Source organism: Elephas maximus, chromosome 11 (genome assembly GCF_024166365.1).
Source record: "Elephas maximus indicus isolate mEleMax1 chromosome 11, mEleMax1 primary haplotype, whole genome shotgun sequence".
In the NCBI taxonomy this organism is placed as follows: Eukaryota; Metazoa; Chordata; class Mammalia; order Proboscidea; family Elephantidae; genus Elephas; species Elephas maximus.
Genome location: NC_064829.1, coordinates 116,254,466 through 116,391,126, shown reverse-complemented (window position 1 = coordinate 116,391,126; position 136,661 = coordinate 116,254,466). Strand labels below are relative to the sequence as shown.

General features: G+C 40.8%; 2 protein-coding genes and 1 long non-coding RNA gene across 14 annotated transcripts; 1 reads left to right on the top strand and 2 right to left on the bottom strand.

The window, feature by feature from the left end:
* Positions 1-21,793: 21,793 nt before the first annotated feature.
* LOC126086331 (uncharacterized) lies at positions 21,794-69,252 on the bottom strand. Its single transcript, XM_049902485.1, has 6 exons — positions 67,731-69,252; positions 47,315-47,987; positions 38,404-38,549; positions 36,953-37,079; positions 32,954-33,052; positions 21,794-25,862 (listed from the first exon to the last, which is right to left on the bottom strand). The coding sequence occupies exons 1-6, from the start codon at positions 69,237-69,239 to the stop codon at positions 24,496-24,498; spliced, it is 3,921 nt and encodes a 1,306-aa protein (XP_049758442.1). The 5' UTR covers positions 69,240-69,252; the 3' UTR covers positions 21,794-24,495.
* Positions 69,253-69,363: 111 nt separating this feature from the next.
* On the bottom strand, positions 69,364-78,494 carry LOC126086110 (uncharacterized). The gene is made up of 3 exons (XR_007519414.1): positions 78,344-78,494; positions 77,441-77,514; positions 69,364-69,451 (listed from the first exon to the last, which is right to left on the bottom strand). It is a non-coding gene; the product is annotated as an uncharacterized LOC126086110 (long non-coding RNA).
* Positions 78,495-78,640: 146 nt separating this feature from the next.
* Positions 78,641-125,619, top strand: LOC126086095 (zinc finger protein 790-like). Of its 12 annotated transcripts, none has more exons than XM_049902197.1 (5): positions 78,641-78,646; positions 103,379-103,463; positions 107,033-107,159; positions 107,472-107,567; positions 119,317-125,616. In XM_049902197.1, the coding sequence occupies exons 2-5, from the start codon at positions 103,455-103,457 to the stop codon at positions 120,993-120,995; spliced, it is 1,911 nt and encodes a 636-aa protein (XP_049758154.1). In that variant the 5' UTR covers positions 78,641-78,646; positions 103,379-103,454; the 3' UTR covers positions 120,996-125,616. The 12 variants fall into 12 exon arrangements, with proteins under 12 accessions (XP_049758154.1, XP_049758152.1, XP_049758164.1 ...); XM_049902195.1 differs by lacking the exon at positions 78,641-78,646 and adding an exon at positions 89,488-89,732 and having other exon boundaries at positions 119,317-125,617; XM_049902193.1 differs by lacking the exon at positions 78,641-78,646 and adding an exon at positions 89,766-89,988.
* Positions 125,620-136,661: the final 11,042 nt, after the last annotated feature.

Sequence of the window (136,661 nt, the reverse complement as noted above, 5' to 3'; positions counted from 1 at the left end):
TGTTGAGAATCTAGCCCCGAACTATTTCGGTGCAGCTTTTGTGGAGATTAACCGAAGTCATTTCTCTGCTCCCGGTTTTTCTCTTTCTCCTTCGCGGTGGAATCAGCCTGTGAGCTTGTTGGAACTTCGCGTTCCACCTTTACTGTCCTCGGAAGCCTGTTACAACGTTGGGTTTCCAATTGCGTTCCCAGAGTGCCATCTAGTGGCTTCATCTTGTGAAGGGTGCTCCCGCTCATCTTTCTTTCTTTTCTCTTGGCTAATTTTTTTTTTTAATTATACTTTGAACAGCGGTTTGCTGTGGCGTTTTGGGGTCTTGGATCTGGAAGAGCGCAGGGCAAAGCCCCTGACAGGTTTTCGCCAAACCCTGAAAGGGTTACATTTTCAGTGTGTCCTTTGAACTTTCTGTCTTTTCTTTCCGGATTCCAGTCACAGTTTGAACATTTTGGAGCGTGACGAGTCTGCCATCTACTGGACGAAAATTATCATTTTTCGCAGGAACCTTTTTTCTTTTGTTTTTCTAAGGCTCCATTTTGTCTTAGGTCACCTGGTTGCTACTTGGTAGTGCTTCCTAAGATAGGGAACAGCGCTTCTAAGGACCATAAGGCATTCCCTTCTGGGACTCCTGCTTGATATATGGTCCGTAATTATGGCGCCAATTCAGTTCAGTACCCTCAAAGACGGCCTGCACTTATCAAGGAAAATAGTACTGATCAATGTCTATGTTATGGCAGTTCTGAACTCACTAAGTTAACTTTTCTGTGCAGCAAATTAAAGAATAAAGGCTCCCAGATTAATCAGATCTAACGGGAGGCCTATTTTAATTTTTTTTTTTTTTTGGAAGCTTCCAAATGGCAAAATGACAGCAAATTTCCTTCAATATGAAATGTTGTATCTAGACAAGCAGAACTGATCAAGGAATCGCAAAATCACAGTGTTGTGTCTCTTCCTTTGTCAGTTGAAACTCCTCCTCCTACTAGCCCTATGCATCCAACCCTCTGGCAGCTACTCCTACAGACCCTTCTCTGCCTCCCCCCTCTGATACTGCCTCAGCAGAACTTCCTTATCATGGAAAAGAGGAAGGGGTTCAAGAGGAAAGGACCAAACCTCCAGGTGAAACTAGCCCCATAGCTGAGATGCCTTTTAAGGTGAAATACCCCAAAACTGGAGGTGGACAGCCTGAGGTTACTGTTGCCCCCTGGTCTAAGGCCAAACTTCACACAATTGGTAGAGTTCCCCAGCCTGTGTGAAGATCCTCAGAAATTTAAGGAAGAATTTTAAATTCTGGCAGAAACTTACGAGTCTGGTCCAGGTGATCCATATAACTTGTTACACATGTTGCTAGGACCTGGGGGTGCTCAAAGGTGGTAGGAAGAAGCTAACTGGAAAGAACCTGAGAAATCATTGTCCATCCAACCAAATGTCTCAAGTACAGATTTGGTAACTCAGACTAAATCTATTCTAACAAATTTAACTGAATGTTTTACAAAGATTTTTTCCCAGAAGATTGAGCTAGTGCTCAAGCTTGCAAGCAAGAACAGGGTGAGAATGTTTATCACCACAGCATTGCTTGACTAGACTTTTTATGGAGAAATCAGGGTTGAACCTAGAAGAAGAGGAAACCAGGGTAGCTTTTAACACCATTTTTGTAGGAGAACTACAGCTAACTTAAGGTGTAGTCCTTTACAAAAAAGGGTTTAGTTAGCTGACTTAGTTAAATGACATCAGTTAAACTGAGAGAATGCGAAAACTTCCCAGTTAACTACCTTAGCCTATATCCAAACCTTAGAACAGAAACTGAGCTGAAAACAAAGACTCGACAAAATAAATGTATGTCTTTTCAGTTACAATCTCCTGGATGCCATCAGAGATCTAAACCTCAATTTAGGAACAGGTCCGGGGTTCCTGGGTCTGGTGTTCCTGGGGTCTGCTATTTTTGTAAGAAACCTGGACGTTTTAATAAGAACTGTCTTAAAAGTAAGTCTGCTGGTATAGGATAGATATAAAGACCAGCGGAATAGAGTTGGGAGTTCAGAAGTAAACCCATACATCTGTAGCCAGCTGATTTCTGACAAGGGTGCTAAGTCCATCCAAAGGGGAATGAATAGCCTCTTCAATAAATGGTGCTGGGACAACTGGATCCCATATGCCAAAGAATGAAGCTGGACCCATACCACACACCATATATGAAAATTAACTCAAAATGGATAAAGAATTTAAATAGACATTTCTCCCAAAAGAAATAAAACTATTAGAAAAAATAGGGTTAAAACTTCAAAACTTTGTTTTTGACAACGAGTTTTTAGATATGAAACCAAAATCATCAATAACAACCAAAAATGGACTGGACTTCATCAAGTGAAATTTTTTATGTTTTTTTGTACATCAAAGGATTTTCAAGAAAGTGAAAATAAACCTACAGAATGGAAGAAAAAAAAGGGAACCCTTATATCTGATATGGATTTCATATCCAAAATATAAAGAACTCCTACAAATCACAAAAAAAAAAAAAAAGAGCAACCTGTTATGGATTCAATTGTGTTCCCCCAAAATGTGTGTCAACTTGGCTAGGCCGTGGTTCCCAGTATTGTGTGATTATCCACCATTTTGTCATCTGTGTGATCTTCATATGTGTTGTAAATCCGACCTCTACGATGTTAATTGCAAACCCTGGTGGCATAATTGCTTAAGAGCTACGGCTGCTAATCAAAAGGTCAGCAGTTCTAATGTCCTAGTTGCTCCTTGGAAACCATATGGGGCAGTTCTACTCTGTCCTATAGGGTTGCTATGAGTTGAAATCTACTCAATGGCAATGTTTTTTTGTTTTTAAATGATGTTAATGTGGCAGGATTAGGGGCAGTTATGTTAATGAGGTAGGACTCAACCTACAAGATAAGATTGTATTTTGAGTGAATCTGTTTTGATATATAACAGGGAGAAGTGAGCAGAGAGACTGGAGGACTTCATTACCACCAAGCAGAAGAGCCAGGAGCATTTGCTTTGAACCTGGAGCCCCTGCACTGAGAAGCTGCTAGATCTGGGGAAGACTGATGACAAGGACCTTCTTCCAGAGCCAACAGAGAGAGAAAGAATTTCCTAGGAGCTGATGCCCTGAATTCAGACTTCTAGCCTCCCAGACTGTAAGATGATAAATTACTTTTGGTAAAACCCATCCACGTGTGGTATTCCCATTTTAGCAACACTAGATAACTAAGACGTGACTCAAATAAAACATGGGTAAAGGACTTGAATAGGCATTTCTCCCAAGAAAGATACACAAATGTTCAATAACCACATGAAAAGATGCTCACTATCCTTAGTCGTTGTTGTTGTTGTTAGGTGCACTCGAGTCATTTCCAACTCATAGCGACCCTGTGTACAACAGAATGACACACTGCCCTGTCCTGCACCATCCTCACAATCATTGTTATGCTTGAGCCCATTGTTGCAGCCACAGTATCAATCCATTTCATTGAGGGTCTTCTTTTTTTTTTTTTTTTTGCTAATCCTCTACTTTATGAAGCATGATATCCTTTTCCAGGGACTGATCGCTCCTGATAACATGTCCAAAGTAAGTGAGATGTCTTCTCCCCATCTTAGCTTCCAAGGAATATTCTGGTTGTACTTCTTCCAAGACAGATTTGCTCTTTCTTTTGGCAGTCCATGGTATAATCAATATTCTTTGCTAAAATAATAATTAAAAAGTATCAATTCTTCTATGGTTGTCCTTATTCATTGTCCGTCCAACTTTCACATGCATATGACGTGGTTGAAAACACCATGGCTTGGGTCAGGCACACCATAGTCTTCAAGGTGACATCTTTGCTTTTCAACACTTTAAAGACGTCTTTTGCATCAGATTTGCCCAGTGCAATGTGTTTTTTGATTTCTTGACTGCTGCTTCCATGGGTGTTGGTTGTAGATCCAAGTAAAATGAAATTCTTCACAATTCAATCTTTTCTCCGTTTATCATGATGTTGGTTATTGGTGCAGTAGTGAGAATTTTTGTTTTATTTATGTTGAGGTGTAGCCTATACTGAAAGCTGTGGTCTTTGATCTTCATCAGTAAGTGCTTCAAGTTCCCTTCGCTTTCAGCAAGCAAGGTTGTGTCATCTGCATAAAGTAGGTTGTTAATGAGTCTTCCTCTAATCCTGATGCCACGTTCCTCTTTATATAGTCCAGCTTCTTGGATTATTTGCTCAGCATACGGATTGAATAGGTATGGTGAAATGATACAACCGTAATACATACCTTTCCTGACTTAAAACCACACATTATCCCCTTGTTCTGTTCGAATGACTGCCTATTGATCTGTGCACAGGTTCTTCATGGGAACAATTAAGTGTTCTGGAATTTCCATTCCTCTCAATGTTATCCATAATTTGTTATGGCCCACACAGTCGAATGCCTTTGCATAGCCAATAACACACAGGTAAACATCTCTGTTTTCAGCCAGTATCCATATGACATCAGCAATGATAACTCTGGTTCCATGTCCTCTTCTGAGTCTAGCTTGAATTTCTGGTAGTTCTCTCTCCATATATTGCTTCAGCTGCTTTTGAATGATCTTCAGGAAAATTTTACTTGTGTGTGATATTCATGATATTGTTTGATAATTTCTGCATTTTGTTGGATCACCTTCCTTGGGAATAGGCATAAATCTGGAACTCTTCCAGTCAGTTGACCAAATATCTGTCTTCCAAGATTCTTGGCATAGATGAGTGAGCACTTCCAGCACTGCATCCATTTGTTGAAACACCTCAATTGATATCCCATCAATTGCTGGAGCCTTGTTTTTTGCCAATGCCTTCAGTACAGCTTGGACTTCTTCATTTAGTACCATCGGTTCCTGATCTTATGCCACCTCTTGAAATAGTTGAAAGTTGACCAATTCTTTTTTTTTTTTTTTATAGCAAATGGTTTTATTTTAAAGCAAAGATAATGCATCATCCCTGTCTGTTGGAGAAACTCAACATCATCACCCAGTTAGGATGTATCCAACCTCCAGGCCTTTTCCCCTCAGCAGAGACATCAGCCATTAGGGAGCCTTCAGCGAGCACAGGGATATTTCATTGTACAGGGCATTTGTCCCAAGACTCTGGTGATGTCCTGAATGGAGAGTCCCAGCCACTGCAGGCTAGGAGCAGGGAGTCCTGGCTGGGCCGTAGGATAGCATTCACTGCCTGAACAAGTGCCTTAATCCCAGGCACTGCTGCTCTCTCCACCAAAACAGTGGCTTTCTCCCCCAGGAAATGAAGCGATGGTGTCCAGGTTCTAGATTTCCAGGGGACCTGCTGGATTTCATTTAGTCGAGTTGGTCAGCACCAAGTCCAAGTGCACTAGGATAGGAGGGAGCCCTATGTTCTGGGAGACTTCAACAAAGGGAAGGGCAAGATTTCTCAGCAGAACAGTCTAGTAGGTCATCACCTCTAGGGGAAGGCTTTCTGTCTCTGTCGACCCTGGAGGAAGGTCCTTCTGATCAATCTTCCCCTGGACTAGGAGCTTCTTAGCACAGGAACCTGGGATCCGAAGGACATGCTCTGCTCCCGGTGCTTCTTTCTTTGTGGTATGAGGTCCCCACTCTCTGCTGGCTTCCCTTTCTTTTTATCTTTCAAGAGATAAAAAGTAATTCAGGCCACACTTCAGGGAAACTCCCTTTATACTGGATCAGGGATATGACCTTAGTAAGGGTGTTACAATCCCGCCCTAATCCTCCTTAATATAAAATTACAATCACAAAATGGAGGACAACCACACAATACTGGGAATCAGGACCTAACCAACTTGACACATATTTTGGGGGGACACATTTCAATCCATGGCATTCCACCTTTGGCCCCCCAAAATTCATGTCCTTGCTATATGTAAGACACATTCACCCCATCATATCATAGCAAAAGTCTTAAATCAACTCCAAGTCCAAAATCCAAAAATTCCTCTTCATCTGTGAAATCTAGAATACAAGTTATCTGCTTCCAAAGTACAATGGCAAAACAGGCACAAGATATATATTTCCATTACAAATGGGAGAAATTGCATGGAAAGTAGTGATAACAACAGGCATCAAGGAAGTCAGCAGAACACATTACGTTAGTGCTTAAGGCTTGAAAATAATCCTCTGTTCTCTGAGACCATTCACACAATGGCCCTGCCCTCTAGACTCTAGGTATTGGCCATGCTCTCTGGATTCTGAGTGGAGGCCTCTCAGCCCTGGGCTTCAGCACCACCTTCCAGGCCCCCTCCCCCCGGGGTCGGCAACTCTGCTCCCTCTGCTTTAGGAGCACCATTCTCCTAGTCCATCTGAGTGGCGACTCCACACTTAGAAACACCAGAGGCCATATCTTCACCCACTGAAACCCCCAGAGTTCGAGGCCATACCTTTTGAGACTGAAGCAGCTCAGCTTCTTGTGTTCCTTGTCTCTTCAGCTCCTGCTTCCTGGTTTCTTGGCCTCTCAACTCCTCCAGCCTCATGCCAGCATCTGCCTTGCTGGGGCAAGTATTCTAAAGTTCAGCAGCTACACTGATAAGTGCCTGGAGGCACCCCACTCCTGTTACCAAATTCTGTCATGGTCATCTAGTGCTGCTATAAGAGAAATACCTCAAATGGATGGCTTTAACAAAGAGAAATTTATTTTCTCACAGTTTAGTAGGCTAAAGGGCCAAATTCAGGACATCAGCTCCAGGGGAAGGTTTTCTCTCTTTCCCTCTCGGATCTAAAGGAATCTCCTTCTTGTTAATCTTCCCCTGGATTAGGAGCTTCTCCGCACAGGAACCCCAGATACACAGGACATGCCCTGCTCTTGGTGTTATGAGGTCCCCTGACCAATTCTTTTTGGTGTAGTGACTCTATCTATTCCTTCCATCTTCTTTGGATTCTTCCTGTGTCCTTTAATACTTTCCCAATAGAATCTTTCAATATTGCAACTCAAGTCTTGAATTTTTTCATGTTATTTCAGCTGGAGAACTGCCAAGTATGTTCTTGCCCTTTGGTTTTCTATCTCCAGGTCTTTGCACATGTCTTTATAACACTTTGTCTTCTTGAGCTGTCCTTTGAAATCTCTTCACCTCTTTTACTTCATCATTTCTTCCTTTTGCTTTTACTGCTCAATGTTCAAGAGCAAGTTTCAGAGTGTCTTCTGACATCCATTTTGGTTTTTCCTCTTTCCTGTCTTTTTAATGACGTCTTGCTTTCTTCATGTATGATGCCCTTGTTGTCATTCCACAACACTTCTAGCCTTTGGTCATTAGTGTTCCATGTGTCAAATCTATTCTTGAGATGGTCTCTACATTCAGGTGGGGTATACTCAAGGTCGTACTTTCGCTCTCGCGGACTTGTTCTATTTTTCTTCAACTTCGGCTTGAACCGTCGGCCACTAGCCTTACTCTAACTGATGATATTGAGCTTTTCCATTGTCTCTTTCCACAGGTGTCGTCAATTTGATTCCTGCATATTACATCTGGTGAGGTCCACGTGTATAGTCGTCATTTATGTTGTTGAAAAAATGTATTTGCAATGAAGAAGTCATTGGCCTTTCAAAATTCTATCATGAGATCTTCCTCATTGTTTCTGTCACCAAGGCCATATTTTCCAACTACTGAACCTTCTTCTTTGTTTCTAACGTTCGCATTCCAATCACCAGCAGTTATCAATACATCCTGGTTGAATGTTCGATCAATTTAAGACTGCAGAACCCACTGCCACTGCCATTGAGTCAATTCCGACTCATGGTGACCCTAAAGATGTAGGAGAACTGCCCCATAGGGGTTCCAAGGAGCACCTGGTTGATCTGAACTGCCGGCCTTTTGGTTAGCAGCCGTAACACTTAACCACTGCACCACCAGGGTTTCCCAGACTGCAGAGGCTGGAAAAAACTTCAATTGTTCATCTTCGGCCTTAATGGTTGGTGCCTAAATTTGAGTAATAGTCGTATTAACTGATCTTCCTTGTAGGCAAGTGAATATTATCATATTATTGACAGCGTTGTACCTCAGGATGGATCTTAAAATGTTCTTTTTGACAGTGAATGCAGCACCACTCTGAGGACATGCCTGTCAGTTTGTCGTACTGTGGGGGCTTACGTGTTGCTGTGATGCTGGAAGCTATGCCACCGGTATTCAGATACCAGCAGGGTCACGCATGGAGGACAGGTTTCAGCTGAGCTTCCAGGCTAAGACAGACTAGGAGGAAGGACCCAGCAGTCTACTTCTGAAAAGCATTAGCCAGTGAAAACCTTATGAATAGCAGCGGAATATTGTCCAACATAGTGCTGGAAGATGAGCCCCTCAGGTTGGAAGGCACTCAAAAGATGACTGGGGAAGAGCTGCCTCCTCAAAGTAGAGTCGACCTTAATGACGTGGATGGAGTCAAGCTTTCAGGACCTTCATTTGCTGATGTGGCACGACTCAAAATGAGAAGAAACAGCTGCAAACATCCATTAATAATTGGAACATGCGTGTACGAAGTATGAATCTAGGAAAATTGGAAATCGTCAAAAATGAAATGGAACTCATAAACATTGATATCCTAGGCATTACTGAGCTGAAATGGACTGGTATTGGCCATTTTGAATTGGACAATCATATAGTCTACTATGCTGGGAATGACAACTTGAAGAGGAAAGGTGTTGCATTCATCGTCAAAAAGAACATTTCAAAATCTATTCTGAAGTACAACGCTGTCAGTGATAAGATAATATTCATATGCCTACAAGGAAGACCAAATTTATGCACCAACCACTAAGGCCAAAGATGAAGAAATAGAAAATTTTCCTGAAGATCATTCAAAAACAGCTGCAGCAGTATATCAACAGGGAACTGCCAGAAATTCAGGCCGGTTTCAGAAGAGGACTTGGAACCAGGGATGTAATTGCTGATGTCAGATGCATCCTGGCTGAAAGCAGAGACTACCAGAAGGATGTTTACCTGTGTTTTATTGACTATGCGAAGGCATTCGACTGTGTGGATCATAACAAACTATGGATAACATTGCAAAGAATGGGAATTCCAGAGCACTTAATTGTGCTCATGAGGAACCTTTACATAGATCAAGAGGCAGTTGTTCGGGCAGAACAAGGGGATACTGATTGTTTTAAAGTCAGGAAAGGTGTGCATCAGGGTTGTATTCTTTCACCATACCTAATAATCTGGATGCTGAATAAATAATCCGAGAAGCTGGACTATATGAAGAAGAGCAGGGCATCAGGATTGGAGAAAGACTCATTCACAACCTGCATTATGCAGATGACACAACCTTGCTTGCTGAAAGTGAAGAGGACTTGAAGCACTTACTAATGAAGATCAAAGACCACAGCCTTCAGTATGGATTACACCTCGACATAAAGAAAACAAAAATCCTCACAACTGGACCAATGAGCAACATCATGGTAAATGGAGAAAAGATTGAAGTTGTCAAGGATTTCATTTGACTTGCTTCCACAATCAACAGCCATGGAAGCAGCAGTCAAGAAATCAAAAGACGCATTGCATCGGGCAAATCTGGTGCAAAAGACGTCTTCAAAGTGGTGAAGAGCAAAGATGTCACCTTGAAGACTAAGGTGCGCCTGACCCAAGCCAAGGTATTTTCAATCGCACCGTATGCATGTGAAAGCTGGACAATGAATAAGGAAGACCGAAGAAAAATTGACGCCTTTGAATTGTGGTGTTGGCAAAGAATATTGAAAATACCATGGACTGCCAAAAGAATGAACAAATCTGTCTTGGAAGAAGTGCGGCCAGAATGCTCCTTAGAAGCAAGGATGGCGAGACTGCATCTTATATACTTTGGACATGTTGTCACGAACGATCAGTCCCTGGAGAAGGACATCAAGCTTGGCAGAGTACAGGGTCAGTGGAAAAGAGGAAGACCCTCAACAAGGTGGATTGACACCGTGGCTGCAACAATGAGCTCAAGCATAACAACGATCGTAAGGATGGCTCAGAACAGGGCAGCGTTTTGTTCTGTTGTGCATGAGTCGGAACCGACTGGATGGCACCTAACAACAACTACAAGGAGAAATGAATTTCCAATACATGATACAACACGAATGAATCTTTTCTCCCACAGTTTATTCATTCATTTATTTATTTAATTGTGCTTTAAGTGAAAGTTTACAAATCAAGTCAGTCTCTCATACAAAAATTTATATACACCTTGCTATATACTCCTAATTGCTCTCCCCCTAATGACACAGCACACTCCTTCTCTCCACTCTCTATTTTCATGTCCATTCGGCTAGCTTCTGACCCCCTCCATTCTCTCATCTCCCTTCCAGACAGGAGATGCCAACATAGTCTCATGTGTCTACTTGATCCTAGAAGCTCACTCCTCACCAGTATCATTTTCTATCCCACAGCCCAGTCCAATCCCTGTCTGAAGAGTTGGCTTTGGGAATGGTCCCAGTCTTGGGCTAACAGAAGGTCTGGGGACCATGGCCCCCAGGGTCCTTCTAGTCTCAGTCAGGCCATTAAGTCTGGTCTTTTTATGGGAATTTGGGGTCTGCATCCCACTGCTGTGCTGCTCCCTCAGGAGTTTTCTGTTGTGTTCCCTGTCAGGCAGTCATCAGTTGTAGCCAGGCAGCGTCTAGTTCTTCTGGTCTTAGGCTGATGTAGTCTCTGATTTATGTGGCTCTTTCTGTCTCTTGGGCTCATAATTACCTTGTGTCTTTGGTGTTCTTCATTCTTCTTTGCTCCAGGTGGTTTGAGACCCATTGATGCTTCTTAGATGGCTGTTTCCTAGCGCTTAAGACCCCAGAAACCACTCTCCAAAGTGGGATGCAGAAGGTTTTCTTAATAGATTATATTATGCCAATTGACTTAGATGTCCCCTGAAACCATGGTTCCCAACCCCAGCCCCTGCTACCCAGGCCTTCGAGGCATTCAGTTTATTCAGGAAACTTCTTCGTTTTTTGGTTTAGTCCAGTTGTGCTGACTTCTCCTGTATTGTGTGTTGTCTTATCCTTCACCTAAAATAATTCTTATCCACTATTAATTTAGTGAAAAACCCCTTTCCTCCATCCCTCCCTCCCTCCCTCCCCTCTCTTATAACCATCAAAAACTATGTTCATCTCTGTTTAAACTATAATAGTTAAAACAGTTCTTATAATAGTGGTCTTATACAATATTTGTCCTTCTGCAACTGACAAATTTCACTCAGCATAATGCCTTCTAGATTCCTCCATATTATGAAATGTTTCACAGATTCCTCACTGTTCTTTATCGATGCATAGTGTTCCACTGTGGGAATATACCAGAACATATTTATCCGTTCATCCGTTGATAGGCATCTAGGTTGCTTCCATCTTTTTGCTATTGTAAACAGTGCTGCAGTGAACATGGGTGTGCATATATCTGTTTGTGTAAAGGCTCTTATTTCTCTAGGATATATTCCAAGGAGTGAGATTGCTGGATCGTACGGTAGTTCTATTTCTACCTTTTTAGGAAAGCAACAAATCGTTTTCCAAAGTGGTTGTACCATTTGACATTCCCACCAGCAGTGTAGAAGTGTTCCAGTCTCTCCACAACCTCTCCAGCGTTTATTCGTTTATGTTTTTTGGATTAATGCAAGCCTTGTTGGAGTTTTTTTTTTTTTCCCTCTGGGTTTTTGTCGGAGTGAAATGGAATCTCACTGTAGTTTTGATTTGCATTTCTCTAATGACTAATGATAGTGAGCATTTCCTCACCTATCTATTAGCTGCCTGAATGTCTTCTTCAGTGAAGTGTCTGTTCATATCCTTTGCCCATTTTTTAATTGGGTTATTTGTCTTTTTGTAGTTGAGTTTTTGCAGTATCATGTAGATTTTAGAGATCAGGCGCCAATCGGATATGTCATAGCTAAGAATTTTTTCCCAGTCTGTAGGTAACCTTTTACTCTTTTGCTGAAGTCTTTGGATGAGCATAGGTGTTTAAGTTTTAGGAGCTCCCAGTTATCTGGTTTCTCTTCTGCATTGTTAGTAATGTTTTGCATACTGTTTATGCCATGTATTAGGGCTCCTAGCGTTGTCCCTATTTTTTCTTCCATGATCTTTATTGTTTCAGATTTTATGTGTAGGTCTTTGATCCATTTTGAGTTAGTTTTTGTGTGTGCTGTGAGGTATGAGTCGTTTCATTTTTTTGCAGATGGATATCCAGTTATGCCAGCACCATTTGTTAAAAAGACTGTCTTTTCCCCATTTAACTCACTTTGGGCCTTCGTCAAGTATCAGGTGCTCATATGTGGATGGAGTTATGTCTGGATTCTTAATTCTGTTCCATTGGTCTATGTATCTGTTGTTGTACCAGTACCAGGCTGTTTTGACTACTGTGGTGGTCTAATAGGTTCTAAAATCAGGTGGTGTGAGGCCTCCCACTTTGTTCTTCTTTTTTAGTAATGTTTCACTTATCCAGGGGCCTCTTTCCCTTCCATATGAAGTTGGTGATTTGTTTCTCCATCTCATTAAAAAATGTCTTTGGAATTTGGACTGGAGTTGCAATGTGTCTATAGATCGTTTCTGGTAGAATAGGCATTTTTAGAATGTTAAGTCTTCGTATCCATGAGCAAGGTATGTTTTTCCACTTATGTAGGTCTCTTTTGGTTTCTTGCGGTAGTATCTTGTAGTTTTCTTTGTAAAGGTCTTTTACATCTCTGGTAAGATTTATTCCTAAGTATTTTATCTTCTTGGGCGCTACTGTAAATGGTATTGACTTGGTAATTTCCTTCTCCATGTTCTTTTTGTCAGTGTAGAGGAATCCAACTGATTTTTGCATGTTTATCTTGTATCCTGATACTCTGCTGAACTCTTCTATTAGTTTCAGTAGTTTTCTTGTGGATTCTTTAGCGTTTTCTGTGTATAAGATCATGTCGTCTGCAAATAGAGATACTTTTACTTTTTCCTCACCAATCTGGATGCCCTTTATTTCTTCGTCTAGCCTAAGTGCTCTGGCTAGGCCCTCCAGCACAATTTTGAATAAGCGGTGATTAAACGGCATCCTTGTCTAGCTCCTGTTCTCAAGGGGAATGTTTTCAGACTCTCTTCATTTAGAATGATGTTGGCTGTTGGCTTTGTATAAATGCCGTTTATTACGTTGAGGAATTTCCTTTCTATTCCTATTTTGCTGAGAGTTTTTATCATGAATGCATGTGGAACTTTGTCAGATGTCTTTCTGCATCAATTGATAAGATCATGTGATTGTCGTCTTTTGTTTTATTTATGTGATGGATTACACTAATTGTTTTGCTAATGTTGAACCATCCCTGCATAGCTGGTATGAATCCCACTTGGTCATGGTGAATTATCTTTTTGGTACGTTTTTTAATTCTATTGGCCAGAATTTTGTTGAGGATTTTTGCGTCCAAGTTCATGAGAATATAGCTCTGTAATTTTCTTTTTTTGTAGTGTCTTTACCTGGTTTTGGTATCAGGGATATGCTGGCTTCATAGAATGAGTTTGGGAGTATTCCATCCTTTTGTATGCTCTGAATAACTTTAGTAGTAGTGGTGTTAAGTCTTCTCTGAAAGTTTTGTAGAATTCTACAGTGAAGCCGTCAGGGCCAGGGCTTTTTTTGTTGTTGTTGTTGGGGGTTTTAAAATTACCTTTTCAATTGTTGTTACAGAATTATTTACTTGTTCTATGTCTGTTTTTGTTAATTTAGGTAGGTAGTGTGTTTCTAGAAATTTGTGCATTTTCTCTAGGTTTTCAAATTTGTTACAGCACAATTTTTTATAGTATTCTGTTATGATTCTTTTAATTTCAGTTGTGTTTGTTGTGATATCGCCCATCACATTTCTTATTTGGGTTATTTGTTTCCTATTTTTCTTTTGTCAGGTGGATTTGCAAAGTGATAGATCATGGAAGCTCTTTGTTTCTATTTTCCGCTGGAGATCTAACCTTGTGAGCAAGGTAATTCTTAACAAATCATTCCGGGAATATCCCTGAAATCACTGCTTTGTAACTAACATGAAACCCAGTCAACCCCATGTTTTTCAGTTATGTCTTGTAGCCAATCTATGTACTCACGTAACCAATAATGTTAAAGATTGTGCTTTACTTGTCGCGCCTTTGATTGACCTTCATTACTGTGAACCAGTGAGAAAAACTGTAATTTTATTCTCCCCCTTCAGCACTATAATTACTCCTGATTTGCCTTCTTCCCGAGATTCCGGAACCTCAGCCTGAGACTTGCGATCTCCCACTGCCACGTCTCCGCTTCAATAAATCCCTTTCGATTTTACCTTAAGGGAGCTGGAAAGTCTTTTCTCTCCAACATTTTGGCGTAGTTAATCGGCAGGGTTTTTGGAGTTACCCTTCCCCCGGAGACCCGAAGACCTGAAACACCGGACTCTGGCACCAAGGGCCCCTTTGTGTGCCCCTCCCTGCAGCTTTTTCGGACCATTCTGGCTGTCTGGGGGTAAGTGCTCCCGAAAAGCAAACTGCATTTCCCCGCGGCTCTGTTGAGAATCTAGCCCCGAACTATTTCGGTGCAGCTTTTGCAGAGATTAACCGAAGTCATTTCTCTGCTCTCGCTTTTTTTTCTTTTTCTGGTTCGCTGTGGAATCAGCCTGTGAGCTTGTTGGACTTCGCGTTCCACCTTTACTGTCCTCGGAAGCCTGTTGGAACGTTGGGTTTCCAATTGCGTTCCCAGAGTGCCATCTAGTGGCTTCATCTTGTGAAGTGTGGTCCTGATCATCTTTCTTTTCTCTTGGCTAATTATACTTTGAACAGCTGTTTGCTGTGGTGTTCTGGGGTCTTGGATCTGGAAGAGCGCAGGGCAAAGCCCCTGATGGGCTTTTGGTTAACCCTGAAAGTGCTAAATTTTCAGCGTGTCTTTTGAACTTTCTTTCTTTTATTTCCGGATTCCAGTCACAGTTTGAACATTTTGGAGCGTGACGAGTCTGCCATCTAGTGGACGAAAGTTACAATTCCTCGCACAAACCTTTTTTCTTTATGTCTCAGGTTGCGTTAGGAAACCCTGGTGGCATAGTGGTTAAGTGCTAGGGCTGCTAACCAGAGGGTTGTCAGTTCAAATCCCCCAGGCGCTCCTTGGAAACTCTATGGGGCAGCACTACTCTGTTCTATAGGGTCGCTATAAGTCGGAATCGACTCAACGGCACTGGATTTGGTTTGGGATTTTGGTTAAGCGTGCATTTTGGCTTAGCTCACCTTGTCATGTGGTAATGACAACGCCCTTTGTAAGGACCATAAGGGATCCCCTTCTGGGACTCCTCCTTTGTATATATGGTCAGGAATTATGGCAGTAATTCAGTTCAGTACCCTCAAAGGGTAGGACCCTGAGCACACATTTCCTGACTTTAAACCATGCAATATGTCCTTGTTCTGTTCGAATGACTGCCTCTTGTTCCGTGTCCTCATGAGCACAATTAAGTGTTCTGGAATTCTCATTCTCTGCAATGTTATTCATAATTCAAAGACCACAGCCTTCAGTATGGATTACACCTCAACTTAAAGAAAACAAAAATTCTCACAACTGGACCATTAAGCTACATGATGATGAACAGAGAAAAGACTGATGTTGTCAAGGATTTCATTTTACTTCGATTCACAATCAACACTTCTGGAAAGAGCAGTCAAGAAATCAAAAGAAGTATTGCATTTGGCAAATGGGCTGCAAAAGACTTCTTTAAAGTGTGGAAAAGCAAAGATGTCACTTTGAAGACTAAGGTTTTCCCAGGCCTGGTGTTTTCAATTGCCTCATATGCATGTGAAAGGTGGACAATGAATAGGGAAGACTGAAAAAGAATTGATGCCTTTGAATCGTGGTGTTGGCAAAGAGTATTGAATATACCGTGGACTGCTTTTTTTTTTTTTTGCCAAAAGGACGAACAAATCTGTCTTGGAAGAAGTGCAACCAGAATGCTCCTTAGAAGCAAGGACGGCGAGACAATGTCTCACACATTTTGGACATGTTATCAAGAGAGATCAGTCCCTGGAGAAGGACATCATGCTTGGTAAGGTGGAGGGTCGGTGAAAAAGAGGAAGGCCCTCAATGAGAGGGACTGATACAGTGGCTGCAACAGTGGGCTCAAGCATAACAACAGTTGTGAGCATGGCGCAGGACGGGGTAGTGTTTCCTTCTGTTGTGCATAGGGTCACTCTGAGTCAGAATTGATTCTATGGCACCTAACAACAACAACAACATCAAGAACTAATGTTTCAGTTGGTGGGAGGGAGGGTGAAAGGAAGACATAATGCTTAGGGGACACTGAACTTCTGTTAAGGGTGATGGAAAAAATGGGGAACGGTTAATGCTGATGGTTGAGCAACACGACGAATGTGATTAATGTCACTGAACTGCACATATGAAGATTGTTGAAACAGCAAATGTTCTGTTAGCTATGTACTTATCACATTGTAAAGAAAACACACACACACGTACATATATATATGTATATACACACATATACTAGCATTATCTGCCACCGCATGTCTGTCAGTTTGTCGTACTGTGGTGGCTTTCGGATTGTTTTAATACTGGAAGCTTTGCTACCAGTATTTCAAATACCAGCAGGGTCACCTTACTGGACAGTTTTCAGCGAGCTTCCAGATTAAGACAGACTAAGAAGAAGGATCCGACAGTCTAATTCTGAAAAATTAGCCAGTGAAAACCTTAGGAATATCAGCATAACATTGATAAACAGCCGGAAGATGAGCCTTTCAGGTTGGAAGGCACTAAAAATAGCACTGGGGAAGAGTTGCCTCCTCAAAGTAGAGTTGACCTTGATGACATGGATGGAGTCAAGCTTTCAGGATCTTTATTTGCTGATGTGGCATGACTCAAAATGAGAAGAAACAGCTGCAAACATCCGTTAATAATCGGAGCATGGAATGTACAAAGTATGAATTAGGAAAACTGGAAATTGTCGAAAATGAAATGGAACACATAAACATCAATATTCTAGGCATTCGTGAGCTGAAATGGACTGGCATCGGCCATTCTGGATCAATCGTATGGTCTACTATGCCAGGAATGACTACTTGAAGAGGAATAGCGTTGCATTCATCGTCAAAAAGACCATTTCAAGATCTATCCTGAAGTACAACGCTATCATGGATTGAATCGTGTCCTCCCAAAAATATGTGTTAACTTGGTTAGGCCACGTGTGGCCGTCCTCCATTTTGTGATTTTGCTATGTATTATAAATCATACTCTCTGCCTGTGGTTAAAGAGGATTAGGGTGGGATGTAACATCCCTGTTCAGGCCACATTCCTAATCCAATGTAAAAGGATTTTCCCTGGGGTATGGCCTGTACCACCTTTTAAGGAAAGGGAAGCGAGCAGAGAGTTGGGAACCTCCCTCATATCACCAACAAAGCAGCACCAGGAGCAGAGAGCATCCTTTAGACCTGGGGCCCCTGCGTGAAGTAGGTCCTCTTCCGGAGGAACATTGATGAGAAGGCCAACGGAGAGAGAACGCCTTTCCCTGGAGCGCATGCCGGGAATTGGGACTTGTAACCTACTAGACTGTGAGAAAATAAATTTCTCTTTGTTAAAGCCATCCACTTGTGGTATTTCTGTTATGGCACCACTAGATGACTGAGACAAATGCTGTCAGTGATAAGATAATATCTACATGCCTACAAGGAAGACCAGTTAATACAACTATTATTCAAGTTTAGGCACCAACCACTAAGGCCAAAGATAAAGAAATTGAAGATTTTTACCAACTCCTACAGTCTGAAATTGATCACACATGCAATCAGGATGCATTGATAATTACTGATGATTGGAATGTGAAAGTTGGAGACAAAGAAGGATTGGTAGTTGGAAAATATGACCTTGGTGATACAAACGATGCCGGAAATAGCATGACTGAATTTTGCAAAACCAACAACTTCTTCATTGCAAATACCTTTTTTCACCAACATAAATGGTCACTATGCACATGGGCCTCACCAGATGGAATGCACAGGAATCAAATTGACTACATCTGTGGAAAGAAACAATGGAAAAGCTCAATATCATTAGTCAGAACAAGGCCAGGGGCCAAAGGTGGAACAACACATCATCAATTGCTCAAATGCACATTCAAGTTGAAGTTAAAGAAAATTAGAACAAATCCATGAGAGCTGAAGTACAACCTTGAGTACATTCTACCTGAATTTAGAAACTATCTCAAGAATAGATTCAATGCTTTGAACACTGATAACTGAAGACCAAGAGAGATGTGGAATGGCATCGAGGACATCATACATGAAGAAAGGAAGAGGTCATTAAAAAGACAGGAAAAAAAGGAAAGACCTAAATGGATGTCAGAAGACACTCTGAAACTTGCTGTTAAATATAGAGTAGCTAAAATGAATGGAAGAAATAATGAACTGAAAGAGCTGAACAGAAGACTTCAAAGGACAGCTCAAAAAGACAAGGTGAAGTATATAATGAAGTGTGCAAAGACCTTCCTGGTGTTAGAAAACCAAAAGGGAAGAACAAACTAGGCATCTCTCAAGCTGAAAGAACTGAAGAAAAAATTCAAGGCTTGAGTTGCAATATTGAAGGATTCTATGGGGAAAATATTAAATGATGCAGGAAGCATCAAAAGAGTATAGAAGGAATATAGAGTCACTGTACCAAAACAACTGGTTGACGTTCAACCATTTCAGGAGGTAGCACATGACCACGAACTGATGGTATTGAAGGAAGAGGTCCAAGCTGCACTGAAGGCACTGGCGAAAAATTGGCTTAGGAATCGACGGAATACGTATTGAAATGTATCAACAAACAGATGCAGTGCTGGAGGTGCACTCTCACCTATGCCAAGAAATTTGGAAGACAGATACCTGGCCAAATGATTGGAAGATATCCATGTTTGTACCCCTTCCAAAGAAAAGTCATCCAACAGAATGAGGAAATTTTTGAACAATATTCATATCACATGAAGTAAAGTTTTGCTGAGAATCATTCAAAAATGGCTGCAGCATCACATGAGCAAGGAACTGCCAGAAATTCAAGCCAGATTCCGAAGAGGACATGGAATGAGGGATATCATTGCTAATGCCAGATGGATCTTGGCTGAAAGTAGAGAATACCAGAAAGATGTCTGTGTTTTACTGGCTATGCAAAGGCATTTGACTGTGTGGATCATAACAAAATATGGATAACATTGCAAAGAATGGCGATTCCAGAGCACTTAACTGTGCTCATGAGACACCTGTACATAGAACAGCACAAGGGGATGCTGTGCATTTTAAAGTCAAGAAAGGTGTGCATTATGGTTGTTTCCTTTCACCATACCTATTCAATCCGTAGGTGGAGCAAATAATCTGAGAAACTGGATTATATGAAGAACAGGTCATCAGGATTGGAGGAGGACTCATTAACAAACTGCGTTATGCAGATGACACAACCTTGCTTGCTGAAAGTGAAGAGGACCTGAAGCACTTACTGATGAAGATCAAAGGCTACAGCCTTCAGTATGGATTACACCTCAACATAAAGAAAACAAAAATCCTCACAACTGCACCAATAAGCAACATCACAATAAACAGAAAAGAGACTGAAGTCAAAGATTTCATTTTACTTGGGTCCACAATCAACAACCACGGAAGCAGCAGACAAGAAATCAAAGGAGTTATTGTATCGGGCAAATCTGCTGCAAAAGATCTCTTTAAAGTGTTGAAAGGCAAAGATGTCACTTTAAGGACTAATGTATGCCTGACCCAGGCCATGGTGTTTTCAATCACCTCATATCCGTGTGAAAGCTGGAAAATCAATATGGAAGACCAGAGAAGAACTGATGCCTTTGAATTATGGTGTTGGCAAAGAAAAATATACCACGGACTGCCGGAAGAATGAACAAATCTGTCTTGGAAAACCAGCCAGAATGCTTATTAGAAAAGAGAATGGTGAGATTTCATCTCACATACTTTGGGCATGTTATCAGTAGGGACCAGTCCCTAGAAAAGGACATCATGCTGGGTAGAGTGTCAGCAAAAAAGAGGTAGACCCTCAAGAGATGGACTGACCCAGTGCCTGCAACAATGGGCTCCAGCATGACAGAGACTGTGAGGATACTGCAGGACCAGGCAATATTTCATCTGTTGTCATAGAGTTGCTCTGAGTTGGAACTGACTAGACGGCACCTAAAAATAAGTGTTTTCTGGGAAATTGTTTCAAAAACTATCAAGTATTCCTATTACATTTAATGAATGTTTAAGTGTAACATCCAGAAGGTCTCAGTTAGCGTGCAACGATGACACTTGGGAACACAAACACACTTAAATTCAGCATGGTAATGTTTACTTTAAAAAAAAAAATTAGAAGATTATGTAATGATTCAGTCCACTGACTATCAAGGCTTTACCATCACAGCAGAGAAACGCAATTCATAATGGATGACTACAGTGAAATCATTGATGTCTGACTAACAACGGATGCATGTGTTACGAGAATTCTGTCTTTACTATTTTTGAGAAGGTATTAATTCTTTTAAAGTGTTGGATTATACTCTTGCATATATATAATTCATTCCAGTCTTAAAGACATATAAAGTTTAAAAAAAGAAGAACAAGAATCAAAATGTTGTTAAGTGCCATCAAGCCGATTTTGACTCAGCAACCCCATGTAAACACAGTAGAACTACTCCACAGGTTTTCTAGATAGTAACCTTGATGGGATCTGCTCACCAGGTCTTCATCCAGGGGAGGTGCTGGATAGGTTTGAACTGCCAACCTTTCGGTTAGAATCTGAGCGCTTAACTGTTGCGCCACCAGGACTCTTTATCAAGAAGATATTGGGGATTGAATCATGCATCTTGTACTATCATTCTGGTGTCCTGAAGGCATAATACCTAAAATTTCAATGTATAGTTAAACTAAAATGGAGGAGGCCCGGGATACGCCACTTAAATAATGTTGAGAATATTCTATTTTCCCACCACGTGTGTGTCAGTTTCGTACATAGGGTTGCTATGAGTCAGAACCGAGTCCACAGCACCTAACAATTCTATGCCCATTTACATAGACTGCTGGATACAGTTTGCTAGTAGAAATTGCAATTAATAGATTTATCTTCGTAAGTGAAACTTCGAAATTTTATTTCATGGGTTTTCCTCATCTAGATTTTTAAAAAATTTTTATTGTGCTCTAAGTGAGAGTTTACAAATCAAGTCAGTCTCTCACACAAAAACCCATATACACCTTGCTACACACTCCCAATTACTCTCCCCCTAACGAGACAGCCCGCTCCCTCCCTCCACTCTCTCTTTTCGTGTTCATTTCGCCAGCTTCTAACCCCCTCCACCCTCTCATCTCCCCTCCAGGCAGGAGATGCCAACATAGCCTCAAGTGTCCCCCTGATCCAAGAAGCTCACTCCTCACCAGCGTCCCTCTCCAACCCACTGTCCAGTCCAATCCCTGTCTGAAGAGTTGGCTTTGGGAATGGTTCCTGTTCCAGTTTTAGGCTAGTCTTGTAGAATAACACGGCAAGAAAAAAACTAAGAATTATCAATAGTTTTTACTTGCTAAAAGCCAAATTCCAAATGTATTAGTAGGGATATCTTCTAATACTCTTTTTTTTCCTTTGTTTATTGAACTACTCAGGTTTTCTTCAGTATCTTGAGTCAATTTTAGTAATTTATGCTTTCTAGAATATAACTCACTCTAGATTTTTCAATATATTTTCATACGTGTATAGTGGTCACTGCACGTTGGAATCTACTCAGTAGCAATGGGTTTGAGGTTTTTTGGGGGGGTTATAAATATATAAATTCACAGACATAGACATTTTATACACACGCAGACACACACACACATTCATATGTATATATATATTTGTGTATACACAGTACATATACATTGTAACCTGTAATTTAGAAATTTATAATCTTGTTGCCTTTATCAGTCACATGGCTATATTTGTGTCTTCTTTCTTATTTTCATTCCTTGATAAAAACTGCCAAGGCCTTGACTGTACTGACACCCTTTTAACAGAAAACACCTTTGGCTAAAATTTACTCTTTTATTGTTTATGTAAGTGGTAACAATACAAGTGTGTGAGTCAGAAATGTAATTTAAAAATTTCCAGTAGCCACATTTAAAAAAATGAAATGATTTTAATGTATTTTATTTGAACCAATATATCCCACATATTATTTCAAAATGTACTCAGTATGAAAAATTATTCATATTTCACGTTTTTTTAAACCAAGTCTTCAACATATTTTTGAAGTGCCAACTATGGGACAACCACTTTCATAAATGTGGGGAGAGGGATAAGCCAGACAAAGTCTGAACCCGCAACCTTAATTTCCCAAATGTATGAGGGTGAGTCAAAAAGTATTGCTACTAGGGTTTCAGTTCCTACCTGCACGGGTTTATTCCAAACAAAACATGTATAAACACGTCTCCGTGATCAGTGGATGGCTGCAGACAAGTGCTCTCAGTGATACACTTGTGTTAGTGTCCTTAGAGTGCCCTCAAAATAAAAACGGACACTTCTTGTGCTATGCAAAAAAAAATTATTTTGAGGTCAGTTCTTGCATCAAATTTTTAACAAAACTCAAGTGGACATCTTCCCAAATCATTGAAGCTTTCCAACAGGTTTATGGGAATGCTGCCCCACATAAAACAATCAGTTTTTAGATGGATCAAGCATTTTAAGGAAGGTCGGGAAGACCTCAAAGATACGCCAGGAGAGCTAAGAGGGCTCAGGTTATGGTGACTATTTTTTGGGGTTCCAAATGGGTAATCTTGACAGATTTTCTTGAAGGACACAGGACAATCACAGGGGCTTATTATGAAGAAGTTTTAAGAAAATTAAAAAAGCTGCATTGGTGAGAAAAAGGGCAGGAAAGTTGCACCGAGGAATTTTATTCCACCACGACAATGCAGCTGCTCGTTCTTCGAGGGTAGCAAGGGCTGCCCTACAAGAATTTCCCTGGGAAACCTTACCCCATCCACCCTACAGCCCTGATCTTTCCCCTTGAGACTTCTTTTTGTTCCCAAAATTCAAAAAACATTTAAAAGGAACACAATCTGAGTCCCTTGAGGATGCCAAAACTGCTGTTTGAAGTGGTATAAATCCAAGAGTGCAGAATTCTTCAGGGAAGGGTTAGCGAGATGGAAACACCACCTTCAGAAGTGTACAGACCTAGATGGAGGCTATGTGGGGAAACAATAGCATCACATGTTGATAATTTTGTTTAATAAAGGTTTCTATGACTTTGTAGCAAGACTTTTTGATTTACCCTTGTATTACAGTGTATTTAATTTCCCAATGTGTAGAGCTTTGTCAACAGCCACAACTGTGGGTTATGTAGGCTTTTCTTTTAAATCATTCAGTTCAAACTGGTTTTAATTTAATAGCTGATTTTATCTTTAAAAAACATGGAAAATTTCAAATATGTAAGAGTGGAGAGAAGACCAAAACAAAAATAAACACATCTATGTTCAAGACAGCTTACTATCGTGTTGCCAAACTTATCTATCCTCATTTTTTTTCGCACAATCATTTTAAAGGAAATTCCAGACATGATATCGTCTTATCTGTATAAACTTCATAACTTAACTCTAACCAATTTTTTTCATAACCAAAATGCCATTATCACACCTAACAAAAACATATTTCCTTAATATTATCTAATATTCACATTTTCCCATTGTCTTAAAAATCCTTTTTTACATTTGTTTGTTCAACTCGTAACCTACATAAGGACCGCTCATTCATTGCATTGGATTTGTAGAGCTCTTAAGTCTCTCTAAATCTCTAAGAGTTCCACCAGCCTTTTTTCAATACCAATTATTGGTTGGAGAAACTGGGTCATTTCTCTTGTAGAATTACCCACATTTTAGATTTATTTCTTGTTGTGTCATTTAATTTGTTCTTCTATTCCCTGCATTTTCTCTAAATTCAAGTTAGATATTGAGGCTTGATTAGATTCAGGTTCAGTCTTTTTGGCAAGACGTGCCTCTCTTACCACATTAGGAGGCACATAACGTGTTGATGTCCTGCTTCCAGTGATGTTAAGAATGATCGGTAGGTTAAGGTGTTGTTAGTCTGATCTATTCACCCTAAAGTTCCTGTCAGCCTTTCAGCTAATGGTCTTAACACCCACTGGGAACTGTGTGTAGGTCTATTCTTTCACTAAAAATTACAAAAATGGTCATTTTTTTCTAATTCTATAATTCTTTCTGCCTTCATTAGCTGGAATTCTCTAATAAAGAACTTTGCCTTATCAATTCCCAGCACGAACTGGTGCCCCAGCAACCTCCAGAGATATACTGTACAGATGGAAGAATACAGATGGTATGACTAAAAACTTTTACACATTCAGTTCTTTAATAGAGTTCTTTTTTTTTTTTTTAGAATGAATTTCCCTAAATTTAGCATGGTTTGAGAGGAGACGGAAAGCTTCAACACATCCGTTAACATATTCTTTCCTCTGAATAAAACCTCTTCTGGTGAGTTAGTTAAGCATGAAGCAGAAGGGATTCTTGTGCTCAAAAACGTCTCCTCTAGAATTTCTCATGCTCCTTGACAGAAAATTCACAATGGAAGGCTTTCTTACAATTATTAAATTACATTATGAATTCTCTGATGGTAAGTAAGGTGTGAATGTTGTCTAAATGCCTTCTTACATTCCTTACATTTGTAAGGTTTCTCACCAGAATGAATTCTCTGGTGCTGAATAAGAGATGAGTGAAGTCTAAAGGCCTTTCCACATTCTTTGCAATCGTAGGGTTTCTCACCAGTATGAATACTCTGATGCTGAGTAAGTTGTGAGAGCAGTCTAAAGGTCTTCTCGCATTCTTTACATTTATATGGTTTCTCACCAAAATGAATACTCTGATGTTGAGTAAGCTGTGAGAATAGTCTAAAGGCCTTCCCACATTCCTTACATTCATAGGGTTTCTCTCCAATATGAATACCCTGATGTGAAATAAGTTCTGAATAACGACGAAAGAATTTCTGACATTCCTTACATTCATAAGGTTTTTCACCAGTATGAATTCTCTGATGAAGAGTCAGATGGTAGCCACGACTGAAGGTCTTCCCACATTCCTTACAGTGATAGGGTTTTTCACCAGTATGAATTCTCTGATGAAGAGTAAGCTGTTGACGCACTCTAAAGGCCTTCCCACATTCCTGACATTCATAAGGTTTTTCACCAGTATGAAGTTTGTGATGTAGTCTGAGGCCTGTACTACACAGGAAAGTCTGCCCACATTCCTTACATTCATAGCACTTCTCAGCAATATTGAGTCTTTGATGCCGAGTAAGGTGTGCATATTGTCTAAAGGCCTTCCCACATTCCTTACAATCATAGGGTTTCTCACCAGTATGAATCCTTTGGTGGAGACTGAGTTGTCCTCGCACTCTAAAGGCCTTCCCACATTCTTTACATTCATAGGGCTTCTCACCAATATGAATTCTCTGATGTACTCGAAGGTCTGGGCCACAAGAAAAGATCTTTTCACATTTTTTACATTCATATAGTTTGTCGGAAGTATGAATTCTCTGATGTCGACTAAGGTGTGCACACTGTCTAAAGGTTTTTCCACATTCTTTACATTCATAGGGTTTCTCTCCAGTATGAATTCTCTCATGGAAAGTAAGCTGTTGGCGTACTCTAAAAGCCTTCCCACATTCCTCACATTCATAGGGTTTTTCTCTATTATTACTTCTCTCATATATAGTAGAAGATGTACGTTTTCTGTAAGTGGGCATTTTTTCACAGGTGGCTTTCACTTGGTTGAAATATCCCTCTTGAGGACACTTCTGTCGCTCAAATTTGTTTTTAAATTCACAGTCTTTTCCAACAAAGGAATCTTCAAAGCCATGATTTTTAATTTTTTCCCTTATCTCCCACTGGGATAAATTAATTTCATAAGTGTCGTTTTCTTGAAATAACTTGTTAGCGTCATAGTTGGATTCCAAACCTGAAAGAAACAAGGAGGCAAACACGTCATGGTCTCCTAGTCTGAAAAAGTACACAAACACGTAAATAAAAAGTTTGATAATAGGAAAAAATTAAGAAAAATAAAGCTCAGTTGAACTGAATGAGCTAGAGAACTCTAAAATAGTCCTGTAATTTGAAAAAGTGAAAGGGAATAAAGAAAATGAGAAGAGCTAATGTAAAAAGGCTGGCGATGAGGGAAACAGATTAGAAGAGCATTTCTTAAAGACAGGTGTGGATTAGAATTATCCTGGGGAGCTTATGACACTTTTTTTTTTTTAATAAATATTTATTTTGAACTTTATAAAAAGCAATGCAGCACGCCATAGGCTGGTGTTAAATGTTGTCTAAAGTGCAAAATCCACGTTCTAACGTGTGTGATAGTTGCCAGGAGTATAGCGCTCTTGTTGAACCTGTATTCAGTCAGGTTAAAACAATGGACAATAAAAGAATGGACACATTCAAAAAACAAACAAAATAAACACTGCTTACTACAAGTTAGTTATGGAATCATCATTTACGGTAAAAGTGGGCACGTCCCAAGGCTCAATTTCTTCTTCTTTCACAACACATTTCACTGTTGTTGTTCAGGAACGTAACCTGAACAACCTAAATACCCTGACCACCTAAATAAACATCTACAGAAGTAGGCACCTGGCACCTGTATGCTTAACATTCTCTACCAGATTATTCTGATACAGATATAAGTCTGAGAAACTTAACTGTTTTTAATTGTTTCTCTTTTCAGTCAGAACAAAGTTCAAACACCCTACCATGAATAACATGGCCTCTGCCTGCCTATAAAATATTATCTCAAGCCACTGTCCCCTTTGCTTCCTATGTCTCTATCACACTTGTCTCCTTTAAGTTCTTAGAACATTTCATAATCTTTCCATTTCTTAGTTTTTCACAGGCTGTTAAATTTCCCAGGAATCCTATGACTTGGGTTCTCTGTATGGTTAGGTTCCTTCCTCATCCTTCAGATATCATGTTAAAAATCAGAAAACCTGTTCTTGATTTTACCTAATTTATGTCCATTATTCTCTATCCCAGTAACTTGTTCCTTGCTTCTTAACACTTTTCACAATTTTCTTGTTACACATTCATTAATTTCCCCATTTATAATTCTCTTTGTTTTCTTTCTCTAAACTTCCCCAAGGGCAGAAACAATGTTTCACTCACCACTGAATAACAAACCCATCCAAAAATGGGAAAAAAAAATTGCCATAGATTCTGACTCACAGCAACCCTATAGGATGAGTAGAACTGCCCCATAGTTTCCAAGACTGTATTTTTTATGGGTGCAGATCATCAGATCTTTCTCCCATGGAGTGGCTGGTGGGTTTGAACCACTGACATTTTGGTTAGTGGCCAAGTGCCTTAACCACTGCATTACCAGGGCTCCAACAAACCCATAACACATAGTAAACCAAAAAACCCAAACCCTTTGCCACTGAGTCTATTCTGACTCACAGCAACCCTATAGGACAGAGTAGAACTGCTCCACAGGGTTTCCAAGGAGTGGCTGGTGGATTCAAACTGTCAACTTTTTGGTTAGCAGCTGTTATTAATAATGAAATTCCCACAATTAGTTAACAATTATTGGATATGCTGTCCTGCTTCCAATCGTATAAAACCCAATCGTATACCTTACTAAATTAACTACCCTCTCTTTTAACACTTGCTAGTGCAGTGGTTAAGAGCTATGGCTGCTAACTGAAAGTTGAGCAATTTGAATCCACAAGCCCCTCCTTGGAAACCCTATGGAGCAGTTCTACTCTATCCTAGGGTCACTGTGAGTCAGAATTGACTCGACGACAACGGGTTAATGAGGTTATAGAGATGGGAAAGAAATGCACATCTAAGCTATCTCAGTCAAATATATAAATGAAAAATGATTTGTTTACGCCTAGTTATCCTTCCAACTGCCACTCCCTTTCACTTTCAGATGTTAAAGTGGAGATTGTCTCCACTGTAGATCGTTTCCTACTTTGATAGTCATGAAATTTCTTCCCTTTTCACAAACAAGGTAATAAGAGACCCGTTTACTTATTTCCTTTTGAGTTTATATAACTATACACATCTACGTTACAAACCCTTGACCGTCTTACCCCTTCGTACTCTTCCTCATATCCTCCCTAACAGTTCCCATAGCCAAAGTCATCATCAGCGCTCCTTAGAAAAGAAGTTTAGTGATCGTCGCGCATAACAACATGCCATATTCAAAGGCTTGTAAAATTCTCAGCAGAGATGTGCTTTTTCTCAAATGTGTATCTTCTCAAATTTTATGCAATAAGAATTCAATACTTTAAAAAAAGAAAAAGCTATTTTTCAAAAGCTATAACATAGCAACACTATAACCGGCCCACACTGGAAAGAATACAAATTGTTCATCAACAGAAGAGTGGCAAAGTAAATATGGTATATTGATACAATGCACAGCAATGAAAATGAACAACCTACACCTACATATAATGTGGATCAATTTAAAAAATAAAATCGTGAATAAACAAAGCCAGTCAAAAGAGTATATACCAATTCCAGTTTTATAAAGTTCAAAAAAGGGAGAACTGGTCTATGGTGCCATGGAATGAGTTGTGTCCCCCCAAAATACGTGTCAACTTGACTGGGCCATGATTCTCAGTGGTTTGGCAGTTATGTAATGATATAATTTGGTCGTTATGTAATGACATAATCATCCCCCATGATGTGATCTGATATGATTAGCCAATCAGTTGTAAGGGGATTAGGGTGGGATGTAATACCCTTACTCAAGTCGCAGCCCTGATCCAATGTAAAGAGAGCTTCCCTGGGGTGTGGCCTGTATCACCTTTTATTTTACAGTCAGAGAGAGAGGGACCTACTACCACCAAAAAGAAGAGCCGGGAGTGGAGCACGTCCTTTGGACCTGGGTCCCAGGGCTAAGAACTTCCTAGACCCAGAGGAAGACTGCTGCCAAGACACATGGAGATCTCCAAGGCATGCCGAGCTCACAGATGTTGAAAGGAGACAAGGACCTTCCCCCAGAGCTGGCAAAGAGAGAAATTCTTCCCCTAGAGTTGGCTCCCTGAATTCAGACTTCTAGTCTCCTAAACTGTGAGAGAATAAATTTGTTCGTTAAAGCCACCCATTGTGGTATTTCTGTTATAGCAGCACTAGATAACTAAGACATAAGGTATTAAAAAAATCAGCATAGCAGATAGTAGGAGGAATGGCTGGAAGGGGTCAGTAGGGGACTTCTGGTATATTGATAATGCTGTATTTATGAATCTGTGTGCGTGTTAGGTGGGTGCAGTCACTCTGTGAAAATTCTCTACACACTTATGGTCAGTATATTTTTTATGTATATGTTATACTTCAATATACTAAAAAAAGGATATACTAAAAAGACATAGAAAGGCAACAGTGATTTAAACTGTGAATAAAGTTTAAGCAGAGACATGTAAATAAATGCCATGGGCAATACTGCTGTAAAATCTGTGTGTATTTCTCCATCTGTCTCCACCAAAGGAAGCAAATCAAAACTACAGTAATTTTGTAAGAATTTTGGGGGAGAAGTCAATTTAGGGCCTCAGTAAGACAAAATAAGAAAAGATATAAATAATACATATAAAATGACCAGCAATTCCCTAAATAGTAATAACAGTGGTAAACAAGCAGGCAGTTATAAAAGTCTGACAAACCTTATAAGACATGATGGTTATTTTCAAATTTACTTGCAAATAATTTTACTTGCAAAATAAAAATTAAAATGAGTTATCAAAAATGAAACTCAACCAAAATCGAAACAAAAGGTAAAAATGTAAGAAAAGTGAGAAAGTGTTACTGTTTGACCATATAAAAGCTCTTACACACTGGCATAAGAAACACTGAACAATGAAAAAAGTAATAGAACAAAGGAAGTGAGCAGACAACACATGAAATAAATAGAAGCATAAACAAACGTAGGGCAAAATGTCCACAGCCACCTATAATAAACAAATTAGAACAAGTTATAAAACTTATCCTATAAAATTTGAAGGTCTTCATAAACAAAAAATATTTCCAGTGGGAATATAGTAAAACTGAGATTCTTGTCTATGGCTCCCCACTTAAGTGGTTCAGACCTTGGCATGCTGAACATGGCATGGCATGGGTCAGGGAAAAAGAGGAAGACCGTCAAAGAGATGGATTGACGCAGAGGCCGCAACAGTGGGCTCAGGCGTAACAACAATTGTGAGGATGGTGCAGGACCAGGCAGTGTTTCCTTCTGTTGTACATTGGGTCACTGTGGGTCGGAACCAACTCCATGGCACCTGACAACAACACGCAGAATAGTCTCATCTAGGAGACTGCAGTGTAGACAGCCGAGCTGTACGCTTACCAGAGTCAGCCATGTTTATTCCCAAATGGTTTATGCCAGTTCTTATCCCTGTAAGCAACTAAAAATTATTAATGTTTCATTAAAGACAATCAGTTCTATGAAAACTAAGTTGAATGCTTTGGAAGTACTGGCCATAAATGCATATTACACTGTTGTCAAAGTAGGCACAGGTAAGAAAATAGTAAAAAATTGTTGTAAAACATAAAAAAAAAGGATTCTGTCCTCAGATTGCTTCACAAGTATCTTTAGATTCTTATTCCACTTTAAAGAAACTGAAATTGCAAATAATATCCTATGCATTATATGCGTGATTTAATCAAGAAAGAAGAGGTTGGACCTACACTGAAAGGAAAGGCCTGGCCAAACTTCAGAAGATTGGCCTATGGTTGGATATTTTAAATATGTACGTAAAATATTTTAAATGTTTAAAATTAATAAGCCAAATACTAGTTTGAATTCTATTGGGTCAAGGGGCTTTTTTTTTTTTTTTCTATTAAACACTACTGATGTGAAAAAAAAAAATTAAGCCCATCTTAGATCAATACAAAAGCAAAAATGTGATTTCCCTTTTCAGGGTATCAGCTTTAATTAAAGAAAAAATAAGAAGCAAATCACCTGGTCACAAAATTACTTTGTTTCTTGAGATATCATGTCTTTAATCACCTTTCTTTGCTGACACAGAGGACATAGGATACAGAATATTTATGACCAAGGGAGTTCTGTAACCACAAAACCTGGGTTAGTGTATCAAGATATGAAAAGGTTAAAAGCTTATAATCACAGAACTGCATTTCTGAGAATCAACACTGATCAATTGCTGAACAATCCGTACTAAGTTCCAATGAAATACCAAGTAATCATCATATTTGGCTGAATATTATTTTCTTATTTCACTGAGGAAACAGAAACAATCAAAAGAAAAGTGTTATCCAATCAACCTATTACGTATCCATATTGCATTCATGGTATTCGTGTGCTGGTTTCTGCTCCTTCCTGCTATCTAAGGTCATTGCTTACAACATTAGCCTCTCTCTGCTCTGTCAATTTCACTCTCTTTGAAATCATTCCCTTCAGTCTACAAACATGCTCTAATACCTCACATCTTAAAATACATTCCCTATACCCCACATGGAGCCCTGATGGCACAGTGGTTAAGAGCTTGGCTGCTAATCAAAAGGTCAGTAGTTCTAATCCACCAGTTGCCCCCCTGGAAATGCTATGGGGCAGTTCTACTCTGTCCTACAGGGTTGCATGAATTGGAATGGACTCAATGACAACGAGCTTGGGTAGGGGTATACCCCATGTATCTGCTTTTTTAAGGCAATATTCCTCCAAAGAATTGTACATACCTATTTTCGCCATTAGAGGAGCCCTCGTGATACAGTGGTTAAGCGTTTGGCTGCTAAGGGAAGGTTACGCCACTCCACAGGGGAAAGATGTGGCAGTCTGCTTCCACAAAAATTACAGCCTTGGAAACCCTATGGGGCAGTTCTGCTCTGTCCGATAGGGTCGCTATGAGTTGGAATTGACTCGACAGGAATGGGTTTGGTTTTGGTTTGGATTTTCACCACTGCCTCACCTCCCATTTTGTTACTTCCTAGTAACTTAAAAGTCCATAGAGTGCAGCTGGTTGACACATCTTTAATGTGTCCTTTTAATCTACAGATTCCCCTACTATCTTTTGATTTCCCTTACAGTTAATTTGCTGAAGAAACTGTTTTTGGTCCCTTAGAGTTTTCCATAGTCTGGATTTTGCTAACTACAGCCCCAGGGTGTAGTTAAATATGTTCCTATATTTTCTTCCCACAGATTGGTACTTGGCTCTAGAAGCATGACCAAATTTAGGATGAATTCACGTACTTCATAGACAATATTGTGTTCTTCCATTTAGAGAAATATAATGTGCGATTGTCTCCATTTCTGTGATGCTATCAGCATTGATGTTCAATGTCTAGATCCAAAATTCATTATGGGTTTCAAAATGGTAATATTCTATCATTCCTTCTTCATTTATTTGCTGAAAACTTTTATTAAGAGAAACATCCCCTCATCTACTACCTATCAATACAGTTCTTATAGGACAGGCAGGATATACGCTTCTTTTTCTTTAAGTTTACATTTTCCAAATAAGGTCGTTTGCTCTCATTTTCCTATGGTGAACAATTTATTGTCAGTATCACTAGAAATTCATGGAATTAATCATATTTTACACATTTAAAACACTGCAATTATCATCTGTATTGATGCTCATCTTTGGCCAGTTGGAGACTCTGCAAATCGACTTGTTTTCCCTGATCACCCTATCTAAATTACCACATCCACCCATCGTCGTTCTCCATACTCTTACCCTATTAACTTCTCTTCATAGCACTTAATTACTTTGTAATAGTTAGCAACCCATTAATTTGTTTACTGTATGGCTCCACTACCATGTGGTAAACTCCATGAGAAAAGGGCAGTGAAGAAACAGATGCACAGAAGTTGAAACATAAAATATGAGCTAGAAGGAAATTAGATCCAAAATACAGGGAAAACGTCGTCATTATGGAAGAAAGCTTTCCCCTACTGAATGGGAAGGAAACGATGACATGGTAGTGGGCCTGTGGATGAAATTCTTTTGGTGGCTCAGGCTGAGAAGATCTAAGTTTTCTTTCCAGGTTTCAAGTCACTTCATCACAAGCAACATGTAAAGGATGTGTCTCCTTACTCACCTAGGCTCCATCTTATTTTTGTATCTCTCACAACCATCCAGGGCTCTTTACCTTGCTCCAATAAAGTAACCACATCTGGCTTAGAAATGGAACCTCCTCCTTGAAAGAAAATAAGAGATCATAAAGACAGCATTTATTTGATCAGGCCTTGAAAATAAAGAATGGTGAGGGGATTTAAAAATACTCAGAGTTACTTTGGGTCACAAGGAATAACAACAACAGAGAGGCAGGGTCGTGGTCTTCTTTTGGTCTGAACTCATGCAGGCTCTGTCTCTTGAGAAGAAGTGAGGGCAGAGAGCACTGATTTCAATCCTGCCTCTGTCACCTGAGTCACTAGCACAAGTAATTTAATCTCTGTGTGCCTCAGTTCTCTCAGGTGTAAAAGGAATGATAATAATGCCTACCTCAAGGGACCGTTGGGAGATTTGCAAAGGTGCTCAGCTGAGGGCCAGCAAAACAGTAAGCACTATATATATTTATTAGGTACTCTTTTGTTTTTTGTTTTGTTATTTTGGAAAGTGTGCGTCAGGGTTGTATCCTTTCACCATTCCTATTCAATCTATATGCTGAGCAAATAATCTGAGAAGCTGGACTATATGAAGAAGAACGGGGCATCAGGATTGAAGGAAGACTCATTAACAACCTGCGATATGCAGATGACACAACCTTGCTTGCTGAAAGCAAAGAGGACTTGAGGCACTTACTAATGAAGATCGAAGACCACAGCCTTCGGTATAGATTACACCTCAACATAAAGAAAACAAAAATCCTCACAACTATATCAATAAACAACATCATGATAAATTGAGAAGATATTGAATTTGTCAAGGATTTCATTTTACTGGGACCCACAATCAACACCCATGGAAGTAGCAGTCAAGAAATCAAACAATGTATTGCATTGGGAAAATCTGCTGTAAAAGACCTCTTTAAAGTGTTAAAAAGCAAAGAGGTCACTTTGAGGACTAAGGTGCATCTGACCCAACCCATGGTATTTTCAATCACCTTATATGCACGTGAAAGCTGGACAATGAATGAGGAAAACCAAAGAACATTTGATGCATTTGAATTATGGTGCTGGTGAAGAATATTGAATATACCACGGACTGCTAGAAGAACAAATAAATCTGTCTTGGAAGAAGTAAAGCCAGAATGCTCATTAGAAGAAGGGATGGCAAGACTTTATCTCATGTACTTTGGCCGTGTTATCAGGAGAGACCAAGGCCTGGAGAAAGACATCATGCTTGGTAAAACAGAGGTCCAGCAAAAAAGAGGAAGACTCTCAATGATATGGATTGACATAGTGACTGCAACAATGGGCTCAGACAGAGCAACAATTGTGAAGACGGTGCAAGACTGGGCAGTCTTTCGTTCTGTTGTACGTAGGGTAGCTGTGACTCAGACCTGACTCTGTGGCACCTAACACAGGTATTCTTTTTGCTACTATTTTTATGAGGAAAATATTTAGTTTCTGTGGTGAAATGAATTCCTTTATGTGGCTGGCCTTTTGCCTTAGTTCTTTGGAAAAACAGCTTGAGAGATTTTTTTCCCCTAAGCCCTGAGGAGTTACCTTTGCCCTAGTTTTCTACCCTAGAGGGCTTATTACTTCTGTCCAGGTTGACTGACATTTTCTGGGTAAGCTGTAAACTACTGTATGGTTTGATACTTTTTGTCTGGCCCTGAGCCGCAGCCTGCCCTGTGATTGGCTTATTTTACACACCTTGCAGGGATTGGTCAATATACTATAGACTATGCAAATGAAGTGACCACAGACTCTGCAAATGAAGTGGCTATGGTCCACTAAGGGGATTGGTCAGTTCATGGCCCTGCTGGAAGGGTTATGCCTTCAGTTGACAAGGAATTTGCTTATATATGCAACCAACCTCAGAGGTTTCAGAAATGAGAAAAGGCAAGAAGAGAAAAGAAAGAAGAAGGAAGAAAGAAGCGTAAAGGAGAAAAGGCAAGAGGCAAGAAAAGAGAAAAGTAGGGACAGAAAGGCAGTGAGGAAGCTCTTAAAAGAGCTGTAACACGGGTCAAGGGCTGTAACACTGAAGACAGTGAGAGGCCTGGAAGGGGCCCTGCAGCAGAGCCTGTGGTGACAGGCCCTAAAGGTGTCCTGTGGCAGAGTTGGTGGTCATGGCAGAAACCTGCTGCTAGGAATGCAGGTAAGAGAGCTGAACAAGGCTGCTATGATGGCTGTGAGCTGGGTCAGTTAGCTGTGGAAAGGTCGACGGCAAGGAGCCAAAGGCAGAGAGGTCTGTAAGGCTGAGAGGGGTTGTGCATGGACAAGAGGAGGTCTGCCCTGAGGGGGCTTATAAGAGGCTTGTCCTAAGAGGGCTGAAAGGAGGCCTGCACAGCCAACAGGGAGCATGCAGGGCCAACAGGCCTGTTCTGAGGGTGCCAAGAGGAGGCCTGTCCTGAGGCAGCCAAGAGAGAGGCCTGCCCCGAAGGTGATGAGAGGAGGCCTGTATGCCTGAGAAGGGATGTGCAGGCCCAAAAGGCCTGTTCTGAGGGGGCCAAGAGGAGGCGTGTCCTGATGCAGCCGAGAGAAAGGCCTGTCCTGAAGGTGATGAGAGGAAGCCAGTCTTGAGGGGGCCTGTCCTGAGGGGGCCTAGAGGGGGACTGTTCAGGGGGCTGAGCGGAGGCCTGCACAACTGAGAGGGGCAAGCACAGCAGAGAGAAGAGCTTACTTGCTTGCACGGCTGAGGAGGGCAGAGAGAGCTGTCCTGCACTGAAGACGGGAGGGATGTGTTCTTCACCTCGGGGAGCCTTCTAGGCTTTGCCTGTGTGCTTCCTGATCCTGATCCTGAGTTGTATGTAGCCTTCTGATCCTGATTCCGATCCAGAGCTATACCCTGTTACTTCCTTAATAAACCACTTAACCATAAGTGTGGTCTGTGAGTTCCACGACCATTGCAACCAATTAGTGAACCCAGCAGAGAAGTAGAGCGTGTCATGGGGGTGGACGGCTGGTGTCACAAATGGTAAGGAAGCTATAGAGCAGAGGTATGTCTGACCTGAGTCTCATAGGAATCAGCTTTGTGCTGATGGTGAATCTCTCTCCTCCTCCCGAAGCTAGAGGACTTCAGACACTACTAGAACCTTACAGTTTCTTCCCAGGATGTTCATGCAGGGTTAAATGTAAAGTTCACGGATTTTAAACTTTTAATCACAAAGCACTTAAAAGACAATATGTCTGTTGTCGGAAACTACATGTGTCTACTTGAGTTTTAATAAACTGCTGATTCTACCCAGCATCATATATATCATATAAGCTCTTTTAATAGGTATATAGAACAAGACACCTCTGTCTTGTTATTCTCACTGCAGGTGGGTCAGCAAATAACATAGGCCACCTATATCAGTATGAAACCATATTTCTCTGATCCTGGTTTTGTTGTGCCTGTTGTAGACTGAATTGAGTCCCCCCAAAAGAAATGTGGAAGTCCTAACCTGTGTAGTTGTACATAAGACCCTAAACATGACTTTTGTTATGTTAATGAGGTCATACTGGAATAGGGTGGGTCCTAAACCTAATTACCCAGAAGTGTCTTATAAAAGGAGCAGACACAGACACAGACACAGACACACACACAGGGAAGATAGACACCAAGGAAAACCAAAGAATATCAAGGAGCTCCCCTGGGCTACCAAAAAGGAAGGACCCTCCCCTGGAGCAGATATACTGATTTGGACTTCTAGGCTCCAAACTGTGAGACAGTAAATTCCTGTTCTTTAAAGCCACCCATTTCCGGTATTTTTTGTTACAGCAACAGTAGGTAACTAAGACAGTGTCCGAGAGTTCATATGCAGCTTTCATTAAAGAAAGATAATTGCAGAAAAGCATAGAGGAAGGTGTCAAGATCAATTATGAGGATAGATGCTTAATAGAAGTGCTTATTCCCAAACCACAAAGGAGACATTCCCCTAGTTTCTAGAAAGACAGCCCTCAAATTCGACTCTATGAATTCCTAAATTATTTGAGATAGATAAGCTTACCCAGTGACACCAAGTTGCTGTAGTTCTCTAGTATCACATCTCTGTACAAGCTCCTCTGATACGAATCCAGGCATTCCCACTCTTCCTGAGAAAAGTCTACAGCCACATCTGTGAACACTACCAGATCCTGAAATGACAAACCCACACACTATTTGTAAAATTAAAGAAAATATTTGAAAATAGAAGGATTTCACTGAAGGAAGGAAAAATATGTCAAATGAATATGCTGGGCCTGGAAGCCTGTAATATGTATAAATAAAAAAACAAACCTGTTGTGATCAACTTGATTCTGACTCATAGCGACCGTGTAGGGCAGAGTAGAACCGCCCCATAGGGTTTCCAAGGAGTGGCTGGTGGATTCGAACTGCCGACCTTTTGGTTAGCAGCCAAGCTCTTAACCACTGTGCCACCAGGGCTCCACACTGTGTACAGGCGACAATTAAGAAATGAGTGGGGCTGAAGCACAGCACATACATGTTTCTTAAGGTTACCATTGATAGAGACCAGAGGCTGGCAAGTTTTTCCTGTTAAGGGCCAGGTATTAAATATTTTAGCCTTTGCAAGCCATGTATAGTTTCTGTTGTACATTCTTCTTCTTTTTAATCCTTTAAAAATGTAAAAATCATTCTTAGCTTGCAGGCTGTACAAAAACAGGCCATGAGCCAAATTTGGCTCACAGGCTATAGTTTTCCGACCCCTACCACTGACAAAATTTCCTACATACTGTGGGATACCTAATTTTATTTACTCCCAGATATGTTTACACAATTATCAGAATTTCTCAATTAACTGGCAGAGTGTTCATAAGAACACTGCTTGCAAGAGGCCTGCCTCAAAGTCTCAATACAGGTGATTTTCCCTATCTCCTTTTCCTTTAAGGATTAGAAAAAACAACTGATGGGGTTTTTTTTTCCCCCACAAATGAACTATAAAATCTCTACTTTAAGGAGAGTTTCCAAACATTAAAGAATTTCTTTGAGGCCTAAGTTCATCTTTACATTCTATCACTAGCATTTTTCCTTGTTATAGTAAATCTTTTATTGAGTATTTGTAATTTACTACACAATAGTTTGCTTTATTTTAAGTTCCACAAAAATCTCGAAAAGCGCACCGTCAGACGCGGTAGCTTGTCCACACGAGGCTGTTGGGCACTTAAGTTGTGGCTCATCCAAACTGAGAGGTGCTATTAAGTGTATACACAGCAGATATCAAAATCTTGAGAAAGAGAATGCAAAACACCTCAGTAATGTTTTAAAAACTTAAAAATTATGTATGTGTCCTGCACACGTTTCTGCTGTTTAGATGTGGCTACCAGATGACTGGAAATCACGCACGCAGCTCACGCCGTGTTTCTTTTGGCCAGTGCCTGCTCTAAGACGTCCGAGGCCCTGAGTCTCAGATCGAATAGCTCCCTCTTGGGACCTCATTTCTGCTCCATCTCTGCCCTAGACCAATCGGGCGCGCAGAAGACGCCGAATGATTTGGTCGGTGCACCCAGCCCTGGACATAGACAGGAGGGGCCTGGCTGCTTGGCTTTGTCCCTCGCTGGAACGGAAGAGGCTGGGGAGCAGCTGTGGGATGGAGCTCTGTCTGGGAGCTTCAGAATAACGACTGAGAATGTTCATATCATTTGAAAAATACGATGTAATTTTAAACAAAGAGTAACACCAACTTACATGAGCCATGTTTTTAGAATTGCAAGTACTGGTCAACGTTCCTCAAAGTTCATTTTCTGGAAAAGCAGAGTCCACAGAAGCCAGAGCTGGGGGAAGAATACGAAGCCATGAGAACAGCTGTCTCAGAGCTCCCCAAATGACTTGAAAAGCCTAATCTACTTCTTCATTCCTACACAGACACCCCTCCCCCACAACACACACACACAAATTAGGAGAGGTAAGAGGTAGTTCAGGCATATAGGTCCTCTCCAAAGCCACAGGGACAACAGCTGCACGAGGACACACACAGAGCCGTCTCCCTGCATCAAAGCTCACACTCAGACGCTTGGGCAGGAGGGTTTCAGATCTGGACCTGAGAATGGACTTCCCAGACCTGCTCTGAGCAGGTCTTCCTCCCTCCACGGCTACCTGGCCAGCAGAGAAGTGGCCATGCCATTAAAAGCAGAACTTCCTTCTTGGCTTTAACCTGGCCGGCCTCTCCAAAACAAGATAGAAAATAGCATAGACAAGAATTTCCCAAATTTTGTAATCACCTGGGATCTTTAAAATATACTGATGCCTGGCACCCATCCCCAAACATTCTGATTTAATTTACAATGGAGAGTGACTTGGGAATCAGAATTTTTAAAACTTCCCCAGGTTTTTATAAAACTTTCCCTAGGTGATTATAGGAGTCACTGTGAGATGCAAACGGTTACCACACTTGGCTGCTAACCGAAAGGCTGGTGATGTGAGCCCACCCAGAGGCCCCTGGGAAGAAAGGCCTGGGAATCTATTTCCAAAAAATCAGTCATTGAAAACGCAGTGGAGCACAGTTCTCTGACACACGTGGGGTTGCCATGAGTCAGAATCAACCCTCCACCAACTGGTAGGTATGTAGGTGCTTGTAACAGGCAGCTAAGTCTGGTTCTCAAACCTTCGCATGCATCAGAATCCTTGGGAGGGCTTGTTAGAACAGACTGCGAGGCCTCGCTCCTAGAGTTTGGGATTCAGTAGGTTTGGAGTCGGGCTTGACAACTTGTATTTCTAGTGAGTTCCCAGGTGACGCTGATGTTGCTGGTCCAGGTGCCACGCTTTGAGGACCACTTTCATAGACCACATCCAGCAGCTTTTCTCAGGCAAACTGCACTTGCACACTGGGATCGCTTGCCCTCGGCTGAACTACATTCCAGAATCCTCAGGGCTCAACACTCACTATTTTCCTCATCGGGAACACACATATTGCTGATTTGACTCCATTTACCACCTTGGTACCCAGGCTGAGGAAAAGTGAATTTGTGCAACATAAGCATGGATAATTTTCTAGAAAGTACAGTTAACCCATCAATCCACCAAAAGACATGAAAATCTACTAGTAATTAAGGAAATGCATATTAAAGGAATAAAGAAATACCATTTCACACTGGATTACCAGATTTGAACAACTGATGATACCCCATATTAGTAAGAACCTGGTACCAAACCAATTGCTGTCCAGTTGATTACAACTCCTAGCAACCCTATAGGACAGAGAACTGCCCCACAGGGTTTCCAAGGAGCAGCTGGTGGATTTGAATTGCCAACCTTCTGGTTAGCAGCCGAGCTCTTAACCACTGAGCCACTAGGGCTCCATATTAGTAAGGTTGTGGGGAAATGGCCACTAGTACCAAGATGTAGAAAGAATATAATGGAATGTGGATAGAAATTGTTTAAAATGGAACAATAAAAAAAAAAGCTAGAAAGGACACAAATATCCTTCGACATGGTTAAATAAATGACTGTGCCTTCACACAATAGAAAACTGAACATCCATTAAAAATAAAGACAAAATTCTAATTTGCTGTCATGAAAAGATGGCCACTACATATTGCTGGGGGAGAACACAGGTGAGAAAATAGCATCGTAGTGTGATTGATTTTGGTGGGAAAAATACAGATATGCATCCTTGTATACGTATGTGCATCAAACAGTCTGCAAAAGGACTTGGAGTAACATTTTACTAAGTGTTCTCTGCTTAGTGGTATTCCAGGTTGTGATGGGTAATTTTACATAACATATCAGCTAGACTATGGTGCCCAGTTGTTTGCCCAAACACTAGGCTAGACGTTGCTGTTACGGTGTTTTGTAGATGTGATTAGCATTTACAATCAGTTAATGTTAAGTAAAAGAGATTACCCGCAATAATGTGGGTGGACCTCATCTAATTAGCCGAAGAGCAATAAGAGCAAAAACTGAGGTTTCTCAGAGAAGAAATTCTGCTTCAAGACTGTACCACAGAAATCCTGCCTGAGTTTCCAAACTGCTGGCCTGTCCTACAAATTTTGGACTCAAGACAGCAACATCAGCTCTTTTCTGAGTTTCCAGCCTGCCCTACACATTTTGAACTTGCCAGTCCCCACAGCTGAGTGAGCCAAATCCCAATCATCAATCAATCGATCACTCTCTCTCTCGCCCTCCCTTCCAATCCCGTGTGCATGCATGTGTGTGTGTGTGTGTGTGTCCTATTGGTTCTATTTCTCTGGAGGACCCTGAGTGATATACAGGTGATCTTTATTTTGTTTTTCTCTGGAGTCTCCAAAGGTTTTTAAAATTTAGTTTTTATCGCTTATACCTGGACATAAATTAAAAATAGCTGTGCAAAAGATTATTACAAAAGCCCTTTAAATTTCTATCCCTGTCACCCTGTTCCCATCTTCCAAATCCATAGACAACAACTTTCACCTCTTTTGGCTATCCCTTTTGCTATTTAAACTCCATACATTTAAATAATACGCGAATATTATTTTCAGTTTTAATCATTATCAACTGACTTCCTACTAAGAAAGACACAAATTTTTCTTTTTCTCACCCACTTCCCACCCCAAATGTGCACAGTTGCATTCTCCCCTTCTTTCCAATATGGTTTTATCTCATTTCAGGGTATATGAACATCCAGATATATTTTTAAAATGAATATTCAGTGCATATTATTGTGATCATGTAAACACCATCACCAACTGAACTATTAGTATACTCAACTTCCTTGCACAAGTTATTTTCTTTCCTGAGGTTAAAATAATCTTCCTTTTTGTAAGCTTAGTTTTCTAGGAAATTATCATTGTTTCATTTCCCAAATTCTCTCCCAATTCAAGAATCAGGAGGCTGAGGCTTCTGGCATAAAATAGCAGAGCTATCTATTTCATATTCTAAGAGATCAAAAGCAGTCTTTCAGAGTGTCACCTATACTCCAGCTGGCAAAAGTCAGTGTCACATTCCTGTCTCTGAAATGACAAGACACATCTGCCACATGACCTTGAAGTTAAAAAGTTGGTCAAGTCATAGGAGCCAGAAAGCCTGCTGAAGGAATTGTGTGAGCAGGTTTTAGCATTCCTGCCCAATAACTGATTTCTTAAGTAACTTAGAAAACATCCATAAAATGGATTAGGGTATATAATTAGCTTAATCCAAAGAATTTGGTCTTCGTCCTTGATTCCTGGGGGGTAATCTTTAAACTCCTGAAGTTTCCCCAGTGATTAGAGTTTTCGTTATTCATGGACAGATTCTAGATCACACCTTATAATTTATTAGTGATGTTGGACTGGGGCTAGCCATGCGAGAAAGATCAGCCTGACTCTGGGAAGGGGAGAGGGGCTAGAAGTTGAGTTCAACCAACCACGCGATTCAATCAAGTATGCTTTTGTAATGAAACCCCAATAAAAACTCTGAACACTGAAACTCAGGTGAGCTTCCCGGTTGATTAAAGACATCAATCCGTGGGAGAATACTGCGTTTTGGGGACACAGAAGCTTCGGGTCTGAGACCCTCCCACCCAACTGCGCCCTATGTCTTTGCGCTCATCCTGATTTGTATCAGTTATAATAAAACTGTAATTGTCAGTACAACACTTCCCTGAGCTCTGTGAGTCAGTGCTAGTGAATCATCAAACCTGAGGGGATAGTGGGAACTCTGGAATTTGTAGCCATCAGGTCACAAGTGAGAGTGGCATGAGGACCCCCAAACTTGCGACTGGTGTCTGAAGTCTTGGGCAGACCTGACAGTCTGGAGAACTGTGCCCTTTAAGATCTGACTTAACTCGGGTGTGGGGGGGTTAGGGTCAGAAGAAAAACTGCATTTGCAGCTACTGTCAGAGAAGACATCTAGAGCTGGTGTTGGAAGACACACAGGCACTGAGATGGAATACTACCATTGTCATTAGATGTTAAGAGTTAGAAAACAGGGGAAATGAAAAATATTCAAGATACACTGAAAGAAAAAATCACTTTACAAAACAATAGACAATATGATTAGATTTGTAAAAGCATTAAAGTGAAACAGACAATAGATGGAAAATTTCTTGTTGAAGAGGAAAATTAATAACAGACATCTTACTTTGATATTAAGGGTTTTTTTTTCTATCCATGAAACCAAATATTAACCATAAAAAGCCTGGCCCAAACTGCAAAAGCCTGCCAGAAACTGCTCTACAGCAATGTAAATTTGTCCTTTGCTGCTAGAAAAGTCAACTCAACAGCAACGGGTTTGAGTTTTGGTTTTGGGCTACACAAAGGAGAGTCAGCAAAACCATTACCTCCTGATCCAATGAAAAAGAATCTGGGTCTCCTAAGCAAATCTCAGAAAGTCTCCCGGCTGCAGATGGGTAAAAACCCAATGTTGTCCCGTCCATTCCCGCTCATAGGGACCCCATAGGGTTTCTGAGGCTGTAAATCTCTATGGAACCAGACTGCCACATCTTTCTCCCCTGGAGCGGCTGGTGGTTTCCAACAGTTGACCTTTTGGTTAGCGGTCAATCACTTCAACCACTGCACCACCAGGTCTACCCTTGAATACTGTATCTCATTAACACCTGAGAGCCTTATGTCTACCCTCCTTGCAGATGGGTAGAGGGCCAAATTACTAGCAGCCAAGCCAGAAGTAAGCTGGCCTCGGTAAAGGGAGGAGGGAAGGGTTCACTCAGTCATGCTAAGTTTAGCCAATGGTTGATCTATATTTCTCCCACCTCTTCTCTTTATAAGTTTCCATTGTAACTAGCTAACTTGGAGCCATTTGTTTTCTTTTGGAATCAAAATGATCTCTCTATATGCTCTAGTGGCACGGTAGTTAAGTGTTCAGCTGTTAACCAAATGGTTGGTAGTTCAAATCCACCAGCTGCTCCTTGGAAACCCTATGGGGCAGTTCTACCCTGTCCTATAGGGTCCCTATGAGTCGGAATCAACTCCATGGCAACCGGTGTTTTTTTTTTTTTTATGCATATAGAATAACAACTCAGAATAAACCTTATGCTTCAACTTCTTTGAGATTTGATTATTTTTAACCCTCTTAAAAATCTTAATTCGGAAAGGATGCCTTAATAATTTCCTGTCATGACAATTAAGTTTTAATCAACATCTCTATAATCTCAAGTTGTAACTACTTGGAAGGTCTGTCAAAGCAGAAGGAGATCATTGGGATTTTACCTTTCTCCCATGAAAGCACAGAATTCCTCTTTTAAACTAGTAACTAGGGGTCTTGGTTTGTTTTAAACTTTCAATTAGCATTATTCTTCTATTCTTCAGAAATAAAACCATACACGAAAGCACATATTCTCATAAAAATATCTGGGGGAAAATATACTTAAAAATATTAATAGTGATTATTTCTGCATGTCGGGGCCATGGATAATTTTAACTTTCCTATTTAAAGGTTCATTATACTAAGTACTTCAAAAGCCTGCATCAACTCTATCATCAGAAATATAAGAAAAAGCTATCCCACTAAAAAGAAAACATTTTAATGAGTTGGGAAGATGAAGTACTTTACAGTCATTAAGAAAACTGTGATTAAACAGGCTTGCATACATGGTAACAAGAGGGAAATCAGTGTGGCTAAGAAAACATTTTCTACTCGTTCTTGAATACTGTATCTCATTAACACCTGAGAGCCTTATGTCAAGGGACATAATCCTGGTCCGTGGCATTTCCATGATTAAGAGACAGTATGCACAGCAGACAGAAAAAAAAAAAATGCTTACTTCACAGCAGCTGATCAATAATTTGAGTTTACCCCTCCCCAGGTTCCAACAAATAATGATTAAATAAGTGCAAAGTATCTTATAAATTCCAGGCTTAGTAATCAGGATTCATATGTAGCTTAATTTCTTGAAGATTCTTATTTACAACAAAAAATACTTCTTAATATCACATTATACTATTTTCTTATGACTAACTCTACATAGGCATGATTTTTATTAGCTGTACAACATTTAATCACATGGATGGAGTGTGATTTACTTATCCAACTCCATATTGCTCAATACTAATTTTGTAAAAGATTACTTCAAAAGTCATTCCCAGTTGTTCCTTTTTTATTCTAGACGAGTGAGAATCAATCTTTTTGGGTCTTATACAACTTTCATTGTATCACGAAATGATAGGCTTCCTCCCTTCAAAATCAACCATTTACAAATATATGCAATTCTGTATATAATCTGAAGAGATTTTTTGTTGCCTAAAAGGCCATAAACAGAGTCCAAAGACCTCTCGTTAAGTCAGAGTCCTTGTTCTGGTCCACTGGAGCTTCTGCTTGCGAAGATCCATCGTAATTAACTTCACATTCTTACTGCCCTTGCGGAATAACCAAGAATCATCGTTTAAGCAACAGCCAACCAGGCACTCTTCTAAGAGCTTTACAGATATTAACTCAGTTAATTTTCAAAACAATCCTAAGAGGTAGATACTATTATAATTCTTATTTCAAAACAGTTTCCCCGGTCAGCTCTGATGCATGGCAACCCCACAGGCGTCGGCAGAACTGTGCTCCGTAGGGCTTTCAGTGGCTCTGATAGGCTGGAAGTAATCTTTCTTCCTAGGTGTCTTTGGTTTGAACGACCAAACTTTACTGTTATTAGCTGAGCATGTAACCATTTACACCACGGGGGACTCACCTAATTCTTATTTTACAGATAAGAAAACTTTGGCACAAAGAGATTAGCCAAACTCACTCAGTTAGTAAGTGGCAAACAGGATTCAAACCCTCTTAATCTAGGTTCAAACTTTTTAAACACTACACTACATCTCTTTCAACCCATCTAAAGATCAACCCAAAAGACTCATGCTGTCAGACCTCAAACCACATCAGGCTGGTACCAAAAATTTCCACTCATGGATTCTTGGGGGGTGGGGGGGATGGGACCCTTCCCACTTCAAAAGTCATTAAAGATATCTGAACTATGCCACCTGAACTATCCTGTAGCAAATCACAGTAAAAAATAAAGTGTGCACATCTTAAATGCTAGCAAGCAGCCGTCTAAGATGCATCAATTGGTCTCAACCCATCTGTGGCAAAGGAAGATGAGGAACACCAAAGACACAAGGTAATTATGAGTCCAAGAGACAGAAAGGGCCACATAAATCAGAGACTATATCAGCCTGAGACCAGAAGAACTAGATGGTGCCCGGCTACAATCGATGGCTGCCCTGATAGGGAACACAACTGAGAACCCCTGAGGGAGCAAGAGAGCAGTGGGATGCAGACCTCAAATTCTCGTAAAAAGACCAGACTTAATGGTCTGACTAAGACTAGAAGGACCCCAGTGGTCATGGTCCCCAGACCTTCTGTTAGCCCAAAACAGGAACCATTCCCAAAGCCAACTCCTCAGACAGGGATTGGACTGGACTATAAGACAGAAAATGATACTGGTGAGGAGTGACCTTCTTGGCTCAAGTGGACACATGAGACTATGTGGGCAGCTTCTGTCTGAAGGGGAGATGAGAAGGCAAAGGCGGACAGGAGCTGGCCGAATGGACACGGGAATACAGGGTGGAGAGAAGGAGTGTGCTGTCTCATTAGGGGCAGAGCAACTAGGAGTACATAGCAAGGTGTATACAAATTTTTATATGAGAGACTGACCTGACTTGTAAACAGTCACTCAAAGTACAATAAAAAAAATTAAAAAATAAAATAAAATGTGCACATTAACCTCCAGCAGTGGTTCCAAATCATCAGAATCCTCAGAAAAACAGTACTCACAGAGGAATTGAACATCTAGCACATGGTTAACTAACTGTAGAAGAGTATGAAGTGGGCACTACAAAAGAGAGAAATTAATTAGGTCCCCTATCATTAAATGGAAAAGGACATCAGGCTTGGTAAAATAGAGGGTCGGTGAAAAAGAGGAAGACCCTCAACGAGATGGATTGACACAGTGGCTGCAACAAAGCACAAGCAAAGCAACGATTGTTAGGATGGCACAGGACTGGGCAGTGTTTCCTTCTGTTGCGCATAGGGTCGCTGAGTCGGAATGGACCCAATGGGATCTAACATAATTAAATGGATCCCTGGTGGCGCAGTGGTTAAGAGCTCGGCTGTTAACCAAAAGTTTGGCAGTTCGAATCCACCAGCTCCTTGGAAACCCTATGGGGGCAGTTCTACTCTGTCCTATAGGGTTGCTGGGAGTCGGAATCAGTTATCATTAAACAGGTAGGTAAATCCTAAGGCCCAAATCGATGAACAGGTCAGTCTTAAGCAGGGCATTTCAAGAGAAGGAAATCAACTGGTACCGTGTCCTGAAAATCTAATGCATTTCATGAAAACAAAGCAGCAAACTCACGTGGAACCTGGCTTTTACAGGCGCGGCAGCTATCCCTTCCCTCCTCTGGATGCTGGCACGGCTGGAGGAGCAGACAAGGTGCATGACAGCCCAGGCCTTTCTAGCTCGGTCAGCACCCAGCACCCCGTCCCCACGCGCCCCCGGCCCCGGCCCCGCCACCTGCACGCACAACGGAGACGAGAGGCAGTGGAGAAGGCCCGCGGTCCCCCAGGTCGCGCTTCCAGCTGTGCGCGACCCGGCTGACACGGCACCGCCCGGTCCCCGGCGTCTCCCCGCGTCCGTCTGCGGGTCTTGCCAGCCCCGGAAGCCCGGCCCGACCCAGGTCCCGGAGTCCCGCGGGGGCCTGCACTCCGGTCTCCACCTCCGCCGTTCCTCTCCCTCTGTACGGGCCCAGGAAGCTGAGCGGACCACGGTCCCGGGCCCCGCGGTCTCCCGCTTCGCGACAGGCCGTGCCCGCTGGCCCGGCCGCGCACCCAGTGACCGCCTCACGGCTCAGCCGCGCTCCGGCCTCAGGACCGCGGGCCGCACCCGGGAAAGTGCCCGGCCGCGGCCCAGACCCCCTCCCCGGTCCGCTCGGCACATCCAACGCACCCCGCGCCGGGCCAGGCTCACCGCGCCCGCCTCGCCCGCCGCGCCCGCCTCGGAGAACGCGGGACCCAGGGCTGCGGTGCCGGGGATCCGAGAGCCGCCCCGGCCCGAGTGCGCAGGCGCGCGGGGGACAGGGCAAGGCCCGCGCCCGCTGCTCAGCGGCCGGGGGATGGGGTCCGGCGCAGCAGGCCGGGCCCGGGGGTCGCTGCTGGAGGGTAATAGGCCGCTAGAGCCGGGTGACGAGCCCTGGTGGCGCAGCGGTCGAGCGCTCGGCTACTAAGGCGGTTCCAACGCACCAGCCGTTATGCCGGAGAAAGACGTGGCAGTCTGCTTCCAAACAGGTTACACCGTTGGAAACCCTTTGGGGGCAGTTCTACTCTGTCTTATAGGGAGGGTCACCAGGAGCCGGAGTGGAAACCCTGGTGGTGTAGTGATTAAGTGGTACGGCTGCTAACCAAAAGGTCGGCAGTTCGAATCCACCAGGCGCTCCCTGGGAACTCCATGGGGCAGCTCTACTCTGGTCCTATAGGGTCGCTATGAGTCGGAATCGACGGGAAGGCAATAGGTTATGAGTCGGAGTGGGCTGCATTGCAGTGGGTTTTGGGTTTGGTTTTTAGTGCCCTGTGGGAAATGTAGTCCAAAGTTGGTAAAGCCCTAGACTCTGGCTTTTTTTTTCCGGCTGGTTCTGGGCGCAGCCGGAGGCTGCTGGGAATTGCTGTTTCTGTCTGGAGTGCGCAGGCGCTTTCGGGGACCCGGCCGTCCCGTCGGCTCCTTCTGCGAGCGCTGGACACTCCGGGGTCCTCACGCGCCCGTGTGGGAGTCGTGGTTGTTCTTGTTACGGAGTAAACGACAGCAACAACAAAAACCCAAACCCACTGCCGTCGAGTTGGTTCCGACTCATAGGGACTCTATAGGACAGAGTATACCTGCCCCATAGAGCTTCTCGTGAGCTGCTGGTGAAGTGGAACTGCCGACCTTTTGGTTAGCCTGTTGCTCTTAACCACTGCGCCACCAGGGTTTGTATTATTTCCGGAATGGTTTTAATAGGCCTTTTTTTCCACGGGGAATGTCCTTGGAGGTCACGTTGTTACATATTGTCAAAGAGAAAAATTAACGGTCATTTTACTTTGATTTTAAGGTTTCCTTACCCACGAAGCCAAATATTTACTGCATTAAAAATAGTCAAAACTCAAGGAAATTTGAACATAAGAGTTATTCTGACAACTATTCTATGTGCAGGGAGACCATTTTGATTCCCGAAAAAGCAAATGGCTTGAAGATAATAGGTACAATGAGGCTTATAAAGTGAAGAGGAGGGAGAAATATAGATCAGTCATTGGCTAATCTTAGCCTGACTTATTGAACCCTGCTCCCACCCCTTTTACTGAGATCAGTGGATATCAGTCCACAAGATGGTCTCTGCCCCTTCTATATCCTTTGGAATTCAGTTAGTAAGCCTGGCTCTAACAGAAAAGAAAGAATTTGCATTTTGGAAAGGAAGAAAAGTCACTGGAGGAGTAATTTTGGTCAGGAGTTTCTTTAAAGCGAATATTTGGTTTCTTGAGTAAGAAAACCCCAAAATCAAAGCAAGACAACTGCTATCAATTTCTCCATTTGACATCACCCTCCCTCCCATCATGATTCTGTTAGAATCTTTGACCACTTAGCGTTGGCCTGGCACCAATCTATGTTCTTTAAGTCTCATAGGTACTGCCTTATGGGGTAACTTTTGGTGAAACATACGTTATTCTTGTTGGTCCTTTAGCTTCTTTTCTTCGTTGTAGCTCTAGTTGGAAAGAGACCATTTGCTGTACCTTAGATGGCCGCTGGCAAGCTTTTAAGATCTCAGACGCCAAGAAGCTTAGTAGTTTGATAATAACATAAAAGATCAAAATGAGGAGAATGTATAAGCCAATGCTCCGAAAGCCTCGTCTGGCCGCCAAACCTGAATTCCTTAACCCTGACCATAAGTCACCAGGAGATGCACGGGGAGCGTCTCCAGCCTGCGTGACATCTCCAGTCATGAACGTCTGCTAAGACCATGCCTCAGTAGCCTTCCACTTAGGTGCCATTAATATGTCCACAACAACATTTTTTCAAACCCAAGTACAAACTCCTCCTTGGGAAATAGGTAAATAATGAAGAACTAGTCTCTTTTATACTGTGATTATCTTTATCTGTACTATTTCAAATAAAGAATAGCATTGCCACATTATTAACAGAGCCACCTTGTCTAATCTCATCTGTAACCTTAAATATATATATATGTTTTACATAGTTTAAACCAATTTCGGTAACTCGGGGTATTAAGGCTGTGACAGAACAGCCAATTAATGCTGTCTTCGTCAACGGACCCTGATTTGGTGGCAGTTTAGTCAACTGTTTGATGGCTTTCAGTCTTAGTCGTTCTCATATTTCCCAAATACGAGATAAACAGAGAACAATGTGAACGGGTAACAAGAGCAATTCTAATCTGCAAGTAGAAAACACTCATTAGTTGTCTGTGGTTTCTCAAAGATATTGAACAACACCTAGAATTCAATAGCCCATGAGGGCTTGCCATAATTTCCTACCTACTGAAACATAAAATTTCTTTCTACAGTTACCCTCATGTCAGTCAGAAGACAATCTCAAAGTTTTTCTTGATCTAAAAGGTGGCTGTTCATTATTTTTTCACCTAAGTACAGCAAGAATGATAATTTATCATATACTTTTAAACTGCTTTGATGGAAGTTTTCATAGGGAACGTCACATTAAATTTGTAAAAGCCAAATCAAGAGCTTGCTGTCGGAAGCATTTGCTCCAAAAAATCCATCTTGGTTCTCTTACAAGTGTCTGGCCATCCCTGATTCTCTGGGCATCATTCTCAAATATGCTGTCCCAGTCAATGCTTGGTTATATAGCTGAGATTTCCAAACATGTCCTGTTAACAAGGGGAACAGATTCTTACTGAGCTTATGCAAATAACCATGTTGCCATAAAAAAATAGGAACACTCATTAAGGGCTCCCTGGAGGGAGTAGAAAGAGAGAAATGATGTTCATCTTGGTTTGCATAATCTATTAAATTATTATAAGTTATAGATAGTTTATTATTAGAAGTTATAGATAGCATAGCGACGATTGTGAGGATGGCGCAGGACTGGGCAGTGTTTCGTTCTGTTGTACTATAGGGTTGCTATGAGCTGGAACCGACTCAACGGCACCCAATAACAACATAGATAGTTTAGGATAAAAGAGAAAAGGGTTTCTTATACCCAGAAAGGAGCCCTGGTGGTGCAGTAGTTAAGAGCTCATCCGCTAACTAAAAATGTTAGCAGTTCAAATCCACCGGCTGCTCCTTGGAAACCCTGTGGGGCAGCTCTACCCTGTACTACAGAGTTACTGTGAGTCGGGATCAACTTGACGGGTTTGGTTTGTTTTTTTATACCCAGAAAACAGAACATTAAAACATCAAGTAATCCCCCCACATAAAACTCATGATAATCCTTTAGTCCACTGAGTCCTGTAATTAATTTCTGTTCCATTTATCCTGGATTAGCAGCTGTGAACCCATCAACTTCTCCGGAGGAATTCTGGCAATCTGGATTCAGGCCAGTGGTGTAAGCAGTACCACCTAGAAGTCCATGTCCAAATACTGGCATTGTCCTTTTTATGGGTCATTTTTTGGAAAAAACAAAAACAAAAAAACCTTGGTCTATAGTTTATTGCAGGCACCTTCAGGACATCATCGAAGTAAAAACTATCTGCAGATAAGACTTAGAAATAGCCATGGTTAACTTATTACTAATAATAAATTCAAACCTGTGAAAGAGCCAATGGAAATTTGTTAACAAGTAATGCAAAGCAAAATAAAAGTCAACCTAAAATAAAACTTTAGACAAGATATCTCTAAATACGTGATTAACCTTGTTTCCTAATTTTTTTAAATGGATGACCACTATCCTTAGTGAGAAAAATGTAGATGTAACATATAATAATGCTGAGATATAACATAATATGAATAAAGCATATACTTAGGATACACCAAAAATATACCAGGATTATCAAGTTTCTAAACATCTGAATATCAGTAAAACTCTTAGAAGTAAGCAGAGTAACCCCAAGTTGAAACCCACTGACATTGAGGCAGCTACATTTAAATTAAAAAACAAAGTTGTAACCAAGTTAACAATAAAAAATAATGAAAATTTTGACTGATTATATTATACTCTTGTTGTCCAATATTAGGGAAAATATAAGCAGAGGTGTTGACACAAATTTTTAACTCAAAGAAAATTAGACACTTCTCCCTATTTGACCATACATTTTGGGCAACTCATAACACATTAAATAAGCCTCTTTTTTTTTCCTAGCACCTTTCTCCTTACAAAGTGGGAACAAACCTGTGGCTTTCCATAAAGTTTAAAAATTGTCAGGATTTATCATAGATCACCAAGATGGATACAGGCATACCTCACTTTATTGCACTTTGCTTTATTGAGCTTCACAGATAATGTGTTTTTTCAAATTGAAGGCTGTGGCAACCCTGCGGTAAGCAAGTCTATCAGCGCCATTTTTCCAACAACGCGTGCTCACTTTGTGTCTCTGTGTCACATTTTGGTAATTCTTGTAATGTTTCAAATTTTTCATTATTATGATATCTGTTATGGTGATCAGTGATCTTTGATGTTACTACTATAATTGTTTTGGGGCACCACAAACCGTGCCCATATAAGATGATGAACTTAAAAGCTGTGTGTGTTCCGACTGCTTCACCAACCAGCTGTACCCCCGTCTCTCTCCTTCTCCTCTGGCCTCCCTATTTCCTGAAACATGACAATATTGAAATTAGGCCAATTAATAACCCTACAATAGCCGCTAAGTGTTCAAGTGGAAGGAAGGGTTGCACGTCTCTCACTTAAAATCAAAAGCTAGAAATGATTACGCTTAGTGACGAACGCATGTCGAAAGCCAAGATAGGCCAAAAGCTAGCCCTCTTGCCCCAAACAGTTAGCTAAGTTTTGAATACAAAGGAAAAGTTCTTGAAGGAAATTAAAAGTGCTACTCCAGTTTTTTACTCCAGTGAACACACGAATGATAAGAAAGCAAGACAGCCTTATTGCTGATATGGAGAAAGTTTTAGTAGTCTGAATAGAAGATCAAACCAGCCACAACATTCCGTTAAGCCAAAGCCGAATCCAGAACAGGGTCCTAACTCTCCTCAATTCTGTGAAGGCTGAGAAAGGTGAGGAAGCTGCAGAAGAAAAGTTTGAAGTTAGCAGAGGTTGGTTCATGAGGTTTAAGGAATGAAGCCGTCTCCATAACATACAAGTGCAAGGCGAAGCAGCAAATGCTGATGTAGGAGCTGCAATCAGTTATGCGGAAGACCTCGCTAAGATAATTGATGAGGGTGGCTACACAAAACAAGAGATTTTCAATGTAGACAAAACAACCTTCTATCGGAAGATGATGCCCTCTCGGACTTTCACAGTTAGAGAGGAGAAGTCAATGCCTGGCTTCAAAGCTTCAAAGGACAGGCTGACTCTCTTGTTAGGGGCTAATGCAGCTGGTGACTTTAAGTTGAAGCCAATGCTCATTTATCATTCTGAAAATCCTAGGGCCCTTAAGAATTATGCTAAATCCACTCTGCCTGTGCTCTGTAAATGGAACAACAAAGCCTGGATGACAGCACATCTGTTTACAACATGGTTTACTGACTATTTTAAGCCCACTGTTGAGACCTACTGCTCAGAAAAAAGATTCAAAATATTACTGCTTATTGACAAGGCACCTGGTAACCCAAGAGCTCTGATGGAGATATGTAAGGAGATTAATGATGTTTTCATGCTTGCTAACATAATATCTGGAGCACTGGTGGCACAGTGGTTAAGAGCTACAGCTGCTAACCAAAAAGTCAGCAGTTTGAATCCCCTCCTTGAAAACCCTAGAGGCAGTTCTACTCTGCCTATTGGGTCATTATGAGTCAGAAACAACTCCATGGCAGCAGGTCACACAACATCCATTCTGCAGGCCATGGATCAAGGAGTAATTCGGACTTCCAAGTCTTATTATTTAAGAAATACGTTCCATAAGGCTATATAGCTGCCGTAGGTAGTGATTCCTCTGATGGATCTGGGCAAAGTAAATTGAAAACCTCCTGGAAAGGATTCACCATTCTAGATACCATTAGGAACATGCATGATTCATGGGAGGAGGTCAAAATACTAACATTAGCAGGAGTTTGGAAGAAGCTGATTCCAACCTTCATGTATGACCTTGAGAGGTTCAAGACTACAGTAGAGGAAGTATCTGCACATGTGGTAGACATAGCAAGAGAACTAGAATTAGAACCTGAGCCCAAAGATGTGACTGAATTGCTGCAATCTCATGATGAAACTTTAACGGATGAGGAGTTGCTTCTTATGGATGAACAAAGAAAGTGGTTTCTTGAGATGGAATCTACTCCTGGTGAAGATGGTGTGAACATTGTTGAAATGACAATGAAGGATTTAGAATATTACATAAGCTTAGTTGATATGGAAACCCTGGTGGCTTAGTGGTTAAGTGCTACGGCTGCTAACCAAGAGATCGGCAGTTCAAATCTACCAGGCGCTCCTTGGAAGCTCTATGGGGCAGTTCTACCCTGTCCTAAAGGGTCACTATGAGTCGGAATTGACTCGACGGCAGTGGGTTTTTTGGTTTGGTTTTAGTTGCTATAGCAGTGGCAGGGTTTGCGAGGATTCACTCCAATTTTGAAAGAAGTTCTACTGTGGGTAAAATGCTATCAATCAGCATTGTATGCTACAGAGAAATCTTTCATGAAAAGAAGAGTCAATCCATGCAGCAAACTTCATTGTTGTCTTATTTTAAGAAATTACCACAGCCGCCCCAACCTTTAGCAACAACCACCCTGATCAGTGAGCAACCATTAACATTGAGGCAAGCCCCTTCACCAGCAAGATTACAACTTGCTGAAGTTCCAGATGATAGTTAGCATTTTTTAGCAATAAAGTATTTTTTAATTTAGGTATGTACATTGCCTTTTTTTTTTTTTTTTACACATGATGTTATTGCATACTTAATAGACTACAGTATAGTGTAAACATAACTTTTACATGCCCTGGGAAACCAAAAAATTCATGTCTGGAACTGAACCCACAATATCTCCAAGGTATGCCTAGTTGTCAAGGTATATCTAGTTGTCAAGGATTTCGTTTTAGTTGAATACAAAATCAACACCAACGGAAGAAAAGTCAAGAAATCAAATGGTGTGTTGCATCGGGTAAGTCTGCTGCAAAAGACCTCTGTAAAGTGTTAAAAAGGAAAGATGTCACCTTGAGGACTAAGGTGCAATTGACCTAAGCCATGACTTTCTCAATTGCCTCATATGCATCCGAAGGCTGAGCAATGGATAAGGAAGACCAAAGAACTGACACCTTTGAATGATGGTGTTGGTGAATAATATTGAATACACCGTTGTCACGGGTTGAATTGTGTACCCCCGAAATATCTGTCACCTTGGCTAGGTCACGATTCCCTTGTGTGATTATATGATTGTCTACCATTTTGTCATCTGATGTGATTTCCCTGTGTGCTGTAAATCCTATCGCCTATCACCATGATGTAAAAAGATGGACTATTGACAGTTATACTGATGAGATATACGAGAGTAGATACTGTCTTAAGCCAGTCTCTTTTGAGATATAAAAAAAGAGAGGTGAGCAGAGAGACCTAGGAACCTCATACCACCAAGAAAGCAGTGCCAGGAGCAGAACACGTCCTTTGGACCTGAGGTTCCTATGCTGAGATGTTCCCAGTCCAAGGGAAGATTGATGACAATGACTTTCCTCCGGAGCTGACAGAGAGAAAGCCTTCCCCTAGAGCCGACATCCTGAATTTGGACTTGTGCAGTACTAGACAGTGAGAGAATACATTTCTCTTTGCTAAAGCCATCCACTTGTGGCAATTCTGCTACAGCAGCACTAGATGACTAAGACAACACTGGACTGTCAAAAGGATGAACATATCTGTCTTGGAAGAAGTACAGCCAGAATGCTGCTTAGAAGCAAGGATGGCGAGACCTCATCTCACATACTTTGGACAAGTCCAAGCATAATGTTCTTCTCCAGGGACTGGTCCCCCCTGATAAATTGTCCAGGGGGGACCAGTCCCTGGAGAAGAACATTAGCTTGGTAGAGTAGAAAGTCAGGGCAAAAGAGGAAGACCCTCAACAAGATGGATTGACACAGTGGATGCAACAACGGGCTCAAGCATAACAATTGTGAGGATGGCACAGGACCAGGAGTGTTTTGTTCTGTTGTACACAGAGTTGCTATGAGTCAGAATCAACTTGATGGCACCAGCAACAACAACGCCTGTATCTGTTTAACCAAAGTGACAATAAAGGATTTTAAAGGTAAGCACCTTAGCTTTTTCAAAGTCATGTGGTTTGGTATTCATTGTGAACTCAGGAACTTATTCTGAGACGCTGAACCCTTGCCTCCTAGTCAGACTACACAGAAGAATAACTTTTCATGTTATAGGGGAAAGCAATACAGAGCAAATCAAGGAAACAAGACTGTATGCAGACCTAAAACCAGGGTACTTGACATGACTAGGATAGGCTGACCCAGATCTAAATTAAACTCCATTTTGAATCAATCTACAGCTTGGTCTAAAAGCCTCTGCTCCTGCTATTCTGAAAGGACGATACAGCTTCTTGCAAGAGTTTAACTGCTTATAGCACAGAATGAGCAAGGGTCAAGACTAGCTTGTGCAAGGAATTGTTAAAAGATGTTTGTCAAGAATGTTTACACAACTTGGTCCAAGAAGAATGCCTTTGTCGATGTGTTCCCAGGAGGTTAGGGAATTGAACTGATAATGTTAAGAAAGTTGGTAAATTAGCTGCCTCCTTATAACTTTTTGCCACGTATCCCCTCCGTGCCAATAAGCACATAGCCCTTCTTTTGCTCGCCCTGATAAAAACATCACTGTCCTCCTGCACTTTGGAATTCTATTGTACCCTGCCTGGGTGCACTGGGGTGTCCTGGTTCGTAAATCTATCTCACAGTAAAACTTTTTCTTTCACACCTGACAGTGTAAGGCTGGTGCTTCGCTATGACGAGACCATCAAAACTGAGCAACTTTGCAAAGATTTTAACATATTTCATAGCTTTTTAGACTTAGGTATTATAAACCAAGGCAAATAAATTCAAGGTTTTTTTCCTTTAGTATGCTCTTTGTATTCTGGAACAAACTGACGCTTTAGGTCTGTTCTCAGAGGGTCTGTAAGGTCAGAACTAATTACAGAATATAATTACGCTATTATTGTTGCTATTTCTAAATGATTTAATAAATAAGCATTTTAATGATACATTCCTCAATTTTAATTTCTGATATGGTTAATGTGGGTAGTTACCCCTCCTACTAATGTACTCGTAAACTCTTTTATGTCCCCAAAGTTTGAAGAGTACAAAGGCATTAGGAGACAAAAAATGAACAAATAAAATAGTTAGCAGCTGAGTGTGTTAACTATTTACACTACCAAGGGACAAAAAATATATTATTAGATATATGATTTGCTAATATTTTTTTCCATGCTATGGATTGTCTTTTTAGTTTCTTGATGGTGTCCTTTGAAGCCCAAAAGTTTTTAATTTTGATGAATTCTAAATTATCTTTTGTTTTCCATGCTTTTGGTGTCATATATAAGAATCCTTTGCCAAATCTGAAATTGTGAAGATTTACCCATTTCTTTCCAAGAGTTTTATAGTTTTTGCTCTTACATTTATGTCTTCGATTCATTTTGAATTGATTTTTGTATATAGTGTGAGGTAAGGGTTCAATTTCATTTTTGCATGTGGCTATCCATGTCCAAGCACCACTTGTTGAAAATGCTATTCTTTCTTTGAATGGTCTTGGTACCTTTGTCCACAATCAGTTGACCATAGACACTTGGTTTTATTTTTCTGCTCTCAGTTGTATTCCATCAATCTATACATCTAAACTTGTGCCAGAACCACACTGTCTTGATTGCCACTGTTTTGTAGTAAGTTTCAAAATCATAAGTGTAAATCCTCCTAGTTTGCACTTGTTTTGAGATTGTTTTCTCTATTCTGGGTTCCATGCATTTCCATATGAATTTTACAATCAGACTGTCAATTTTCTCAAAGAGGAGAAAAGCCCTCTGACTAAGGATTGGGGAGAGCAAGCTTCGTGTTCCTGGCTGCAGCAGTGTAGTGTGGAGTTTCCAATTCTCTGAGCTGGGCAAGAGGAAAGAAGGAGCTGTGCTGGTTGAAAGTGGAATAAAATATCATTTTCTTATAGGTTTTTATATAGATTTTTTTGAATAGATATTTCTTCATTTGCTGTATGTTCTTAGGACTATTTCAAGAAACTTTAATTAAAAAAATATGATTGTCACCATTGTCACTGGAAAGTGGGTTCATGGAGCTTCTCATGCTGTCATGATGGAAGTTGATCTTCTTTTCCTTTTACTATAAATGTGTGTATTCATAAAAATACACTAAATTGCCTTTCACATTTCTGAAATTTATATAAATGGTGTTATTCTGTATGTGTCCTTTCGCAACTATTTTACTCAACGTTGTATTTTTGAGATCTAACCATGATATACATAAAGTTCTCTATCACTTGTCTGTTAGTTTCTCACACTGTGGTGGCTTATGTGTTGTTGTGATGCTGGAAACTGTGCCACTTGTCTTTCAAATACCAGCAGGGTCACCCATGGGGGACAGGTTTAAGTAGAGCTCCCAGACTAAAACAGAGTAGGAAGAAAGGCTTGGTGATTTACTTCCGAAATGAAACCTTATGGATCACACCAGAATATTACCTGATACAGTGCTGTATGACCAGCTCTCTATGTTGGGCAATAGCCACAACAATGGAACCACACCAGTGATCATGAAGATGGTGCAGGACCAGGCAACATTTTTGTTCTGTTATACATAAGGTCACTATGAGTAGAAGCTGACAACTGCAGCTAAGAACAACAACAAACATAAAGTTCTAGTTCATTAATTTCAATGCTGCATAATGGTTTCCTTTACAAATATACCAGAAATATCACACCCCAAAAAAGAGAATATACCAGAATTGGTCTATCCATTCTCTTGCTGATGAGAATTAAATTGTCTCGTTTCCTGCCATTAAAATGTGCTGAAGTTACATTCTTCTACTGTTGCCTCTTTGACCAAGATTTTGATAGGTTAACTCTCCTGATATATAGGACTTTCTTTTAATTTTCACATACCTATGATAGTATTTGGTAACTTCATTCATTCATCAGTTTTTCCTGAGTGCCTACTATGTGCTTGGTTCTGTGGTTACAGGAGTAGTTAAAAGATACAACTCTTGCTCTCCAGAAGTTTACATGGGAAATGGGGAGACAAAGAATCGGCTATTATCAGATGTGATATAAATTCACATTAGGGCTTTGAATAGAGGAAACCAGAAGCAGGAAGAGATTCCTTGTAGGAAGCAGAAATGCTGGACTGTAGAGAGAGTGAACACCCTACCCTGGGCATGGTACCCCAACTTCTTGCAATTTCAGGACCTCCTCTATTGTGTACGTGCATGAAAGACAAAGTCACAGTGACACGTTACAATCCCCTTTTCTCAACCATATTGTCTTTTTCACACATAAACAGTGATGTGTGAATCAATTGGTTAATACTTGAAAAAATCTGACTCTGGGAAATCCACACATATTCAAATTTTTGGATCTATGTTTTTAAACTTGGGTCTCCAGAGCGCTGAATTAATAGCATCCTCACTTTGCCTTTGATTTGGCCTCTATATCTGGAATCATTGTAGTGATAGGACATGGCTCATATGCATAATACACGTACTGTCAGCACTATGACAGGCTACATTTACCTCTTATTCGATCCAACAAAACCCGCGTAAGGTTGGAACTACTTTTATATTCACATTTAATTTTAATTTTTATTGTGCTTTAAGTGAAAGTTTACAAATCAAGTCAGTCTCTCACACAAAAACTTATAAACACCTTGCTACATACTCCCAATTACTCTCTCCCTAATAGGCCCCTCCTTCCCTCCACTCTCTTTTCGTGTTCATTTCGCCAGCTTCTAACCCCCTCCACCCTCTCATCTCCCATCCAGGCAGGAGATGCCACCATAGTCTCAAGTGTCCACCTGATCCAAGAAGCTCACTCCTCACCAGCATCCCTCTCCATCCCACTGTCCAGTCCAAGCCCTGTCTGAAGGGTTGGCTTTGGGAATGGTTCCTGTCCTGGGCCAACAGAAAGTCTGGGGGTCATGACCACTGGGGTCCCTCTAGTCTCAGTCAGACCATTAAGTCTGGTCTTTTTATGAGAATTTGGGGTCTGCATCCCACTGCTCTCCTGCTCCCTCAGGGGCTCTCTGTTGTGTTCCCTGTCACGGCAGTCATCGGTTGTAGCCAGGCACCACCTAGTTCTTCTGGTCTCAGGCTGATGTAGTTTGTCTCTTGGGCTTGTAATTGCCTTGTGTCCTTGGTGTTCTTCATTCTCCTTTGATCCAGGTGGGTTGAGACCAATTGATGTATCTTAGATGGTTGATGCTGGGTTCTTCACCATATAGTCCAGCTTCTCAGATTATTTGCTCAGCATACAGATTGAATAAGTGTGGTGAAAGGATACAACCCTGACACACACCTTTCCTGACTTCAAACCATGCAGTACCCCTTGTTCTGTTCGAACACTGCCTCTTGGTCTATGTACAAGTTCCTCATGAGCACAATTAAGTGTTCTGGAATTCCCATTCTTTGCAAAGTTATCCCGTAATTTGTTATGATCCACAGAGTCAAACGACTTTGCATAATCAATAAAACACAGGTAAACATCACTGTGGTATTCTCTGCTTTCAGCCAGGATCCATCTGACACCATCAGTGATATCCTTCATTTCACATACTCTTCTGAATCTGGCTTGAGCTTCTGGTAGTTCTCTGTCAATGTACTGCTGTGATCGTTTTTCTGTTTTTAAATAATTTTTATTGTGCTTTAAGTGAAAGTTTACAAATCAAGTCAGTCTCTCACACAAAAACTTATATATACCTTGCTACATACTCCCAATTACTCTCCCCCTAATGAGACAGCCCGCTCCCTCCCTCTACTCTCTCTTTTCGTGTCCATTTCGCCAGCTTCTAATCCCCTCTACCCTCTCATCTCCCCTCCAGACAGGTGATGCCTACATAGTCTTAAGTGCCCACCTGATCCAAGAAGCTCACTCCTCACCAGCATCCCTGTCTGAAGAGTTGGCTTTGGGAATGGTTCCTGTCCTGGGCCAAAAGAAGGTCTGCGGGCCATGACCACTGGGGCCCTTCCAGTCTCAGTCAGACCATTAAGTCTGGTCTTATGAGAATTCGGGGTCTGCATCCCATTGCTCTCCTGCTCCCTCAGGGGTTCTCTGCTGTGTTCCCTGTCAGGGCAGTCATTGGTTGTAGCCGGGCACCGTCTAGTTCTTCTGGTAGTCTCCAGTTCATGTTGCCCTTTTTGTCTCTTGGGCTCGTAATCACCTTGTGTCCTTGCTGTTCTTCATTCTCCTTTGATCCAGGTGGGTTCAGACCAATTGATACATTTTAGATGGCTGCTTGCTAGCATTTAAGACCCCAGACGCCACTCTTCAAAGTGGGATGCAGAATGTTTTGTTAATAGATTTTATTATGCCAATTGACTTAGATGTCCCCTGAAACCATGGTCCCCAGATCCCTGTCCCTGCTACACTGGCCTTCGAAGCATTCAGTTTATTCAGGAAACTTCCTTGCTTTTGGTTTAGTCCAATTGTGCTGACCTCCCCTGTATTGTGTGCTGTCTTTCCCTTCACCTAAAGTAGTTCTTATCTACTATCTAATTAGTGAATGCCCCTTTCCCACCCTCCCTCCCTCCCCCTCTCGTAACCACAATATAATGTTTTCTTCTCAGTTTAAACTATTTCTCAAATTCTTATAATAGTGGTCTTATACAATATTTGTCCTTTTGCAACTGACTAATTTCACTCAGCATAATACCTTCCAGGTTCCTCCATGTTATGAAATGTTTCACAGATTCCTCACTGTTCTTTATTGATGTGTAGTATTCCATTGTGTGGATATACCATAATTTATTTATCCATTCGTCTGTTGACAGGCACCTTGGTTGCTTCCATGTTTTTGCTATTGTAAACAGTGCTGCAATAATGTGATCATTTTTTAATTATCTTCAGCAAAATTTTACTTGTGTGTGATATTAATTATATTATTTTGTAATTTCTGCATTCTTTTGGGTCACTTTTCTTTGGAATGGGCACAAATATGGATCTTTTCCACTCAGTTGACCAGGAAGCTGACTTCCAAATTTCTTGACATAGCCAAGTGAGCACCTCCAGCACTGCATCTGTTCGTTGAAACATCTCAGTTGGTATTCTATCAATTCCTGGAACCTTGTTTTTTGCCATTCTCTTCAGTGTAGGTTGGACTTCTTCCTTCAGTACAATTGCTTCTTGATCATACGCTACCTCCTAAGATGGTTGAACCTCAGCCAATGCTTTTTGGTACAGTGACTCTGTGTATTCTTTCCATCTTCTTTTGATGCTTCCTGCATTGTTCAACATTTTCCCTGTAGAATTCTTCAATATTGCAACTCAAGGCTTGATTTTTTTCTTCAATTCTTTCAGCTTCAGAAATGCTGAGTGTGTTTTTCCCTTTTGGTTTTCTAACTCCAGGTCTTTGCACATGTTATTATAACACTTTACTTTGTCTTATTGAACTTTTTGAGATCTTCTGTTCAGCTCTTTTATTTCATTATAAGCGTGACATTCAGGGTAAAAAATACATTTGTATGAGATCGCCAAGGGAGTAAGTATAAAAAGAAAAGAAAGGAGATCCAAAGATGGAGTCTTAAAAATCTTCTATGTTTAAAGGGAGATGAATAGAAACCATTGGAGTTGTCATGGATTGGATTATGTCCCCCCAAAAATGTGTGTATCAACTTGGTTAAGCCATGATTCCCAGTATTGTGTGGTTGTCCTTCACTTTGTGATTGTAATTTTATGTTAAGAGGATTAGGGTGGGATTGTAACACCACCCTCACTCAGGTCACCTCCTTGATCCAAGGTAAAGGGAGTTTCCCTGGGGTGGCCTGCACCACCTTTTATCTTTCAAGAGATAAAAGGAAAGAGAAGCAAGCAGAGAATTGGGGACCTCATACTACCAAGAAAGCAGCACCAGGAGCAGAGCATGTCCTTTGGACATGGTGTCCCTGTGCCTGAGAAGCTCCTCAACCAGGGGAAGATAGAGGACAAAGACCTTCCTCCAGAGCCGACAGAGAGAGAAAGCCTTCCCCTGGAGCCAAAGCCCTGAATTTGGACTTGTAACCTACTAGACTGTGAGAAAATTAATTTCTCTTTGTTAAAGCCACCCAGTTGTGGTATTTCTGTTAAAGTGGTACTAGATGACCAAGACAGGAGTGTTCACGTAGGAAAGAGTTGCAACAGTGTTTGGGAAATTTAGTTATCTTTTCACGCTTTGCAACACAGAAAGGCATTTAGATGACTTCGTGGAGTATTAATCACATATAAAAACCAAAGCCATTGTCATCGAGTCAATTCTGACTCATAGCAACCCTGCAACAAAAACAAAAACAAATCTGCTGTCTAGTCGATTCTGATTCATAGAGACTCTGTAGGATAGAGTAGAACTGCCCCACAGGGTTTCCAAGGAGCACCTGGTAGATTCAAACTGCTGACCTTCTGGTTAGCAGCCGTAGTGCTTAACCACTATGCCACCAGGGTTTCCAGCAACCCTATAGGAGAGAGTAAAACTGCCCCAGAGAGTTTCCAAGGAGCAGCTGGTCTGGTAGATTTGAACTGCTGACCTTTTTGTTAGTAGCTGAGCTCTTAACCACTGTACCACCAGGGCTCCATTAACCACATATAGCACATATAAAAACAAAAAGAATAAAAACAAATATTTTTGTTTTCAAAAAATGTGTATGTGTTTGTGTGAAGAATAGAGATTGTCAGATTGGATTAAAAAAAAAAAAACAACTATATGCTCTTTACAAGAATACACCTAGAAGAAGCTAATATGAGTTTGCTGCACAGGTCAAAGTGGAATTTTCAATATTAATATCAGGAAAAGTGAAATTCAATATCATTATGCATAATAAAAACTATGAATGATAAATTAAATTTATGCAGTAAAAAATAAGCCATCTAGCAGCTCCATGGGAGAAAAGATCTGGGCATCTGCTTCCATAAAGATTATAGCCTATGAACCCTATGGGGCAGTTCTATTCTGTCATATAGGGTTGCTATGAGTCAGAATCAACTTAAGAGCACACAACCACCACATAAACCAGCATAAAAAGTAAAAACTCCTATATTAATAAGAGATGCTGAAGAAAATACACTTTGGTATTTTATGCACATTTTTCAGAATAAAAAAATCAAATAAACAAAATCACCAGAAAACCCCAGAGACTATTTAAATAATGGAGTCAACAAGCTTATTATACTACAATAGAATTTTCTATATTACAGAGAATATACATCATTTTACATCTAATGGTTATAAAACACAAAACCTAACTTGTAACTGGCCATAAAGAATATATTAAACTTTTAACTCTTTAATGAAGCTTCTATAGGTCACATACATTGTAATTCCACGTTAAATAGTATTTTGGGAAAAGTTTTTAAAAATTTAGCAAAACACCGTCTTAGGCAACTAACGAATACAAAACCAAGTTACATTAAAATGAGAATTATCCAGAAGTTAAAAAAAAAAAAAACATCAGGTACAGATAAGGCAATATTCAGAGGAAATTTTGTAGCCTTAAACGATTTCAATTTAAAAGAGGTTAAGTCCATTGACCAAGTATTTGTATTCCGTCCAAAGAAAATAGACATAATACGTCAAAAATATAAGAAAACTAATAATGAAATGAATTTGTGAACTAGAAAAGAGAAAAAAAAAGCTGAACTTATAAAGAAAATCAAGTGCAGGTATTTTGAAACAATAATTAAAATGAATGTGTCTCCTTTAAATCAATTTAGAGGAATAAAATGGTTTAAAAATCAACAAAATTATGAGTAGAGATATAGAGATTAAACATGGAAAGCCAATTCCATGCTATCCTATAGCTATAATATGCAAATCTAAAGAAAAGAATGATTTTTTAGAAACATAAAAAGTACTGTATTTCAATTCTAAAATAAATACTTCTTTTTCCACATTTCGATAACTCTGGAAATGCCATTCAATTTATAATCAATTATGTATTACAGATTTACACAAAGGACTTTTAATTTTTAGTATATAAAAAATGGTACATCTTACAGTATGTGCCATCTTAGATACAATGAAATAAGGTGCTTTAGCCTGTTTTTAATCACCCCAATCACATGGTCTTTTTTTTTTTTTTTTTAACTTAGATAATACCCAACGCTCTTAAATAATAAATTAGTGCTGGTTGTTTTAATCTTTTGTCCCTGTTTCCTATGAAAAATGTGATTGTAAGTCAGAATATTCTCCCTCAAGGGATCTAACTGTGGTTACGGGGCAGAACAGCGGCTGGTTATAACTTCGGGTAGTGGAATTTTTTCCCCAGCCGTTCTGCATATAGGCATTATTGCTTTATATTCCTTATGTACTTTATATTCCTTATTTCTATGGTTCTGTGTCAGTTCTGGTGATTTATACCCCCTTTTTCTAAAATAAGGAGCCTTGGAAGCACAGTGGTTAAAGTGCTCAGCTACTAACCGAAAGGTCAGTGATTGAAACCCACCAGCCTCTCCGTGGGAGAAAGATGTGGCAATCTGCTTTGGTAAAGATTTACAGTCTTGGAAACGTTATGGGGCAGTCCTGCTCTATCCTATAGGATCGCTGTGAGTCAGAATCAACTTGAGAGCAGTGGGTTTTCCAAAATGTTCATTTTAATTTTCAAATTAATTATTAAAAAGTTATATGCAATAGTAATATATATTCTGTAAAATCTCTAAACCTAATGGGCCTTTTCTCATTTGTAACGTTCATCATTTCTTTTGTTCCTTTACCAGAATTGCCATACTAATTTTTTGTTTTCTTTAAAAAGCAGGTTTTGATTATTAAATTAGGTTATTTTTTCCATTTTTCTACTTAAATAATTTTTCCTTTATTTTTTACCTTTCATTATTCTTGGGGTTTTTGTTATTTCTTTTTTAACTTCTTGGGTTATATGCTTAGTTTCTCTGTTCATAATCTGATAGTCTAACATATAAATGAATTTAAAGCTATAAATTTTCTTGTGCAGATGTGTCAGACCCTCACAGGTTTTGCTATGTAGTGTACTCACTGATATCTATTTAAAAAGAAATTATATTTTATTTTTAACCAAAAAATTATGTAGTGGGGTACTAAACTAGTATTCAGATTTTCTTGGAGAGGCTTTTTTTCTATTCTGGTATAAATTTTATGATGCAGCATTTGCCTTCTCACACTTTACAGTATCATCTTTTTTCTTTAGGGTGAATTATTCCTTGTTCGGTAAGGAACGAATGTGGATCATACTTTCCTATATTCATTTACATTAATGTCTTTATCCATTATGATGTCTTTGATGTTGAGTAAGATGTGGATCGTGGTTAAAAGTCTTTCCATAAACAATAAGAATAAAGACTGAGAAGATGATAGTAATGATGATGGCTTATATTTACCAAGCATTTACTATGTGATAGGCACAATTATAGAATTCAACAAGCCCCAAGTAGTTACTCTAATTATGTCCACTTTACCATACTTACATTATGAAGATATAGAAGTATAAAAGTCATAAAAAATTATTATGGATTTCCACAGTTACTTACATATGCATATTCAAGGATCTGGAAGGATAGTAAGTTGGTTAACATTGGGGAAGGAACTGAGGTGGGGGATGATGTCATACGGGGTGCAACTGTACCGAATGTATAAACTTTCTCAAGCAGAAGATAATCACACATTATCTCTAAAAGGAACAGTAAATAAATAATGCAAACACAAATTCAAAAGGGGCCATCAAGGTAACTGTTTATAATGGCAAAAATTTCAAAACTTAACAAAATAAGGGTTTGATAGAGACAGGTGAACATCATAAAGAAAATAAAATAGTAACAATATATTTAACAAAGAATATTTAAGGCTTATCATAGTATAACATAATCACATTTTCTTTAAAACAACAACAGATACAGCCTTAATAAGTTTGCTCTAAAAGTTTGACAATAATTATCTATGATTGGTAAGATTACAGACAACTATTTTTTTTTTGTTATTGTTCTCTGCATCTTCATGGGAGAAAATTGTTTTTCAAAAAGGAACGTATGAAAGGAAAATAATAACAAAATCTTCCAAAACAAAAGGTATAGATCTATCAGACCTTAAAAAAGGAACAATAGCTTAAATAGGATAAGACAGAGATACAAACACTGACAAAGGGATTTAAAAGGCAAAGACTGATCTAATATTCAAGTTTATATAAATAAAAATATAACATCATCAAACAGACAGTAAAAAACAATACAAAAAAAGGTTATTGAATAAATGGTGTTAGGAGATCATCTGGGGAAGGGAAAAAAGGTAAATTTAGACCTCCAATAAATAACTCAAAAAAATTTTGAGATGGATTAGCATAATGCACAAGAATTTAAGAAGATTAAAAAAATAACAAAAGGAGCGGTTAACTGCCAAATAATTTTTTCAATGTTTAAAATAAAGGTAAAATATAGTAATTTTTTTTCAGTTTTTCTATTCACAGGTGTCAATTTTCTGAAGTTAATGAAGAAAAAAATGTAGATAAAGGTCTTCAGATATTATTCAGTCTGAGTAGGTTGTTTTTTTCCTGCATGAATTCTCTGAGGCTGACTGAGCTGTGAATCTTAAGTGAAGACTCTGTTCTTTAATAACATTTGTAGTGTTCAAAGTGCTCCGTTAACCATGTAATTACAACTCATAGATTGTCCAGCTCACAGAGCTCACCGAAATGACTTTTCGTATGTTGCCTAAAATCTGAACTCCTTCCAAAACGTTTACCACATTCCTTACATTCATAGGGTTTCTCACCTGTATGAATCCTCTGATGTTGAGTAAGATTTGAGCCATTACTAAAAGCCTTCCCACATTCCTTACATTTGTAGGGTTTCTCACCAGTGTGTATTCTCTGGTGCCGATTAAGTGCTGAGCCACTACTAAAAGACTTTCCACATTCCTTACACTCATAGGGTTTTTCACCAGTATGAATTATCTGGTGTTGAATAAGTTTTGAGCCACTACCAAATGCCTTCCCACATTCCTTACATTCATAAGGTTTCTCACCAGTATGAATTCTCTGGTGTTGAGTAAGGTCTGAGCCACTGCTAAAAGCCTTCCTACATTCTTTACATTCATAAGGTTTCTCACCAGTGTGCATTCTCTGATGCTGAATAAGTTTTGAACCACTTCTAAAGGCTTTCTCACATTCTTTACACTCGTAGGGTTTCTCTCCAGTGTGAATTCTCTGATGTTGGCTGAGGTCTGAGCCGCTATTAAACGCCTTCCCACATTCCTTACATACATACGGTTTCTCACCAGTGTGAATTCTTTGATGTCGAGTAAGAGCTGATCCAAAACTAAAGGCCTTTCTACATTCATTACATACATATGGTTTCTCACCAGTATGAATTCTCTGATGCCGAGTAAGGGCTGAGCCACTGCTAAAGGTCATTCCACATACTTTACATTCATAGGGTTTCTCACCAGTATGAATCCTCTGGTGTTGAGTAAGGTTAGAACCACTGCCAAAGGATTTCCCACAATCCTTACATTCATAAGGTTTCTCACCTGTGTGAATTCTCTGATGCCGAGTAAGGGCTGATTCAAAACTAAAGGACTTCCCACACTCCTTACACTCATAAGGCTTTTCCCCACTGTGAATTATCTGATGTCGAATAAGGCCTGATCCAAAACTAAAGGCTTTCCCACATTCCTTACATTCATAGGGTTTCTCACCAGTATGGATTCTCTGATGATGAGTAAGGTTTGAGCCACTACCAAAGGCCTTCCCGCATTCCTTACATTCATAAGGTTTCTCACCAGTATGAATTCTCTGATGGTAAGCAAGGTTTGCACCACTACCAAAGGTCTTGCCACATTCTTTACACTCATATGGTTTTTCACCAGTATGAATTCGCTGATGTCGAATAAGGACAGATACAAAATTAAAATCCTTCCCACATTCTTTACATTCGAGGGGTTTCTCATCAGTATGAATTCTTTGATGCTGAGTAAGGTAAAAGTCCCTACCAAGGGCATTCTCATATTCCTTGCATTCATAGAATTTCTTGCCAATATGAATTCTCTGATGTGCAGGGAGTTGAAAGTCATTTATAAGGGATTTCTCACATTTCTTACATTCACAGGATTGCTCTTCGCTTGTAAATTTTTGATGTACAATTAAAGATGGATCATGACTGAAACTGGGCATGTCTTCAGGAGTAAATACCATTTGACTGAAATGTCCTTCCTGAGATCCCTGTTTTCTCACAAACTGGCTTTTACATTCCCAATCATCTCTGAAACTTGAACACTCAATGTTTTGCTTTGTAAGTCTTTCCATTATCTCCCATTGGGATGATCCTATTCCATAAATCTCCTTTTTCAGAAATAATTTCTTGGCCACACACCTTGATTCACAGTCTGAAAGAAAATATAAAAGCAAACATTCACTTTTTCTGTGTTCTGGGAAAAATGAAACTTTTATATTAGATATGGAAGACAACTGAAATTAATTTCATAAAAAGTGAATGGTTTATACAGTCCTCAAATATGATTGAGCAATCTGAGAAATGGGCTAGGAAAGTAAAGACTGAGAAGAAGTCACACTGGAAGGTGAAGGAGGTGTTTAGGAAAATGGATTAAGTCAATTGTTCCTAAATAGTGGTTTAGATAAAAATTCCCTGCAGAAACAGTTGGGTGTGGTTTGAGTGACTGAGCTACTCTGAAGTTTAATTTGGAAATATTTACTGAAGTTCAAAATAGGTATAGTGTATTTTCCTGTAATTTCAAATTTAGTGCATACCTTAGAGGAGGCTTGTACATAGATGTTCATTGAAACACATTGTTTGCACCAGTTATAACTACACCAATCTAAATGTTTCAAAACAGGAAAGTGATTAAACATACCAAGTATTACAAAATAGGGCCTTATATGAAACAATTAAAATGAGGCTGTTGTTGTTATTGTTAGGTACCATCAAGTCAGTGACCCTGTGTACAACAGAAAGAAACACTGCCCAGTCCTGCACCATCCTCATGATGGTTGTTATGCCTGAGCTCATTGTTGCAACTGCTGTGCCAATCCATCTCATTTACGGTCTTCCTCTTTTTCAATGACCCTCTACTCTACCAAGCATGGTGTCCTTCTCCAAGGACTGGTCCCTCCTGATAACTTGTCCCAAGTTTGTGATATGAAGTCTTGCCATCCTTACTTCCAAGGAGCACTCTGGCTGTACCTCTTCCAAGGCAGATTTGCTTGTTCTTCTGGCAATCCCTGGTATATTCCATATTCTTTGCCAAAAATAATTCAAATGCATCAAGTCTTCTTCAATCTTCCTTACTCGCTGTCCATCTTTCACACGCATATGAGGTGACTGAAAACATCATGGCTTGGGTCAGGAGCATCTTAGTTCTTAAAGTGACATTTTTGCTTTTTAAAATGAGGTAGTCCCACAATTATGTGGAAAATTGTTCACACTAAAAAAGGAATTTTCAAAATAGTAACAACAACCAACATTTAGTGACCATTTACTACATGTTTCTTCTTGCTCTGAGGGTAGTGGTTTAGTGGTAGAATTCTCTCCTTCCACATGGGAAGCCCAGGTTGTATTCCTAGACAATGTACCTGAGACACAGCCACCATCCACCTGTCAGTGGAGACTTTCATGTTGCTATGATGGTGACCAGGTTTCAGTGGAGCTTCCAGATTAAGACAGACTAGGAAGAAAGGTCTGGAGATCCACTTCTGAAAATCAACCAGTGAAAACCCTATGGATCACAACAGTCTGATCTGTAGCCAATCATGGGGATCGCACAGGACCAGGCAGTATTTTATTCCATTGTGTATGGGGTCACTGTGAAGCAGGGGTCATCTAAACTGCAGCTAACGACAACAGCAGCAAGGTCCTGTTCTAAACCAACTCAATCCTCAGATACACCCTGTCATGCAGTTACTTTCATTTTCCACACTTTGTAATAGGTACATATGATCCTCTTATATAGAGATATTTTTAAGTGACAAACATATCATGTATACCTTCACATTTGTATGCACTTAAATGCATAGACTAAAAGTAAGAAGGATGAATAATTAACTGATCACAATGACTATGTTAGGGTAGACACCTGGGATTGGGGGCTGTGGTCACATGAAACTCGTGCCCCTCTATAACACAGACATAATTTTTACAAGGAAAATATATTTATTAATTACTTAAGCAATTAAAATTTAATTAAGTAAAGAAAATACTAGACAAGTAATTGGACTAAGGAGATGCTCATTGTTTATAATGGCAGTAATTTGTAAGCAAACCACGTTAACGTGTTGGTGAAGAATACTGAATATACCATGGACTGCCAAAGGAACGAACGAGTCGGTCTTGGAAGAAGTACAGCCAGAATGCTACTTAGAAACAAGGATGGCAAGATTTTGTCTCAAGTACTTTGGACATGTTATCAGAAGGGACCAGTTCCTGGAGAAGCACATCATGCTTGTAAAGCAGAGGGTCAGTGAAAAAGGAAGATCCTTGACGAGACGGATTGACACAATGGCTGTAACGATGGGCTCAAGCATCACAAGGATCGTGAAGACAGTGCAGGACCAGGTAGTGTTTTGTTGTGTAGTACCTAGGGTCAATGTGAGTCGGAACTGGCTTGACGGCACCTAACAACAACAACATTATGAGGTCATTATAAATCACGGTAAAGTAAATGTGTAAAGACATGGACGGTTGTTCATAATGTATTTTGGCATGATAAAGCAGGTTATATAGGTCAGGGGCCATAGCATGAACACAATAAAAAAAAATCTAGGTATCGCGCCAGCAATTTGATAGCAGTTATCTCTGATAGGATTACAGATGCCTTCTGTGTTTTTCTCTGTGCTGCCCTGTATTTCCTAAATTTGTTGTAATAAGGAATTCTTTTTGTAAAGAAAGGAAAAAGGAATAAAGCTATCTTTATGAAAGAAATGACATGTCCAATCAGATATTCAAAGACTTTAAAAACAAAAAATAATCTAAACATGGTACAAGTAGAAGCACAGACACAGATCAAAGAATAGAAAGAAATACAAATATGTAATTACAATATGTGTGTGTGTCTCCTGACACCAACTTTAAATGGCTTCCCTGACACCAACTGCAAATGAGTTCCTTTGATCTTAACTACCCAGGAAACTCTGGTGGCATAGTGGTTAAGCGCTACAGCTGCTAACCAAAAGGTCGGCAGTTTGAATCCACGAGCTGCTCCTTGGAAACTCTATGGGTCAGTTCTACTCTGTCCTATAGGGCCGCTATGAGTCAGAATCGACTCGATGGCAATGGGTTTTTTCTTTTTTTTTTTTCACCAAGAGTTAGGTCAGACCTCACAGATTAAAGAGGACAGGACTCCAGAATGTCAGATCTGCCCAAGACTTGAACACTAGCCATAAGCTTGAGGATCTCCAAGACACATGCACCTGGACCAACTGGCTACAAATTTGGGGGCTCCCACTACTCCCTGAGGACACCAGCCACAAGTTCAGGGGTCCCCAGGACACCTGTACTTCTGACTAACTGGCTACAAATTAGGAAGTTCCCACTACCTTCTCAGGTTCAATAATTCACTAGAATGACTCATGGAACTCAGGCAAGTGCTATACTTATGATTACAGTTTTATTACAAAAGATACAAATCCAAACCAGCATAAAGAAGAGATGCATATCCTGATTTTGAAACATACTACAAAGCTACAGTAATTAAGACAGCCTGGCACTGATATAATAATAGAAATACAGACTAATGGAATAGACTTGAAAGTCTAGAAATAAATCCATGTATCTATGGTCAACTGATTTTCGACAAAGGTGCTAAGTTCATTCAATGGGGAATGAAAGAGTCTCTTCAATAAATGGTGCTGGAGAAACTGAATTTCCACATGCAGAAGAATGAATTAGGATCCAGGCCTCACACCATACACAAAAACCAATTCAACATGGATCACAAACCTAAATGTGAAAAGTAAAACTATAAAATTCATAGAAGAAAATGTAGGGGCAAGGATGTGGGACCTAATGATTAATGATAAATTATCAGATATAGTAACAAAAGCTCAAGCAGCAAGAGACAAAATAGATAGATGAGCTCTTATAAAAATAAAATAATTTTATACATCAAAGGATTTTATCAACAAAGTGAAAAGATAACCTATAGATAGGTAGACAATTTTTGGGAACCATGTATCAGATAAGGCCTGATATCCAAAAAAATATATAAAACTTCTACCACTTAACAACAAATAGACAAACAACTCAAATCAAAACCACAATGAGATGACACCTCACCCTCATTAGAATGGCAATGATAAAAAAAAAAAAAAAACCACACACACACAGAAAATTGAAATCAACAAGTATTGGCAAGGACATGGAAAAAAATGGAACCCTTATCCATTGCCCGTGGGAATCTAAAACGGCATAATCATTGTGGAAACCAGTTGGAGGATCCTCAAAAAGTTGAACATAGAATTACCATATGGCCTAGCAATCCCAATCCTCAGTATATACTCAGAAGTAAAGGTAGGAACACAGAGGCCTGTACACCAATATTCACTGCAGCCATTTCACAACAGCCAAAATGTGGAAACAACCCAAATATCCATCAACAGATGACCAGATAAACAAAAGGTGGTATACACATACACTGGAATATCATGTAGCCGTAAAGAGAAATACAGTTCTAATGCATTATACATGAATTGACCTTGAAAACATTATGCTGAGTGAAATAAGTGAGTCACAAAAGGACAAATACTATGTGATCTCACATGAAATAATCACATACATAGAAATCAAAGATTATTAATGGTTACAAAGAGTAGGTGGGAGGGGGAAGAAGTTTTTGTTTGTGGGGCACTGCGTTTATGTCAATGGTGGTGGGGTAATTTGGAAAGGGATAGCGATATGGTGGCACAACATGAAAAATGTAATTAATGTCACTGAATTGTAAATGTGAAAGTTGTGCTGGTGAATGTTCTGAGGTGTGCATTTCACACAATAAACAAAGAGAAGAGACACAGGGAGGGGTCTGAGAGGATCCGCAACATGGAACTTTCATGTACCAAAGAACATGTTACCCTCCTGTGTATCAATGACTGTCACCAACCAGGAAGTTCACCTGAGCTTCGGTGTACAGAATTTTTATCAGGGTTTCATTACCCGATTGAGTCATTGCCCAGATGGTGGAACTCAATCTTCAGCCACCTCCTCCCTGGAGCTGAAGCTGATATCAAGTGGTGGGTCTTCCTGGCATGGCCAACCCCCACCTGAGAGTCACTTCGTTAGCAAAAACTCTCAAGTGTGGTCTGGAGCCCTCATGAACAACCAAGACCCTTCAATCACTAGAGAAATCCCAAGGGTTTTAGAGGCTACTTCCCAGGAACCGGGGACAAAGGTCATATTCTTTGGGAAAAGTAATTCTTCACCTCACAATAATGCCAAATGAGCAGTGCAAAGTAATGAAAAAGGAAATAAATTATTGAATAAATTATATTGGAATAAAATTGGATAAATGGAAAAATGGAATTTAGAACTCCAATTCACAGCAAAATAAATTTAAAACAGATTGAAAAGTTACGTATGTAAGAGAATTGAAAGACATAATCCTGGCTCTCAAGGATTTACAATGCAGGTAGGAAGTAAAAGTTGTGTATGAGATCCCTTTGGGGGCCACCAGGAGGCCTTCAGTTATGTGCTTCATACAGTAGTTGGTACAAAGGTCGCCGGAATGGGGAGTGAAGCATGAAGGGAGGTACCATTTACTGAACACCTGATGTACCAAGTGTTCTACACATGCCATCTTATCTCTCATTCACAGGTTAAAAAGCTCACAGGTACTATAGCTAATATTAGATCGGAAGTCACATTTTTCTGATACCAGAGCCGATGATAATAGATGGGAAAGATGTGGAGGCAGAAACTACCTGGAAAGCATAGAGGGGTGTGGGGAGGGATGGTTAAAACCTAACAAGGGAGAACAGAAAAAGATAACTCATACAAAACAGACTTAAGTAGGCCAGAATTTTATTCAGATAAGAAAAATATTAGACAATTTAAGTATCTCCATATGGATTATATGATTACCTTTTTCCTAGAATCATGTATAACAGACAAAAAAAAAATACAAGCAAGACCTAAATGAACTGAAAAAAATAAATTGAAAATTCATGTATGAGAAGAGTCTCCAAATTACTACCCGTGTAATTATACATACAATGCAATTCAGTCCAAATCCCAAAAAGATGTTTTGGTGGAATCCAGTTAATTCAAAAGTGTATATGGAAATGCAAGGAGCCCTGGTGGCACAGTGGTTAAAGTGCTCAGCTGTGTACCAAAAGGTCAGCAGTTCAAACCCACCAAACGGCTCTGCAGGAGAAAGATGTGGCAGTCTGCTTCTGTAAAGATTTATAGCCTTGGAAACCCTACAGGGCGGTTCTATTCTGTCCTATAGGGTCGCTATGAGTCGGAATCAACTTGACGACAGTGGTTTTGCTCTATGTGGAAATGCAAACGAGCACAAACAGCCCAACTATTATAAAGTTACGCTGAATACGACAGTACGGTGCTCACTGCTGCAAAGAAGGACAAAGAGACCAATGCAACAGAATATAGGGTCCAGAAAAAGACACAGTCACTGGATTTTTAACTAAAATGGTACTGAAAATCAGTGGAAAGAAAAGAAGAACTTTTTAACACATGATCCTGGGGCAACTGGATATCAACCTGGGGAAAAACATGAAATTGGATTCCAGGTAGTTTAAAAATGTAAATGTTAAACCCAAAAACTATAACGCTCTTAGAAGAAAACCTTCATTACCTCAAAACCAAAAAACCAAACCCAGTGCTGTCGAGTCGATTCCAACTCATATCGACCCTATAGGACAGGGTAGAACTGCCCCATAGAGTTTCCAAGGAGTGCCTGGAGGATTCAAACTGCCGACCCTATGGTTAGCAGCTGTAGCACTTAACCACTATGCCACCAGGGTTTCCCTCATTACCTCAAGATAGCAGAAAATATCTTAAAAAAGTACTAACCACAAAAAAAAAGATTTTGTGACAGTGAAATCCAGAACTTCTGTTCATAAACAGACAACCTAAAGAGTGAAAAACAATGCCATAGCAGAAGAAAATATTTATCACATGTACACAAAGGATGAATATGTACATTTCAATAAAAAGGTACATATATAATATTTTAAGGTCTGCATGGATGTGGAGCAAAAGGAACCTTCATAAACTACTGGTACCATTAAAAACTTACATAGTTTGGCATCATCTAGAAAAATTGAAGACGTATAAACCCTATACATCAGCAATTTAATTGTTGGTGTTTAAAGAAGTAAATGTGGACCAGAATATCTGCGTGAGACGTTTACACACACATTGCTTATACTAGTCAAAAATTCGAAGTAAAATGCCCAACAAGAGCAGAATGGATGAACTGTAGTATGTTCATATATATATTAATAAAAAAATCTGAACTGTGTTACACAAAATATGAGTGAAGCTCACAAACATGTCTTATGAAAAACAACACAAAAGACTGATTTGAGTCACGCAAACATAGAAAACAGACAAAAACTAAACGTATAGAGTTTTGTCATTCACACACAGGTAGTAAAGCTCTACCAAAGGGCAAAGGTGACCCACAGTGGTCATCATCAGAGCAGCACAGCTGTTTGTGATTGTGGAGAGGTACGTTAGGGCTTCTTTGGTGAGGGCTGTATCTATTTCTTGACCTGGGTACCCCTTACAAGGATCTCTATAATTACTTGTTAAACTGCCCAATGGCTATTTTGTGCCATTTCTGTATCTAATTTGAAAGAAAAAAAAATAGGCATTTAAATAAATAATATACATCTATAAAAATGTTTACAAATATTAAATTATGTGGGAAAATACTTAAGTATAATTTTAACCGAACAAGTAAGATATAATAAAATAAATGTAAATAAGTGTACGAAAGGTGAAGAATCCAATTTTTAAGACCATATTTCATATATGCACATAAAACATACTGGGAGGAAAATATTAAAGTTAGCATTAGCTTTAACTGGGGATTTGAATTTTCTTCATTGGGTGTTTCTCTACTTTTGAAATATTTTAAAATAACCACATTTTATTTTTTATAATCAGAAACACTATTTTTTAAAAAGCTTAGCATAAATAAAAAATTAAACTAGTTGACAAGTCAGTAAGTGAAAACCAGGTGGGCGGGGCGGGGTGCTCTTCGGAGCCATTGCATTTTCTCAAAGGGCAAAGAAATTCCAGGGATCAGGTGATCTGTTGGGCAGAATTTTCAAGAGAAGGAAAGTAAGCCATGTTCTGACAAAGCAGAAAGGATTTCCGGAAAACAAGGGGAACGCCAAGCTACCTGGCAGGTGCCTTGTGCATGTTCAACAGCCGTTCTTCTCTCCTTTTGGATGTCTCCATCCAGGCAGGGCAGAGCTGGGGAAGGAGAAAGGAGTCAGAAAGCACCAGGCTCTTCTGGGAGCCCCGAGCGACTGTTTCAGAGTGGGATCTAGTCCCTACCGCCCACTCCCGGCAGGGGGAGGGGAGAGATGCCTGGATTCATCTCAGGAGGTCAGGGTCACTGCAGCTGTGGGCAGAATCTGTCTCGGGGCTCACAGAGATCCCCTGGGATCTGAGCTGGAGACACAAAGGCACAGAGGTCCCACTCCCACAGAGGTTATAGGAACACATACCCAGTGCCATCGAGTCGAGTCTGACTCATAGCGACCTTATAGAACAGAGTAGAACTGCCCCATAGAGTTTCCAAGGAGCGCCTGGCGGATTTGAACTGCCAACACTTTGGTTAGCAGACGTAGCACTTAACCACTATGCCACCAGGGTTTCCACAGGAACACACAGTCACACAAATTCACTCACACCACGGGGACACAGTCACAGGCACTCCACACGCCCACTCTCAGTGTCACACCCCATGGGGACACAGTCACAAAACAAACTCATGCGGAGCCTACATCCACAATATCACAAACGCACACACCACGGGGACACAGTGACCACCACAGTCAAGGCACGCACACCCGTAAACGCAGCCCCCCACCGGGTCACACACTCACACCACAATCACAACAGCAAAGTCAAGGTCCTCCCACTTCGCGATCGTGGCTCCGCGCGCTGTCACACAGACACGCCCACCACGGACTCAGTCACAACACACGCAGTCTCACAGTCTCCCTTTCTCAGCCCTCCCCGACACATCCGGCCGTTTTCAGGGGTTCCCCACACGGCCCTAACGCCGGGGCCTCACCTCTGTCTCTTCCCGTCCGCTCCGCTCAGGTCCAAACAGGCCGCGCCCCTCTCCCACAAGGCTCGCCGAACAAGAGCAGGAGATCGCACCCACGCCTCAGGTATGAGCGAGTTCCGGCGGGGGCAAAGGTGGGCCTAGAGGCCTCTGGGAAATGTAGTCCAGAAAGCGACAGGCTCTAAAAACTACGGTCCCGTTAACACTGAGTCCCAGCAGCGCGGAGGGCGTTCCAGGGTAAAACGACTTCCGGCGCTGGCGCGCCGCCTCCTGGGAAATGTAGTCCAGTGACGGGCCGGGCCGAAAACGGTGAGTTGTGCGCTTTGGCTGTTGAGGCCGGGCGGGTAGCGGTAACCAGGCCTACCTACGCCTCGGAGGCTGCTCGGGATTCAGCTGTAACCTAGGAGCTCCCAGAAGTTTAGACGTAGGCGGTCATGGAGCGTGGCGGGGAGCCAGAAGAGGGAACCCAAAAGTGGGACCTGGGCGTCTGAGATCAAACTAGGCTGGAGAGTTTAAAGGGGAGGTATCCGCGAACTGGACAAAGGAGGATCCGAGTGTGTGGGAGGTGTGTGAGACCGTAATGAGACTGCGTGTGTGACTGGTTTTGGGGAGTAGATGAGTGAACGAGAAACTGCGTGCGGGTAAGAATGACATGTGTGAGAGAGGTGGGGGTCAAGATTGTGTGTGTCTTTGAAGGTGGAGGGCCATATTCTCGGTATATGTGGTAGGGGTAATTGTGTGTGTGTGTGGTAGGGGAAAATTGCGTGTGAATATGTGTATATGTGTGGTCACTGTATGGGCGACTGAGATTGTGACTGTGGGGAAAACTGATGACTCTGAGCCTCATTTCCTTATTAAATGGTGGTAATAAGGGTATGTCTTCCTGCAGCATCAATTTTAAAGGGAAATACTGTGATGGATCACTTTTATGTGGCCTTTCTAGCCATAGTCTTGTAACTCCTACCAAAAGATTGGGTGGGACTATGCAAATAAGGTGCTTGTGGTCCACCATGGAGATTGGACAGCTTGGTAATAATACAAATAAAGTGCAAGCACCCTTGTGGAGTGTTGGGACCATGCAAATAAGGTATATGGGACCCTAGTGAGGGGATTGACCTTAAAATGAGCCATCTTAGAGGTGGAAAGGGGGGACCTCACTACCACCAAGAAGAGACAAGAGTGAGGCATGTCCTTTGGACCTGGGGTCTCTGCACTGAGAACCTCCTAGACCCAGGAGACAGATCTGTAACATTGGAGATGGCACTAGGTGGCGAGAAGAGAAACAGCAGTAGAAGAACCAGAAGACCAGTGCAACATGGCACAGTGGGCTTCCTGGCCCATGGAGCAAGGTGGTTACAGTGGGTGTGCCCACCCATGGAGCGAGAGCGGAGCACCTTTTATATCCTGATTCATTCCTGATCATGAATTGTAACTGGGTACTTCCCTAATAAACCCCAGAATCGTAAATATTGTTTGTGAATTCTGTATGGCCATTGCAACAAATTATCGAACCCAGCAGAGTTGTAGAGAGTGCCATGGGAGGGACAGCTGATGTAGGAATTGGTAAGAAGGTTGGAGAGAGGAGGCGTGTCTGACCTCTGCTTCACAGGAATCAGCCTTGGTCTGTTGATGTTGGTGATGACTCTCTCTCCTTCCCCTGGTGAAGTTAGACAAGGAGGTCCGATGCCCACACCACACCATTTTTACAGGAAAAAAAGCTATGTAATTGATATAATAAATAATTTAAAGCATTTTTTTTCTTGTTCTATAAACAGACGTTTATTTTGGAATAGTACATAAAATCAGTAAGATGTTTTAAATGGGATATTTTGGTTGGGGGGTGCCTCCAGGAGCCTCCCTCCAGACATCTGTTCTTTGGGAGACATTGGTGGGGCTAACATTTAGAGATGTGATTGTTGAATTCAACCAGGAACTCTGGCTACAATTAGAAGATGTTCAGAGTAAACCCTTCAGGAATGCGATTCAGGAGAATAGACCAACACAGCACATTGGAGAATAAGGATCAGTGCTCAGGTATGGACAGATTCTCCATATAATTCAGTTTTTGAAAGTAAGGTGCTGTCATCAATTTCTGAAATACTTGGAACCTTCAGATGGCATAATAGGTTCAGTTTTGAGATACATATTTCAAATAGTCTCAGGCCCTTTGCTACATGATTGTTTCATGTTTGGCCTTTAAGGTGAAACATTATTTGCTTTCTTTTTTATGTGATAACTTTCTTGTGCATTGGTAGAATCTGTGCCTTCCTTATTTTTCAGAAGCCCTAAAAGGCCCAGGCTCAGTCTGAGTTTTGGGATAATGCTTGAATTTTAATTCAAGTCTTGCATCATTTTCCCACAAATAGGCTATATCACATTACCAAACTGGATAAAATCCTGAAGTTGAAACAAGAAGAGATGCTGTGTGGTGGTGTGTAGAAGCCATATAAAGGAGATTCTATCCAAGTGAGTGAGAACCAGGCAGATACGGTGTCGCATTCATTGTCAAAAAGAACGCTTCAAGATTAATCCTGAAGTACAATGCTGTCAGTAATAGAATAATATCTATACACCTACAAGGAAGACCAGTTAATACGACTGTTATTCAAATTTATGCATCAACCACTAAGGCCAAAGATGAGGAAATTAAAGATATTTACCAACATCTGCAACATCTGAAATTGATCAAACATGCAATCAAGATGCATTGATAATTGGTGATTGGAATGAGAAAGTTTCAAACAAAGAAGGATTGATAAATTGGAAAATACAGTCTTATGACAGAAATGACACTGGAGATTACATGATAGAATTTTGCAAAACCAATGACTTCTTCATTGCAAATACCTTTTTTCAACAACATAAATGGCGACTATACCCATGAACCTCACCAGATGGAATTCACAGGAATCAAATCAACTACATCTGTGGAAAGAAATCAGAACAAACCCAGGGGCTGACAGTGGAACAGACCATCAATTGCTCATATGCTCATATTCAAGTTGAAGTTGAAGAAAATTAGAGTAAATCTGTGAGAGCCAATGTACAACCTTGAGTATATCCCACCTGAATTTAGAGACTCTCGAGAATAGATTTGATGCATTGAACACTAATAACTGAAGACCAGATGAGTTGTGGAATGACATGAAGTATATTATACATGAAGAAAGCAAAAGGTCTTTAAAAAGGCAGGAAAGGAAGAAAAGACCAAAATGGATGTCAGAAGAGATTTGAAATTTGCTCTTGAACATCGAGTAGCTGAAGCAAAAGGAAGAAATGATGAAGTAGAAGAACTGAACAGAAGATTTCAAAGGGCGGTTTGAGAAGACAATTATAATGAAATGTGCAAAGAGCTGGAGACAGAAAACCAAAAGGGAAGAACACTGTCAGCATTTCTTAAGCTGAAAGAACTGAAGAAAAAAATTCAAGCCTCGCGTTGCAATATTGAAGGATTCTACAGAGAAAATATTAAACAACACATGAATCATCAAAAGAAGATGGAAGGAATACACAGAGTCACCGTTCCAGAAAGATTTGGTTGATGTTGAAACATATCAGGAGGTAGCATATGATCAAGAACTGATGGTACTGAAGGAGAAAGTCCAAGCTGCATCGAAGGCATTGGCGAAAAACAAGACTCCAGGAATTGATGGAATACCAATTGAGACGTTTTAACCAACTTATGCAGTGTTAGAGGTGCTCACTAGTACATTTTCCAAAGAAAGGTGATCCAACAGAATGTGGAAATTATCAAACAATATCATTAATATCACACACAAGTAAAATTTTGCTGAAGATCATTCAAAAGCGGTCGCAGGAGTACATCAATAAGGAACTGCCAGAACTTCAAGTGGGATTCAGAAGAGGATGTGGAATAACAGATATCATTGCTGATGTCAGATGGATCCTGGCTGAAAGCAGAGAATACCAGAAGGATGTTTACCTATGTTTTATTGACTATGCAAAGGCATTCGACTGTGTGGATCATAACAAACTATGGATAACATTGTGGAGAATTGGAATCCCAGAACACTTAATTGTCTCATTAGGAACCTGTACATAGACCAAGAGGCAGTTGTTCAGATAGCACAAGGGGATACTGCAGGGTTTACAGTCCAGAAAGGTGCGTGTCAGGGTTGTATCTTTTCACCAGACTTATTCAATTTGTATACTTAGCAAATAATCTGAGAAGCTGGACTATATGAAGAAGAACACAGCATCAGTTTTGGAGGAAGACTTATTTACAGCCTGAGATATGCAGATGACACAACCTTGCTTGCTGAAAGTTAAGAGAACTTGAAGCACTTACTGATGAAGATCAAAGACCACAGCCTTCAGTGTGGGTTACACCTCAGCGTAAAGAAAACAAAAATCCCCACAACTGGCCCAGTGAGCAACATCATGATAAACGGAGAAAAGACTGAAGTTGTTGAGGATTTCATTTCACTTGAATCCATAGTCAATATCCATGGAAGCAGCAGTCAAGACATCAAATGACACATTGCATTGAGCAAATCTGCTGCAGAAGACCTCTTTAAGATGTTAAAAAGCAGAGATATCACTTTAAGGACTAAGGTGTGGCTGATCCAAGCCATGGTATTTTCAACTGCCTCATATGCATGTGAATGCTGGATGATGAATAAGGAAGAGAGAAGAAGAATTGATGTCTTCAAATTATGGTGTTGGTGAAGAATTGGACTGCCAGAGGAAGGCACAAATCTGTCTTGGAAGAAGTACAGCCAGTATGCTTGTTACCGCAATTTTGCAAGTTAGAGCTGTCTGCCACAAATAGCCAATTCTTGAGACGGGTGAGGTGGGTAAAAAAAAAAGAGGTGGGTAGCAAGAGGTTTATTAGACATACCGGTATATGGAGACAGAGGGGAATGATCTCCTCCTAAATTCATCTGTCTCAACAGACTACCGATCAGCTCGGGTTTTTAAAGGAAAAGGGGCCATAAGTTTTAGGGACTTGTGGAATCTGCACTCTTTCTTCTGTCTGGTTTCGGTGGTCGTATCTCAAACGTGTTGATCTTTTCCTGCCATTATCCCATCAGCTCAGGGGGTAGCTGGTGCCATCCTTCATCTTATTGGACAAGCTTAGATCAGTATCACTTGTTTTCCACAGTCTTAGAGGAAACATTGGTTAACACTTAACAATTTGGGGAGCTAACATCAGGATCTTACTTGGAGGCAGGGATGGGCTAAGAGAGGGAAAGGAGAGAAAGAAGAAAGAAGAAGGAAAAGAAATTGGTTTAGGTACTGTTCAAGATATGGCTGAGCAGCCTGTTTCATGCTCATTGGAAGCAAGAATTACTAGGTTTCACCTCACATACTTTGGACATGTTATCAGGAGGGACAAATCCCTTGAGAAGGACATCATTCTTGATAAAGTAGAGGGTCAGTGAATAAAAAGAAGACCCTCATCAAGATGTATTGACACAGTGGCTGCAACAATGGGCTCAAGCATAGCAATGATTGTGAGGATGGTGTAGGACCGGGCAGTGTTTCGTTTTGTTGTACGTATGGTTGCTATGAGTCAGAACCAACTGGACGGCACCCAAAGCAACAACAAAGTTGGATGTTTTTAATCTGCTAATTTGTTATACATTCTTTAAAAACCTTTCAGTGGTTACCCTAGCTATTACAATATTCTTCCTTGATTTAATCTAAGAGAATTGATTACTTTTGCCATTTACTCTTAGAATGTTTTAACTCCATTTACCCTTATCCTCATTTTGCTTTATTGTTGTCATATATTTAAATTCTACATACATTTCAAACCCTAGAGGATATAATTATTTTGTACTGCTAATATTCATTTATATTTATTCATGTATTTACTCTTACTATTGTTTTTCCTTCCCTCCTGAATTTCTTTTTGTTTCCTCTGGGACCCTTTTCTTCTGAAGAACTATGTTCAAGTTTTTTTTTTTTTTTTTTTAGTGCGGTTTTGCTGGCAATGGACTCTTGTAGTTTGTGTGAAATGTCTTTTTTTAAATTTTTTGCCTGTCCCTTTTGAAAATTATTGCTGACTATAGAATGTTAGGTTTATATTCTTCTCTGAGTATCATGAAATTCTTGAATCTGGTTGATGTCTTTAATTAAGTTTGAGGAATTATCTGCTGTTTTCTCTTCAAATATGGCTTCTGCCCCCCATGCTTTCTCTCCTTTTTTCTTGGTTCTCCAATTATACATACATTAGACTTTTCTACTATATCCCATGAGTGTTTTATTCTCTTTTCTGTAATATCTATCTCTTTTTCCTTCAATTTGTATGTTTTCCATTGGTTCTTCTTCCAATTCAGTGATCCTTTGTTTTGTTGTATCTTTTCTACCTTTAAACCCATTAAGTCCTTAATGCCAGTTATATAGATTTTTAGTTATATAGAATTTTCATTTGATTCTGTTTTACAGATTCCAGTTATTTGTTGTAATTCTCCATCTTTTTATTTTTTAAAGTTGTCTACTTATCAATAAGCCCTGCTAGCATAGTGATTAAGTGTTTGGCTGCTAACTGAAAGGTTGGCAGTTTGAACCCACCAGCCATTCTGTGGAAGATGTGGCAGTCAGCTTCCATAAAGATTTATGGCCCTGGAAAACCTATGGGACATTTCTACCCATCCTACATGGTCGCTAAGAGTTGAAACCTACTCGATGGCAGTGGGTTTAGTGTTTTGGGTGTCTACTTATCAGTACAACTTTGATCTGGTTCTATTGTTTGTTTTTTTCCTTGGTTTTCTGTCATATGATCATGCCTGTTGGTATGCTTAATAATTTTTTGTCAAATCACGGACATTGAGTATAAAAAATAGTAGAGGCTGCAGATATCTCCCTCTACAGAGGATTTATCTTTTCCTCTCCTGGGCAAATAGAGCAGGGGTTGATCACCTTAATTCAGTCAGTGACTAAGTAGAGACAAGTCTTCATTACAGTTTTAGTGAGGGTCTTTCTGCCTCTGGTTTTCTTCTGCTCCTAGGGCATAGCCCTTCAGGATTTCAATATGAAAATTTGGTGTATACACCAGAACCCATCCCCCTGTCAGGGTCTGAATTCAAATCTTTGTCTCCTTAGCCCAGGAAGATTGCCAAACTCTGCACTGCTTTTTGGAAGATTTTTGCTTAAGCCTCTTAGCATCCTGGCCTGCTCAGTTTCAGAAATGGGCAAATGTGTGGAAAAGAAAACTGAGCATATTTCAGGGTCAGGTCTCTGTCCCTCATTTCTCACAAGGATCTTGGCCCATCAAATCTCCAATTTTGTCTTTTCAGGCCCACAATACCACCTAAAGTCCCAACAATGTGGGTTCTTATCCTTTTGTCTTTTGCCAGGAATTGGCAAATAACCCCCCAAAAAAGATGACTGCATAAAGTCTGACCAAATCCAGTGCTGTTGAGTTGATTCACACTCATAGAACCCTGTAGGACAGAGCAGAACTGCCTCATAGGGTTTTCAAGGCTGTAACTCTTTACAGAAGCAGAATGCCACATCTTTCTCCTGTGGAGCAGCTGGGGGTTTGAACCACTGACCTTTCAGTTAGCAGCTGAACACTTTAACCACTACACTACCAGGGCTCCCTGTAATGTCTGTAGGTCATCCAATCTAGAGACTTGACCATGCTAGTCCTGGTTGTTTTAAAAGCTTTCCTATGCCTTTCTGCATGACAAAAAAAGTCATAACCAAAGTCAAAATGGTTTTACTTATTTTTTTAATCTGGCTCTTCCAGTCCTCTTCAGGAATGTTGATTCACTGCAGGCTACTCGATCATACCCTTAGTTACCTAGTGCTGCTGTAACACAAATACAAGTGGGTGAGTTTAAAGAACAAATTTATTTCCTCACAGTTCTGGAGGCTAAATGTTCAAATCAGGGTGTTAGCGTTGTCAATTCCTTCCTCCTTAGTGAAGAAAACCAGTTGCCATCCACTGGACTCCAACAAATGGTGACCCCATGTGTGTCAGAGTAAAACTGTGCTCCGTAGGGTTTTCAATGGCTGATTTCTTGGAAGAAGGTCATCAGGCCTTTCTTCAGAGGTGCCTCCAGGTGGACTCGAACCTCCAACCTTTTCTTTAGCAGATGAACATGTTTGTACCACCCAGGGACTCCATTCCTTGGTTTGTAGATGATTCTCACATGGTGTCTGTTTTCCCATATGTGTGTCTTTCTGTCTATTCTGGTCTTTTTATAACTCACAAGTGATTAGGTTTAGCATTCACCCAACACTGGTATGACCTCGATTGATTGGTTACATTACATGAGATTGCACTATGGATCGTGATTACATTATATTAAATGTGATTACATTAGATTACATTATAGAAGATAATCTACTCTACTCAAGGCCAACTGATTCAAATGTATGTACCAGAGCCTATGAGACATCAGTGGATCAGTGGTAGAATTCTCACCTTCCATGTGGGGGACCCAGGTTTGATTCCTGGCTAATGTACCTCATGCACAGCCACCACCCATCTGTCTGGTGGTTTGCATGTTGCTATGATGCTGAACAGGTTTTGACTGTATTATTGACTTTATTTTGTTAGGAGTCAAGCTGAGCATCTTTTTAAATGCTTAAAAATTATTATTTCTATGAATTTATTTATTTTGCCTGTTTTGCTATTAAAATTTTCTAAGTTCTACAAATCTTAAATTGTCATTTTTCATTGATATGTGTGAGCTCTTTATAGGTGAGAAAAATCAGTGCTTTACCTCATATGTTCATCTGCCTTACAAATTTTTTTTTTCTGGTGTCCATCTTTTTATATCTGTTCAAGTCCTTTGCTCATTTTTTTAATTGGGGTTTTCTTATTGTTGAGTTTTGAAAGTTCTCTATATATTCTGGGTACAAGTTCTTTTTCTGATATACAATTTGCCAATATTTTCTCCCATTGTGTCCCTTGTCTTTTACCAGTATTCATGAACAGCATAAGTTTTAATTTTTATGAAGCCCAATATACCAATTTATTCCATTATGGATCATGTTTTTGGTCTCATGTCTCAGAACACTTTGTCTAAACACAGGTTATGAATATTTTCTCCTATATTTTTTTCAAGAAATTTTATAGTTCTATGTTTTACATTCAGATCTATGATCCACTTTGAGTTAGTTTTTACGTAAATTGTGAGGCTTAGACTGAGGTCCTTTTTTGGACATGGATGACCAATTACTCCAATGTCATTTGTTAAAAATATTATCCTTTCTTCATTGAATTGCTTTTGCACCTCCGTCAAAAATCAGATGGCTACATTTGTGGGGTCTATTTCTGGACTCTTCATTCTGTTCCATTAATCTGTCTATCCCTTTACCAACAGCACACTGTTTTAATTACTTAGGGTTTCTCAATCTAGGCACTATTTTGATACTTTAGGCTGGATAATTCTTTGTCATGGAGGGCTCTTCTGTGCAATGTCAGTCTGTTGTGACAACCAAAAAGTTTCCAGACATTGTCAAATGTCCTCTCAGGGAGAAAGTAACTCCTGGTGGAGAACCACAGCCTTAGGTCCTTTTAACATATTAGTCATACCAAAACCAAACCAAACCCATTGCTGTCGAGTCGATTCCGACTCATAGTGACCGTATAGGACAGAGTAGAACTGCCCTGTAGGGTTTCCAAGGACGGCCTGGTGGATTTGAACTTACAACCTTTTGGTCAGCAGCTGTAGCTCTTAACCACTACGCCACCAGGGTGTCCACTGTGCCACCAGGGTTTCCATATTAATCATAGGTATTTTAAATTCCCTGTTCATATATGCTGAGTCCAACTCTTAACACTACTCTGTGTCTTGGAACTATCTTGATTTTATTTTTGGCATTTTCATGCCTCATATTTTTTGTTGAAAGACACACATCTTGTTTAAGACAATAGTGTGCAAAAAAAAAAAAAAGAATTAACATAGCAGAGTTTCCCGTGAACTTCCCTGGTTGACGACATTTCACGTGTTGAAATAACTTGTTGCTGGGGGAATTCAGCTTGTCCTGTGTGAATCTACTGGGAGAGGATCCTTACAAATTTGGGCCTGTTTCTCCCCCCAACACCCTTTCTCCCATGTGCCTTTTACTTTTGCTTTGTATCCTTTCAGGAGCCTTGGTGGTGCAGTGGTTAAAGCAATCCACCGCTAACCAGGCCCATGGTTCAAACCACCAGCGGCTCTGCTGGAGAAAGATGTGGTAGTCTGCTTCTGTAGAGATTTACAATCTTGCAAATCCTATGGGGTCACTATGAGTTGGAATTTGTGAGTTTGGTTTGGTTTTTTCTATCCCTTCTCTGTAATAAATCATAGTCTTCAATATGACTATATGGTGAATTCTGTGAGTCCTCCCAGCGAATTGTTGAACCTGGGGGGTGGGGACTTGGGGACCCCCAACGCAGTAGTAACTGAGGTTAGTAATTTTTATGTCTGGATAGGCACACCTTTTCTGCAAGGCTTTTAATATAGGTGTTTGAGTTAATCCAGTGAGAAGTTTAACAAATAAGCAAGAAACAGACTATTCATAGAATTAGATTGCATTCACGTAATTTAAAAAAAGTAGGTAACAGATGACAAGCCAAGATATTATTGTTCTAAAGGTCAGGATGGTGCGCATTTCCTCTTGCACATACTATTTCTTCACTGTGTGGAGTTACACTGAACTTATACATTTTAAGCACTTCAGGTACTTTCCATTTCACAGTAAAAATTTTCCAGAAAAAACCTTTTAAAAGATTACCTGATGATTTGAAAATACTGGGAAAAAAATTACTCCTCTGTGAGAAAGTTTAGATATAAATCAATGATGAACAAATAGAAAAGGAAACAAAATTTTAAAAAGCTGGCAATTAACTGCAACAACAACAAAAAATGGTCTGGGCATGAATAACACTTACAAGGTAACACTAATGTAAACATGAATACTGGGAAGATGAGAATAGAGAATACAGTAGTATTTCTATTTGCGGATGTGAGGGACACTGCACCCAGCTTCGATGAGGAGTTCCAGTGGCTTCCTACTCAGGGGACCCCCCTGGGGCCGGGCACCTAGGTTCGCCCCTCGGACCCTCCTTCGCTTCATCCTTCTCCAGGATGTAGTTCGTGGTGTAAACGGTAAGGCCTTGTGGGCTCTAGGCACCACCTTAAGGATAAGCCTTTCAGCCTCACCACAACTGCCAGAAATCCCTATGGGAAGCTCCCGCTGAAGAGAATGAAACCTACAGGCTGAAGAACTCATACGGCTTTCAGGTCTCCAGACTACGTTTCCCAGAGGCCGTCACGCCCAAGGCTACTTGCAGCCTAAAGCCTGTGAGGGCTTGTTGTCCAAGCTCACCGAGGCGCGCCGGGCCACAGAGGCGGTGCAGCGCGGAGGCCTCCGCAGAGGCTGGCCTACTGAACACAGCTTGGGGCTCCTTGAAATCCCAGCAACGGAGGTGAGAGCCGTGTGGGGGGTGGTCTTTGCCGGGGACCGGGACGGGGCCAAGGCCGAGCCTGTAACTGGCTGCTCGGGCTCGGGACTACACTTCCCAGAGTCCACCGCGCCCGGGCAGGGTTCTCTCCTTACACCAGCCCTCGGCGCGGTCGGCGGGAGCGCGTGCGGTTTCCGCCAACGCTGTGCGTTCTGAGAGCGCGGCGTCCTCAGGGTAGGGCCAGTGCTTCATGGGCCCCGGAAGCCCAACGACCGTGGAGGTGAGGGAGATGCGGGCAGGCTTCGTCGGAGTCGGGGCTTGGTCCGCAAGAACGGGGCTGGGAGGGAGGGAGGGAGAGAGGGAGGGTGTGTGTGTGTGTTGGGAAAGGGTTAGGGAGGGTGTGTGTGTGTGTGTCGGGGAAAGGTTAGGTGATCCTGACGGCGTGTGTGCGTGCGTGCGTGCGTGCGTGCGTGTGTGTGTGTCGGGGAAGGGTTCGGTGATCCTGACGGCGTGTGTGCGTGCGTGCGTGTGTGTGTGTGTCTCGGGGAAGGGTTCGGTGATCCTGACGGCGTGTGTGCGTGCGTGCGTGTGTGTGTGTGTGTGTCTCGGGGAAGGGTTAGGTGATCCTGACGGCGTTTGTGCGTGCGTGCGTGTGTGTGTGTGTGTGTGTCGGGGAAGGGTTAGGTGATCCTGACGGCGTATGTGTGTGTGTGTGTGTGTGTGTGTGTGTCAGGGAAGGGTTAGGTGATCTTGATAGCATCCGTAGATACGTGTGTGAGATTAAGACAGGAGCTGTGTGTGTGTACGTTTGTCTGCAAGCGATCGCAAAGGGAGCTCTTCGTGACTGTAAGAGGCATTTTAAGTGTGACTGTGTGTGTCTGACCAAAAGGTGGGCGGTTCGGAACCACGAGCGGCTCTGCGGGAGAAAGATGTGGCAGTCAGCTTCCGTAGAGATTTACAGCCTTAGAAACCCTGTGGGGTCGCTGTGAGTCGGAGTCGACTCTTGGCAGTGAGTTTTGGGTTGGTGTATGTATGAAGGCGCTCTGGTGACAGCAGTGGTTGAAGTGCTTGGCTGCTAACTGAAGGGTTTACGATTTGAACCCACAGCTGCTTTCGGGGGAGAAAGATGGGGCAGGTATCTTTTGTAAAAAATTACAACCTTGAAAACGCTTTGGCGCAGTTCTACTCTGTACTATAGGGTCTCTATGAGTCGGAATAGACTCCATGGCAACGGTTAGGTTTGGTTTGTCTTTGTATGTGGGAGTCCCTGGGAGGCGCAAACGGTTATGAAAACGTTGGCGATTTTAGTTCACCCAGAGGCTCCTCAGAGGAAAGGCCTTGTCATCCACTTTTAAAAGATGTGCGGTTGAAAACCCTGTGGAGCACAGTTTTACTCTGACACACAGGGAGGTCACCATGACCGGTAACAGACTGACAGCAACTGGTTTGGTTTTGTTTTTGTTGGTGGTGTAACATGACTGTGACTATATCATTATGTGTATGACCATTTGTGTAAATGTGGTGGTAGCAGCAGCTGCAAGGCCAGAGACAAAGAATTTAACATTGTGTTTAGCAACAGTCGTAGTCATACATAAATATGTGGAAAACAGTTTCTCTGGTGGACTGGTAGCTGGATTGGAGTGGGTGTAACATAGAATGAGGGCAGAGGAATCGGAGGCAGTGCAGACAACGTATTTTAGGAGTTTCTCTGTAAATGAGCAGAGAAATGGACCGGCAGCTGGTGAGGGGAAAATTAACCTATCAGTGTCCTGGCAGGATTGAACCATGCGAGGGGGGAAAGTCCAGGCAAGGGTCAGTAAGCAAGGTTCATCTGCTTGGGTGTACTGAAATTGCAGAATAAATGAAGTATAGTAGCATTTCCGTGAGCCATGAGCTCAGGATTTCAGAAAACAAGGGGAAATGACCTGTGTTTGGTAGATGTCAGCAACAGTAAGGGTTGGTGAGTTACATAATCTGATGGCATGAAATTGAAAACTAGGGTTTCAACGGGTATGAGAGGGAGGGAGAAAGATCTGAGAGCAATAAAGAACAACAGGAAGACACCTGCCCCCTACCTCCAAACCCAGTGGTATAAAGCTGTGGTAGAAAAAAAAGTCACGTGAGGAGAGCCAAGTTCCTGTTAGACCAGAAGGTGAAGGATTGTTCGGGAATTGGCTGAAGAAGAGAAGAGGATTTTGTTGTTCATGAATATACATTCCAGAGGGTGTACTGGAAAGTTTCAAGAGTTTGGGGAAGGATGCGAAAAGGGAACAGATGGGAAAGAAGTACATGTGGGGAGTACAGGAGTACAGTGTCTGAAATGAGGGGCGACTAGGGAGTCTGGGGCTTCTCATGATAGACATAAACATAGATGTAGGGTGTATTGACATTTATTCTGGTTAGATTCAAGACAGTGTTGGTGTCATGAGAGAGATTTCTGAGTATCCCTCAGAAGGGAGGCTGAGGATAGAAGCCTTAGGGGTGGTTGTGGTAGGCAGAATAATGGTCCCCCCCCAAATATTCCTATGTTCTATTCCCAGAACCTGTGAATATGTTACTGTACATGGCAGAAGGAACTTTGGAGATGTAAGTTAAGGACCTTGACATGGGCAGATTTCCTAGGTTATCCAGCTGGGCCCAGTCTAATCACATGGGTACTTAAAATTGGTGAACCTTCTGGCCTGAGATTGGATTCAGAGGGAGATGTGACCATACAAGAAGGGGCAGAGAGATGTAACATTACTGGCTTTAAAGATGGAAGACTGAGGTCATGAGCCAAGGAATATGGGTGGCCTGTAGAAGCTGGAAAAGGAGGGAAACTGATTCTCGCCTAGAGCCTTCAGAAAGGAACACAGCCCTGCCGGCATCTTGATTTCAGCTCAGTGAGACCCATATTGGACTTCTAACCTACAGAACTGTAAGATAACAAATTTGTTTGTTTTAAGCCACAAAGCTCGTAGTAATTTGTTACAGCAACATTAAAAAACTAATACAGTGGTGTAGTGTCTTCGCCTCAGTGCTGGGGTGACGTCTTGATCTCTGTGGCATGAGGGAAGCTCAGCCTCAATCCCTGTTGATGGAGTTGAGGACTTCAGGTAAATAAAGAACATAGTGATATTGTGGAAGACTTGGGAGAGGCATGATCTTCTCAATTGTGTAATTTCCAGTTTCGCTGTATTGTGCTATTTTGAAACTTCGAAATGTAATGCATTTTTCTTGGTGATCTAGTATAGGTCAGTCTATGGTTGTTTTCTACTTGATTTGTCTTGGATTAAGAGAGGTGTACATCATCTCTAACTCCTGCTTTATGAAAGTTACTGCTGTTTGTTGCTGTATAAATATGAAAACAAAACCAAACCTGTTGCTGCCAAGTCGACTCTGACCTATAGCAACCCCGTAGGACAGAGTAGAATTGCCCCCAGAATTTCCAAGGCTGTAATCTTTACAGGAGTAGACTGCCACATGTTTCTCTTGTGGAGCCGCTAGTGGATTCGAACTGCCGACCTTTTGGTTAGCAGGCAAGTGCTTAACCACTGTACCACCAGGGCTCCTTTGCATAGATACTACTAACTGTTATATGTTTATTGTTAGTATTTTAATATGCTAAAGATTACGGCTGCTGCTTTTTTTGTTTTTTGCATTTGCCTTCTACAAAATTTGCCATAATTTGTGAGATAAAGTTTTTATTGACATTTATCATATATGCAGACAGTTGTGTACGTGATAATACAATCAAAACTGTAGAGCTGAAGTGAATTACCACGAAGGGAACCCTCATGTAGTATACACCCAGACCAAGAACTAAAACGTTACCTGCATCCCAGAAGTCCCATTTGTGCTCCTGTCTGGTCAGTAGCTCCCCAGAAGTAACCACCACATACCAGTTTGGTCTGTTTCTGAACTTTATATAAGTGGACTCATATAGTAAGTACCCTTTTGTGTTGGCCTCTTTTGTACAACATTATGAGATCCATCCATATTACTACTGTGTATAGAAATAGTTCATTTGTTCTCACTACTGAATAGTATTGTGGGGTATGAGTTATACCAACTGAATTCTTCATTCTACTCTTGATGGGCATCTGTATTGTTTCCAGCTTTGTGTTCTCTTAAATAATGATGTAACAAATATTCTTGCATCTGTCATTTTATGTTCATTAATATGCATTTCTGTTGGGTATATTTCTAGGAGAAAAATGCTCGGTCATAGGATTAAGCAGATACTCTGTTTTCCAAAATGGGTGGTACTCTCATCAACAGTTTATGCAAGTTTCAGTTGCTCCACTTTCCTTTAACACTTGGTATTGTCGTCACACTTTAAAATTTTGGTGAATGTGCGTTGCATTGTGGTTTCCTGACTAATGAAGTTGAGTACCTTTGTTTTAATGTCTCTTGGCCATTTGGATATCTTCCTGTAGAAAATGCCTATTAAGCTCAGTTTTTTCAGGGTTTGCCTGTCTTTTAATTATTTATTTGTAGTTTTCTGTATATTCTAGATGTGACTCCTTTGTTGGCTCTGTGTCTTGCTCATATCATCTCCTAGTCCGTGGCTTGCGTTTTCACTCACTGTAATGAATAGAAATTGCTTTTTAAAATGTAGTCCAATTTATATATATTTTTTCCTTTTATGGTTTGTACTCTTTGTATTCTGTTTAAGAAATCTTTGCCTAGCCCAAAGGCATAAAGATATTCTGTGTTCTAGATTCATTACATGTCACGTTTACATCTACATAAGGTCAGGATTCATTTTCCTGATTGCAGTGCAGTGGGTTTCTTTTATATATAGCCTTTCTGACCTTGGGTTTATTTGTCTGGCAAGGATGATTGGCTAGGCCAATTGGCTAGTCGATTACTACGCAAATAGGGTACATAAAACCACCCATTAGGATTAAGCGACCTTGTGGGGATTAGTTGGTTTGAGGCCCAGTTGGGAGGGCCATGCCTTGAAATTAATAAGGAGCTTGCTTATAAGCAGCTAACCTGACAAAGGTTTTCTTTTTCTTTTTTTTTAAGAGAGACAGGGAGAGAGGGAAGGAAACCTCCTAAAAGGGCTGTAATACAAGTCAAGACCTGTAGTGCTGAGATAGTGCTAGATGGCGGCAGCTGTACCGGTGGTGGCGGCAGTAAAACTGCTGGACCGGTAGACAGCTGCGGCGGGGCTTGTAGGCCCACAGAGATATAGGGAGAGAAAGAGAGAGTGAGGCAGTGTGAGAGAACTGAGTTCCTTGGGGCAGGAGGCTTGCTGACAGAGCAGGGTGCCTCTGGGCACTTGTTGGTAGAGCCAAAAGAGCTATGACATTTGCCCCGTGGCACAGCAGAAGCAGAACTCTTGGAAGCTGTGCAGGCCCCCAGCAGCCTGGCTGGCACCCAAAGGCAGACAGCCACGCACAGCCAAGAGAAGGGCCTACTAGCACGACAGAGAAGAGCTGAGAGAGGTGTTTTGGTGGAAAACTGCCCTGATTGACGAGCTGTATCCTGTCTCCTGAGTTGTATCTTCCAAATTGATCCCAATCCCGCGTTGTAGTTTGTTACTAACAAACCACTTAACTCTAAGTACAGTTGTGGGTTCTGCGAGACGTTGCAGTGAATTACCAAGCCCAACAGGGGAAGGAAGAGTGCTGAGGGGAGGGGAGGGAAGAGTGCTGAGGGGAGGGGAGGGAAGAGTGCTGAGGGGAGGGGAGGGAAGAGTGCTGAGGGGAGGGGAGGGAAGAGTGCTGAGGGGAGGGGAGGGAAGAGTGCTGAGGGGAGGGGAGGGAAGAGTGCTGAGGGGAGGGGAGGTGGTTGGTGTTAGAGATGATGGAATGGTACAGCAGCATGTAGAAGCTGGTCTTTAACCTCTGCCTCATAGGAACCAGCTTTGTGCTGATTCTTATTAAAGAAATTACTTGTTCACCAATGTAGACATCCAGTTGACCTAGCACCACTTGTTGAAAAGACCATCCTTTTGCCACTGTCATCTTTGTCATAAATCAAGTGCCCTTCTATGCACGGGTATATTTCTGGATTTTTTATTCTTTCCCCCTTGGTCTATTAGACTATCCTTGCAACTATTCCATATTCTTTTGTTGAGACGAGGGTTCATTTTCTTCATTTTGCATATTTATACTTTCTAATTTTTCTACAAAGAGCCCTGGTCATGCAGTGGTTAAGTGTATGGCTGCTAACAGGAAGGTCTGAGGTCCAAACCCACCGGCTACTACACAGGAGAAAGATCTGGCAGTCTGCTTCTGTAAAGATTACAGTCTTGGAAACCCTATGGGGCACTTCTACTCTGTTCTATAGGATCACCATGAGTCGAAATTGACTCGACAGCACACCACAAAAACAACAACGATTTTTCTACAACGAATGTATTTCTCATGTAATGAAGAAGTCCTCTTTCAAAACTGTACTGTCCAACTTACTTTTTTTTGCATGTATTTAAATTTTAGCTTCTGAATAAAAATATACAGTAAAATTGAATTTTTGGTGGGCAATTATGACTTTCTTTTTCTTAATTTTTACTGCGCTTTAAGTGAAGCACAGTAAAAATTAAGAAAAAGAAAGTCATAAAAAAATTTTTTTTAGTGAAAGTTTACAAATCAAGTCAGTCTCTCATACAGAAATTTATATGCACCTTATTATATACTCCTAGTTGTTCTCCCCCTAATGAGACAGCACACTGCTTCTCTCTACCCTGTACTTCTGTGTTCTTTCAGCCAGCTTCTGTCCCCCTTTGCCTTCTCATCTCCCCTCCAGACAGGAGCTTCCCACACAGTCTCATGTGTCTACTTGAGCCAAGAAGCTCACTCCTCACCAGTATCATTTTCTATCCTATAGTCCAGTCCAATCCCTGTCTGAAGAGTTGGCTTTGGGAATGGTTCCTGTCTTGGGCTAACAGAAGGCCTGGGGACTAGGACCTCTGGGGTCCTTCTAGTCTAAGTCTGGTCTTTTTACGAGAATTTGAGGTCTGCATCCCACTGCTCTCTTGCTCCCTGAGGGGTTCTCTGTTGTGTTCCCTGTCAGGGCAGTCATCGATTGTAGCCAGGCACCGTCTAGTTCTTCTGGTCTCAGGCTGACGTAGTCTCTGATTTATGTGGCCCTTTCTGTCTTTTGGGCTCATAATTACCTTGTGTCTTTGATGTTCTTCATTTTCCTTTGCTCCAGGTGGGTTGAGACCGATTGATACATCTTAGATGGCCACTTGCTAGTGTTTAAGACCCCAGACACCGCTCTCTAAAGTGGGACGCAGAATGTTTTCTTAATAGATTTTATTATGCCAATTGACTTAGATGTCCCCTGAAACCATGGTCCCCAAACCCCCGCCCCCGCTATGCTGGCCTTCGAATCATTTGGTTTACTCAGGAAACTTCTTTGCTTTTGGTTTAGTCCAGTTGTGCTAACCTCTCCCGTATTGTGTGTCATCTTTCCCTTCACCTAAAATAGTTCTTTTGTAGAATCTAAATAGTGAATACTCCTATCCCTTCCTCCCTATCCCTTCCTCCCTCCTCACTCTGTTTAAACTATTTCTTGAGTTCTTATAATAGTGGTCTCATATAATATTTGTCCTTTTGCAACTAACTAATTTCGCTCAGCATAATGCCTTCCAGATTCCTCCATGTTATGAAATGTTTCACGGATTCCTCACTGTTCTTTATCGATGCGTAGTATTCCATTGTGTGAATATATCATAATTTATTTATCCATTCATCAGTTGATGGGCACCTTGGTTGCTTCCATGTTTTTGCTATTGTAAACAGTGCTGCAGTAAACATGGGTGTGCATATATCTGTTCGTGTGAAGGCTCTTATTTCTCTAGGATATATTTCAAGGAGTGGGATTGCTGGATTGTATGGTAGTTCTATTTCTAGTTTTTTAAGGAAGCGCCAAATCGATTTCCAAAGTTTGGAATTGTCGCTTCCTTAAAAAGCTAGTTATATGACTTTTAACATAGGTACTGTTGTTGCTAGGTGCCGTGGGGTCAGTTCTGACTCATAGCGACCCTGCGCACAACGGAACGAAACACTGCCCAGTATACATGTAGATTCCTGTAACGACAACGATGATCAGGATACAGAACAGCTCCTTCACTCCAAATACTACCTCATTTCATTCCTTTGGCATCACACTTTTCCCAACATGTAACCTGTGGCAACTACTGATTTGTACTCCATCACCGTAGTTTTGTTTTTTTGAGAATGTCATAAAAATAGAATCATTCAGTATGTAACCTTTTTCACTCAGCATAATGCATTTGAAGGAGCCCTGGTGATATGGTGGTAAAAGCTCTCCTCACTTCCTTCTGAGTCCTCACCAGAATTGTCTTTGATGTTCATAGTTCTACCAATAGTCTCTTCAAGGCAATCTAGGCTTTTACTGTAAGGCACTTTAAAATCCATCCAGCTTCTACCCATAAGTCAATTCCAAAACTGCTTGCACATTGTAGGTATCTGTTAGAGCAGCACCCCACTCTCCTGGTACCAAATTCTGTCTTAGTTATCTAGTGCTGCTATGTCAGAAATACCACAAGTCGATGGCTTTAACGAAGAGAAATGTATTCTCTTACAGTTTAGGAGGCTAGAAGTCCGAATTTAGGGCACTAGCTCCAGGGGAAGGTTTTTTCTCTCTCTGTTGGTTCTGGGGGAAGGTCTTTGTCATCAATCTTCCTCTGGTCTAGGAGCTTCTCAATGCAGGGATCCCAGTTCCAAATGACATGCTCTGCTCCCAGTGCTTCTTTCTTGATAGTATGAGGTCCCACTCTTCTCTGCTCACTTTTCTCATTCATATCTCAAAAGAGATTGACTCAAGATACGACCTAATCCTGTAGATTGAGTCCTACCTCATTAATACAACTGCCTGTAGTACTGCCTTATTAACATCATAGAGGTTAGGATTTACAGCACATAGGATAATTACTTCAGATGGACAGCCACACCATACTGGGAATCATGGCCTAGCCAAATTGTCACATATTTTGGGGGGACACAATACAATCCATAACAGGGTCTTTGCAGCTGTAATCAAGTTAAAACAAAGTCATATTGGATTAGGGTGACTCCTAATCCAATGACTGGTGTCCTTATAAGAAGAGGAAATTTGACCATAGAGACACACAGGGAGAACACCATGTGATGCAGGGGACAGAGATCGGAGTGATACATCTATAAGCCAAGGAATACCAAGGACTGTCAGCAACCACCAGCAAAGGCAAGGAAGGATCTCCCTTCAGAGTCTTCGGAGAGAGCATGGCCCTGCTGTCACCTTGTCATCCTGCCTCCAGAACAGGGAGATAATATACACTGACGCTGTATTAAGCCACCAAGCTTGTGGTACTTTGTTACCGCAACCATAGGAAACTAATACACTCAATACTATTCAGTTGTATGCATGTACCACAGTTTGTTTATCCACTCACCTGTTAAGGTCATTTGGGTAAAAATAAGTTCTTTATTTTTCTAAAACTTACCCAGGAGTAGAATACTTATCCAGGAGTAGAATACTTACCCAGGAGTGAGATTGTTTGGTAACATAGTAGGTATACATTTCACTTTTTAAAAAACTGCCATACTGTTTTCCAAAGTAGCTGTAACATTTTGTATCCTTACTAGCAGGGTGTGCAAATTTCAGTTGCTCCACATCCTCACCAATACATGGTATTATCGGTATTTTTTAGTTTAGCCATCTGTCAGGTGTCTCATGGTATCTCATTATGGTTTTATTTTGCAATTCCCTAATGATTGATACCACCAATTGTCTGTCATTTTGTTAGACTATGGGGGCTTGCATGTTGCTGTGATGCTGGAAGCTATACCACCAGTATTTCAAATACTAGCTGCGTGACCCATGGTGGACAGGTTTCAGGGGAAATTCCAGACTAAGACAGAGTAGGAAGAAGAAACTGGTAGTCCACTTCTGAAAAAATTGGCCAGTGAAAACCTTGTGAATAACTGCAGAACATTGTCTGACATAGTGCCAGAAGATGAGTCCCTCAGATTGGAAGGCATTCAAAATACAACCGGGGAAGTAGAGCTGACCTTAACGACATGGGTGGAGTAAAGCTTTAGGGACCTTCATTTGCTCATATGGCACGACTCAGAATGAGAAGAAACAGGTGCAAACACCCATTAATAACCAGAACATGGAATTTATGAAATAGGAATTTAGAAAAGTTGTCAGAAATGAAATGGAACACATAAACATTGGTATTTTAGGTGTTAGTGAGCTGAAATGGACTGGTATTGGTCATTTTTAATCAGACACTCACATGGTCTACTATGCTGGGAATGACAAACTGAAGAGGAATGGCATCGCATTCATCGTAAGAAAGGACATTTCAAAATCTGTCTTCAGTAATATTCATATGCGTACAAGGAAGACTAGTTAATATGACTATTAATTCAAATCTACACACCAACCACTAATGCAAAACATGAAGAAACTGAAGATTTTTACCACCTTCTGCAGTCTGAAAGTGATCAAACATGTAATCAAGATGCATTGATAATTACTGGTGATTAGAATGCAAAAGTTAGAAACAAAGAAGGATTGGTAGTTGGAAAATATGATACATGTGATGCCAGAGATTGCATGATGGAATTTTGTATGACCAACGACTTATTCATTGTAAATATCTTCTTTCAACAACATAAATGGTGACTATACATGTGGACCTCACTGGATGGAATACACAGCAATCAAGTAGACTGTATCTGTTGAAAGAGATGATGGAGAAGCTCAATATCACCAGTCGAAACAACGCCAGGGGCTGACTGTGGAACAGAGCATTGAAAGGAAGTTCAAATTGAGGCTGAAGAAAAAGAAAACAAGTCCATGAAAGCCAAAATACGACCTTGAGTATAGCCCACCTGAATTTAGAGACCATCTCAAGAACCAATTTGATGCATTGAACACTAATGACTGAAGACAAGTTATGGAATGACATGAAGGATATCATACGAGAAAAAGAAAAAGACCACTAAAAGGAGAGGGGAAAAAAAAAAAGAGAAGACCAAAGTGGATGTCAGAAGAGACTCTGAAACTTTCTCTTGACTGTAGAGCAGCTAAAGCAAAGGAATAAATGATGCAGTAAAAAAACTGAACAGAAAATTTCAAAGGGCAGCTTGAGAAGACAAAGTAAAGAATTACAATGACATGTGCAAAGACCTGGAGTTAGAAAACCAAAAGGCAAGAATCTACTTGGCATTTCTCAGGCTGAAAGAACTGAAGAAAAAATTCAAGCCTTGGGTCACAATATTGAAGGACTCTATAGGCAAAATATTGAATGATGCAGGAAGCATCAAAAGAAGATGGAAGCAATATACAGAGTCACTGTACCAAAAAGAATTGGTCAACGTTCAACCATTTCAGGAGAAGCATATAATCAAGAACTGATGGTATTGAAGGAAGAAGTCTAAGCTGCACTAAAGATACTGGCAAAAAAACAAGCTTCAGGAATTAATGGAATACCAGTTGAGATGTTTCAACCAATGGATGCTGCTCTGGGAGATGCTAACACATCTGTGCCAAGAAATTTGGAAGACAGCTTCCTGGTGAACCAACTGGAAAAGATCCACATTTGTGCCCATTCCAAAGAAAGGCAACCCAACAGAATGTGGAAATTATCAAACAATATCATTAATATCACACTCAAGTAAAACTTTGCTGAAGATCATTCAGAAGTAGTTGCAGAAGAACATCAACAGGGAACTGCCAGAAATTCAAGCTGGATTCAGAAGAGGCCGTGGAACTGGGGATATCATTGCCGATGTCAGGTGGATCCTGGCTGAAAGCAGAGAATACCAGAAAGATGTTTACCTTTGTTTTATTGGTTATGCAAAGGCATTCGACTGTGTAGATCATAACAAATTATGGATAACACTATGAAGAACAGGAATTTTAGAACACTTAGTTGTGCTCATGAGGAACCTGAACATACATTAAGAGGAAGTTGTTAGAAAAGAACAAGGGGATACTTTGTGGTTTAAAGTCAGGAAAGGTGTGTGTCAGGGTTATATCCTTTGACCATACTTATTCAATCTGTATGCTGAGCAGATAACCTCAGAAGCTGGACTATATGAAGAACTGGGCATCAGGACTGGAGGAAGACTCATTAACAACCTGTGTTACGCAGATGACACAGCCTTGCTTGCTGAAAGTGAAGAGGACTTGAAGCACTTACTAATGAAGATGAAAGACTAGTCTTCAGTATAGATTACACCTCAACATAAAACAAAAATGCTCACAACTGAACCAGTAAGCAACATTATGATAAATGGAGAAAAGATTGAAGTTGTCAAGGATTTCATTTTACTTGGGTCCACAATCAGCGCTCGCAGAAGCAGCAGTCAGGAAATCACATGACACATTGCATTGGGCAAATCTGCTGCAAAGGACCTCCTTAAGGTGTTGAAAAGCAAAGATGTCGCCACGAAGATTAAGGTGCGCCTGACCAGGCTGTGGTGTTTTCAGTAGCCTCATATGCTTGCAAAAGGTGGACAGTGAATACAGAAGACTGAAGAAGGACCAATGCTTTTGAATTATGGTACTGGTGAAGAGTATTGAATATGCCATGGAGTGTCCGATGAACCAACAAGTCTGTCTTGTAAGAAGTACAGCCAGAATGCTCCTTAGAAGCAAGGATGGCGAGACTTTGTCTCACGTACCTTGTACCTGTTATCAGAAAGGGTCAGTCTCTGGAAAAGGACATCATGCTTGGTAGAATAGAGGGTCAGCAAAAAAGAGGAAGACCCTCAAGGAGATGGATTGACAGTGGCTGCAGCAGTGGGCTTAGGCATAACAATGATTGTGAGGACGGTACAGGATCAGGCAGTGTTTTGTTGTATGTAGGGTCGCTATGAGTTGGCACCTAACAACAACGAGTTAGTAGGATTCACACCAGGATTTCAAGGGTGGTCCAACATTAGAAAATCAATCAATGTAATACACCACATAAATAATATAAAGGAAAAGAACTGTCTGATCATATTAATTGATGCAGAAAATGCATTTAATAAAATCCAGCACCCTGTCCTGATAAAAACCCTCAGCAAAATAGGAATAGAAGGGAAATTTCTAAACATAATTAAGTGCATATATGCAAAACTAATAGCCAACATATTCTCAGTGGAGGAAATAAAAGGCCACAGCCATAGGAAGTAGGAGTACTGATGGAGCAGTGGTTAAAGTGCTCCGCTGCTAACGAAAAGGTCAGCATTTCCAACCCAGCAGCCACTCCACAGGAGAAAGATGGCGTAAAGAATGCAGTCATGGAAACCCTATGGGGCAGTTCTGCTCTGTCCTACGGGTCCTTACGAGTTGGAATCAACTCAACAACAACAAGGTGTTTTTTTTTTTTAATGTCATAGGAAGTACACATGAAGGCCCTGGGCAGGTACACTGGGTTAATACCAGAATGGAGGGTCCGGTTGCCCTTGGGATAATCCTGTGTATGGTTTTAGGGGATATTCTGCTCATGGAAAGTCAGAGTGGCCTTATCATATCCTGATCCATGTCATGAGTTTGGGACAACTTATCGGATTGAAACTCTGTCCTGCTATAGTTGGATCACTTCGGTTTTGGACAGGGCCAGGATTTCTTCAGGCTTTCCGGGAAAGAAAATGCTATTTTCATATAAAAATATAGTCCACTTGAAAACTCTCAAAGCCTGTCCTCTCATCATTTCTTCCCTGTAGCTCTGCGTGTTCGGTACTCTGCTTCTCAAGGAGAGGAATCCAGAGGAAGACTGATCAGTTCTTGGAATTTGAAGTCATGGCCCATGTGAGTTGCAATTGCCTCTCTTCAAAAATATGACCATTCATATCATGTGGATATTTGTATTCTTTATGCTTATACTGTTTACCTTAGTATTCAATGTGTTAAGTGATGATTGTGATAAAGTTTAGTACAGCAAAAAGAAAGTTTTATTCAGCATATATTCAAAAAGGCAAAAGTGGGAAGTGAACAAGCATGTCGTCAGAGCTAATGTCTGCCCGAAGCCGGGGAACGTTACAGAATCATCAGAATATGTTAACATCACAAATGGGAAAAATCACTGGAAGCTTCACCTTTTGCCGATTGGCTGAAAACTGCTAGATCAACATAAGTCTGCATTTTGAATCATGTTTCTTAATAATCATTGGTATAGGTTTCAGTAAGGACTGTCAGGAGCGCCTTCATTGGTCCAATAAATCTTACTATTCACTAAAAAACCAAAAACCAAACCCACCGTCGTGGAGTTGATTCTGACTCATAGCAACCCTATAGGACAGAGTAGAACTGCCCCATAGAGTTTCCAGGGAGAGCCTGGCAGATTTGAACTGCCGACCTCTTGGTTAGCAGCCGTAGCACTTGACCACTACGCCACCAGGGTTTCCCTATTCACTAAAGGCTAATAAAAAAAGATAAGAGTGGAAAGTATGTGGGTCATTAGTGCTGTGTTTTATGTGGAAAAAAAAAAACAAAAAAACACACCTGTTGCCCTCGAGTCAATTCCGACTCATAGTGACCCTATAGGACAAAGTAGAACTACCCCATAGGGTTTCCAGGGAGCATCTGGTGGATTTGAACTGCCGACCTTTTGGTTAGCAGTTGTAGCTCTTAACTACTATGCCATCAGGGTTTCCGTTTATGTGAAAGGTTCCCTAAAAGATGTTTTCCAAGATTGTCCTAGCTATTGTGTTTTTTTTTTTTAATTTTTATTAAGCTTCAAGTGAACATTTACCATTCCAATCAGTCTGTCACATGTAGGTTTACATACATCTTACTCCCTTCTCCCACTTACTCTCCCCCTATTGAGTCAGCCCTTACAGTCTCTCGTTTCGTGCCAATTTTACCTTCTTCCCTCTCTCTCTATCTTCCCATCCCCCCTCCAGTCAAGAGTTGCCAACACACTCTCCCGTGTCCACCTGATTTAATTAGCTCACTCTTCAGCTATTGTGTTTTATACCTCAGGGTCCATTCAGTGTGTCCTTGTGAGTCCTTGGGGGTCCAGCTCCAGCTGGGTCACATTCTAGGACAGAGAATAATGGCTCCAATATTATCTCCTAAATCACTTCCTTAGGTGTCCCCCTTCTTTCCAGCCAAAGTTTCCAAATCTGTCTTTTAGGGCATTCAGTATCTTCTGTGTCCTCTGTCTTCTGCCATCGTTCTCAGTAGGGCATCAGCAAGAAAGAGGAAGACCCTCAACGAAATGGATTGACACAATGGTTGCAACAATGGGCTGAAACATAGCAACCATTGTGAAAAGGTGCAGGACCAGTGTTTCGTTATGTTGTACATAAGGGTCACTATGAGTAGAAATGGACTTGATGGCCCCTAACAACAGGGAAATAGTAGAGACTTCCTTTTCAAAATTGTGGCCTTAACAAGGTGGAACTGAGTGGTTAAAGGACTCACACACGAGAAAGCTTTTATTTAGTACTCTGTGCAATGGAGTTTTCCAGTTAATCAAGATGGGGTTTGGTGTTGTTTGATATTCATTTCAGGATGTGACACTTTGTGAGGCTTTTAGTTAAGGGACATGTGAGGCTGAGTTCAGGGTGGGCGTTGAAGAATTTGGCCTTTGTCCTGGTACCTTTAAGGTAACCTCTAAACCCTTGGAATTTCTGGAATTATTAGGGTGTCTAGTTATTCATGAGGGCTCCAGACCACAGCCTGAAGAGTGTATGATAATGTGATTCCTGTTGGCTGGGGCTGGCTATGTCAGAGAGACCATCCTCCAAGGGATGGAAGGGGGCTGAAGATTGAGTTCAGCGATGATTCAGTCAGTCTTACTTAGGTAATAAAACCCTAATAAAAACTCTGGACAGTGAAGTTCGGGGGAGCTTCATGACTGGCAATAGACATTAGTGCCATAGGAAGGTGATGCACCTCTGGGTACACAGAAGCTGTGCGTTGGGGACCCTCCCAGACCTGACCCGATACATCTGTTCTTTATGCTGGTCTTGATTTGTATCCTTTTTAATAAAACTGCAGTTATTAAGTATGGCACTTTTCTGAGTTCTTTGAATCATTCCACTGAATTATCAAGCTTGAGGGGGTAGTAGGGACCCCCAAATTTATAGTCACCAGGTCAGAAGTGTAGTTGTCCTGAGGACCCCCAAAGTTGTGGCTGGTATCCTGAGGGGCTAGTGGGAACCCCAAAATTTGAAGCCAGTTGATCAGAAGTGCAGTCTCCTGGGAACCCCTGATCTTGCCGCTGGTATCTGAAGTCTTGGGCAGACTTGGCAGTCTGGAGGGCTGTGTGTTTAAATCTGTGAGATCTGACTTAACTCTCCGGGGACTGGGATCAGAAGAAGAACTACATTGCAGTTAATGTCAGAACAGAATTAAACGGATTTTTACAAGAGAGACCTGGAATCTTGTTAGGGAATCACTGGGAGATTAATATCATTAATGAGTCGTGTGCTGATTGTCAGCTACTTAGCCAAGAACCTAGAGATCCTACACATTCTTCACAGAAACTGGTAGGGTATTTATTTTGGGAGTTTATCTCTTAAGACTCCTTTTAACTTCACCTAACAGAAAACTCAACTAAAAGAAACTTAAGCAAATAAACAAAAAACAAATACTACTTTTCTCACATAGGAAACATTCTTTTTTTTAACAATTTTTATTGTGCTTTAAGTGGAAGTTTACAAATCAAGTCAGTCTCTCACACAAAAACTTATATATACCTTGCTACACACTCCCAATTACTCTCCCCCTAATGAGACAGCCCGCTCCCTCCCTCTACTCTCTCTTTTCGTGTCCATTTCCCAGCTTCTAATCCCCTCTACCCTCTCATCTCCCCTCCAGACAGGTGATGCCTACATGGTCTTAAGTGTCCACCTGATCCAAGAAGCTCACTCCTCACCAGCATCCCTGTCTGAAGAGTTGGCTTTGGGAATGGTTCCTGTCCTGGGCCAACAGAAGGTCTGGGGGCCATGACCACTGGGGTCCTTCTAGTCTCAGTCAGACCATTAAGTCTGTTTTTTTCACATAGGAAACATTCTTCCTCACATAATAAGAAATCTGGAGTTGGTCATTCCAGGCTGCTGTAGCCTCTCAGTGTCGTCAACAGAGAACTCACAGGATGTCTGTCATTCTGGGCCACCATCCTGGTGTCTTCATGATTGTCACCAGCAGGTCACAAAGATGCTGTTATTGGAGCAACAGGAATTTTTAAGAATATGGAGGCACTGGGTTTCAGTTGCACTAATATCCGTGACATTTCCCCCAGCGTCACAGGCTCTAGATCGTTTGCTCACTGTATATCCCATTTCATGCAGCGCCATTTTCCATCTTACTCCTTCCATTTAAAAGGTTTCTTTTAATTTCATCATTAATAGTTGGATTTGTCATTTTAGGAGTTGGTGATGTTCAGGGATGTGACCATAGACTTCTCTAAGGAGGAGTGGGAGTGCCTGGACTTGGAACAGAGGGATTTGTATAGAGACGTAATGTTGGAAAACTACAGCAACATGGTCTCACTGGGTAAGAGTGTCTCCCCTGAGTGGTTTCGAATTTAACCACAGAAATTCCTGCTTTCTACATTGTGAATTTCTGGATTGTCTTGCAAATGGCTAGTGAAATTTCTGGCCTGTTTCTGGGGAAATGGTTTATACTTTGAAAAGTTGGCAGTAGTCATCATCATTGGAAACCCCCATCTTTACCTTTAGAAGTCCTTTTTGCCTTTTCCCCCCCCTTTCCTGTAATTGTCTCTCTTCCTTAATGACCAAAGGACTAGGTGCAAAGTTTTGAAACCCTTACTACATGGCTATTTCCTATTTCTTATCTTCTGAGCAGGACTTTGCATTCATCGGCCAGATGTGTTCTCCGTATTGGGGAAAGGGAAAGAGCCCTGGATGGTTTTGAGGGACCAGACAAGAGGACCTTGTTTAGGTGAGTGAGGCCTTAGCAAGCAAGGGGAGGCTGTCTCCAGGTCAGCTGCTTAGTGAGGCAACAACACCTTCAGGTACTGGTCTGGGATCTCCCTTCAAAGACCATAAGCTTGTGGATAAAGACCTGAGACCGAGACAGGAAAGTAACCTTTTTAACATCAATGTCCAAAAGACCCTTCCCTTCACCTCCAAATAACACTCCAGTTTTGTGCTTTCATTTTTCCCTCATGTTTCAAAAAGTTCAATGGCATTTTGTTTTCTCCAGTAGTTATTATTTTATCCATGCTTTGGATTCAGTTCCTCCCTTCTCTCTATTTTTTTAAATTTAGACTTTTGTAAATTACTTCACTCCCTTAAAAAAAAAAACAAAAACTTACTGACGCTACTTTTCATTTTAACTACTACCTCGTAACTTTTAAAAAAATTTCCCTGGTTTCTCCTTGCTTCTGCAGTTCATTCATTAATACATCATTTTAATTAACAGTTACTGATTTTCTAACTTATTTTAGATTTAGGAGAGTTAATAAAGGGTACATTATTTACTAAGAAAGTTTGTACCATCTTCTGAAACATGTCCATAAATTTCTGCAAAACAGAAATTAAAAGGAGGCTCCAGGTATATGTTATTTCATACATAATACACAGTAGTATATTAGGGTGCTTAGCTGAAAACTAGTATAATACGTGACAGTGGTTTCTAGCCACAGTGTGAAGGGTGGCAGAAGAGAGGTTAGGGCTAATGAAGAACAACCAGAGAGATAAATCCTGGCTGTCAACAAGAAGCAAGGATTATTATATTTGGCAAGTAGATGGGTAATTGGTGAATTTCATATTATGGGCAGGCCTCAGATTGAAATAGCATACTCTTGGAGCCTCTTTTTAATATGCAATATGAGAGAAAGAAAATAACATTTTCGTTTCTTTTTTGGAAATGTTTTTAAATTCCAGAACTGATATTCATTTTTTAAAATTGTTCTGTTCCTGAACTATTTATTCATGAAACAACTTGAATAGATCTCAGGGATGGTGGTGGTGGTGGGGTTATGACTATAGAGAGGTTAGCACGAGGGTGAGCTTTGGGGAGATAGGAGTAGTTCTTTATCTTGACTATGGTGGCGGTCACACGAATCCATACCTGTGATAAAATGACATAAAAATATGCACACACATCGTATCAATGTCAGTCTCCTAGTTTTAATATTGTACTATAATTATGGAAGATGTGGCCATTGGGGCAAACTGAGTGAAGAATACATAGTGATACTCTGGACTATCTTTGTAAATTCCTGTAAATTTATAATTATCTCAAAATAAAAAGCTTTTAAAAATTATTGTTCTATAAGGTATATACAATTTTGTATTATTTATTCCCTAAATAATACCATATGCCTTTTTTTTTAAGTTTGTTTATTTTCAAATATTATAAACATATTATTGTATATCAAGGTTGCTCTGCGTTTCTTGTTACTAAAGTTGTCACTGCTGGTACACATCATTAGTCATGGGGAATTTTCCACACTGCATGATAGTCAGGTCTCTGATACAAGATTTCAAGGCAGAAGGGTTTAAAGTTAGAAGACCACTTGCCCAACTAATTTGATAGCTAATTGACTAGTTGTTGAAAAAGTTATTCAAAATCATACAAAATTACATGAGTACCTTGAACAACTTGTAAATATCTATTTACAACCTGTAACTGTTCATCCACCCCTGTTTCAGTGTAGGTCCAGGTTATATTTGCCCTGATTGGAATTCTCCTTCTTTCTTGTATTAACCACGTGTGTAACTCATTCTCCTAATTTCCTTGGTTTGTTTCATTAAAGGGGAGCCAGAATTTAGCTGTTCTCACTATGACTGGCTCACTCAAAACTACTAAGATAAATTTGGCTAGCCTTCTCATTGAGTCTTTCTAGACTCATCAACTTAGTTTTCATAAAAACAGCTGTTCTCTGATATTTTATTATATAATATTTAATATATCAACAATTTTCATAAACAAATTTGGGACCAAACAACTGATTCATAGCGAGCACAAGGGGGATGATAGAGGTAGCTACTACTTGAGTGCAGTTAATGTGGGCATTAATACCTAAGTTCTCTGGAGGACTAGAGGGCATTGGTTCACGTGGAGGTCAGATACCATATCAGTTTCATTATAACCTCACCGCAAATGGGTTATTTATTTACTTTTCAAATTTTATTGTGCTGTCAGTAAAAGTTTACAAATCAAGTCAGTCTCTCATATAAAACCTTATATGCACATTGCTATATACTCCTAGTTGCTCTTCCCCTAATGAGACAGCACACTCCTCTCCACCCTCTATTTCCCTGTCCATTCAGCCGGCTTCTGTCCCTGTCTGCTTTCTCATCTCCCCACCAGACAGGAGCTGCCCACATAGTCTCATGTGTCTACTTGATCCAAGAAGCTCACTCCTCACCAGTATCATTTTCTATCCTATAGTCCAGTCCAATCCCTGTCTGAAGAGCTGGCTTTGGTAACAGTTCCTGTCTTGGGCTATAACAGAGGGCCCGGGGACCATGACCTCTGGTGTCCTTCTAGTCTCAGCCAGACCATTAAGTCTGGTTTTTTATGAGAATTTGAGGTCTGCACCTCACTGCTCTCCTGTTCCTTCAGGGATTCTCTGTTGTGTTCCCTCTCATGGATGTCATCAGTTGTAGCCACGCACCATCTAGTTCTTCTGGTCTCAGGCTGATGTAGTCTCTGATTTATGTGGCCCATTCTGTCTCTTGGGCTCATACTTACCTTGTGCCTTTGGTGTTCTTCATTCTACTTTGCTCCATGTGGGTTGAGACCAATTGATGCATCTTTTAGATGGCTGCTTGCTAGCGTTTTAAGACCCCAGATGTCACTCTCCAAAATGGGATGCAGAGTGTTTTCTTAATAGATTTTATTATGCCATTTGACCTAGATGTCCCCTGAAATCATGGTCCCAAAACCCCTGCCCCTGCTTCGCAGCCTTCGAAGCATTTGGTTTATTTCAGGAAACTGCTTTTAGTTTAGTCCAGTTGTGCTGACCCCTCCCGTATTGTGTGTTGTCTTTCCCTTCACCTAAAATAGTTCTTGTCTAGTGTCTAATTAGTATCTAATTAGTGAATACCCCCTCCTTTCCTCCCCTCCTCACTCTCGTAACCATCAAAGAATATTTTCTTCTCTGTTTAAACTATTTCTTGAGTTCTTATAATAGTGGTCTCATACAATATTTGTCCTTTTGCAGCTGACTAATTTCACTCGGCATAATGCTTTCCAGATTCCTCCATGTTATGAAATGTTTCACGGATTCATCATTGTTCTTTATTGATGTGTAGTATTCCATTGTGTGGATATACCATAATTTATCCATTCATCTGCTGATGGGCACCTTGGTTGCTTCCATCTTTTTGCTATTGTAAACAGTGCCGCAGTAAACATGGGTGTGCATATATCTGTTTGTGTAAAGGCTCTTATTTCTCTAGAATGTATTCCAAGGAATGGGATTGCTGGATTGTATAGTAGTTCTATTTCTAGCTTTTTAAGGAAGTGCCAAATTGATTTCCAAAGTGGTTGTACCATTTTACATTCCCACCAGCAGTGTATAAGTGTTCCAGTCTCTCCACAACCTCTCCAGAATTTATTATTTTGTGTTTTTTGGATTAATGCCAGCCTTGGTGGAGTAAGATGGAATCTCATTGTAGTTTTGATTTGCATTTCTCTAATGGCTAATGATCGTGAGCATTTCCTCATGAATCTGTTAGCTCCTGAATGTCTTCTTTAGTGAAGTGCCTGTTCATATCCTTTGCTCCAAATGGGTTATTTTTAATTAACAACATCTAATAATTGAATTCTCCCTTGATAGTTTTCTCTATTTTTCTATCTGAACCGTTATTCATAATTATTTCCTTTAACTTGAATGTGACATGTTCTGTGTTATTAGGTTCCTAGACCCTGGTAACTTTAGACCAGACCATTCCTCATATATTAGACTGATGCTCTGTTATTTCTAACATTCCTGTTTTTAAGTCAGAATTAGATACAATATCATAGTACACATCTTATACAATACTTGGAAAACTGTAGATCTTTTCTGAGATATTTTCAGTCGCCTTGGATATAAGGGAAAGGAAGCTAAGACCTGGGAGAGGGCATAAAAGCCCCAAACATATTGTGCTTCTGAAGAATGAATGAGCAATACTATAAATTCAAGCATAAATAAGTAAACTATTAGTTTAAACCCTTAGTAAACTTGGTAAGCTCTTATCACATCTCTTAGTTGGGATCATGTGACAACAATGATGTGGCTGTACGCAGTGGAGGAAATAGTAGTGTGCAAAGACAAATGGAAGGATGAAGAAGTATGTATGATCACATTTCTCCATATTTGCTTTGACTAAGATAGCCTGGAACCCAGACTAAAACATTTGGTACCAGAGGTGGGGTCCTGCTCTAACAAATACCTAAAATGTGGAAGTGGCTTTGGAATTGGGCAATGGGTGGAGGCTGGAAAAGTTTTAAAGTGCCTAATAGTAAAAGCCTAGATTGCCTTGAAGAGACTGTTGGATAGAATTATGGATGTTAAAGGCAGTTCCAATGAGGGCTTAGAAGGAAATGAGAGCCATAGAGAAAGTCTCTGTCATTTTAGAGAATACATGTGGAGCCATCAGCTGAATGTTGTTAGGCCTGTGGATATTAAATGTGCTTCTGGTGAGGCTTTAAAAGAAAATGATGAACATTTGATGGGACAGTGATGGACGGATGATGCTTTTTATTCAGTGGCAAAGAACTTGTCTGAATTATTTTCAAATGTTTGGTAGAAGGTAGAACTTGTAAATGATGAATTTGGATATTTGGCTGAGAAGATTTCTAGGCAAGATCTTAAAGGGGCCCCATGGGTTTTCCTTGCCATTTATAATAAAGTGCAAGAGGAAAGAGATGGACTTAACAATGAACTGTGCAAAATGAAAACAGAGCTTAAAGGTCTGGAAAATTCTGTTGTACTAACTTGGGACACATGTCCTAGAATTTTCACCAAGGATGTGGTTATGTAATCTTTTGTTAAAGAGGTTAAGCCTGTGACTGATGGATCTAACCAGCTACCACAGCAGAACACCCACCAGCTTAGACTGAAGGGAGCAGACAGGATGAAGGCAAGGAATGCTGTCTGCCTCTTGGAATTCTAAAGGTAGGAAACAGGCCAAAAGAGCTACGTCCGTTGTCCTCCAAGAAAAGGACCATCCCTAGAGCAGCTTGGAGATCAGCAGAACTGTTAGATGGAACACAGGAAGCAGGGCTGACTGGATTTGAAAGGGTGGAGCCAAGGTCTCCTAGGTCTCAAAGGGTGGACTCACAGCCTTCTAGGTTTCAAAGGGTGGAGCAACAGCCATATGGGTTGTTCTATTTCTTTGCTTTTCAACACTTTTAAAGAAGTCTTTCAAAGGGTGGGGCCACACCCTCCTAGGTTTCAGAATCAGAGCTCCACCAACTCAGTTCAGGAGTGTGGGGCTGCTTTCATGTTGCCCAAGAGAATGGGGCAGCCACCCAAAGTTGAGGGAATGGGGCTGCCATGCCCAAGGAGTAGGAGAATGGAGTCTACTGGGGCCCAGGGAGTAGAGTCACCACTCAGATGGATTAGGGGATTGGGGCCACCCAAAGGCGAGGGAGCAGAGTTGCCATCCCACTGGGTCTGAAAGGTGAGAGAACATGGCCAGCACCCAGAGTATGGAGGGCAGGGCCATGGCCTAGATGGTCCCAGAGAACAGACGATTATCTTTAAGCCTTAAGAGCTAATGTGGAGCTCTGGTGGCAAGTAGTTAAGAGCTAGGCTGCTAACCAAAAGGTTGGCAATTTGAATCCACCAGCTGCTTCTTGGAAACCTGATGGGGCAATTCTACTCTGTCCTATAGGGTTGCTATGAGTCAGAATCAACTCAACAGCATCGGGTTTTTTGTTTTTTCCTTTGGGATAATAGCTAATGTAATTTGTTCTGCTGTGTTTTGGACTTGTTATGTTGTTAGGTGCCATTGAGTCGTTTCCAACTCATAGCCACCCTGTGTACCACAGAGTGAAATACTGCCCAGTCCTGTGCCATGCTCACATCGTTGTTATGCTTCAGCCCACTGTTGCAGCCACTGTGTCAGTCAATCCCGTTGAGGGTCTTCCTATTTTTTGCTGATCCTCTGCTTTACCAAGCATGATGTCCTTCTTCAGGAACTGATCCTTCCTGACGACATGTCCAGAGTATGTAAAACGCAGCCTTTCCACCCTTGCCTCTAAGGAGCATTCTGGTTGTACTTCTTCCAAGACAGATTTGATCGTCTTTTTGGCAGTCCATGGTATATTCACTATTCTTCTCCAACATCACAATTCAAAGGCGTCAGTTCTTCAGCCTTCCTTATTCATTGTCCAGCTTTCACATGCATATGATGCAACTGAAAATACCATGGCTTGGGTCAGGCACACCTTGGTCTTTAAGGTGACGTCTTTGCTTTTCAACACTTTTAAAGAAGTCTTTTGCAGCAGATTTACCCAGTGCAGTACGTCTTTTGATTTCTTGACTGCTGTTTCCATGGGTGTTGATTGTGGATCCAAGTAAAATGAAATCCTTGACAACTTCAGTCTTTTCCCCATTTATCACTGCTGTTGCTTATTGGTCCAGTTGTGAGGATTTTTGTTTTCTTTATGTTGAGGTGTAATCCAAACTGAAGGCTGTGGTCTTTGATCTTCATCAGTAAGTGGTTCAAGTCCTCTTCGCTTTCAGCAAGCAAGGTTGTGTCATCGGCATAACGCAGGTTGTTAATGAGTCTTCCTCCAACCCTCATGCCTTGTACTTTGTGTACTCCAGCTTCTCAGATTATTTGATCAGCGTACAGATTGAATTGATATGGTGAAAGGATACAACTCTGACACACACCTTTCCTGACTTTAAACCACGCAGCATCTCCTTGTTCTGTCCGAACAACTGCCTTTTCATCTATGTACAGGTTCCTCATGAACACAATTAAGTGTCCTGGAATTCCTATTCTTCAGAATGTTATTCATAATTTGTTATGATCCACACAGTCAAATGCCTTTGCATAGTCAATAAAACACAGGTAATCATTTTTCTGGTATTCTCTGCTTTCAGCCAGGATCCATTTGTCATCAACAATGATATCCCTGGTTCCACATCCTCTTCTGAATCCGGCTTGAATTTCTGGCAGCTCCCTGTCCATATACTGCTGCAGCCATTTGAATGATCTTCAGCAAAATTTTACTTGCACATGATATTAATGATAATTGTTCAATAATTTCCACATTCGGTTGGGTCACCTTTCTTGAGAATAGACAAAAATAGGGATCTCTTCCAGTCTGTTGGCCAGGTAGCTGTCTTCCAAATTTCTTGGCACAGACAAGGGAGCACTTCCAGCACTGCATCCATTTGTTGAAACATCTCAGTTGATATTCTGTCAATTCCCGGAGCCTTGTTTTTCGCCATGGCCTTCAGTGCAGCTTGGACTTCTTCCTTCAGTACCATCAGTTCCTGATCTTATGCTACCTCTTGAAATGGTTGGGCATTGACCAGTTCTTTTTGGAATAATGACTCTGTGTATTCCTTCCATCTTCTTTTGATGCTTTCTGTGTCATTTAATATTTTCCTATAGAATCCTTCACTATTGCAGCTCGAGTCTTGAATTTTTTCTTCAGTTCTTTCAGCTTGAGAAATGCTGAGCATGTTCTTCCCTTTTGGTTTTCTATCTCCAGCTCTGTGTACATGTCAGTATAATACTTTACTTTGTCTTCTCGAGCCACCGTTTGATCTTCTGTTCAGTTCTTTTACTTCATCATTTCTTCCTTTTGCTTTAGCGGCTCGACATTCAAGAGCAAGTTTCAGAGTATCTTCAGACATCTATTTTGGTCTTTTCTTTCTTTCCTGTCTTTTTAATGACCTCTTGCTTTCTTCATGTATGATGTCCTTGATGTCCACAACTTGTCTGGTCTTCGGTCATTAGTGTTCAACATGTCAAAGCTATTCTTGAGATGGTCTCTAAATTCAGGGGGGATAAACTCAAGGTCATACTTTGGGTCCTGTGGACTTGTTCTGATTTTGATCAGTTTCAACCTAAATTTGCGTATGAGGAATTGATGGTCTGTTCCACAGTTGGCCCCTGGCCTTGTCCTGACTGATGATATTGAGCCTTTCCATCCATGTCTCTCCACAGATGTAGTCAATTTGATTTCTGTGTATTCTATCTGGTGAAGTCCACGTGTATGGTTGCTGTTTATGTTGGTTAAAAAAGGTATTTGCAATGAAGAAGCCGTTGGTCTTTTTAAAAATTCTACCATGCAATCTCCAGCATTGTTTCTATCACCAAGGCCATACTTTCCAACTATGGAGCCTTTTTGTTTCCAGTTTTTGCATTCCAATCACCAGTAATTATCAATGCGTCCTGATTGCACATTGATCAATTTCAGACTCCAGAAGTTGGTAAAAATCTTCTGTTTCTTCATCTTTGGCCTTAGGGGTTGGTGTGTAAATTTGAATGACAGTTGTATTAACTGGTCTTTCTTGTAGGCATATGGATATTATCCTATCACTGACAGCACTGTACTTTAGAATTGATCTTGAAATGCTGTTTTTGAGAATGAATGCAACGCCATTCCTCTTCAGGTTGTCATTCCCAGCATAGTAGACCATATGATTTTCCGATTCAAAATGGCCAATACCAGTGTGTTTCAGCTCACTAATGCCTAGGATATTGATGTTTATGCGTTACATTTCATTTTTGATGATTTCCAGTTTTCCTAGATTTCACACTTCGTATATTCCACGTTCTGATTATTAATGGATGTTTGCAGCTGTTTCTTCTCATTTTGAGTCATGCCACATCAGCAAACGTAGGTCCCGAAAGCTTGACTCCATCCACATCATTAAGATCAACTTTACTTTGAGAAGCAGCTCTTCCCTAGTTGTCTTTTGAGTGCCTTCCAACCTGGGCGGCTTATCTTCTGGCACTGTATCAGACAATGTTCTCCTGCTATTCACAACGTTTTCACTGGCTAATTCTTTTCAGGAGTAGACTGCTGGGTCCTTCTTCCTAGTATGTCTTAGTCTGGAAGCTTAGCTGAAACCTATCTGCCATGGGTGACCCTGCTGGTATATGAATACCAGTGCATAACTTCCAGCATCACAGCAACATGCAAGCCCCCACACTACAACAAACTGACAGACACATGGGGGCTGGACTTGCTTGGTGTCCATTATCCCTTCTTTCCCTCCAATTTCTTCCACTTGTAATGGAAATGTCTGCCTTGTGCCTGTTCCACCGTTGTTGTTTGGAAATGGATAACTTGTATTCTAGATTTCACGGGTGCCCCAGGATAGAATGCACCTAAAGTCTCCCCCGTATTTGATTTAGATGATTTAGCAGATGAGATTTTGGACTTGGAGTTGATATAAGGCTTTTGGGATGATGTGATAAGGTAAATGGATTTTTTTTTTATGTGGGAAGGGCATGAATTTTGGGTGGCCAGAGGGTGAATGTTGTGGATTGAATTGTTTCCCTCAGAAGTATGTGTTGTAAATCCTAACACCTATACCTGTTGATGTAATCCTGTTTGGGAATACTGCTTTTTGTTGTGTTTATGTGGCTATGTCAGTGTAGGATGTGTTTTGAACCAATCACGTTTTGAGATACAAGATGAGTAGATTAGACTCAGAGAAACAAGCAGAGATGGGGAAAGACAGATCTTATGACACATGACATCTCCAAGAAACCAAGAACAAGATGAAAAGAGACAAGGACCTTCCCCTAGAGCCACAGAGAGAAAAAACCTTCCACTGTGATGGCTTATGTTGCGTCAACTTGGCTAGGCTATCATTGTCAGTAGTTTGGCAGATACTATGTAATGACCTTCCATTTTGTGATCTGATGTGAGCAGCCAATCAGTTGAAAGAGGAGTTTTCTAGTATATAGCTAGCCTCCAGTATATAAATGGATGTTCTTGCAAAGCTTGCTGTTTCTTGATCCTGCACTCTTCTCATTGCCTGACCTCGGTTTTTGGGGCATAGCCCTGCAGAAGTCTCTGGACAGCTGCCTGACCTGCAGTTTGGGGTTCATTACCCCTGCAACCACCTGAGCCAGCAGAGGTCTTCAGCCTGTTGCCTGACCCACGGATTTGGAATTACCAGCTCCCCACAATTGCATGAGCCATTTCCTCACAATTGCATGAGCTATTTCCTTGAGGTAAATTCCTGTCTCTATATACGAGGGTAAGTAAAAAAAGTATTGCTACTAGGGTTCCAGTTCCTACATGTACAGGTTTATTCTAAACAAAACGTGTATAAACATGTTTCTGCGATCAGTGGATGGCTGCAGACAAGTGCTCTCAGTGATACACTTGTCTTAGTCTCCTTAGGGTGCCTTCAAAGAAAAAAAAAAAGGGGTACTTTTTGTGCCATGGAAGAAAACTATTTTGAGGTCAGATTTTTAACAAAACTCAAGTAGACATCTTCCCAAATCATTGATCTTTGCTGCCCCACATAATACAACAGTGTTTAGATTGTTCAAGCGTTTTAAGGAAGGTCAGGAAGACCTCAAAGATGAGCCAGGAGAGGAAAGACTGCTCAGAAGGTTATGAGAACTGTTTTCTGGGATTCCAAAGGGGTAATCTTCATGGATATTCTCAAAGGACACAGGGGCTTATTAGGAAGAAGTTTTAAGAAAATTGAAAACTGCATTGGTGAGAAAAAGGCCAGGAAAATTGTGCCAAGGAATTGTTTTTCCATCACAACAATGCACCTGCTCATTCTTCAAGGGTAGCAAGGGCTGCCCTACAAGAATTTTGTTGAAAATCTCACCCCATCTACCCTACAGCCTGGATCTTCCCCCTTCAGACTTCGTTTTGTTCCCAAAACTCAAAGAACTTTTAAAAGGAACATGAGGATGCCAGAATGGTTATTGTGACGTGTTGTAGATCGAAGAGCACAGAATTCTTCAGGGAAGGGTTAGAGGGATGGAAACATGGCCTTCAGGAGGTATGTCAAGATGGAGGATATGTCAAGAAACAGTAGCTTCATATTTGGATATTTTTGTTTAATCGGGGTTTCTATGATTTTGTAGCAATACTTTTTGACTTACCCTCATGTATATTTATACATCTATATATACTTCACTGGTTTTGCTCCTGTAGAGAACTCAGACTAAGACACAGGATGTACGTTTGTTTCCTTCATCTTTAAAGAAAGCGACATGGAAGCAGTATATACAATCATTTCAGTACAGATGGGGAAGGGATTAAGCAGTAAGACACATTGTATTGTTATATAATTAGATTATCGTACTTGTCTTTCTTGAGCCTTGATCTTTGTAATACTTTCTTTTACTTCTTTCTAAATCCCTTTTTATTGTTGTTGTATAGTGTATTTATTCAGCAATTACCTTTAAATGCCTAACATGTGCTAGTGTTAATTATACCATAGTGAGTGAAATATCCTTTAGCCTTTAAATTGTTATTCCATGGTTGGAGTAGTACCTGGGCAATCATTTTTTTACTGAACTCCTCAGATGAATTTAATCAAAACAATACTTATCACCTGACTCTACTTCTGTGCGTTTTTAAATTTCCATTTCCTGCCCTTTTTTCATATTGTCCAGAATTATTTAAACTGTTCACTTTTCGTGTATATTATTTTAGAATTTACTTCCTATATGTGTAATGGAAGGTTTATTTCTTTTTGAACAGTAATACAGTATGCATTTACCTTCTTATCTTTCAGACATGCAGTCCAGATGTCAGACCAAGAAGTTATCACCAAAAAATGGCATTTTTGAAAGAGAATTACCCCAGTGGGCAATTATGGATATTTATAACCACAGCCTTGAAAGTTTGTGTTTTGGAGGTGACTGGGAAGGCAGAGATCAGTTTGAGGCACAACAGGAAAATCAGGAGGAATATTTTAATCAGCTGATACTCACCTATGAAAAAGTACCCACTTTTACCCAGAACACAGCATTTAATCTATGTCAGAGACTTAATACAGGAGAGAAACTGAATGAATTTAAAGCATGTGAGAATGCCTTTAGCTGTGGCTTAGACCTTACTCAACATCAGTTAATTCATACTGGTGAGAAACTCTGTGAAGAAAAGGAATGTGGGAAGACCGTTCTTCCCGATTCAGAACTTACTCAATGTCAGACTGTTCTCACTTCTAAGAAAACATATGAATGTAAAGAATGTGGGAAGACCTTTAGTTTGCGTTCAAGTCTTACTGGTCATCACAGAATTCATACTGGTGAGAAACCTTTTAAATGTAAGGAATGTGGAAAGGCCTTTAGGTTTCATTCACAACTTAGTGTTCATAAGCGAATTCATACTGGTGAAAAATCTTACGAATGTAAGGAATGTGGGAAGGCCTTTAGTTGTGGCTCAGATCTTACTCGACATCAGAGAATTCATACTGGTGAGAAACCCTATGAATGTAAGGAATGTGGGAAGGCCTTTAGTCAGCGATCACATCTTACTAAACATCAGCGAATTCACACTGGTGAAAAACCTTATGAATGTAAAGAGTGTGGGAAAGCTTTTACTCGTGGCTCACACCTAACTCAACATCAGAGAATTCATGCTGGTGAAAAATCTCATGTATGTAAGGAATGTGGAAAAGCTTTTATTCGTGGTTCAAATCTTGCTCAGCATCAAAATATTCATTTTGGCAGGAAACCCTATAAATGTGAGAAATGTGGGAAAGCCTATATCTGGAGTTCACACCTTGCTCGACATCAGCGAATTCATACCAGTAGGAAACCTTATGAATGTAAGGATTGTGGGAAGACTTTTATTTGGGCTTCATATCTTGTTCAACATGAGAAAATTCATAGTGAGAGGAAACTCTTTGAATGTAGGGAATGCAGAAAGACCTTTCTTCATGGCTCACAGTTGAATCGACATCAGAAAATTCATACTGGTGAGAGAAACTATGAATGTAAGGAGTGTGGAAAGACCTTTTTTCGTGGTTCAGAACTCAATCGGCATCAGAAAATTCACACTGGCAAGAGACCATATAAATGTGAAGAATGTGGAAAAGCCTTTCTCTGGGGTTCACAACTTACCCGACATCAGAGAATTCATACTGGTGAAGAACCTTATGTATGTAAAAAATGCGGAAAATCTTTTCTATGGGGCTCACAGCTTACACGACACAGGAAAACTCACATTGCTACAGAACCCTATGAATGTAAGGAAAGTGGGCAGATCTTTCGTCATCATTCATATTGTATTGAACAGAAAATTCACAGTGGAGAGCATCTCTATGAATGGAAAGACTGTAGGAACACCTTTAATCAGGACTCAGACATTGCTCAACACCATAATATTTATACTTTTGAGAAATCCTATGAATATAAAGATTTTGAGAAGGCATTTTCTCAGAGCTCTCACTTTATTTCACTCTTGTAAAGTCGTATTACTATAAAAAAATGTTTGAAGGGATTTAATCACTACTCTTTTAATTGACGTTGGCTTATTTCTTCTCTTGAGAAACCCCACGAGTGTAATACTTTTCACATACATCCCTCCAGGTACAAAGATTTTATGTACTCATTTTAATGTTGGTAGCTGCAGAAAACTACATATGTAGAAGCATTACATGTCCAAGTTGTTTCTCTATTAACATTCAGATTGTTTCAGTTCTTTGAATTTTCAGTCAAAAGTCGATAAACATCCTTAAACACAAATACTTGCATATTTGTGTTTTATTTCTCTAAGATATTCTTTTACATGAGATTCATGAATCAGAGTGTTTATATTTTTAATTGTAATAGCTAATAACATTATTTTCCAGATATCACACATTTAGTCTCATCAGCATTGTGCTGAGATGCACATTTTCTTACAACCTAACAGCATTCTTTGTTAGTCTTTCTGATGAAAAACCAAGTCACTGCTTTAATTTGAATTTTTCTAAATATTAGGTAGATTGAGCATGTTTTCATTTGTATACTGGCCATCTGAATTTTCTGTAAATTACCTATTTGTAGTCTTTGTCTTATTTCTGTTGTATCGTTTTTCTCTTATAAATTTGTGGAAACTATGTTATGGCTATAACCCTTAATCATATGGTTTACAAAAATAATTTCTCAGTCTATCTTTTTTTTCTTTTTATGGCAATCTTTGTGTAATTGCATGTTGCACAGCTTCCAAGGCCTATTTCTTTTAGGGGCCCTACTGAAAGGTGGCTGCTTTATAGCCTCCAATACCCAAACAAGCTGACCAGCTGTTGGGCTTCCTTTTTGTTAGCAAGTGCCCCCACAGACAACAATTTTTGTTTAACTTCTTTAGGAATGCTTTGTTAGCAGGCCCAAGCAGCCCCCAAGAATTTTACTTGCTGGGCTGTTTTTTTGTTTGTTTGTTTGTTTTGGTTTGGGTTGTTTATGGCTCAACTAGCCCATATCATGACAGCTGTAACCTCGTGCAGGGTATGTTTAAGTTTCCCTTTAGTAGGGCCAGCAATGAGGATGTCATCAAACTCCTGGGAATAATCTGGCTTGTTGCAGGTCTAGCCCCACCCATTGGTGGCCTTGCAGGGGGTTTAAGTATACCTGCAGAAGCACAGTGAGAGTGTATTGTAGACTGCTTCAGGTAAGTGCAAATCGGTCCTGCAAAAGAATTAAGAACAAGGCATCGGTCAATAACAGTATACCAGTTTCCCATGTGAGCGGCCATTGTATCGGTAGTGGTAATTATATCTGGTACTGCAGAGGCCAAGCGTGACACCTCGGTATTCAATCTGCTGTAGTCTATTGTTAGCGTCTACACTCCTGAGATCTTTTTTATGAGCTAAACTGGGCTATCGAACTGGAACAGGGTGGTTCTTAACATTCTGGCCTGTAGGAAGAGCTGAAACCATAATGTTCTCCACCTGGGAGGCATTAGTGCCTTTGTTAAATAACCTGACAGGGTTTGAGCAATTCAATTGGCAGGTGTGAATCAGTCCCATTGTTATAGCTTGAATTCTTTGCTGTGAGGGGGTGTAGCTCCTCAGGTAGTGATGGTATTGCATGCTGCACACAGCCCTGGTGGTGCAAGTTAAGAGCTTGACTGCTAACTGAAAGGTGAACCTACCCAACAACTCCGCAGGAGAAAGACCCATCAGTCTGCTTCCATAAGGATCACAGCCATGAAGACCATATGAGAAAGTTCTACTGTGTCACATGGGGTCTTGGTGAGTCAGAATTGACAGCACCTAACACAACAACATAGTGCTTGAAATGATCACTTTCCTACTGTTGGTCACTGTCTCCATTCTAAAACCTGCCAAAAGCATGAGCTCGCAACTACCCCTTTGATTACTGCCACTTAGGCTGCAGTGTCAAGGAGCCCCATGAAGGTCTGTGTCCTCCCCTTCTCCATATCCACCTTTATGGATGCACAGGGCTACCAGTCCCTGGAAAGGATCTGAAGACCATGACCCCACTCCTAATCATTCATTAAAGGATAGAACAGTGTTACCTATGTCCTCTGCAGGTGCAGGTTCATACAACTAGGTATCTTCTACTTTTGTCTGAAGAATAGCTATAGCCTCATGAACAGTTCTCCAGGGGTTTTACTTTTAGGGAAGTCCCCGGAGGTAAGGAGTACTAGTCTCATGCTTCCAGCAGAAGTATGAGTTGTCCTGCTCAGTGTGGGCAAATACTGCAGCAGGGGGACAGTGGTCAGTTTCCCCAAACTGTACCACTCAATGTGGGACATCTGAGTTTTTAAGGCCCCCTCATCAAACAGGTGCACCAGCCAAGTTGTGTGACATTCTTTGGACTTTTGTTCATATCTATCCTTTGGTTTTCAAATCTCATTCTTGGAGGACCTCATCTCAATGTTTTTGTTCTCAGCAACACCATAAGTCATTCTTCACTGAGTGAAAACAAGTCTAATTTGGGGCCTGTAGTGCACCTGGACCAAGCAGCACTCCCTGCACAGAAGGCATACCCTCCTTAGGCACAGTTTGCAGCCCCTGGGACTTCATGAGGACTGGTGGGTGAATGGAAAATACGACAATGGCCAGGAGATGGTTTTCCTCCTATGCCTGGTCTACCAGGTTTCTATGTTAGGTTTCCCAGGTCCACAGAGAATAATTTTGCTCTAGGATGGACCATACCCACAGTCTTATCTATACGTGATTTAAATTATTTACTAAATGGGATTTTGGACTTAAAGTTGGTGCTGGAATGGGTTAAGATAATTGGGGGCGCTGGGGTGTGGTAAATGTATTTTGCATGTGGAAGGACATAATTTTATGGGATCAGACGGTAGAGTGTTATCAATTGAATTGTGTTCCCCAAAAGGATATGTTGAAGTCCTAATCCTTGGGACCTGTGAACATGATCTTGTTTGGAAATAGGATCTATGAAAATGTTATTACTTAACATGAAGGCATACTGGAGTATGGTGGATCCTAATCCCATCTGAGTGGTATCTTATAATAAAAGACAAGATCAGACACAGACACAGGGCCAGACAGAAGAAAGATGGCCATGTGACTACAGAGGCAGATGCAAGCCAAGAAATGCCAAGGATTTCCAGGAGCCACCAGAAGCTAAGAGAGATGCATGGAACGGTTTTTGTCTCAGAGGCCAATGGCCAATACCTCCAGAACTATAAGACAACAAATTTCTTTGAAGCCACCCACTTTGTGCTATTTGCTTATGGTAGCCCAAGGAAACTAAGAAATATATGAAGGAAACAGTAATAAAATTGAAGGCAAAAATAGTTTTACAATAATAGTTGGAAATTTCATGACTTCAGTGCTTAAGTCTACCACACATTTAATGAAGAATTAACACTAATCCTTCCCAAACTCTTCCAAAAAATAGGAGAGAATATTTTGTAATTCATTCTGTGAGGCCAGCACTACCCTGATACTACAGCCAGGTAAAAAGATGACTATGAAAAAAAATTAAAGACCAATATCCATTATATAGGTGCAAAAATCCTCAACCAAGATACCTGCAAACCAAATCCAACAGCATATTAAAAGGATTATACACCATGACCGAGTGGGATTTATCTAAGGAATGCAAGGGAATTTCAACATTCGAAAATCAATCAATGTGATACACCACATTAACAAAATGAAGGGCGGGGAACACATGGTCATCTCAATTGATAAAAGGCATTTGAGAAAACTCAACACTGTTTCATGATAAAACACTCAGCAAATTAGGAATAGAAGGAACTTCCCCCACATGATAAAGAGCATTTATTAAAAACCCACAATTAACACCACAGTCAATGTTGAAAGACTGAAAGCTTTCCCCTTAAAATCAGGAAAAAGACAAGGATTCCCACTCTTGCCACTGCTATACAACATTGTACTGGAAGTTTTAGAGCAATTAAGCCTCAAAATTAGAAAGGAAAAAGTAAAACTATATATATTCATAGATGACCTGATCCTTGTTTTCGGCTGGGATCTCTAGAGAAGCAAAACCAGTGAAGCATATATAAACACACACACTAACCTGTTGCTGTAGAGTCCATTCCAGCTCACTGACCCTATAGGACAGAGTAGAACTGCCCCATAGGGTTTCCAAGGAGCGCCTGGTGGATTCAAACTGCCGATCTTTTGGTTAGAAGCTGTAGACCAGGGTTTCCGTGTGTGTGTGTGTGTGTGTGTGTCAAGGAAATGGCTCATGCAGTTGTAGAGGCTGGAAAGTCCCAAGTCCATGGGTCAGGCATCAGGCTGGAGGCTTCTGACTCACATAGCTGCAGGGGCTGCCGAACCCAAGGTCAGCAGGTCAGAGAGCAGGCTGCTGGTTCACAGTCTGCAGAGGCTGATGAATCCAAGATCAGCAGATAAGATAACAGGCTGCCGGCTTCAGCCTCAAGAACTGGAGGTCAGATGATGATGAGGCAAATGCAAGATCCAGAGCGGAGCAAAAGCCAGCGAGCTGCACCCAAAAGTCCATATATTTTGGGTGCAGGTCACATCTGCAAGGAAATTCCCCTTCAGCTGATTGGCTGCTCATAGCAGATCTCATCATGGAGGTGTTTACATCATTATATAACTTCCAAACTATGTAACTGCCAAACCCTGAGAATCATGGCCCAGCAGAGTTGACACACAACCTTAACCATTACAATCCTATGTTTAAAAAATTCCAAAGGAAGCTATTAGAGCTAATAAACAAAGTTGCAGCGTACAAATAAAAACACACAAAAAGTTGTGTTTCTATATACACCAATAATGAACAAGCTGGAAAGAAATTAAAACAATTCCATTTATAACAGCATCTAAAAGAATAAAATAGTAATAAACTTAAGTAGGTGAAAGAATTGCTCACTGAAAATTACAAAACATTGCTGAATGAAATTAAATGAGATCTACATAGATGGAGAGACTTGGAGGACTCACAGTTCCTGATTTCAGTACTTACTACAAAACCACATAACCAAAACTTAAGGACACACAGACCAAGGAATTAGAATTGAGAGTCCAGAAATAAAACCCCTCATTTATGATAAATTGATTTCCCACAAGTGTGCCAAGCCATTCAGTAGAAAAATAGTCCTTTCAATAAATGGTGCTGGATGACTCGATGACCACATGCTGAAGAACTGAAGTTGGAGCCCTACCTCATACCATATACAAAAATGAACTCAAAATGGATCAACGAACTAAATATAAAAGCTAAAACCATACAACCCTCAGAAGAAACCATAGGGGTAAATCTTCATGACCTGTAGTTTGGCCATAAATTCCTAAATATGACACCAAAAGCCTAAGCAACAAAAGAAAAAATAAAGTGGACTTCATAAAAATTAAAAACTTTTATGCATAAAGGAGATTATCGAGAAAGCAAAAAGACGACCTACAGAATGGGTGAAAATATTTGGAAACAATATGTCTAATAAAATAAGTGTTTAATATCTAAAGAACATCTACAACTCAATAACAAAAAGAGAACTCAAAGAATGGGCCAAATATCTGAACAGATTTTTCTCCAACAAACATATAAAAATGGCCAAAAAGCACATGGAAAGATGCTCAGCATTATTAGTCACTGTTGCTGTGTGCCACTGAGTTGCTTTTTACTCATAGCAACCCCATGTGACAGAGCAGAACTGCCCCCGTAGAGTTTTCTAGGCTGTAATCTTTACGGGAGTACATCACCAGGTCTCTCTCCTGTACAGCGACTGGGTGAGTTTGAACCACCAACCAAGAACTTGACTAGGGCTCCTTTCGTTAGTTGTTCCCGTTGTTGTTGAGTTGATTTGCAAAAATGAGATACCATTTCACACTCACTAAAATGACTAAGATCTAAAAATTGGAAAATAACAAGTGTTGTTAAGGATGTGGAGAAACTGGAAGCCTCATGGGAACTAGTAGAAATGTAAAATGGTGAAGTCATTGTGGAAAACAATTTTCCAGTTCCTCAAAAAGTTAAACACAGAACTACTATATGACCCAGCAATTTCAGTCCCAGGTATACACCCAAAGAATTGAAAGCACAGATACTTCTGCAGCTACGTTCATTGCCACAGTATTCACAATAGCCAAAAGAGTGAAACAACTCAAGTGTCCATCAATCGATGAATGTTGTTAGGTACCATTGAGTCAATTCTGACTCATAGCAACCCTATGCACAACAGAACAAAGCACTGCCTGCTCCCGCACCGTCCTCACAGTCGTGTTGCTTGAGTCCATTGTTTTAGCCACCGTTTCAATCCATCTCGTTGAGGGTCTACCTTTTTCGCTGACCCTCTACCTTACCAAGCATGATGTCCTTCTCCAGGGACTGGTCCCTCTTGATAACATGTCCAAAGTATGTGAGACAAAGTCTCACCACCCTCACTTCTAAAAAGCATTCTGGCTATACTTCCAAGACATATTTGTTCATTCATCTGGCAGTCAATGGTGTATTTAATATTCCTTGCCAACGTCATAATTTGAAGGCCACAATTCTTCTTTGGTCTTCCTTATTCATTGTCCAGCATTCATATGCATATGAGGCAACTGAAGACACCAAGGCTTGGGTTCAGGCACACTTTAGTCCTCAAAGTGACCTCATTGCTTTTTAAAACTTTAAAGAGGTCTTTTACAGCAGATTTTCCTAATGCAATGCATCGTTTGATTTCTCGCCTAGTTCTTCCATGAGTGTTGATTGTGGATCCATGTAAAATGAGATCTTTGCAACTTCAATATGTTCTCCACTTATCATGATGTTGCTTATTGGTCCAGTTGTGAGAATTTTTGTTTTCTTTCTGTAGAGGTGTAACCCACACTGAAGGCTGTGGTCTTTGATCTTCATCAGTAAGTGCTTCAAGTCCTCTTCACTTTCAGCAAGTAAGGTTGTGTCATCTGCATATCACAGGTTGTTAATGAGCCTTCCTCCAACCCTGATGCCATGTTCTTCTTAATATAGTCCAGCTTCTCGGATTATTTGCTTGGCATACAGATTGAATAAGTATGGTGAAAGGATACAACACTGACACACTTTTCCTGATTTTAAACCACACAGTATTTCCTTGTTTGAATGACTGCCTTAGTCTAAATTCCTTATGCACAATAAGATTAAAGTGTTCTGGGATTCCCGTTCTTTGCAATGTTATCCATAATTTGTTATGATCCAGTCAAATGCTTTTGCATAATCAATAAAGCAAAGGTAAACATCTTTCTGGTATTCTCTGCTTTCAACCATGATCCATCTGACATCAGCAATGATATCCCTGGTTCCACATCCTCTTCTTAATTTGGCTTGAATTTCTGGCAGTTCCCTGTTAATGTACTGCTGCAACCACTTTTGAATGATCTTCAGGAAAATTTTACTTGTGTGTGATATTTATGATATTGTTCCATAATTTCCGCATTCTGTCGGATTGCCTCTCTTTGGAATGGGTAAATATGGACCTCTTCCAGTCAGTTGGCCAGGTAGCTGTCTTCCAAATTTCTTGACATAGATGAGTGAGTGCTTCCAGTGCTGCATCCATTTGTTGAAAAACCTCAAATGGTCTTCTGTCAATTCCTGGAGAAATGTTTCTCGCCAATGGCTTCAGTGCAGCTTGGACTTCTTCCTTTAGTACCATCAGTTCTTGATCATATGCTACCTCCTGAAATGGTTGAACACTGACCAGTTCGTTTTGGTACAGTGACTCTGTATTCCTTCCAACTTCTTTTGATGTTTCCTACGTCGTTTAATATTTTCCCCGTAGAATTCTTCAATATTGCCACTCGAGGCTTGAAATTTTGTTCAATTTTTTCAGCTTGAGAAATGCTGAGCGTGTTCTTCCCTTTTGGTTTTCCAACTCCAGGTCTCTGCACTTGTCATTATAATACTTTACTTTGTGTTCTCAAGCCGCCCTCTGAAATCTTCTGTTCAGGTTTTTTACTTCATAATTTCTTCCTTTCGCTTTAGCTGCTCTACATTCAAAAGCAACTTTCAGAGTCTCCTCTGACATTCATTTTGGTCTTTCCTTTCCTGTGTTTTTAATGACCTCTTCCTTTCTTCATGTATGATGTCCCTGATGTCATTCCACAACTCGTCTAGTCTTCAGTCATTAATGTTCAATGGGTCAACTCTGTTCTCGAGATGGTGTCTAAATTCAGGTGGGATATACTCAAGGTCCTACTCTGGCTTTCATCAACTTGTAATTTTTTTTTCAATTTCAACTCGAACTTGCATATGAGTAACTGATAGACTATTCTGCAGTTGGCCCCTCGCCTTTTTTCTCACTGATGATAGTGAGCTTGTCCATCGTCTCTTTCCACAGATGTAGTTGATTTGATTCCTGTGTATTCCATCTGGTGAGGTCTGGGTGTATAGTTGCTGTTTACGTTGTTGAAAAAAGGTACTTGCAACAAAGTCGTTAGTCTTGAAAAATTCTATCATGCGATCTCTGGTGTCATGTCTATCACCAAGGCCATATTTTCAAACTACCAATCCTTCTTTGTTTGCAATTTTGGCATTCCAATTGCCAGTAATTATCAATGCATCTCGATTGCATGTTCGATCAATTTCAGACTGCAGAAGTTGGTAAAAATATTCAATTTCTTCATCTTTGGTGGCTGGTGCATAAATTTGAATAATAATCATACTAACTGGTCTTCCTTATAGGCGTATGAATATTATCCTATCACTGACAGCACTGTACTTCAGGATAGATCTTGAAATGTTCTTTTTGACAATGAATGTAACACCATTCCTCTTCGATTTGACATTCCCAGTATAGTAGACCATGTGATTGGCTGATTCAAAATGGCCAATACTAGTCCATTTCAGCTCACTAATGCCTAGGATATTGATGTTTATGCATTCCATTTCATTTGTGATGACTTCCAGTTTTTCTAGATTCATACATTGTAATTCCACATTCCTATTACTGATGGATGTTTGCATCTGTTTCTTCTCATTTTGAGTTGTGCCACATCAGCAAATGAAGGTCCTGAAAGGTTGACTCCACCACATCATTAAGGCTGACCCTACTTTGAGAAGGCAGCTCTTCCTCGGTCATATTTTGAGTGCCTTCCAACCTGAGGGGCCCGTCTTCCAGCACTATATCAGACAGTGTTCCGCTGCTATTCCTAAGGTTTTCACTGGTCATTTTTTTCAGAAGTAGACAGCCAGGTCCTTCTTCCTAGCTACCACTGTCTGTCAGTCTGTCATTCTGTGGTGGTTTGCCTGTTGCCATGATACTGGAAGCTTTGCCACCATGATTTCAAATACTATCAGGGTCACCCTTGGTGGACAGGTTTCAGTTGAGATTCCAGTCTGAGACAGAGTAGGAAGAAGGACCTGGTAAAATAGTGTGTCTGCAACAAAGAGGAAGACTCTTAATGAGATGGATGACACAGTGGCTACAACAGTGGGCTCAAACTTAGCAATTACTGTGTGGATGGAGCAGGACCAGGCAGTGTTTTGTTCTGTTGTACACAAGATTGCTACGAGTCAGAACTGACTCAATGTCGCCTAACAACAATACATATGTATGCCTACTGCGCGGGCTTCTTTAATACGGCCTTTTGCCTTGGTTCTGTGAAAAAGAGAGAAAAAGAAAACAGCTTGGGAGATTTTTTCCCCTGGGCTTCAAGGAGTCCTTGCCAGCAAAAAAATGTCAGTTATTATGCAAATAAATGGAGCCACTTGCTAGGGGATTGGCCAGTTAAGTCCGGTGAGGGGATTGGTCAGTTACTATGCAAATAGCATGCATAAAATCTGCCCAGTAGGATTGAGCCACTTGCCTATATAAGCAGCCATCCCACAAAGGCTGAGTGGAGACCTCACTACTATCAAGAAGAAAAGCCTGGAGTGGAGTGCATCATTTGGAGCCAGTGTCTCTGCGCTGAGAACCTCCTAGACCCAGGGGACAGACTGAGGACTACTGGCTGAGGCTGTAGTATGCTAGGAAGCAGGTGCCTTGAGTGAAGTTTGCACTCACAGGCAACATACTATGGGGTCTGGGGGGTCTGATGGCAACAATGCAGACCTCCCTGGAGTCTGTTCAGATTGTGATAGCTCCCCCTGCCACCCAGTGACTGTCCGCTGCCAGGCTGGTACAAATTACTATAGAAGGCCCCTTGCAGTGGAGCCTGTTCTCATAGCCAGCACTCTGTGTGCCTGCCTGCTTTTGTACTCCATAGTTCAGGCCTCTGAAATCAATGGAACAGATCTTCGTCAGGGTCACTTCTCATCTGTCTGCCCCCCACCTCCAGCTGATGCTGAGGACTGCTGACTGAGGCTTCTGTATGCTAGGAAGCAGACCTTGATTGGAGCATACAGACACGGCCAACATATTAATTGGGGGGCTCTGATAGCAACAAGGCAGACCTCGCTGGGCAGACCATTCAGAGCATGCCAGTCCCTTTTCTACCTGGTAACTGTCAGCTAATGGATTGATATGAACTTCTACAGACTATACCCTATAGTGGAGCTAGGAAGTGAGTCACTTAAGTGGAGGCTTCTCCCTCATCCACCACAGGAGGAAAGTCAGCCTGTTCTTTCCCTGAATATCAGCTGAGGTACAAGTGGCCCCCACACAGTAGAGAAGGAAGCCTCAGGGAAAACCAGAGGGTAACACCCAGCACTGCTGGAGACTAAAAATGTGATTGCAGAAACAGAGGAGGGGAGGGAGTAATAATCAGAGACAGACAACTGTGGCCACTATTGGACAGATTGATTAATGTGTGATATCTCGCCTTTGGTGGACAAATTGATCACTGTCTGTTCTCTGGAGTGTTTTAGAGACACTGAAAGTTGCAAACTAACATCTGGAACTCATGAATCCTGATTAAATCAGGAAGGGAGAAGGAGCTATCACAGAGAGGGAGAGGAAGTGGTAAGCAGAGGCCAAGGCTCTACCTGCCAAGAGTTTCTTGTAGAAAGTAGTACAGGCAAAAACACCAAATACTGGGGAGAACTGAGAGAGTAAACACTCTGTAAAATTCCAATGCTGCAACAACAACAAAAAATCAAAAGACACACACCAAAAAGAGAGATGATGGTCCAGCCAAATGAAGATTGCAAAGCCCAAATAATGAATAGAATAGAAGAATATAACACAAAGATGTTAACCATAATCAAAGAACTAAGGAAAAAAAAAAAAAAACATAGACAAAGGTCTAAAAGTAATAAGAAAACAATGAATTAACAAAATGAGGATTTAAATGAAGAAACACTCTAAAAAGAAACCAAACAAATATGGCAAATGAGAGACAATAACTGAACTGAGAAACACAATGGAAGGATTTAACAACAGATTTAATCAGACAGAAGAAAGACTCAGCAAATTAGAGGATAAATTAGTCGAAATGAGGAAGCCTGATGAGCACCAAGAATGGAGGCACAAGACTACTGAGCACAGTTTAATGTAACTGTGGGATAACATCAAGAGACCTGATATATGTATCATGGGAATTCCAGAAGATGAAATACAGAAAGGGCATAAAGAGTATTTCAAGAAATAATGACAGCAAATTTCCCAAATACAATGAAAGAGATGAATCCACAAATCCAAGAAGCTCAAAGAACTCCAAACAGGATAAACCCAAAGAAATCTACACTGAGGTACATCATAATCAGGCTCTCACACAGTGAAGACAGAGAATCCTGAAACCAGCAACAGAGAAGTGAATAGTCACAAGTAAAGGATCCCCAGTAGGAATAAATGCCGATTTCTTCTCAGAAACACTGGAGGCCAGAAGGCAATAGAATGATATATTTAAAATGCTGAAAGAAGAAAAACCTGTCAACCAAGAATATTACACCCAGTGAAACATTTCTTTAAGAATGAGGGTGAAATTAAAACATTCCCAGACAAACAGAACCTGAGAGAGTTTATATCCACCAGACCGGCCATACGAAAAATGCTAATGGGAGTCCTGCAGATGGGAAAGACACTAGAAAGTAATTCAAAGTCATACACAAAAAGATCTGTAGTAAAAGTACAAAACCAAAACCAAACCCACTGCCACCGAGTTGATTACGACTCATAGCGACCCTACAGGAGAGAGTAGAACTGCCCCATGGAGTTTCCAGGGAGCGCCTGGTGGATTCAAAGTGCCAACCTTTTGGTTAGCAGCTGTAGCTCTTAACCACTATGCCACCAGGGTTTTCAGGGCAACCATAAAGACTAGTAATAAAGTATTCATGCTTGAAAATCCTAATTGTTTTGTCCGTCATGCTATTTAACGACAAGTGTATAAAAAAGCAAGAATAAAATTATGTTACAGGGCACATAAAATATACAGATGCAATCAGTGATAGCAACAACAAAATGGGGAAAGGAAGAAATGGTATAGGTATAAAGTTTCTGTATGTTACTGAAGTTAAGTTGGTATTAACTTGCCCTAGACTGTTACAGGAAACCCTGGTGGCATAGTGGTTAAGAGCTTGGCTGCTAACCAAAAGGTCTGCAGTTCAAATCCACCAGGTACTCCTTCGAAACCATATGGGGCAGTTCTACTCTGTCCTATAGGGTTGCAATGAATCGGAATTGACTAGACAGTAATGGGTTTTTTTGGGTAGGATGTTACAAATGTAAGATGTTGAGTGTAATTTTAATGTTAACCACTGATAAAATATCTACAAAACATAAACAATAGGAAAGAAGAAGGGAACCAAAATGGCTCACTTCAATAAACAACAAAACACTAAAGCTGGCAGTAATAAAGGAAGAAGACAAAGAAGTCTTAAGGAATACAAAAATGAATTAAAAAACGACACATGTAAGTCCTTTCTTATATGCATTTATTAAACCAAACCCAGTGTCGTCGAGTCGATTCCGACTCATAGCGACCCTACAGGACAGAGTAGAACTGTCCCATAAAGTTTCCAAGGAGCGCCTAGCGGATTCGAACTGCCGACCCTTTGGTTAGCATCCGTAGCACTTAACCACTATGCCAGCAGGGTTTCCTATGTATTTATAGTGAATGTAAATGGACTAAATGACCCCATCAAAAGGCAGAGAGTAATAGAATGGATAAAGAACATTATCCACCTATACGCTGTTTTCAAGAGATACATTTTATACCTAAGGACACAAACAGGTTAAAAGTGAAAGGACAGAAAAAATATCCCATGCAAATAAGAACCAAAAGAGAACTGGGGTACCAATCCTAATATCAGACGAAGTAGACTTTAAGACAAAATCTGTTAGAAGAGATAAACATGGATATTACATAGTGATGAAAGGTCAAGACATCAAGAAGACTGAACAATCACAAATATACATGCGCCCAACATCAGAACATTTAAGTGTATAAAGCAAATACTGATAGGATTAAAGGGGAAAACAGACAACACCTCAGTAGCAGTTGGAAACTACAATACACTGTGTATATATCTCATTAAATGTTTCTATGAAAAATAGACAAAGATGACAATGTTGGTGTACTAGAGGCTTTAAAAATTTTTTAAATCACAATTTCTCAGCCCCTAATTTAATAACTGATTTAGGAAATGATTGGCAATGGATATTAAAACCATTAAGTAAAAAACTGTATGTAAAATGTTCTTAAAGTATCCCCATCAGATTATTTCTTAACTATAAGAAACGTATCTTTTACCACAGAAATATCACAGGAGTACACATTACTTGAACCAAAGGGATCAAATTTTGTTATCACTAATAACGGATCAAACTGAAATTATGTGCTTCTTGATATGCTACAATGGGAAGAACGCACTACCACCTATACTATTGTTCCCAAATATATTTAAGCTGAGCTTAATCATAACAAGGTTCTTGGTGGTGCAAACGGTTTGCACTCAACTACTAACCTTAAAGTTGATAGTTCAAATCTACCCAGCATCACTGTGAAAGAAAGACCTGGCAATCTGCTTCAAGATTACAGCCAAGAAAACCCTATGGAGCAGTTCTACTCTGTAACAAACAGGGTTGCTGTGAGTCAGAATCAACTCCATGTACAGTGCAATGAATTACTTAATATGGCCTTTCTAACTTACTGGGTGGGAGCCACAGGTTTTGTAACTCCCACCAAATAGTGGATAGGACTATGCAAATAAGGCATATGGAATTTTAACGATGGGATTGGTCAGTTTTGCCATTCTGCTAGGCTTAAAATGAGTCATCCCAGAGGTGGAAGGAGTGGATCTCACCACAATCAAGGAAGAAGAGCTAGCAGTAGAGCACGTCCTTTGGACCCGGGATTCCTGCACTGAGAAGGTCCTGGAACAAGGAGACTGAGACAGAGACAGAGCTGTAACACTGAAGATGGTGAGACATGGTGGCAGAAAAATGGCTGCAGGAGAGACTGGCAGGAGACGGCACCATGGGCTTCCCACCCATTGAGCAAGAAACCTGAGTACCTTTGGTCAGGAGGCTTGCTGGTGGAGTAGGGTGCCCCTGGGCACTTGGTGGAGCTCGGTTTGCTGACCCACGAAGCTAGAGCTGAGCACCTTCAGGCCAAGGCTCACTGGCGGAGTCGGGTGTCTCTGCTGCCACCGTTTCTCTGCCACTGCTTCTCACTGTCTCCAGTGTTACAGCTCTCTCTCTCTCTGTCTCCTGGGTCTAGGAGGTTCTCAACGCAGGATCAAAAGATCCATTTCACTTCTAGTACACACCCACTGTAACCACCTTGCTCCGTGTGCCAGGAAGCCCACCATACCACCTAGCACCAGTCTCCTGGTTCTGCTGCCACAGTTTCTCTGCCAGTGCTTCTTGCCATCTTTGGTGTTACAGCTCTCTCTCTCTCCTGAGTCTAAGAGGTTCTCAGTACAGGGACCCCAGATCCAAAGGATTCACTCTGCCCCCGTCTTTTCTTCTTGGTAATGAGGTCCCTGTCTGCCTCTGGGTTGGCTCATTTTAAGCCTAGCAGGATGGCAAAACTGACCAACTCCCTTGTTAGGGCTCCATACACCTTATTTGCATGCTCCCATTCCCACAAGGGTGCCATGCACCTTATTTGCATTATTACCAAGGTGTCCAATCCCCTTGGTAGGCTACATAAGCACCTTATTTGCACAGCCCCACCCAATCACTTGGTGTGAGTTACAGGAACATGGCAAGAAAGGTCATGTACAAGTGATCTATCACACTGCACAGGTTAACAATTCCTGTTTCTTACTTTTAAACAATAGTCTACTTTTTCTTGCAAGCACTCATCCCAACTGTTTAAAAGCCAAAGGAGATAACCCAGACTCAAACAGATGTGACTTGACATCACTGCATGCTGTCCAACTTCAAATCAGCATGTCATCTTTAAAAAATAAAACCCACTCTACAAATCAAAACCACAATGAGATATCATTTTACACCCATTAAGTCAATTGCCACTGAGCTGACACCAACCCATGGAGACTCCATGTGCGTCAGAGTAGAACTGTGTTCCACAGGGTTTTCAACGGCTAATTTTTCCCGAAGTAGATTCCCAGGCCTTTCTTCTGAGGTGCCTCTAGGTGAACTTGAACCCCCAAAATTTTGGTTAGCAGCTGAGCATGTTAAATGTTTGCAGCATTCACTGTTGTTGTTGTTAGGTGCTGTCAAGTTGGTTCCGACTCACAGCAACCCCATGCACAACAGAACGAAACACTGCCTGGTCCTGAGCCATCTGTACAATCATTGTCATGCTTGAGCTCACTGTTGCAGCCACTGTGTCAATCCACCTCCTTGAGGGTC

Bases quoted from the DNA above. Each gene is read 5' to 3' on its own strand.
- LOC126086331 (XM_049902485.1), bottom strand. From the start codon at position 69,239: ATGCCCAGTTTCAGTCATGATCCATCTTTAATTGTACATCAAAAATTT. The intron at 47,988-67,730 runs TGAGTTGTAATT...ATTACCCTCCAG, and splicing joins TCTGTGAGCTGGACAATCTA to CAGCGACCCCCGGGCCCGGC. The intron at 33,053-36,952 runs GTAAGCTTATCT...TTTTCTTTCAAG, and splicing joins CAGCAACTTGGTGTCACTGG to GAGGAGGTTCCATTTCTAAG.
- LOC126086095 (XM_049902195.1), top strand. The intron at 107,160-107,471 runs GTAAGAGTGTCT...TCTTCTGAGCAG, and splicing joins CAGCAACATGGTCTCACTGG to GACTTTGCATTCATCGGCCA. The intron at 107,568-119,316 runs GTGAGTGAGGCC...CTTATCTTTCAG, and splicing joins GACAAGAGGACCTTGTTTAG to ACATGCAGTCCAGATGTCAG.